The sequence below is a fragment of the Adiantum capillus-veneris genome, chromosome 21 (assembly GCF_014529385.1).
Source record: "Adiantum capillus-veneris isolate H3 chromosome 21, ASM1452938v2, whole genome shotgun sequence".
NCBI lineage: Eukaryota > Viridiplantae > Streptophyta > Polypodiopsida > Polypodiales > Pteridaceae > Adiantum > Adiantum capillus-veneris.
Window position 1 is genome coordinate 665,380 of NC_140951.1, and position 144,179 is coordinate 809,558.

Genomic DNA, 144,179 nt, shown 5'->3' on the forward strand with positions numbered 1-144,179 from the left:
TCTACGAGTTTCCATCATGAAGCAATTCCTTGCAAGTGATGCAAAGGACAAAGTGCTCACCGAATGGCAGAGTTTAAGGCTTCTCTCTCATGAGTCTATCCACAAATATGTGGACAAGTTTTGAGATTTACATCTCAAAGCTACTGTCTTTCAAAAGATAGACTTTGCTGAGCAAAAACAACAATTTTGTGCGGGATTACCTAAAGAGATGGCCGAGTATGTCAACTCTCAACGGCCTGACTCTATCATCAAAGTAATCCACCATACCATGGTTGCTTCATGCATCAATTTCCAACATGGGGTTAGACGGAATGTCAAACCCATGGAAAATAAAGACAAAAGTGATGCAAAGGGAAAAATTAATGCCTAAAATTTTTCCCACGGCCATTCCAACAACAACGACAACAATCGGTCCAAGGAGAAAGGAGTTCAGAAAGGTAAAAATAAACTCTCTCCTGAAGAGCTTGAAACTTTTCGCAAGGATCACAAATGTTTTAAGTGTGGGGAGCAAGGACATGGCTATCGTTCTTGCCCCAAAAGAAATGCTCGCAATGAGACTCCTAGAGCTTCCACTATCAAAGCTCCAAAAGAGGATACTCATTACAAAGGATCACCTCTCTCCTATACTTCGGGAAAGGTAAGGGAGCATGATTCTTTCATCTTGTTTGACCCTGGTTCTGCTCTCAACTTCATATCAATGGAGTTGGCCACCAAGTTGGGCATTCAAGCTTTTGAGATGGGAGATGTTGTAACGGCTGATGCCGCTTTCAAGGGACAACAAGCCTCCGTTACTCCCTTGATTGGGAAGTTGAGGCTTCATGTCCAAAGCTATGTCGACAAAGAAGACTTCTTCATCTCTCCTCTCCAACATGAGGATGTTATCCTAGGGATACCATGGTTCAACCGCATGGCTGCCAACATGAAGTTCCATGAAAGGAGAATCTACTTCACCTACAGGGGAAGAATATGTATATAGATGCTAATGAGTCTGGTCATATTATACCACTTGTAAATCCTCTCGCCCTTGATAAATCAATGAAAAGCTCAGTTTCTGCGTACATGATTTCTGTCAAAGAATCCCTAAAAGGTCCTAATGTTTCATCAAAGGTGAATGGTAGGAATCAAGAAGAGTTAGACTTGTCTAACTTTCTAAAAGGATTCCAAGATGTGTTCATTGACGATATCCCTATGGACTTACCTCCAAAACGAGGGGATGATGACCATCGAATTGAGCTCCTATCAGGAAGCTCACCGCCTAACAAACCTCCCTATCGAGTTTCACAAGCTCAACAAGAGGAGATCATGAGACAAGTACAAGAATTGGTAGACAAAGGAATGGTGAGGTCTAGCTCCTCTCCCTTTTGCTGTCTAGTCCTTTTAGTGCAAAAGAAAGATGGTACATACCGCATGTTTGTGGACTATTGCGCACTAAACCATATCACTATCAAAAACTGATTTCCCGTACCTCTGGTGGAATATCTATTTGATAAGCTACGAGGCTCTACCTACTTCAGTAGGATTGACCTTAAAAGTGGCTAACATCAAAAAAGGATAGTGAATGAAGATATCCTAAAGACCGCGTTCCGTACAACGTTTGGCCTTTATGAATATCTAGTCATGTCTTTTGGCTTGACTAATACACCAACACGTTCAATCGATTAATGGCAAAATTTTTAGACCCTACCGCAAATTCACTGTAGTGTTCTTTGATGATATCATCATCTACTCCAATTCCTTGGAGGAACACGAGCAACATCTCCAAATGATTTTTCAAGCATTAAGGGAGAATAAGCTTTTTCCCAATCAAAAAGAAAAGCGAATTTTCCTTCAAGAGATTCAATACTTAGGTCATATTATCTCTCAGGATGGTATCCGTATGGATCCATCAAAGTTGGAGGTAATAAAAGCATGGCCTAATCCAAGGAATCTACATGAGCTAAGAAGCTTTATTGGTATGTGTGCATACTATAGACGCTTCATAGAAAAATTCTCTCAAATAGCTAGACCATTACATGACTTAACAAAGAAAAACGTTAATTATTCATGGATTGCTGAGGAGCAAAGTGCTTTTGACAAGCTCAAAGAGAAGCTTATCTCCCAACCAGTCCTTATGCTTTAGGATCTCTCAAAGCCATTTGAGGTCCAATCTGATGCTTGTGGTGATTGCCTTGGAGCAGTCTTGCTTCAAGAAGGGCATGCCATAGCATATGAGAGCCGAAGGCTCAACACAGATGAACGGATCTTAGACATTTATGAGAAAGAGTTGTTAGCTGTTCTACATGTCCTAGACACATGGAAGCACTATTTATTGGGGACTCCATTCATCTTACGAATAGACCATCAAAGTCTCAAGTACTTCATGACGCAAACAAAGCTTTCCGACAAACAAATGAGGTGGGCAAATTTTATTTCACAATTTAATTTCCACATTGCTCACATTGTTGGTAAGCACAATCAAGTGGCTGATGCACTTTTACGACGACCAAAAGTTAGCAACTCACAATGATCTATCTTCTATGATAGATGAGTATCCTACCGACCCTTACTTTAAAGACATAATGTTAGCCCTTGCTTTGGGGATCTCATGCTCCTCCCTATGCGGGGCATAGAGGCATTCAACCTACTCTTCGAGGAGTAGAGACGTACTTTTATTGGCGTACCATGAAAGTGGACATACAAGAGTATGTTTCAAAATGTGTAGTATGACAAAAGACCAAGTATGATAGAGGGAAGAAACCTGGATTACTCCAGCCATTGCCAATTCCTAATTCACCATGGGAGAGTATATCCATGGATTTTATCTTTGAATTACCAAAATCTATCCATGGGAATACGGGAATATGGACAATAGTCGACAGGTTTAGCAAACAAGCACACTTTATCCCTATCAAGAAGACTATTAAGGCACACCAAATGGCAACTCTCTTCATATCACAGATTTTCAAACACCATGGATTTCCAACATCCATCGTGTCAGATAGAGATCCTAGAATGACCAGTAATTTCTGGAAAGGTCTCTTCAAAAATCTAGGTACAAGATTGAATTTCTGTTCGACGTATCATCCACAAACGGATGACCAAAGTGAGATAGCCAATCTTACGATTCTTGATCTACTAAAGACCTATGTTACAGAAGTAGATCAATGCTCACAATGGGAAAAGTACTTACCTCTTGTAGAGTATGCGTATAATAATGCTATCCATACTTCTACGGGAAAAGCACCTTTTGAAATCATAGAAGGAAGACCTAAAAGTCCCTTGCTACTTAAAGTACATGGGAAGATCTTCGCTACCGATGAGTATAGCCGTGACCTGCACACATCTTTTCAAAAGATTAAGGAGGCTATATCGATCTCCCAACTAAGGCAAAAAGTTGTTGCTGACAAGCACAGAAGGGCCTTAACGTTCAAAGAAAATGATTGGGTCTTACTTAAGTTTCCTAAGGCTCGATTCAGGCAAACGACGGGCAAAAATTCTACGGGCCATCAAAAGTATTATGCTAAACTAGCAAAAAGATACTATGATCCTTTTCAAATTTTGAAGCCAATCAATGAGGTAGCTTACCAACTCAAGTTACCTAACCATTGGCTTATACACAATGCTTTTCATATGAGCCTACTCAAGCCCTACAAAGGAGAGCCTCCAAATGAACCAATTATTGAAGACCCTCCCGAAATTGAAGATCAAGAAGAGGTACTACAACCCGAAGCTATCCTTTGGCATGAAGACAAGGTACTACGACATGGTAAGATTATCCAACGATATCTTATTAAGTTCAAAAATTATCCTTTTGAAGATGCTAGATGGATGCAAGGAATCTAGCTTAAGGATAGTATGAACCTTGTCAACACTTACAATGCTACATTAGAGTAACCAAATGTACATGTTTCTTTTAAATGATTAATGTTTTTGTCTTATAAGACTAATTCTCTCTTTATTGTGCACAAATTTAAGTAGTATGCATACTAAGAATCATGTTTGGGATGACGACGTCTCTCAAACTCCATGTAGAATTTGTCACTCTACTTGGGAGGATGAAATGGACTAAAGAGCAGACATGCTTGCGGCAACTATGTCTCCCAAGCACCAAATGGATTAGTCAGCCATCTTGGAATGATGTCGTAGGGTAAAAAGGGATCCTCTACCCGCTAAGACAAATTGACTAATGACTATGACTTTATCTCTTTTACCTCATAGTCGAGGACGACTATGATTTCAAGAGAGAGGTAATGTCATTAAATATCTAATATCTAACGAACCCAAATAATTTTCTTTTATTAAACTGGTCATTTAAAATGGGATAATAAATAGGAACAAGGGTTAGAATATAGACATGTGCTTACGGATCTATCTCAACACGGGGCCAATGGTAAAGGGGCCCAAATGAGAGATGGTCTGTCAAAGAGCAAGGTTAACTAATGAAGCTTAAAAGACCTTAGCGTTAGCTTCATTAAAGACCTCCAATGATTAGCGTTAAAATTCCTTTTCACCTTAAGCAAGCTACTGTTGTGCTTGAGGTGGGAACCTTAAGCAAGATAGGTTGTGCTTGAGGTGGGAACCCGGCCTAAACTTAGGCAAGCTAGGGTTGTGCTTGAGGTGGGAATCTTAAGCAAGCTAGGGCTGTGCTTGAGGTGGGAACCCGACCTAAACTTAGGCAAGCTAGGGATGTGCTTGAGATGGGAACCTGACCTAAACTTAGGCCAGGTAGGACTGTGCTTGAGAGGCTTGGGATAGTTAATGCTTTCTTTAAGTTTATGCTATGCTTGTGATGCATGAAGCTTTCCATCTTCATTGCATCACGTAGGCCACAAGGAACACAAAGATTATATTGTACCAAGTCTCTCTTGATGGGAGAAACTATAATACAAATGCCTATTGGAGGGGGGACCGGCTCCATATGAATCGGGTCCTCAACTATTGTCATGTTCTCTAAACTCTTTCTCTTGCAAAAGTATTGTTCATGCCAAGTTAACTAAGTACCATATTTATGTTGCTACCATCAAATAAGTTCACCCGCTATGCTCACAAAGAATCTCTCAAAAGTGCTTCACCTAATTTCCTAATTCCGCTACTCTCAAAGTTCATAGGCAATTTTCATTACAACATATTCAAAGAATAAGGGGCAGCTCATTAGTAGAGCTTGCTCTACCCACACACTGTGTACTCTCTCTTTCTCTCCTTCCCACTCACACACCGCACCGTGCACATACACATCTACCTACACACACTCTTCAACTCCTGCCCCCATCCAATATTACTCTTGACAAGGGTTCCCACTGCTTTTGCATCTTGTAATCAACTTGGATAACAAGTACCTCATCATCTTTGATGTTTAATAAATCCATTTCCATGACTTTTGCTGCTTGTTTTCTCTTCTTCCTAATGAACTTTGTGGCTTCTATTAAAGTTCATCTAATTTAACTTCTAGCTTTTGTTAAAGTTCTTTTGATATCATCTAGTTCAACTATAAGCTTTTGAATCCGCTCACACACCTTAACATAAAAGTCGTCTTACTCATTACCAAAACTGCTCTTTGAGCTGGAAGACCTCTCTTCCAACTGACTCTCTTTGTAGTGACATTCATTGGCCTCCTGCATCTGATGCCTTGTTGACCCTTAAGCAAGGATTCATATTTATTCCTAGCATTTTTTGTCCTTAGGTAAGTGTTCCTAGCTCCGGCCTAGTCTATTTTGACTTGTCTCACTTCCTCAGTCAGACTTGCTACAACTCCTGTTATCGACTCACTTATTCCATTCTTAACCTCTTCCTCACCAAAAAATCTGACGGGCTTATCCTCTTGGGCTATTTAAGACTGTGGTAGCAACCTTTGGATGGTTCTAGCCTTCAAGAATTTAGGTTGCTTCAACATCTTCTTCGCAAGATCTTCTGTAATCTGTGTTGCTAGAATCCTTTGCTCTTGCCATTCATCAACCCCCTTTGCCTTGCCCTTTGCCTTCTAAGTAGCATGTGTTGTTCCCATCTCTTAGCCTCTTTGGTCTGCCTTACTTCCTTTTCAAGCTTTTCTGGTAGGTCCTCTATCACCACTCCCCTACTTCTAGTGATGACTAAGCTAGAACTGATTGTGCTTTCTTTTGTTCAGCTCCTTGTGGCTTTGCAGTATCAAGTCTTTTGATTGCAAAATGATTGTTTTTCTTGAAAGTGTAGTAGCTATAGTTTCTCTTCCCAAAATCAGCCCTACCTTTCCCTCGACCATTAACCCCCCGTCCTCCCCCTCACCCCCACTGCGATATCTACCCCTACCATGCCCGTGATATCTACCCCTACCATGCCCCTCAACACTTGTATTGGCCTTATTCTCCCTAGAGTTAGATGCTCCATCTATCTTCACAACCTTGGGTTTTTCAATGTAATCATGGGTAGATCTTTGCCCTTCTTGAATGATGGATTCTAATCTTGCAATCGTTCCACACATGACCAAATGCCTTGTAGTATGTACATTGAGTACATTCATCAGATTTATGATCCTTAGATCAACATTTTGAAAACCAAGTCTCTAGTTTCCCCAGTGAGGGTGTGCTCTTGGATATTTTGGATATTTTCTTTGTCATTTTCTCAATCTTTTTTGTCCGTGACCCTTTCTTCTTTCCCTTAGCCTAATCATCAAAATTTCTATCAGATGAAGTGGATCTAGATCTTGACTTTGACTCCGCGATTGATCTGCCACTTTCACTCAAATCTCATTTGCTCTCGTGCCCTCATTCTTTTTTTGCCTGCTAGTTAAGTTTTAGTGCTCTCTAGACCAGATCATTGAACTTTTTAGTCGGCGCTGGAACCTCATGTTCCATTAGCTTCTTACTTTTGAACCCACTAAGGAACCACGCTTGCATTCTCTTTTTGGTGGAGGCTCATGCAATTGTCTTGTCAGCTCTTTGATCTTCTCCTTATAGCTCGAAACTAAAAGCTTTCCTTGCTTGATTTTGTCTCTCTTTGAGGATGTTGTCATCATCCTTGTGATCAAAATATTCCAATCAAAAGGTTTTGATCAACGTGCTATATGTTTTGGGTTGACATGCTAGATAATGGTAATACCATTTTTGTGTTGCATCCTTTAGGGTTTTTGGGAAGTATTCTCCCCACTAATTTTTGTCAACATCCTTTTTCTCAGCATATTGTTCAAATTCTTGGATATGTGTTAGGCAAATCCCAACTTGTGGCACCATGTGGGAAAGTCCTCTAGCCACCTAGGAAAGGATAAAAGTTGAAATGGTCCAATAGCAACCCATCTAGCCAATGATTGTAAAGCACAAAGCCTATATAGAGGCTATTTCTAATCAATCAATAACGTCCTATCATTGCGTCTATACTCTCTCTCTCTCTCTCTCTCTCTCTCTCTCTCTCTCTCTCTCTCTCTCTCTCTCTCTCTCTCTCTCTCTCTCTCTCTCTCTCTCTCTCTATGCTCTTGCTTTTGGCATAAGCTACCCCTAATCACCATCTCTCTAACCATAACCCTACACCATGGTTAAGCTAAGGCTTCACCCTCCATAGCATAATGCTAATCACTGGTGATTAGGGAGTACACTTTTGCATTGACTAACCCATTAATTGGTATCAGAGCCAACAGTTTAGTACCTAGGACTATTGCCTCACTAATCTCTATTGCATTAGCTAAATAATCCCAATCCCCAACACCAGTTGGGCACGAGCATGCTCCACTACCCTTTGGTGATTAGGTGAGGAGGAGTTCACATTTAGCTTTGGTTGTGTGTGCAATTTTCCATTTATTGTGCATCATTTCCATGCTAGATTAATAAGGCGATCCATATCGTTACCCAATTAATTGGCTAATCATCTTCATTTCATTTAGCCCCTACATTAAGCCAACATTTTGCCTGTTTTTTAATTCTCTAATTATTCTTTGTGCAAGCCATCATTTGAAGTGTCACCTATGTGTGCTTCAAGTGCTAGACAAGAGCTCTCCATAGAGCTATCAAGCTCTGCACTCCAAGATCATAAGGCAGTCCAATCTCCATTACCCAATTTATCCTATTTTAGGGTGTGTGAGAGATCTTATGTGTGAAGGCCTATAAAGTCGGCATACAAAGCCTTAGTTTGTCAATTCTCATGTGGAAGCCACGATGTTGGATTGGCCAGCTAACCGAGAGCTAACCCAAGACAAGTCATTGCTCTTGTGTGGGGTTGTGAGCTCAATTTGGCTTGGCTATTTCTGGTTTGGCAAGCTACAAAGAGCAGAAGTCGTCTCAAATCCATCTTTCCAACCAATTCAGGTCCGTAGGGATGCATTCTTGCGGCTTCATAACCCTTTGAGGGACATTGGGATGATGTGAGCACAAACAATTAACTAAAGTGGAAGCTCTTAGGCAAGTTCGCAGTGCGGAGCTCCCACATGCGCGTGCTATTTCTACATGCAAGGCCCTCCAAAATCTACTTTTAACTCGATCGCATCCTCATGGTGGCTATTCCCACGTGCATCTCTTTGGAGTCCTGCAGCTTTGCTTCCATCGCTACCCTCATAAAGTGCCTGTTCCCACACCTGTCATCTTGACAGCCAATCATCGGCAAGCGCCTTGAAGAGACCCCCTATCCCACGACCTGCAGGACTCAAAATTGCCAACCTCTATCAAGTGTGAGTAAAAACTTGGCTTCTTCAACTTGACTGCAAAAACTTGACTTCTTCAACTTCATAAGCTGTGAAATAGGCTAAGGCTTTCATGGTAGCTTCAAAGAGCTATCAAAAGCTTCACGCCTAGGAATGAGCATAATGGTACAACACACAAGCACACACCCACATGGTGTGCATCAGCATTGATATGTAAGTTTACACATCTATCCTTGAGGATAATTCCATGGATATGACAAACCATGTAAGAGGATTAGACATTTCCATGATGCATGGTAAGACCATCCTCATGAGGCATCATATTATGCACACACACACACACACATGATATGTATGTATACTTTGCACCATTGTCCATGAAGGCCACATCCTCAACAGAATGGACCAATGACACCATTGAAGATCAAGCAAATTGACATACAAATGAAGTTGAATAAAAGGACAAGAAAACAACACCACATAAAGCCAACAAAAAACTAACTCTTTGACACCGGAGGCAAAAAAAATAAAATCATTTGAAAGCACCTTTTGTATTTTTGGATGACCACCTTGTTTGCCATACAATTCTTCAAGGGGAAGCAACGCTTTTCATCCTACACCCAATTGACAATTCTCTGGGGAGGATGTTGTGACTTTGGTCTTATACCCAATTGACAATTATGTGGGAGGACACCTTTGTATTTTGGGTGCTACAATGACACTCACCAAAATGACGCCTATGTATGAACACATGAACCACAAAAACACATAAGAGCTTTGTAAACTCCAAGTATGGCTTAAGGGGGCATTTGTTAGGGTAAGCCCAACTTGTGGCACCATGTGGGAAAGCCCTCTAGCCACCTAGGAAAGGATAAATGCTAACATGGTCTAATAGCAAAAGATATGCTTCCACACCGACCAACCCATCAATATGAACGTCAAGATCATCCTTTTTGCCACCCTTAAATACTGAAAAAGTTATTTTCAAATCAGTGGAGCACTCATGGTGTCTAGATTTATCCTTCAAAGTTGGCTTCCTATCTCTGGTCTGAATCTTACTGTAATGGTCCATATTAGCATCCCATTTATTATTATGATCAATTTTAGTAACAATGTTTGGTTCATGATTCTTCTCTAACTTCTTGTGTTATGATTTGCAACTCCATCTACTATCTTCACTATACTCACTCTGATGGCTGCCCTTGCTCTTATCCTTCCTCTAAGATCCATTTGAGCAAGAGCACCTCTCTTCTTGTTCCTAATGCCTTCTCTTGGACTAACTCAAATGCTGGGAATCCTCAAGTTTCTTAGCTTTTCTTTAATCAGCTTTTCTCGTATCCAAGTGTACATCTATCTCATTCCCAGGTTTAGGGTTAGAGGACCTATTGTTTCAATACCCCACTTCTCCAACACACCATAAGCCACAATGGTGACTCTAACTTTTTATTTGAGAACCCTATTTTCCATGCTTTGGCATTATTTACAAGACTTGCACCAATGATGAACATCATGTTGCATGCTTGGCCATACATACCCTTCTTGCAATACTTTATGCAAAGTGATCGCTGAAGTACAATGACCTCCACAAGAACCCTCATGATTCTCCTCCAAAATCCTATAAATTTCATCTTTCCAAGGAACTTTTCTCTTCACAAGATCAACCCCTTTCATATACAAGGCACCACCAAGTAGCACATACCTTTTGGCACAACGAAGGAAGGTATACTTCTTTGATTTCTCCAACTCTGATGAAAGCATACCTCTTTGTAGAAAATCTTCTTCTCTCTCCAAAGCTTCCCTTCCCAAATAAGGAGGAGAATCATCCCTTATCACATACAATTGGCCAATTGAAGCTTGTGTTGCACCATGTGCTTCTTCATTTGAGAATTGTCCACATGCCTAAAACTTCAAGCTTCAAAACGCTTAAGAAAATTCTTTACTTGAAAACACATATTTTTTAGCCTTGGATTCTTACTTTGCCACAACCCACTTGCTTAACCACCAAAAGAGCATCACCTCTTACCCTCACACAATGGATTCCAAGCGCAAGGAAGAGGTTGATCCCTTTTTCCAAGTAGCATATTCAGCTTCATTATTGCTTTGTGCCGTAAGCTTCAAACTCCTTTTAGTTACCAAAGCACCTTGGCGATCATAAATTACAACACCTCTTGAAGCTTCACCATGCGCTTTCCTTTAAAAGCCATAAAAAAGAAATAGATAGGCATTGTCTATGTCAGGATCTTCCAAGTGTTACTTCTTCACGGCGTCCTCCTTAAGAGGAAGAGGGATTTCCTTATAAGTGTTACCATATACATGTGGTAGTGATATGTGTGAACACACTAGGACCGCCGGGGCATTTTTTCCCTCTTTAGGAGGTTTTTTCCCCCGAGCATTGTATATATGCCCATCACTCTAGGGCTATATATCTTTCCATTGCACACTAAGTTATACACTCTCTATCTTGTGCCTTGAGCTTCCTTCGTCTTCTCCAAGCTGTGTGTGTTTCTTTGAAACCCTAATTCCAACAATTGGTATCAGAGCAGGTTGCATCCTCCCGGGCTTAGTCGCTAGCTACTCCAGTACACGCCTGCTCACTTTCTCCGATTTCAGTGAGCTTTGGCGAGCGTTCGCAGGTCGACAAATATTTTGGGCTAGCTCGTAGAGCTTGGTCTGCTCAGATTTTTGATTTGAGCTCATTTCGGCCTCCGTTTCCACTACAGGCAGTACTGCACAGGCTATTTCGTCATTTTGTGTAAAAATTTTGTTAGTGCCGTTTTTTGCATAACAGGTACCTTATAGTCTTCTACGTGTTGTTCCCGCTCCGTTTCTCCTATTTTTTGACAGTTTTCACATCCGGTGCAACATTTACCATGGCTGACAACAACAACACAGATGTGTTCAAGATGTTTTCTGCTGAGGACAGCTTGGATGGGGACAACTACCCTATGTGTGCTTATATGATGCAACATGTTCTTGTGTCAAAAGGCATCTTGAACATTTTGTAGGGCATTGATGTACGTCTGGTTCTGAGGATGTAGGCGATGTTGAGGATGTTGCAAGTTTTGTTGTAAGGATTGCTGTTGTTAGAGTTGTTTTGCCTACGGCAGAACAAGCTCGTTGGGATGTAAAGGATGCGCAGGCTCATGCATTGATTGCGTTGTCTGTGAAGCGCACCATTGTTCCTCACATCCGTTCAGCAAAATCTGCAAAACAGGCTTGGGATATTCTAGCAAGTCTTTATGCAAGTTGCAATGAGGCTAAAATTGCTTTGCTGCGTAAAGAGCTGGAGTCGAAGATTATGCATGAGGAAGATGATATGGACACTTTCCTTGCTAGTGTCAAGGATATCAATGAGCAGCTTATTTCTGCAGGTGAAGTCATTTCAAACAGTTCCCTTGTGCAAACTGTTCTTGATGCCTTACCAGATTCCTACCAGACTTTTGCTAGTACTTGGAGACTGATGACCCAAGGAAATCCTGAAGTTTTCAAGTTTGATGCATTATGCACATTGCTGTTGCAAGAGTCACTTTCTAGAAAAAGCAGGACTAGGCAGCGTGCAGTTGAACAGGCTTTTATTGCTTCTCAAAGAAAGGGTGGTAACAATAACGTAGCCACTTCTTATGGTTCTGCTGCGAGTGGCAAAAATTCTGTTCCTAATGCTTCTACTGGCAGCACTTCGTTTGGCAATTTTGGTGATACAGACAAAAAGAAGATGCGTTGCCATTATTGTAAAGCTAATGATCACTTGATCAAGTCGTGTCCTAAGTTGAAGGCCAAAGAGGCTAAGAAGAAAGAGAATGGTGCTACAAAGCACATTACCTCACATCGTGAATTGTTTACCTCTCTTGAGTCTGTCCCTCATGGGAATTCTGTCACTTGTGCCAACAATGCCTCTTATCCAACTCAGGGAGTTGGAAAGATTGTGCTTACTGCTGCAAATGGTAGTTCCTTCACACTTGTTGATGCACTTTATGTACCTGGGATCAAGAAGAATCTTTGTCTGTATCCGCACTTGCTAGACTTGGACTTGTAGTCAAATTTGTGGATGATAGATGTACAGTTCATGATCTCAGTTTTGGTGATGAAATTGCTGCATCTGGCCTTTTGTGTCGTGGGCTATATAAGCTCACTTTGTATGACAAATGTGGACAAAATTTTGCAAATGTTGTTGCAGATTCAAGGGCTATTTCAGATGCAAAACTTTGGCATGCACGTTTTGGTCATCTGAATTTTGCTAGTTTGCTGCGTTTGCAGAAATCTGATATGGTTGCTTCTTTGCCGCCTCTTGAAGCACCTGTCAAACATGTTTGTGAAGGCTGTATTTTGGGTAAGATGCAGCGTTCTAAGTTTCCAAAGGATGGTTCAGTTCGGGCCACATGTAGGTTGCAGCTTGTGCATAGTAATGTTTGTGGGTCCATGCAAACTCCGTCCTTGGGCAATTACCTGTACTTCATGACTTTCATTGATGATTACTCCAAGCATGCATGTGTATTTCCGCTTAAAGAAAAATCCGAAGCTTTTATGTGCATCAAACAATTTCTGGCTATGGCTGAAAATGTCTTGAAATGTACTATGGGCACCCTCCGTTCCGATCGAGGGGGGGACTATATGTCTCATGAATTTAATGCATTTCTGGCTAGTCGTGGGATAAAACACCAATGTACAGTGCCTTATACACCTCAGCAAAATGGTGTTGCTGAGAGGAAAAACAGGTCACTTACACAATTGGCACGATGTATGGTCAAAAGTCAAGCTTTGCCGCATTCTTTTTTGCTTGAGGCCATCATGTGTGCCACTTATGTACTTAACAGGTGTCCTACGAAAGCTTTGCAGTCTATTACTCCATATGAAGCATGGAATGATAGAAAGCCTTCTATTGAGCACATGCGTGTTTTTGGCGGTTTGACATATGCTTTGGTGCCACAAGTGTAGCGCAGAAAATTGGATGATAAGGCTGTCAAATGTATTTTTGTTGGTTATAGTGCTGAAAGCAAAGGTTACAGGTTGTATCATCCGCAAACAAAACATATTTTGGTTTCACGGGATGTAGTGTTTGTGGAAGATTCTGTTCAGCCCTTGCTGTCATGTACTAGAGACAGTAATGTAAGCTCACAGGACATTTATGACACTTTGTTGCCTCTTTTCAGTGGTGGAAATACGAATGTAAGTTCCAATGAGGCAAATGTATAGCCTATGGGAGTTTCTAAAAATGTTTTAGATCAGCCTATTACTGATGCAGATGTACATGATGTACTTGATGACGAAAGGGTTGAAAATGAGCAGGCTAGAGGTATGCCAAAATGGTTGGTGCACACTTTGCGTGACAGTAAATTGGATGCACCTTTGTCTAGTCGTACTCATTCCCCCGGGTAAATTCCCAATGTGGGCATTGAACTCCCAATGTGGACATTAAAATCCCCATGGCCCTACATAGGATATATTGTCTCTTTAAAAGAGTCATAAATGGATATAATGAGTAGCATGTAACCTTTGTTTGAAATGAAAAAAAGCTCTTGTTCATCTCTCTCTCTCTCTCTCTCTCTCTCTCTCTCTCTCTCTCTCTCTCTCTCTCTCTCTCTCTCTCTCTCTCTCTCTCTCTCTCGCTCGTATATTTAAAGGCAGTATAACAATTAAAGTCCAACATTTGTGTACTAGGCCCTTGTGGGTTGGGGGGGGGGGGGGGGGGGGGGGGGGGGGGGTCACTATGTAATATGTATAAAATGTGTATATCACGTGCATTCAAGGACTAATTAAAAACTCCCTATTTGTGAATTTTGACAATAAAATACACCCTTTTTCTATTGACAATCTATAAATGGTTTTTTCCATTGCCATTTTAGCATACCCTTCTATATATGAAAATGTAAGAAAAAATAAATTTAATAACCCCTTTTGCTGCACTCATCGATAGTCACAAAATTATTAGGCGACCCACACCCCGCGCGCCCCCTCTCGCCATGCATCTTATGCATCAGATTGTTATGCTTTGGCTGTGTCTACCTTACATGATGTTGAGGAGCCTCTGTCTTTTGATGAAGCACAGAATTTCGAAAATTGGATGGCTGCCATGCAATCAGAATATGATGCACTTATAGAAGATGACGCATGGACTTTATGTGATTTGCCTCCTGGCAAAAAGGCCATTGGTACGAAGTGGGTTTACAAGTTGAAACGCGAGCCGGATGGTGAGATCGATCACCATAAGGCTCGACTTGTTGCAAAGGGTTATGCACAGCAAAAAGTCATTGATTATGAAGAGACTTTTGCTCCCACTTGTCGTATGACTACTGTGCGTTTTCTATGTGCATTTGGCAACTCATTTTGGTTAGGATGTACATCAATCAGACATTGTTACTGCTTTCTTGAATGGTGACATATTTGAGGAAGTTTATCTAACGCAGCCTCGCGGTTTTGTCATAAAAGGACAAGAGGACAAAGTGTGCAAATGTAACAAGGCTTTGTATGGGTTGAAGCAATCTCCTCGTTCTTGGTATGAGAAAGCTGACACTCATTTGGTCAAACAAGGCTTTCGTAATAGTCCAACAGAAATCACATTGTATGTAAAGCGTGAGAGTCATGTACTTCTCATTGTGGTTCTTTATGTTGATGATTTGTTGATCACTGGACCAAATGAGAGACATATTGCTGAATTTAAGGCTGATTTGAATGCTACTTTCAAGATGAAAGGTTTGGGGTTGTTGCATCATTACTTGGGTATACAATTTAAGCAGTGTGATGGTGGTATTGCCTTGTGTCAAAAAGTTACATAGAGACATTGGTATGTAAGTTTGGACTTGAGGATTGCAATCCTATTGCCACCCCCATGGAAACATGTTTGAAGTTGAGTCTACATGATGCTGGCGATCCTGTTGATGCCACTCTTTATCAAACTGTTGTTGGCTGCCTCATTTATGTATGCAACACGAGGCCGGATATTCAGTTTGTAGTCTCACAGGTTAGCAAATTTATGCATAGCCCAGGGTCTAAGCATTGGCAGGCTGTCAATAGGATTTTCCGCTACCTTAGTGGCACTTTACATCTTGGCTTGTTTTATCCCAAGGGGGGATCATTGCCGCCAGACTTACATGCTTTTTTGGACTCAGATTGGGCTGGTTGTTTTGACACAAGAGTGTCCATAAGTGGTTTGCTTTGGGCTTACTCCCCTTTGTGGACTGATCATGTCCTTAGGGCATGGCACTTCCCTTTACTCATGTGCCATCTCTCATTCACCGCATCACTCCATGGGGGATTTTTGTTACCATATACATGTGGTAGTGATGTGTGTGAACACACTAGGACCGCCGGGGCATTTTTTCCCTCTTTAGGAGGTTTTTTCCCCTGAGCATTGTATATACACCCATCACTCTAGGGCTATCTATCTTTCCATTGCACACTAAGTTATACACTCTCTATTGTGTGCCTTGAGCTTCCTTCGTCTTCTCCAAGCTGTGTGTGTTTCTTTGAAACCCTAATTCCAACAATAAGTAAGCAAATCAGCCAATGTAGCCCTTGTACTCTCCTCAACAAGAAAAGAGAATTGGAATTCATGTAGCTCCACAATCCACTTCATAAGCCTCTTTGACAAAATAGGGCAATTCACCAATTGAGGTAGAAGAGTATAGCTAGTGAGAAATGTGAATGGTTTGGGAAGAAGGTAGTGCCTAAACCTTCTACATGCATAAATCACACTCACCATGAAGAGATCCACCTCAGTATAACCTCTTTTCACCTCTAGCTTCACCCTGCTAGCATAATAGATAGGCTACATGTAGTGGGAGTTGCTACCTCGTTGAAGAAGCATAGCTCCAATGTTTTCCCCACCTGCTAATGGATTCAAATAAAACTCCTTATCCCAATTAGGAGCTTGCATAGGAGGAAGCAAGTTTGTCCATTCATTTGTCCATTGTAAAGGATCCAACCTTACTACTTGCTGTAGAGGATAAAAAGTTGAGAGGACAAAGGAATGAACCTTGACATATACTTTACCTTTTGAATGAAAGTATCAAGTTGCTTTGTATTCTTAGGTGATGGGAAGAGCACCACTTTGTCAAGATCCGCTTTAATCCCATTCTCTGAGATCATATGCCCCAAAAGCTTCATTGTTGGTTGAGCAGGATGATACTTCTTTGGGTTGAGTTGACCTCCACTTTCATCATATTGCTTCAATGCCATCCAATCTTTGCACAACGATCCTTTCTAGAGCTATATACACAAAATTTATCAATAAGATCCTTCACAAATTTGCCAAGAAAGGGAGAGAACACCTTATTGATGTGCTTTTGCTACCACACACAACCATTCACAAGACCAAAAGGAAGCACACAACAACAAAAGCATCCCCATGGTGTGATAAGCCAAGGTGTGTTGAAAATATCCAGAGAATCCATCACATACACTATACCTCTCATGCCCTCCTACAAATAGAATCGAGTATGTCATCTATGAAAGGAAGAGGGTATGGATATCTCTTCATGGCGGTGTTTAGAGGCTTAAAATCAACACAAATCCTCCACTTTCCATCCTTCTTGGGTGTGACAACATGACTGACCCATTCTGTAGTACTCAGAGGACATATGAAATCTGTTGTGAGAAGCTTGTCTACCTCTTCCTTCAAAGCATTAAGTTGTACATGTCCCATTCTCCTTAGCTTTTGGTGTACAGGCTCAGCTTCTTCCTTAATTGGAATGTGTATTTCCTCTCCTTTGAAGCCTCTAATTTCCTCATAATAAGTGATGAATAAATTGGGAAATTGTTGTATCATATGTAGGTACTCAGTGCTCACCCTTCTCATGACTAGTCACGCCAGTAGATAGCATACCTTGTATTAGCTCCTGTTTGACATTAGGTTGAACTTTGGGTTGCATCAGCTCTTCAATTTATATCCTCATTCTCCCTAAGTCCTTATTTCTCATCATGCTCTTCTTCAAAAAACAAGGAGGAAACATCTAGATCACTATCGCTGCTATCTTCCACCTCACTTCCATTGTAATGGATATTGCCTATGAACTTTGAGAGTAGCAGAATTAGGAAATTAGGTGAAGCACTTTTGAGAGATTCTTTGTGAGCATAGCAGTTGAACTTAATTGACGGTAGCAACATAAATATGGTACTTAGTTAACTTGGCATGAACAATACTTTTGCAAGAGAGAGAGTTTAGAGAACATAACAATAGTTGAGGACCGGATTCATATGAAGACGGTCCCCCCTCCAATAGGCATTTGTATTATAGTTTCTCCCATCAAGAGAGACTTGGTACAATACAATCTTTGTGTTCCTTGTAACCTAGGTGATGCAATGAAGATGAGAACCTTCATGCATCACAAGCATAGCATAAACTTGAACAAAGCATTAACTATCCCAAGGCCTCAAACACCTTCGAAGGTGGAGAGAGCTAGCGGGGAATGAGGATAGGGAAGAGGAAGAAGAAACATTCCATAGGAGAAAGTTGCAAGCTCATTGGACCCCTCTCCCCCTAGCCAATCACATGCAGCATGCAGTCAAGTACATGGGTAGTCTTTTGACAAGTGTCCTCCTTACCCCTTAGAGAGAGAGAGAGAGCTTGAAAATATCTAGATATTTGTTAGATGGAAGTAGAAGCTCATTGGACCCCTCTTTAGCCCAACCAATAGCATTCAAGCACACCACGTGGTTAAGCTTAGTGAGAGGTCTGACACGTGTCCAATGTGCTCTTTTATAATTCCCCTAACTTTGAGATTTTTATGCATAGAAAGTTTCTCAAGCAACTTCCTCATTAAGTGTGTAGGTTCTCTTTTTGACTCAAGCATCTTACCCCCCATGCATAGGAAGCTTCTCAAGCAACTTCCTCATTAAATGTGACAAGTACCTCAAGTACCTTAGTCATCAATCATGACAAGCACCTTAAGTGGAGTTCCCACCTCAAGCACAACCCTAGCTTGCTTAAGTTTAGGTCGGGTTCCCACTTCAAGCACAGCCCTAGCTTGCCTAAGTTTAGGTCGTGTTCCCACCTCAAGCACAGCCCTAGCTTGCTTAAGGTTCCCACCTCAAGCACAACCCTAGCTTGCTTAAGTTTAGGTCGGGTTCCCACTTCAAGCTCAACCCTAGTTTGCTTAAGGTCAAAGGGCTTTTAACACTAACCATTGGAGGTCTTTAATGAAGCTAACCCTAAGGTCTTTAAGCTTCATTAGTTAACCTTGCTCTTTGACAGACCATCTCTCATTTGGGCCCCTTTACCATTGGCCCCGTGTTGAGATAGATCCGTAAGCACATGTCTATATTCTAACCCTTGTTCCCGTTTATTATCCCATATTAAATGATCAGTTTAATATGAGAAAATCATTTGGGTTGGTTAGATATTAGATATTTAATGACATTACCTCTCTCTTGAAATCATAGGCGTCCTCGACTATGAGGTAAAAGAGATAAATTCATAGTCATTAGTCAATTTGTCTTAGCGGGTAGAGGATCCCTTTTTACCCTATGACATCATTCCAAGATGGATGACTAATCCATTTGGTGCTTGGGAGACATAGTTGTTGCAAGCATGTCTGCTTTTTAGTCCATTTCATCCTCCCAAGTAGGGTGACAAATTCTACATGGTGTTTGAGAGTCGTTGTCATCCCAAACATGATTCTTAGTATGCATATTACTTAAATTTGTGCACAATAAAGAGAGAATTAGTCTTATAAGACAAAAACATTGATCATTTAAAAGAAACATGTACATTTGGTTACTCTAATGTAGCATTGTAAGCGTTGACAAGGTTCATACTATCCTTAAGCTGGATTCCTTGCATCCATCTAGCATCTTCAAAAGGATAATCTTTAAACTTAATAAGATATCGTCGGATAATCTTACCATGTCGTAGTACCTTGTCTTCATGCCGAAGGATAGCTTCGGGTTGTAGTACCTCTTCTTGATCTTCGATTTCGGGAGGGTCTTCAATAATTGGTTCATTTGGAGGCTCTCCTTTGTAGGGCTTGAGTAGGCTCATATGAAAAGCATTGTGTATAAGCCAATGGTTAGGTAACTTGAGTTGGTAAGCTACCTCATTGATTGGCTTCAAAATTTGAAAAGGATCATAGTATCTTTTTTCTAGTTTAGCATAATACTTTTGATGGCCCGTAGGATTTTTGCCCGTCGTTTGCCTCAATCGAGCCTTAGGAAACTTAAGTAAGACCCAATCATTTTCTTTGAACGTTAAGGCCCTTCTGTGCTTGTCAGCAACAACTTTTTGCCTTAGTTGGAAGATGGATATAGCCTCCTTAATCTTTTGAAAAGATGTGTGCAGGTCACGGCTATACTCATCGGCAGCGAAGATCTTCACATGTACTTTAAGTAGCAAGGGACTTTTAGGTCTTTCTTCTAGGATTTCAAAAGGTGCTTTTCCCGTAGAAGTATGGATAGTATTATTATATGCATACTCTATAAGAGGTAAGTACTTTTCCCATTGTGAGCATTGATCTACTTCTGTAACATAGGTCTTTAGTAGATCAAGAATCGTAAGATTGGCTATCTCACTTTGGCCATCCGTTTGTGGGTGATAGGCGGAAGAGAAATTCATCTTGTACCTAGATTTTCGAAGAGACCTTTCCAAAAATTACTGGTCATTCTAGGATCTCTATCTGACATGATGGATGTTGGCAATCCATGGTGTTTGAAAATTTGTGATATGAAGAGAGTTACCATTTGGTGTGCCTTCATAGTCTTCTTGACAGGGATAAAGTGTACTTGCTTGCTAAACCTGTCAAATATTGTCCATATTCTCGTATTCCCATGGATATATTTTGGTAATTCAAAGATAAAATCCATGGATATACTCTCCCATGGTGAATTAGGAATTGGCAATGGCTGGAGTAATCCAGGTTGCCTCCCTCTATCACACTTGGTCTTTTGGCATACTACACATTTTCAAACATACTCTAGTATGTCCACTTTCATGGTAGGCCAATAAAAGTACGTCTCTACTCCTCGAAGAGTAGGTTGAATGCCTCTATGCTCCGTATAGGGAGCATGGGATTCATACATGACTTTCTCACGAAGGGAGTGGGTAACACATAGCCTATTGCCATGGAGAAGATAACCATCCTGTAAGGTGAATGGTTCCTCTTTCTTCCCCAAAGCAAGGGCTGACATTATGTATTTAAAGTTAGGGTCAGTAGCATACTCATCTATCATAGAAGATAGATCATTGTGAGTTGCTATTGACACGGCATTAACTTTTGGTCGTCGTGAAAGTGCATCAGCCACTTGATTGTGCTTACAGCAATGTGAGCAATGTGGAAATTAAATTGTGAAAGAAAATTTTCCCACCTCATTTGTTTGTTGAAAAGCTTTGTTTGCGTCATGAAGTACTTGAGACTTTGATGGTCTGTTCGTAAGATGAATGGAGTCCCCAATAGACAGTGCTTCCATTTGTTTAGGGCATGTAGAACAACTAACAGCTCTTTCTCATAAATGCCTAAGACCCGTTCATCTGTGTTGAGCCTTCGGCTCTCATATGCTATGGCATGCCCTTCTTGAAGCAAGACTGCTCCAAGGCAATCACCACAAGCATCACATTGGACCTCAAATGGCTTTGAGAGATCCAGAAGCATAAGGACTGGTTGGGAGATAGGCTTCTCTTTGAGCTTGTCAAAATCACTTTGCTCCTTAGCAGTCCATGAATACTTAACATTTTTCTTTGTTAAGTCATGAAATGGTCCTGCTATTTGAGAGAATTTTGCTATGAAGCATCTATAGTATGCACACATACCAATAAAGTTTCTTAGCTCATGTAGATTCCTTGGATTAGGCCATGCTTTTATTACCTCCAACTTTGATGGATCCATACGGATACCATCTTGAGAGATAATATGACCTAAGTATTGAATCTCTTGAAGGAAAAATTCGCTTTTCTTTTGATTGAGAAAAAGCTTATTCTCCCTTAATGCTTGAAAAATCACTTGGAGATGTTGCTTGTGTTCCTCCAAGAAATTGGAGTAGATGACGATATCATCAAAGAACACTCCAGTGAATTTGCGGTAGGGTCTAAAAATTTTCTCCATTAATCGATTGAATGTAGCTGGTGCATTAGTCAAGCCAAAAGGCATGACTAGATATTCATAAAGGCCAAACATTGTACGAAGCGCGGTATTTAGGATATCTTCATTCACTATCCTTATTTGATGGTAGCCACTTTTAAGGTCAATCCTACTGAAGTAGGTAGAGCCTTCTAGCTTATCAAATAGATCTTCTACCCGAGGTACGGGAAATCTGTTTTTGATAGTGATATGGTTTAGTGCGCGATAGTCCACAAACATGCGGTATGTACCATCTTTCTTTTTGCACTAAAAGGACTGGAGAGCAAAAGGGAGAGGAGCTAGGCCTCACCATTCCTTTGTCTACCCAATCTTGTACTTGCCTCATGATATCCTCTTGTTAAGCTTGTGAAACTCGATAGGGAGGTTTGTTAGGCGGTGAGCTTCCTGATAGGAGCTCAATTTGATGGTCATCATCCCCTCGTTTTGGAGGTAAGTCCATAGGGATATCATCAATGAACACATCTTGGAATCCTTTTAGAAAGTTAGACAAGTCTAACTCTTCTTGATTCCTACCATTCACCTTTGATGAAACATTAGGACCTTTTAAAGATTCTTTGACAGAAATCATGTACGCAGAAACTGAGCTTTTCATTGATTTATCAAGGGCAAGAGGATTTACAAGTGGTATAGTATGACCAGACTCATTAGCATCTATATACATATTCTTTCCCCTGTAGAGTTCTCCTTTCAGGGAACTTCATGTTGGCAGCCATGCGGTTGAACCATGGTATCCCTAGGATACCATCCTCATGTTGGAGAGGAGAGATGAATAAGCCTTCTTTGTCGACATAGCTTTGGACATGAAGCCTCAACTTCCCAATCAAGGGAGTAACCGAGGCTTGCTGTCTCTTGAAAGCGGCATCGGCAGTTACAACATCTCCCATCTCAAAAGCTTGAATGCCCAACTTGGTGGCCAACTCCATTGATATGAAGTTGAGAGTAGAGCCAGGGTCAAACAAGATGAAAGCATCATGCTCCCTTACCTTTCTCCAAGCATAGGAGAGAAGTGATCCTTTGCAATGAGTATCCTCTTTTGGAGCTTTGATAATGGAAGCTCTAGGAGTCTCATTGCGAGCATTTCTTTTGGGGCAAGAATGATAGCCATGTCCTTGCTCCCCACACTTAAAACATTTGTGATCCTTGCGAAAAGTTTCAAGCTCTACAGGAGAGAGTTTATTTTTACCTTTGTAAACTCCTTTCTCCTTGGACCGATTGTTGTTGTTGTTGCTGGAATGGCCGTGGGAAAAATTTTGGGCATTAATTTTCCCCTTTGCATCACTTTTGTCTTTATTTTCCATGGGTTTGACATTCCGTCTATCCCCTTGTTGGAAATTGATGCCTGAAGCAACCATGGTATAGTGGATTACTTTGCTAATAGAGTCAGGCCATTGAGAGTTGACATACTCGGCCATCTCTTCAGGTAATTCCGCACAGAATTGTAATTTTGCTCAACAAAGTCTATCTTTTGAAAGACAGTAGCCTTGAGATGTAAATCCCAAAACCACGTATTTGTGGATAGATTCATGAGAGAGAAGCCTTAAACTCCGCCATTCGGTGAGCACTTTGTCCTTCGCATCACTTACAAGGAATTGCTTCATGATGGAAACTCGTAGAGTTTTCCATGTCTTTGGGGCTTCGCCATTGCCTTGAAGGCTAGCCCACCATTGATGAGCTGATTTTTGGAAGTGCATAGCTACATGGCGTAGCTTGGAGGACTCCGTGAAGCCCTCGTCTCCAAAGGTTGCATCAAATTGTTGGATGAAGGCCGGTAGCACCAAAGGTGCCATCATAGATGAGAAAAGAGATACTCTTTCCTCCATCTTTGAACTTCTTGAGCTTTTCTGACCTTCGCCATGCAGGGTAAGATTTGCGATGTCCTCCCCTCTTATATTCTCTAGGACAATAGCCATAGCTTTCATTGGTAGAGGAGGAAGGTGAAGAAGAAGGAGAAGAGGGTGACCTCTTTTTTGCCCTTTTCTTCCTTGGTTTCCTCTCTTCCCTTTTGGAGTGACGAGGAGAAGGACTATGGGTCAACCGTTTCCTCTTGGGAGGAGTTGGCAATCGTTTAGTCCTCCTTCTTCGTGGAGCCACATCTTTGGAGGAATTTAGGGATTCATTGCTTTCTTGATCTTTGGATTCCTCCTCTCGTATGGGAGAGAGTCCTCTTTTGGGGGGTCTCTTCAAGAGGCCTCGTAAGCTCTCTCTCCCCTTCGAGAGGAAAGGAAATCCCATAAGCACGAAGTTGTTGAGTAACTTCGGCTTGCAAAGTGGGGTTGCCGATAGCTTGTTGCAACCTAGTGATAAGATAATTAACAAACATGGGGGCATCATCATTGGCACCTTCATGTGCAAAATCAAAGTTATCAATGTTCATTCTCCTCTCTTGGTTATTGTCAGCCATGCTAATTAAACTTATGTCTTTACTTAGTGTATGCTTTGGCAATTCAAAACCTTAGTTGCTACTCCTCTTAGCCTTTGAAAATAGGCACTTAAGTATCTACACCCACGGCTTGAATTGCTTAATTACAGAGAGTAGTGGAGACTTTTGCAAGGGAGAGAGTTTAGAGAACACGACAATAGTTGAGGACCGGATTCATATGGAGCCGGTCCCCCCTCCAATAGGCATTTGTATTATAGTTTCTCCCATCAAGAGAGACTTGGTACATTACAATCTTTGTGTTCCTTGTAACCTAGGTGACGTAATGAAGATGGAAATCGTCATGCATCACAAGCATAACATAAACTTGAAGAAAGCATTAACTATCCCAAGCCTCAGTCCCAAGGCCTCAAACACCTTCGAAGGTGGAGAGAGCTAGCGGGGAATAAGGATAGGGAAGAGGAAGAAGAAACATTCCATAGGAGAAAGAAATAGTTCCTCACTTATCATTACTCTTCTTGCTAGCATACATAATAACATAGTAATGAAGATGGAGAAGATGACAAGCTTAAGCATTGAAGCATGACTCTTGGTTAGATTTGCATTCCATAGCCAAGAGTGTTGGTGTAGGCTTTCACTCTCACAAGCATGGAGAAGGAGGTGGTGTTCCTCAACTTTCACCAAGTGAGAATGGCCTTGCAAATGAGTGTGTGTGTGGAGTATATCCCCGTAGCACCCCCCCTCCTTGCTTTGGGCGAGCGGTGACCTTTCTGCATGTTGCAAGGTCATTGGACCCCTCTCCCCCTAGCCAATCACATGCAGCATGCAATAAAGTACATGGGTAGTCTTTTGACAAGTGTCCTCCTTACCCCTTAGAGAGAGAGAGCTTGAAAATATCTAGATATTTGTTAGATGGAAGTAGAAGCTCATTGGACCCCTCTTTAGCCCAACCAATAGCATTCAAGCACACCATGTGGTTAAGCTTAGTGAGAGGTCTGACATGTGTCCCATGTGCTCTTTTAGAATTCCCTTAACTTTGAGATTTTTATGCATAGGAATTTTCTCAAGCAACTTTCTCATTAAGTGTGTAGGTTCTCTTTTTGACTCAAGCATCTTACCCCCCATGCATAGGAAGCTTCTCAAGAAACTTCCTCGTTAAATGTGACAAGTACCTCAAGTACCTTAGTCATCAAGCATGACAAGTACCTTAGGTGGAGTTCCCACCTCAAGCACAGCCCTAGCTTGCTTAAGTTTAGGTCGGGTTCCCACCTCAAGCACAGCCCTAGCTTGCCTAAGTTAGGTCAGGTTCGCACCTCAAGCACAACCCTAGCTTGCTTAAGTCTAGGTCGGGTTCCCACCTCAAGCTCAGCCCTAGTTTGCTTAAGGTCAAAGGGCTTTTAACACTAACCATTGGAGGTCTTTAATGAAGCTAACCCTAAGGTCTTTTAAGCTTCATTAGTTAACCTTGCTCTTTGACTGACCATCTCTCATTTGGGCCCCTTTACCATTGGCCCCGTGTTGAGATAGATCCGTAAGCACATGTCTATATTCTAATCCTTGTTCCCGTTTATTATCCCATATTAAATGATCAGTTTAATATGAGAAAATCATTTGGGTTGGTTAGATATTAGATATTTAATGACATGCATCATCCCCATTGTCTTATTTTTCACTTGGGTACTCTTCTTCATCACTTTTCTCATCAAAATTAGTATCCAAAGATTTCTTTCTAGCCATGTCAAACCTCTTCTTATCACCCCTTCTATTGTAGAGAGTGATGGTACCATGTGCCCAATCCTGTATAGCTTTGGTTTCCTATAAACATGGTCTTCCAAGGATGAGAGGGAAAGCACCAAAAATACGTGCCTTGCACGATTACATTTGCATGGATACATCACAGTGCGCGTGTAAACTGTGAGCATATATCCACGTAGTGCCAAAGATGTGTACCATTATCATTGATCTGAAGTCAGTCGATAATGCCTTGGCACATAAGAGAAGCCTTGCTTCACATGAAGACTGACAAAGCACTTTGCTTTGCACAATTGATAAATTTGTTGCAAATAAAAGGTTAACTTTATAGAAGAAACAAGCGGAACTTGTAATTTACTAACCTTGTCGTCCACTTGTGGCCACATTTTTGGTAAGTAACAAGCTCAGTCGAATTTGGCTCATAGCCATATATACTGCTTGAGTGAGTTAGCGTATGTACCGTATATGCCCTCTTGTGATGTAAAAACCTAAAGACAATTAGGCAAGTCCCACCCCAGTTCGTATGCTCATAGTATATTCCAAACATGGGAAGTTTTGTCTTTGCATGATACATTTCTGTAGCCCCACCTTGGATGCTACCATTGCTCATAGCTACGAATACTTTGCTCATAGACAAATGCCTTAGCAAAAGAAAGTTAACCTTGTCGATCATTCACAAAAAAAATGACCTTGTGTAGATCTTAAGGAGAAGTAGAACAATATTTGCAAGTTATGCATCTCGTACGTGCTTGGCTTGATGACTGTTATCCTTGATTATTCACAGACATCCATTGCATACCATAGCCATCAAGCACACACTCGATATAAAAAAATCAATTGGGTACCTCATTTAATATGCTTGCTTATGGGTCTTGCCATCTTAATAATCGAATGAGTTGCAATAAAGAGAAAACCGAGAAATTGTTTGCCGAATATTGTTTCTTGGATCAGTGTACTTCCTGCTGCCGAGGGCCTTGCCCAATTTGCAACCAAATTGGAAGTCTAATAAAAAATTCAATGCACTAGTTGGTTACACAAACTGTGCCCATGAGCGTCTTCAAACGGAGCCTTGCTCCTTTTTCACAACTATACACATTCTCAAGAGACGTAGGAAAGATAGTCGTACTATCTTTCTTAATTGTAAAGAATGTTTCTGCAAAACAAACTCAAAATCAAGTTGGCTTTCAATAAATATGCGTACCTACGACCTTGTCAACCAACTAAGGTTGTCCTTTGGTAGACAATACTTGATTATGTGCTTCATAATCAAGCATTATCGATGTGTTGTGGCCCATCTTATGGCCTTGATCTGGCACATTTTAGCGCAATTTGTTGTCATTTATGCTTGTCTCTCACCGATTCTAAAACTTTGTGAAGCGTCTTAATTTCTCCAGGATTCCCACCATGCCTTGCACGGAGTTTGTATATTTTAGTGCTTTCACGATTTGCCGACGTTTTGCATGCCATGCATTAAAAAAAATCTGATTTTTGCATGCCTTGGAAAATTAAAAATTTCAATTCCTTGAGAAATACTTTCGATTTCCTGAGCTATTGCAAACCTTGCTGCTCCTGCCAGAGCTCCAAGACTTATGTCTCACGCGGGCTATCACCCTTGTTTGGGGAGGGTGCCCAATTTAGGGAGGGCACCCTTAAGTTCAAAAATATGAACACAAGGACACAACAATGGCGGCCTGGCTTTCGACAACACAGAGATGTAAATTGCACTCGCAGGGGCTGCTCTGCTGCGTGCATGACATGGATGAAGAAACGAGAAATGTTAAGCCCGGCCTGGCGCTCCTCTTTGGAGCAATCCCAACCCAAAACCATGCAGGTCACGCTGTGGCTTTTGCTTTTGCTAGGGTCATCTCCCGCGGACGGTTCTGAGCCCCACTCTGTGCAAGCGGTTGCTCCCGCGGTCATTCGTTATAAGGTTTTGTCATGTGGCAGGTTGAAATGGTGCCTACGTGGTAATTTAGTATGTATCAATCATTAATAAACATAAAGCTTTCAATAATGCCTCTGCATGTCTCACACACACACACACACACACACACACACAGAGAGAGAGAGAGAGAGAGAGAGAGAGAGAGAGAGAGAGAGAGAGAGAGAGATGGTTTGTATCCTGTCCGTCAAGGTCCAAGGTTGCTGGGTAGCGAATGTGAGCCACACATCTACTATCTGTTCCTTGTCGAAATTTCTACCCTGCATCGTCAGATTTCAGATACACAGACAACTCTATAATATATATACAATCATTTTTAGAAGTTGTTGGACAAATCAATAGACGTTAGAAATCTTTGCATGTGCGCTTTGTTCGTTGTGCTGCATCGCGGTCAGAGACTACCAATTGCCTCTCGTTCCTGGATCTTGACGACCGAGAAAGGTCCTTTAGTGAGCTTTCCTTCTAAAGGACCTTTCCCTATGTAATTATTGCTCCCGCATGGCTTCTGGCTCCGCGTTGATCACCATGCAGTTAAGGATGAGGGGTCACTTAAGGACCTTTAGCAAATTCTATATATATAATGGATGAGGGGCTAGGAAGGGGTTGCTGATTGTTTTTCAAAACTTAAAGGTATGGAATGTTGACGCCGAAAACAACTAGCTACAGTGGTTAGTACTATTTTTCTGTAGAAGCTACTTTTCACCTCGTTTCTTGCATACACTCGAAGCTTGTTTTATTCATTAGTTTCGAAGATTCCTCCGACCTGACCTGTGGCTTGCCTACCAGCTTGAGATCCTTACCCTTCAAAAGTGGAATGCAAGATTCGAACCCGTATCAAGTAGTAAATTGCCTCGCTGGGAGATATCTTGACCAATCGACCGCACATGCATTATAGTGCATGTAGTGAGTCACAAAACAAAAAACGTTTGACCCCCGCCTCAGTGCCGCTGTCACCCTGCACTCTCATGACCTTCGCCTTTGCCTCGCCTGTCGCGATGTCACCCAGTGCCACTTTACTGCCTTTGCCTTGCCTCCCCCGTCGGTCACCACCTGCTTGCAAGCCCTTCCTTTTGCCTTGTTTGCTAGAGGGGATCTTCCCTGATGCCCTCCTACTCGAACAACTTTTCTCTCCTCTCTCAACCCCCTCCCCGGTGCTTCACCCCTCTCCCCCTGCTCGCACAGGGTGCGACTCGGCTCTTACTTAAAATTCGTGCGTGCTAACCTTCGTTGTTACTAGGTAGTGAATCAATGGTGAATAGTAAACGGTAATTCCCACGGGTAAACCTTGAAAGCTGCTGGGGGTGTCAGGGTCTCTGATCTCGCCAGACAGAAAGACGACGACTGCAGAAATGTAGCAGATCACGGGCTCCACTGACTCCCTCCGGGTCCTCCTCAACGACCTCTCACCTTTCTTCGCAGAGATCGCTCCACGATCAGTTGATTCAGGTTGGCCAGTCCAGGGTTTCTCTCGCTACGTTCTTTTTCTTCTGATAGCTTCCCAACCTCATGCAATTGCAGTAAAGACTCCTCTCTTGATTCTTGGATAAAAATAAAGAACGTGTTACAGACGAGGCCAGCTCCTCATTTCGCGCACAAAGCCAGTCAACCCCCCCCCCCCCCCCCCCCCCCCCCCCCCCCCAAGGCCGGCAACAACACCCCGACCAATAAAAACCCACAGAAACATCACACTCAGATGGGCACGAACCGCGCTTGCACAATGATCTGCACATTTTGCAACTTTGATGTCTGGTTCGCTCTGTTGATAGGAGGTTTTCTTGCATTTGAAGCAACATTTGCCTTTATAAAGTAGAAGCAGCACTGTTTCTTTTGGCAACACTCTTTCCTGCCTTATTGCGGAAGCAAACTTCTCAGGATGGCAACCTGCCACAACTATGGCTTTGACAGATGTGGTTTCATAGACATCTTTGTCTTGCGTTGTATGGGCTATTAGCACCAGCGTGTCCACGTCTAGCAATGACGCTGCCTGATCTCAACAAAGTGTGCTAAGGCAGGAGAACTTTTAGTAACGAAACACACAAGGGCCATCAGCTGGGATCATCATGCCCTCACGACGAGGGCAGCAGGTGTTGGTCCGAGCAGTCAATGTCTGCCGGGTTCCTGTAATCAGCCTTCTGCTGATTTCCGTGGCAGCTCCTCTGCTTTTTTTAGCAGGCCGGCTCACAAATTTTTCTTCTACACCAGGTATGCGCGACTTTGATTAATGAGTTCTTTTCTATCCCTCCATCTGCCTCTCTCTGGTTGCTTGTGTGTGGGTTTTTTTCTGTCTTTTGGTCCAGCATCTTTCCATGGAACAATGTGTGCATAGATGAGGTACTTATTTGAGAGAGAGAGGTGGTGCTGTAGACGGTGGATGGCCTTCTTGACCATCTCCGCTGTGAAGAAAGAGGAGCGCGTGGGTCGAGGCTGGGGTGGTTGTGGGATCAGAGGCTGGTTTGGTACCTCATAGAGTTTCTCTACATAATCGTGCGATACTTGTGGATCCTCAATAGGGGGTAGGCGGTCGTGGCTCGCGAAGGGTGCGCCATGCTGTGGCACTGTCCATGCTCATGAATAAGCGGTATAGCTCTAGCTCGTGTGCCTCCTCGAAGGCTCGCTGCTTTCGGCATGTGAGTATCTTCATCTGTCACCTGGCCTCTCGATCATGTATCTCCCCAAGGGTCCGCTGTGCGTGCAACTGGTGATACAGGTCTTTGCACTCATCATCATACCAATTGTTCTGTGGCATAGTCCTTGGGCGGGGGGTGTGGCCTGTGTGGGTGGTGAATGGGAAAGAGCTAATAGCCGATGTCCGACGGATGTGATGTGATGTGGGAGGTGAGCACGGGTAGTGGTGTAGCGGAGTATAGGAGCTGTGACCATCTCCCTCTCCCGGGGTCTTTGTAGGTGGCTGCAGAAGTGTGTCACCGTGCCTCTGTATCTCTAGTAAGTAGCACCCTAGTTGTCTCTGACCTCGGGAGTGCATGATATCTCGAAAGGTAGGCTGCCCTCTGAATAGGGGCTTGTATCGGTCTTTGATATCCGCATAAGCTCTGCATCTGCAAACAAAATGCTCCTCGCTCTCCACTTCTTCTCTGTATATTCTACACACTCTCTCCCCCTGGGAATGTCACGAGCTCGCCCCCCCCTCGATCTCTAGTCTGTGTGATGGAAGATGTCACACTACAGACCATTTTCTTACCATATTGGAGGATGGGTTCATACAACGACCACGCTATATGGACACCTACATGCCACACAACTCACGGGTGGTGATTGGTCAGCTCAGAGTGTCGCCGGAGGGGAGATGTGATCCAAGTCTGTCTGATATAGAGCTGCCAGAGATCATGTCGGATCACTATGTTTCTCTCACTACGTGAGATGGAGCTGGGGGAGTCGAGGTCGAACTGGAAAGGTGGCAAACTCTCTAGGTCATGACCGTGTGCTCCGAACCATGCTCTAATCTGTGTGTACCATGTATCCTAGTTACCACCACCAGAAACAGGCGACAAAGTATCATTAGGGTATCTTTATTTTACACTACGAGACACACTGGCTTCTGCTTTCGTCGCTAAATCGAAATGTAGATTGATTAGCATGCTCTGTTGTATTGAGCTTCTGATATCTGTATAGCTGACTCAAATGCTCGTTGTGTGAGTGTCGGTCGAGAGCTCTCTCTCTCTCTCTCTCTGGATGACGTAGACCGTCTGGAAGAGTGCCTCCACTATCGGGGGGGGGGGGGGGGGGGGGGTTGGCAAGCTTTGCCCTGATGATGTCCGGTGGTACTGTGTGCTCGCGTCGAAACATGCGAGAAATCATATAGATCTGTGGCCTCTCAATCTGTTGCAAAGTGATGACATGGCTACCCGACTGCTGAAACCCTAATTTCTGAAAACCCTAATTTCTGCCAAAAACCCTCCATATCATCTTCGAAGGTATCCCCCGTCGTCAAAAGAGCCTCTCCCGTGGGACGGTGTCAAACGCTTTGCGGAAATCCACAAAGCAGCAACAAAGCCTCTTCTTCCGCACCTTTGCCCCACCAATGAGGCAGTGCAGAACAAAGATGTGGTCGATAGTAGGGAAGGCTTGCCTGGCCAGGTCCCGCCAGGAGCCCGTAGGCCCTCAGCCTCCCCATAAGAACTAAGCTCAGCCTCAGGAACTACCCCATATAGTTTGGCCATTGTATGGCCAATCATGATAGTCCTGTAATTCCTGGGTCCAGGGTGTCTCTAGAGTTGTGGAGAGAAGAAAGAAAGAAAGAAAGAAAGATTTTTAACGTCTATGTCAGGCCGAAATCGGCCTATGAGACAAATCAAATGTACATTGTGTGTATGTCATCCGTCTATCGGAAAGACAAATGAAACAAAATTGATACAAAACTGAGCTGAAAGAGAGAGAGAGAGAGAGAGAGAGAGAGAGAGAGAGAGAGAGAGAGAGAGAGAGAGAGAGAGAGAGAGAGAGCTTCGTGTTTCAGATGTAGACAAAGCTCTGGATGGCTCCATCATGACGGTATGTCTTTGATTGCTTTTCTTTTAGCCAAAATTGATAGTGTTGAAACCTAGAAACTTACATCTTTAAATGCTGGGCAAATGGCGACTGCTTCATGCAAGTTTGAACATGAGAAGTAAGAACTTACCATTTCTTGTAGAATGAGGATGTTGCAAGGCTTCATGCTTTACAGCAGATTGAAAGTTCATTTCCTACCGAGGTCAGTACACTTCCATGTGGAGCATTCTAGGCTCCTTGTGATCCTTGTAATGGTTGCATTGTTGCACAGGTGGTTAAGGTTATCGAGACAACCTCTGATGATTCAGGACCATTGAGCCTGAATGTGAAAGGTCGGAAAGATTTATCAGCATCATGGATCTTGGAGAAATCGGGGAATCCAAACTTCAACGAGGTAGACACATTTCAGGTGCGCTTGGGGTGATGTTTTTAGTTGCTCATCAAATTTGATCTCGACACAGCACTTATTCTTAGGACACATTTTGATAGCAGGCCGTGAATTCAAATATCGTAGAAGAGAATTGGCAAGCTCTTCCAATTAATCACATCTCAAGAAGGGAAGCGTTGGACATACATGAAAGAGAGGAAGGAGACATCCAGACACAGGCTGTTGTGAATGCTGGTATGGAAGGAGATAAATTTTTTTTGCTCTCTTATTGGGTTTATTGTTCAACTTTCTGACTGTTAAAATTTGTTAGGTGCTGATCCTAACAAAGATGACCCAGACAAAGCTTCAAGGCAAGTGCGTACTCCCAACAACCCACCTACTAAATTTTGATACCCCTGTCTTTCTTTGGTCCCTCCCCTATGCATGCTAGCTTCACCTGTGTTTCGCTATACCTAATATGCCCCCTTGGTGGTCTCATCAATTGCAGGCAGCGATTAAGGTCGGAAAGAAAAGAGAGGCGAGCAACAGAGCTCACTCAAGGCATCTCTGGAGCTGAAGCCAACCTTGAGGAGGTGGTTCTCAAACGACGAAAAGGCATAGATAGTAGCATATTCAAGAAGTACAATATATGGAGGCAGGGCGATGAAGATTCAGATGCTCTAGTCCGTCTCATGAAGGATCAGTTGATAATGGGCAGAGTTTACATGAGCTTGGCTAGTGCTCAGGGTGATACAGACCTTTTACAAGAGCTGAATGGTCGCATCCGAGAAGTTCGCCGCACTTTGGGGCAGGCAAATTTGGATTCAGAACTGCCACGCAGGTGAGCTCCATGTTCTACTGCTTGCCTTGGATTTTGTTTTCTTCTGTTTACAAGACCCAACTGTGCTAATTCGACTTTTTGCTGGTAGTTCTGCACATATCTGTGTTTAATAAACATCATTAGATGTTTCCTAAAGGATGTTCTTGTCTGGCCAAATGTTGAATTTCTCATATGAGAAATAATTGTAGCAATTAGGGAGTAACCTAATGATGGGCTTGTTAGTGTCAAAAACATCTATTTAAGCTAGTTTCTAGTTTACTCTTTCCTTTTTGAAGTGATCATACAGTGAAACTGCAGTCCACCAACTTGTTTTCAATTTTGCAAAATGATTTTAATTTTTTTGTTGTTGTTTGTTAGGGTGCATGGGAACCTCCTCTAGTTGATGTCTTATGTTTGTGTGATCTAAGTGATGGTGTCAGTCTATCATATAATGGCTGGAGGGAAGAGTCAAAGAGGTGGTTGGTAAGGCCAATGAAGAGACTTGTGCTCGAAGAACGGTCTTGTTTGTGTGAGTCTGATGAAGTTGCCATGTACTTCTGCAGTCACTTGGACCCAGTCGTACTAGTGGCATAGGGTGTGAATCAACTCAAGTCATAGGTCGTAAATGATCTCAGCCAGGGGCACCAGATGCTCTCAAAGATGTGGAAACAATGAGCTCGAACCCGAGGGGGACACTGTGATAAGCATCCACCTTGCGTTACTCTTGACTCCATGGCTTTGACCATAAGTTAGAGATAGGACATAGATAAGTTACCCTCCCTAACATGAGTTGCCATATTGTCCACCTGGGTCCTTCTCTTGTCAATCCGGTGCAGATCTGCAGCGTTTTCAGGGTGACAAACTGATGACATGGCAGCTGTGTATGGGTTGGATGGTGCAGACATGTGATAATATGGTATGCAATGCGGACAAACACCTATACATACACGATTGCTGATGTGGTACGTATACGGATGTGGGGCTGTAAGGACGCTGATTGTGGATGTGGAAGTGTTGCATATGCTTTTGTGTGTGACCTCATGTGGTTACATATCAGGTGTCACCAGCGTGTGACTACTATCTATCCTTTTTGTTGATTTCTTTCTTATTATCTATTTACTTTCACTTTTTGGAAACACCCCTCGGGAAATCTAACTACCCTGCATTGCATAGCTAGTGTGGAACTGTCCAGAGGAAGTCCAGGCCTGAGGGCAAGAGAGCACTAAGGTTGGACATAGACTATGGTTAGCCAAAGTGGGGTCATTGACTAGCCAAAGTGGAATCCTTTGCTACAGAGGCTACATTTCAATTCTGGGTGTGGCCACAGTGTACAAAGAGGGTCGGATGACCTAGAAAGATACAATGGCAGCATCTCCTAAAATTTAGGGAACTGCTATTTTGGGACCTGAAAATGTGTTGACGTCAGTACCGCCGGAATGACAAGGGGAACATTTTCTTACTCTGCCGTGAAGTCAACTGGGCAACCGGTTGGGATATTTTTAGACGGCAACCCCGAAACGGGAAAATGCTTATAAATGTGCCAAGTGGCACCTTTTGGTGCACTTGCCTCATGCAACAAGAGTTGGCGCTGAATTTAGGAGGGGGAGAGCCTCATTTTCAGTTTTGTCACAGGTTAAGAGCTATGGAGTGCTTGCTTTCCCTCTTATGCACAGTGCGGTGCCAGGAGTGATGCCCTGCACGCTACGCACTGCCCTCTCTCTCCTCTTTGGCAGTATGTTATGCCCCTCTAGTGGGCTCTTCATTTGACCAATGTACAGTTGTGTGGGTTCATGCGCGATTGCCCAGGCAAGAGCCTCTTGCACAGGTACTGGATTAGCTAGCGGCTAATCCCCCCGCAGGTACAGGTGAATTCGGAGAGGTTTCACGCCAGAAATCTCGTCCGCTTCAAAGGGCAAGTAGCCCTACAGGTGCGGGAGCTCGAGGACTTGCTACGGATGCGACCGGCACGCGAAACGGAGCCCAAAACAGTAAATTACAGCCTGCTGTGTATTTTTGCAGGTTTAGGGTTTTGGCCCTAAACGGACCCTAATACCCCCAGGAGGTTCGGGGACGCAAGGGGACCGCTGTACAGGTGATCTGGCGCATTTTCAGGGCTTAAAACAGAGAATTCAGCGTGCTGCAGATTCTCACCAGGCTTTACAAAGTGCCCGTATGCGTCGGGAAAGTCATTCAATGCGTGGGAATACTGACTGTGAAGGGTTCTAGTACAGTTATGTTGCCGAAATCAGGCCAGAACAGTCAAAATTCAGCCGAGGTTGTGTGGGGTAGCTTGGAAAGAACCACAACGTTTATTCCCTCTTTTAAACAATAAAGAAATACCGAAAGGGGCGCCTAAGTTAGGGGCCAATCTGGTGTCGGTCTTCTCATACAGGTGCATACTAGCATCTGTATCCCATTCCCCTCTCTTGTGTCACTATAGTACATGTATAATAGACGACTAATAATGGGTGAAAGCTAAATCAAGGTTTGAAGTAAAGTCTACTGCCCTTTTTGGATTGAACAGGCCGGTTACATGGTTCCATCAACGGGATTAAATCACTTTTTCCCATAGAAGTCAGCCTTGGTCAGTTTTGGGCTTGAAGACACACGGGATCATAGACCAGACACAGGAAATTGCAATTATGGCTGACAGACCAAATGATGTGACTGAAGAGGTTTCCTCTTCACAGGGTCAACAGACACATGAAGTGGGTGAGTCCTCAAGACCACCACAGACAGATGACGATATATTCAGGACCCAGTTGAAAACTGCTGTGGCTATGTTCACACAAGTAATGCAGAACCCGAGGTTTTTAGCCTTTCTGCAACCTCCTGTTCCGTCTCAGCAAGTTGGGTCACTGGATCATATTCAAAAGCCTGTTAAGGCTCGAGCACAGGCGATTCATACTGCACAGTCAATGGAAACACCTCTACACTTGATGGAGAACATGCAGTCTCCACAACCTGTGCCTAAGGTGCAAGAACAGGTGTCTGAGATGCCAGTCTTTCAAGCTGTACCAGTTCAGCCCGCCACCTTTCAACAGCCTATAGCTGGTTCTAATGGGCAGGGAAGCAACCTACAGGCTATGCAACAGGTCTTCCCACCACCTTCAGTACACCCTGGCTATTTTGGAGGTGGATCGGTATTCCAGAGCATGGCTGGTCATGCACCTGGAAATCAGTTTTACACGCCAGGAACAGTGTTTGGGGGTGCTCAAACGATGATGCCTAACCCCATGTACAGTGTCATGGGTATGCAACCAGGGTTTCAGAGCACTCAGGGCCAATTTGGGATGTCACAGGCAAATTTTGGTATGGCTGGAATTACAAATCAGCAGCCAAATATGGCATTTCCAGGTCAAGTTAATAGCGGCCAAGGAACACAGATGAACCCTAATAGTGTTCCCATGTTTCAGTCACTTCCATATGACAATTTGACGTCGCTGGAGAGGCCAACTCCGTACAAAGAAGGTGGCAAAGGTGTCTTTCACGACCTTTACAGGGTTTGATGACAGGAAGAAGGCTCTCTCATTCCTCCAGCAGTTTGACAAGGCCTATGCAGGGGGAAACTTTACAGAGGCTTCAAAGGTCCGCAAGGCAGCCACTTTCTTTGACAGGGAATGCGGGACAATGGTGGACAACTTTATTGCTTCAAGGGCAAGCTCCGTCCACATGGATTTACTTCAAGCAGATTTTTGCAGCAACATGGTTATCTGATGACTTTGAAGCAGATGTCATGACAGAATGGCACCAGCTTAATGCTGCCACTTGCAGAAATCTGGATGATTACAATAGGACGTTTTGGAAAGCTCTACTTCCAGTAACTTCCTATAGGTTTGTGCCATTGACAGAACAGATTGAAAAATACTGTTGTGGCCTACCTAAAGGATTGAGAAAGTACTGTACGAAGACAAAAGTCACTACTTTGACGCAGCTCATAGAGGTAGCAAACACTGGCAATGGTTTGCTCAAGGGAGAAGATTGTGAATTTAACACTGGCGTCAAGGCAGGATCAGGCAAGAAAAATTCAGCCAAGAAGCACGTTCCCAATGAGGCTCCTAAAGGGACTCAGGAGTCAACCAACGCAGGGAAAGATAAAGCTACGGTTGAATCAGAAAAGGGACCAGCAAAGAAATGGAAAAGACGTTTTCCTCGCAAGTCCGAAGAGCAAAAGAAAGTCCTGAGGACAGAGAACAAATGCTTTATATGTGAGCAGCCTGGCCACATTGCCTACAATTGTCCTACAAAGAAAAGGCCAGCTGATTTTGATGACAAGGAGCTGATTCTGATGACAAGGAGGACAGGAAAGGAAAGAAGCCCATGGCTGGTCTAGTGCCAGATATGGTGGGCGACAAGCCCAATTTAGATGCAAGTGAGCTTTGCAGAGCATGGGGAAAGGTCAGGGATCAAACAGTGCTTATCTTCTTTGATCCAGGTGCCAAAGCCAACTTCATTTCCCCAGAATTGGCTTCAAAGTTGGGAATCAGACCTGAAGAGATGGGGTATACAGCAGAGGCAGGTTTGGCATGTCCTGGCCATACAGAGGCTGTGACACTCATCATCGAAAAGTTGCGCCTACATATCTAGTCCTATGTAGATGCTCAAGAATTTTACATCATGCCACTGGACGGATGTGATGTGTTGCTAGGTATTCCTTGGTTGTTTCGTGTACAGGGAATCATGGATGCCTACAACAAAAAGATCACTGTACAGAGCAGGGGAAAGACTCACATTCTGGATGTAAAGCTTAAAGGGGAGTCTATTCCCACTGTATCAGCTTCTGCTATTACTTCTGTAATGAAAAAGCATCTTTTTGCGTACTTGGTTTTTGCACGTGAAGTGTCAGATTGTGATGAATCAAATTTATCTATGCTAGATAAAGAAAGGTCAATGTTTTTACAACAGTATAGTGACTGCTTTTCCGATTCATTACCATCTCAATTACCGCCAGAGAGACCCAAGGACCATGCGATAGATTTGGTGCCAGGCAGTAGCCCACCAAATAAGCCTCCGTACAGGGTTAGTGCGGCTCAGCAGAAAGAGATAATGGGCTAAGTACAGGAGTTGTTAGAAAAGGGGCTGATTCAGCCCAGTTCATCTCCATTCTGTTCTCGAGTGTTGTTGGTGCAGAAAAAGGATAGCTCATGGCGTATGTGCATCGACTACCGTGCATTGAACAAGAATACCATCAAGAATAGGTTCCCTATACCTAGAATTGATGATATTATGGACAAATTAGAAGGATCAGCTATGTTCAGCAGGATAGATCTAAAGAGTGGGTACCATCAGATCCGCATTAGATCAGAGGATGTGCACAAGACTGCTTTTAGAACAACGTTTGGCCTTTACGAATTTTTAGTGATGCCCTTTGGTCTCACAAATGCTCCTGCTACGTTCAATAGGATGATGGACAGAATTTTATGTCCACACCAGCAGTTTGTTGGTACATTCTTTGATGACATGATAGTCTACTCAAAGAATGAAGAGGATCATAGGCATCACTTGGCCATTGTGTTGAAAGAGTTACGCAGTCATAGGTTGCTCATCAATGCAAAGAAAAGTGAGTTTTTTCTGGAAGAGATTCACTTTCTGGGACACATTGTCTCAAAGGATGGTGTCAGAAGGGATTCTGCAAAAGTTGAAGCGATCAAGTCATGGCCAGATTTGAAGACGGTGCATGATGTCCGAAGCTTCTTGGGACTATGCTCTTATTACAGAAGGTTTATCCGAAATTTCGTTGAGATTGCTTCACCTTTACATGCTCTTCAAAAGAAGGCAGTCACCTTTAGATGGACACAAAAAGAGATTTTAGCTTTTAATCTCTTAAAGGAAAAGATGACTTCAGATCCAGTCATTGTGTTGCCAGATCTTAGGAAGTCATTTGTGGTCCAGTGCGACGCCTGCGGTAGTAGCATTGGTGCAGTGCTAATGCAAGATGGCAGGGTAGTAGCCTATGAGAGCAGAATTTTGCAAGGGCCAGAGATGACAATGCAGGTCTATGAGAAAGAGTTACTGGCTGTGATTCATGCGCTCTTAAGTTGGAAACACTACCTGCTAGGTGCAGACTTTGTTGTCCAAACGGACCATCAGACCTTGCGGTACTTCTTGACACAGACAAAGTTATCTGAGAAGCATATGCGATGGGCAAATATCTTGTCCATGTTCCATTTTCAGATTGTGCATGTAGAAGGCAAGAAGAACGTTGTGGCTGATACCTTGTCAAGGAAGCCACAAATTTCAGCTGTGTCAATTCCTTATCATCATGAACTTGATGACATGAGAGAACAGTATGCAAATGATGAAGATTTTGCAAGGGTCTTTGAGCAGCTAATGGATGGACAACGTCATGAACACTATCTTCTCAAAGATGGGTTCATGATGATGCATGGCAGATTGTTTGTCACAAAGCCATTGCGACGCAAAGTTATGGAAGAGAGTCATGTCCCACCGAATGCAGGGCATCGTGGTATCGATGCTACAGTTAAAGCTGTTGAGACATTCTTTTACTGGCCTACATTGAGAAGAGATGTGGATGCCTTTGTGCGAGAATGCCTAATATGCCAAAAGGTCAAGTTTGACAGGCAAAAGGCACCAGGGTTATTGCAACCACTACCTATTCCAGATAAACCATGGGAAAGTATTGCTATGGATTTTATCTTTGATCTTCCGAGAACGCAGACAGGAAACGATGGTATTTGGACCATTATTTGCAGATTCAGCAAACAGGCTCATTTTATTCCTGTCAGGAAGAAGATAAAACCAGATCAGATGGCACGCTTGTTTATCAGCAATATTTTCAAGTATCATGGCATGCCACAGTCGATTGTTAGCGACCGTGATCCACGCATGACAAGTTTGTTCTGGAGAGGCTTATTTGAGAATATGGGCACCACGCTCAAATTCTCTTCGTCATTTCATCCTCAAACAGATGGGCAGTCAGAAGAGGCAAATTCTACTGTCCTAGATTTGCTGAAGTGTTATGTGTCAGAGCATAAAGGAAGGTGGGAGCAGTATTTGCCATTGGTGGAGTATGCATACAATAATACAATGCATTCATCAACTGGCAAGGCACCCTTTGAGATAGTTGAAGGTGGCAAGAAAGTTCCTCCCATAATGCATACAAAAGACAAGATATTTGAAGCAGATAAGTATGTTCAGGACATGGATGAAATGTACAAGAAGGTCAAAGTGGCCTTAGAAAAGACTGAGGCAAAGCAAAAGAAAGCAGCTGATCGTCACCGTCGTGAAGTGGTATATTCACTTGGTGATTGGGTGCTTTTACGCTTTGAAAAGGCAAGGTTCAAGAAGATGAAGGGCAAGGAAAGACTGTTTCCAAAGCTCAGCATGCGTTACTATGGGCCTTTTCAAGTGTGCGACATAATCAGTGATGTTGCATATAGGCTGAAATTGCCTGACAGTTGGAAGATTCACAATGCGTTTCATGTGAGTCTTCTCAGACCCTATGTGGGTGATGTGCCAGAAGATATGCCAGCTGAAGATGAGCCGGAAGTCGAGGAACTTGACGAGATCTTGGTCCCTGAACAGATTTTGGCACACAAAGAAAGGAAAGTGAAAGGCAAGGTTTCTAGGCGTTACTTGGTAAAGTTCAGAAACTATCCACCAATGGATGCTAAGTGGATGGAAGAAGGTGAACTTGCAAAGTCACCAACTGTGTTATCACTTTACCTGGAAGCCTTCGACTTGCAACCTACGTTGACCACTTGAGTTTCAAAGCTACATGGATTGTCAGTGTGACAATGGCTTCTGAAACAAATGATGTACATGGTATTGAAAGTGAGCTCAAATCAAATACCTGTTACATGAATGTTAGAGCTGTACAGATTGTCAGTTTGGCAATTGCTCTTATGGAATGTCCAAAAGTTTGGTTAGTGCTATAGAAGTGAGTATTTCTTGTCAGTTTGTCAAGGATACAGTAATTGCTTCTATTAAAGAGTACATGTGTAACTGCATTCTTAAACTGTTGGTTTGGGTATGCTCGAAAGTGTTATGGGATCCAACGTGTACTACAAGACAGTGGCAAAATGTGCAGCTACCATTTTGTCATTGGAAAGTTAGTGACTCAAAGCAATGGCAGAGTGCGAAGCTACCACTATGTCATTGGGACAGGGCTCACGCGCAAGCAATACATGAGTCGACGAGGTGTTGTATACACCAGGGTTGACAATGAGCATGTATGTGTCGTATATGTGTCGATAGGTGTTGAATACATCAGTGTTGACAGTAAGCATGTACGACATAGATGCAAACGAGGACGTTTGAGATTTCAAGAGGGGGGTATGTCACCAGCGTGTGACTACTATCTATCCTTTTTGTTGATTTCTTTCTTATTATCTATTTACTTTCACTTTTTGGAAACACCCCTCGGGAAATCTAACTGCCTTGCATTGCAGAGCTAGTGTGGAACTGTCCAGAGGAAGTCCAGGCCTGAGGTCAAGAGAGCACTAAGGTTGGACAAAGACTATGGTTAGCCAAAGTGGGGTCATTGACTAGCCAAAGTGGAATCCTTTGCTACAGAGGCTACATTTCAATTCTGGGTGTGGCCACAGTGTACAAAGAGGGTCGGATGACCTAGAAATATACAATGGCAGCATCTCCTAAAATTTAGGGAACTGCTATTTTGGGACCTGAAAATGTGTTGACGTCATTACCTCCGGAATGACAAAGGGAACATTTTCTTACTCTGCCGTGAAGTCAACTGGGCAACCGGTTGGGATATTTTTAGACGGCAACCCCGAAACGGGAAAATGCTTATAAATGTGCCAAGTGGCACCTTTTGGTGCACTTGCCTCATGCAACAAGAGTTGGCGCTGAATTTAGGAGGGGGAGAGCCTCATTTTCAGTTTTGTCACAGGTTAAGAGCTATGGAGTGCTTGCTTTCCCTCTTATGCACAGTGCGGTGCCAGGAGTGATGCCCTGCACGCTACGCACTGCCCTCTCTCACCCCTTTGGCAGTATGTTATGCCCCTCTAGTGGGCTCTTCATTTGACCAATGTACAGTTGTGTGGGCTCATGCGCGATTGCCGAGGCAAGAGCCTCTTGCACAGGTATTGGATTAGCTAGCGGCTAATCCCCCCGCGGGTACAGGTGAATTCGGAGAGGTTTCACGCCAGAAATCTCGTCCGATTCAAAGGGCAAGTAGCCCTATAGGTGCGGGAGCTCGAGGACTTGCTACGGATGCGACCGGCACGCGAAACGGAGCCCAAAACAGTAAATTACAGCCTGCTGTGTATTTTTGCAGGTTTAGGGTTTTGGCCCTAAACGGACCCTAATACCCCCAAGAGGTTCGGGGACGCAAGGGGACCGCTGTACAGGTGATCTGGCGCATTTTCAGGGCTTAAAACAGAGAATTCAGCGTGCTGCAGATTCTCGCCAGGTTTTGCAAAGTGCGCGTATGCATCGGGAAAGTCATTCAATGCGTGGGAATACTGACTGTGAAGGGTTCTAGTACAGTTATGTTGCCGAAATCAGGCCAGAACAGTCAAAATTCAGCCGAGGTTGTGCGGGGCAGCTTGGAAAGAACCACAGCGTTTATTCCCTCTCTTAAACAATAAAGAGATACCGAAAGGGGCGCCTAAGTTAGGGGCCAATCTGGTGTCGGTCTTCTCATACAGGTGCATTCTAGCATCTGTATCCCATTCCCCTCTCTTGTGTCACTATAGTACAGGTATAATAGACGATTAATAATGGGTGAAAGCTAAATCAAGGTTTGAAGTAAAGTCTACTGCCCTTTTTGGATTGAACAGGCCGGTTTCATCAGGTGCATCGGAATTGAAATGGTGAAGATCTAGGTCTTAAGCTTCCATAAATCCCTTACTTCCTTTCCTTGCGTGTAAGGTGCATCGGAACTGAATGTTGAACTTTGCTCAAGATGAGTGCTCCGAACTGTGCTCAAGGGTTCCTTGTACTTTTGGAAGGGAGAGTCTTCCGTTCCTTTAGTGAGAGAGTGCAAATGATCACGAACAAAGTGGTAAACGCTGTGAATGAAGGTGTTGAGACTGAGAGATAGAGAGAGACGAATACGACACCAGAATGTTGTCAACTCTCTATGGCGAGAGAGGGTCTATGCTATTGATTGCACAAATCTTGTACAATGGTCTAAATGCAATGGTCTTGCCGAAGACGATGACGATGATGACGACGACGAGACGGGCTGAAAACTGAAAACGCTAGGGGTTGAAATCTACAAATGGTGACGATGGCGATGACGACGATGCGACGACGATGCGCTGCATACACAGATGCTGAAATCTGAGAATAGCGGGCTGAATCTTCAAACGTTGGCTGATCTGAACGTGCGGCGAGGACTTGCTACGGGAAGGTGAAATCTGCGAGGTTTGGGGCTGCGGTGTCACGTGACACATCCCAACCCTATGTGTCCGTGGACAAGCTATACCACAGCAGGGTTGAGTCAGTCCAGTCAGTTTAGATTAGCAGTGATCTGGCACTTTTGTGAGTCTATTCGTAGACCGTGCATGCCCAGTCACTTAGCATAGATGCATATCCTCCGGTTGCACACAACATGATCATCGGAATTCCCATCCGAATCCATTAGCATCAGTTAGGGGAATTTTCCAGTGCATTTAGCCTATTTCCCTATTGTTGGTATTTTTCACTTATTATTTTTAAGGAGAAGCCTTAAGGAGAAATCTTCTCCTTTATGTCTCCAAGAAGCCTTAAGGAGAAATCTTCTCCTTTATGTCTCCAAACTTTTGACTTTACAACGCTATACACGAAGCTAAATTTGGAGGACCTTAAATTTAGAGTCAAGTTTCTTATTTCAAAAGTTTTTGCGTACAAGCTTGAGAAGGATAGGTACAAGGCATTGCTAGTAGAAAAGTCAGCCTTGAACTTTGACTTCTTATGGCTGAAAAATAAGAATGTAGATGTAGACAAAGGAAGAAAGAGATTCACCAGGATTGTAGATGACATTGACATCATATCTTGGTTAGATTTTCTTTTGGACAATTTATATATAACCATCGGCGAGACTCTTTTCAAGCAAACAATTGGTATCCCTATGGGCACCAATTGTGCTGTTTTTCTTGCTAATTTCTATCTTTTTACTTATGAGTTTGATTTTATGGAGCGTCTTGTCCTTGCTAACACTTGCCCAATATTTTTGCACAAGTTATGCAATGTAAGACGCTTTGTAGATGATCTTTTTGTCCTTGATGTTCCTTCTTTTCAAGATTTTATGTACTTGAATTCGAGTTCTGTAGGCGGAGGAATTTATCCCAAGGAGTTTTGTGAACTTAACTGTACCACAAACAGTGATTGTTGTGTCTTTTTAGACCTTAAGATATTTCAGACTCCCTTGGGATTAAAAGTAGATATCTATGATAAGCGCCTTGAACCAGAATATGCCAATCTAAAAATCATCCGCATGCCTCACATTTCTTCGAACATTTCTCTTTTAGCTAAGTACCGATGTCATTTGCTCTCAACTATTTAGATTTTCTCGTCTTTGTTCTAGTAAATCTACTTTTGTTGTTCAATCTTGCCATCTTATTTCTTTACTAGTTGAAAAAGGATACTCATTCAAAAGAATCATGAAAAAAGTTCGTTCATTTTTGCATCGTAGTAAGTTTATTTTTAGTGTTTCTTCCTTTGGAATGTTCAAGATAATTAGTAGTAAATTCAATAGAAGTGGGGAGCTGAAAAGCCCACTTATTGTTTGACTTAATAACACCTTATGTTGTTGTTTTGATCTTTAGCGCTTCTAGTATTTTCACTATAGCTTGACAATTGCTAGCCTTTATCATGGCTGAGTATGCCCATCACCTCCGGAGGGTGATAGAAACTCAGCTCGTTGGTTTTGTAGAGTACGTTCAAAGCATGAATGACCTCTATATAAACCTGCACCTACTCTTGGGCACTGACGACGTGAGTAGGGATGTCATAGCTGTTGTCCAAGCTATGCATGATAAAGGTGATAATCTTATTCTTCCTGTTTGGACAAGCAGTGAAGTTGAGATCACATATTGTCAAGTTTGGTTCTTTGCTCTTTGTAGGTTTGTAGTAGTATTCATTTTTCGATTTCATATTTAGCTTATCTGAGGACTTAAGAATGTGTTCCGTTATAAGTTGTGTGAAGTTTGATTTCTAGGATTAAGTTTTTAAGATGTCTTATCCTTTTTTTTGCTTAAAGTTGAGTACTTGTTTTAAGCCAAGTAAGTTGCGTCAACTTATTTTACACATGCCTTTTCTAAAAACATATTTAAGTTAATAATGTTTTGTTTTATCTAGTTTTGTTTCGAAGCAAACAAAGTGATTTAGTTTGTTTGTTTGTTTGTTTTTGTTTTCTTTTCGTGTGTCCCTTGCTTTTATAGTTTTATGAGTGCTTTATTCCCTCTTATAATTCGTGGGTTCAGACTATTCTGAACTTATGAAGGTATATTATTATTTTTAAGTGACTTTCCAACAAAAGTAGGTAGGGCAATTTTGCTAAGTTAATATATAAGCAAACCCAAGTTAGCACTTTTTGGCAGAAGAGGCAGCAGGAGCTTCCCGCTCAACAGGAAACTTCTCAGCAGTACCCCCCTCAGCACCCCCTAGCGTTTTTCAAGCACTTAGCCATCGTCATCCCAGCACATTGGCTTGGCGTTTTCCCCTTCAAGCAGCCCATAGCCCAGCGTTTTCTGGAGCGCTAACCATCAGCAGATCACAGCGTTTTGCCTCAGCTTTCCAGCCCATAAAACGCAGCATTACTTGCAGATCCTCGGCGTTTTTGGGAGCATATAGCCCAGCGTTTTTGGCAAGGGAAAAGGTAGCATTAGAGTTTTTGAGTTTCTGCCCAAACCAGCAGCAAATACCTAGCGTTTCCAGCATTTGACAAGTAGCAGAGCCACCCCCTGAAGCATTGCAGAGATCCACCGATTTTCAGCCATGAAAACAGCAAGAAAACAGTCATTTTTAGCCACCATGACAACCCCGAATTCAGCCCATAGAAGATCACAGATTCCAACCTAAGTCGTCGTCATCACCGTCGTCGTCATCGGCATAGTCCCATTGCATTAGTCTATTGCATACGCATTGTACATGAAACCGGCCTGTACTTTCAAAAAGGGCGGTAGACTTTAGACTTAAACCTTATTTGCTTTCACCCATTTAATTTGTCGCCCACTTTACCTGTACTTTCAAGACACAACAAAGGGGAGAGGGATACAGGCTGCTAGATTGCACTTGTATAAGTAGACCGACACCAGATTGGCCCCTAACTTAGGCGCCCCTTTCGGTATCTCTTTATTGTTCAAAAGAGGGAATAAACACTGTGGTTCCCTACAAGCTGCCCCGCAGAAACTCGGCTGAATTTCAATTGTTCCGGCCTGATTTCGGCAGCATAACTGTACTAGAACCCTTCACAGTCAGCATTTCCATGCATTGAATGACTTTCCCGACGCATACGGGCACTTTGCAAAACCTGGCGAGAATCTGCAGCACGCTGAATTCTCTGTTTTAAGCCCTGAAAATGTGCCAGATCACCTGTACAGCGGTCCCCTTGCGTCCCCGAACCTCTTGGGGGTATTAGGGTCCGTTTAGGGCCAAAACCCTAAACCTACAAAAATACACAGCAGGCTGTAATTTACTGTTTTGGGCTCCGTTTCGCGTGCCGGTCGCATCCGTAGCAAGTCCTCGAGCTCCCGCACCTGTAGGGCTACTTGCCCATTGAATCGGACGAGATTTCTGGTGTGAAACCTGTTCGAATTCACCTGTACCTGCGGGGGATTAGCTGCTAGCTAATCCAGTACCTGTGCAAGAGGCTCTTGCGTTGGCAATCGCGCATGAACCCACACAACTGTACATTGGTCAATTGAAAAGCCCACTAGAGGGGCATAACATACCGCCATAGGGGAGAGAGAGGGCAGTGCGTAGCGTGCAGGGCATCACTCCTGGCACCGCACTGTACATAGGAGGGAAAGGAAGCACTCCATAGCTCTTATCCTGTGACAAAATCTGCAAATGAGGCCCTCCCTCCTTCAAATTCAGCGCCACTTCTCCATGCATGAGGAAAGTGCACCAGAATGTGCCACTTGGCGCATTTACAAGCATTTTCCCGTTTCGGGGTTGCCGCCTAAAAATCTCCCAACCTGTTGCCCAGTTGACTTCACGGCAGAGTAAGAAAATGTTCTCCTTGTCATTCCGGAGGTAATAACGCAAACACATTTTCAGGTCCCAAAATAGCAGTTCCCTAAATTTTAGGAGATGCTGCCATTGTATCTTTCTAGGTCATTTGACCCCCTTTGTACACTGCAGCCACACCCAGAACTGGAATGTAGCCTCTGTAGCAAAGGATTCTACTTTGGCTAGTCAATGACCCGACTTTGGCTAACCATAGTCTTTGTCCAACCTTAGTGCTCTCTTGCCCTTAGGCCTGGACTCCCTCTGGACAGTTCCACACTAGCTATGCAATGCAGGGCAGTTAGATTTCCCGAGGGGTGTTTCCAAAAAGTGAGTAAATAAATAATAAGAAAGAAATCAACAAAAAGCATAGATAGTAGTCACACGCTGGTGACATACCCTCCTCTTGAAATCTCAAACGTCCTCGTTTGCATCTATGTCGTACATGCTCACAGTCAACACTGATGTATCAACACTTGTCGACATATGTACGACACATACATGCTCATTGTCAACCCTCGTGTATTCAACACCTCGTCGACACATGTATTGCCTGCGTGTGATCCCTGTCCCAATGACATAGTGGTAGCTTCGCACTCTGCCATTGCTTTAAGTCACTAACTTTCCAATGACAAAATGGTAGGCACACATTTTGCCACTGTCTTATAGTACACGTTGGGCCCAGTAACACTTTCGAGCATACCCAAACTGACAGTTTAAGAATGCAGTTACACATGTACCCTTTAATAGAAGCAATTATTGTATCCTTGACAAACTGACAAGAAATACTCACTTCTATAGCACTAATCAAACTTTTGGACATTCCATAAGAGCAATTGCCAAACTGACAATCTGTACAGCTCTAACATTCATGTAACAGGTATTTCATTTGAGCTCACTTTAAATACCATGTACATCATTTGTTTCAGAAGCCATCGTGACACTGACAATTCATGAGCTTTGAAACTCAAGGGATCAAGGTAGGTTGCAAATGGAAGGCTTCAAGGTAAAGTGATAACACAGTTGGTGACTCTGCAAGTTCACCTTCTTCCATCCACTTAGCATCCATTGGTGGATAGTTTCTGAACTTTACCAAGTAACGTCTAGCAACCTTGCCTTTCACTTTTCTTTCTTTATGTGCCAAAATTTGTTCCGGGACCAAGATCTCGTCAAGTTTCTCGACTTCCGGCTGATCTTCAGGTGGCATATCTTCTTGCACATCACCCACATAGGGTCTGAGAAGAATCTCATAAAACGCATTGTGAATCTTCCAACTGTCAGGCAGTTTCAGCCTATATGCAACATCACTGATTATGTCTCACACTTGAAAAGGCCCATAGTAACACATGCTGAGCTTTGGAAACAGTCTTGCCTTGCCCTTCATCTTCTTTAACCTTGCCTTTTCAAAGCGTAGAAGCACCCAATCACCAAGTGAAAATACCACTTCACGACGGTGACGATCAGCTGCTTTCTTTTGCTTTGCGTGAGTCTTTTCTAAGGCCACTTTGACCTTCTTGTACATTTCATCCATGTTCAGAACATACTTATCTGCTTCAAATATGTTGTCCTTTGTATGCAGTATGGGAGAAACTTTCTTGCCACCTTCAACTATCTCAAAGGGTGCCTTGCCAGTTGATGAATGCACTGTATTATTGTATGCATACTCCACCAATGGCAAATATTGCTCCCACTTTCCTTTATGCTCTGACACATAGCACTTTAGCAGATCTAGGACAGTAGAATTTGCCTCTTCTGATTGCCCATCTGTTTGAGGATGAAGTGACGAAGAGAATTTGAGCGTTGTGCCCATATTCTCAAACAAGCCTCTCCGGAATAAACTTGTCATGCGTGGATCACGGTCACTAACAATCGACTGTGGCATGCCATGATACTTGAAAATATTGCTGATAAACAAGCGTGCCATCTGATCTGGCTTTATCTTCTTCCTGACAGGAATAAAATGAGCCTGTTTGTTGAATCTGCAAATGATGGTCCAAATACCATCGTTTCCTTTCTGCGTTCTCGGAAGATCAAAGATAAAATCCATAGCAATACTTTCCCATGGTTTATCTGGAATAGGTAGTGGTTGCAATAACCCTGGTGCCTTTTGCCTGTCAAACTTGTCAAACTTGACCTTCTGCCAAATTAGGCATTCTCGCACAAAGGCATCCACATCTCTTCTCAATGTAGGCCAGTAGAAGAATGTCTCAACCGCTTTAACTGTAGCATCGATACCACGATGCCCTGCATACGGTGGGACATGACTCTCTTCCATAACTTTGCGTCGCAATGGCTTTGTGACACACAATCTACCATGCATCGTCATGAACCCATCTTTGAGAAGATAGTGTTCATGACGTTGTCCATCCATTAGTTGCTCGAAGACCCTTGCAAAATCTTCATCATTTGCATACTGTTCCCTCATATCATCAAGTTCATGATGATAAGAAATTGACACAGCTGAGATTGGTGGCTTCCCTGACAAGGCATCAGCCACAACGTTCTTCTTGCCTTCCACATGCACAATCTGAAAGTGGAACATGGACAAGATATTTGCCCATCGCATATGCTTCTCAGATAACTTTGCCTGTGTCAAGAAGTATCGCAAGGTCTGATGGTCCGTTTGGACAACAAAGTCTGCACCTAGCAGGTAGTGTTTCCAACTTAAGAGCGCATGAATCATGGCTTGTAGTTCTTTTTCATAGACTTGCATAGTCTTTTCTGGTCCTTGAAAGATTCTACTCTCACAGGCTACTACCCTGCCATCTTGCATTAGCACTGCACCAATGCTACTACCGTAGGCGTCGCACTGGACCACAAATGACTTCCTAAGATCTGGCAACACAATGACTGGATCTGAAGTCATCTTTTCCTTTAAGAGATTAAAAGCTGAAATCTCTTTCTGTATCCATCTAAAGGTGACTGCCTTCTTTTGAAGAGCATGTAAAGGTGAAGCAATCTCAGCAAAATTTCGGATAAACCTCCTGTAATAGGAGCATAGTCCCAAGAGCACCGTCTTCAAATCTGGCCATGACTTGATCGCTTTAGCAGGATCCATTCTGACACACCATCCTTTGAGACAATGTGTCCGAGAAAATGAATCTCTTCCAGAAAAAATTCACTTTTCTTTGCATTGATGAGCAACCTATGACTGCGTAGCTCTTTGAACACAATGGCCAAGTGATGCCTATGCTCCTCTTCATTCTTTGAGTAGACTATCATGTCATCAAAGAATGTACCAACAAACTGCTGGTGTGGACGGAAAATTATGTCCATCATCCTATTGAACGTAGCAGGAGCATTTGTGAGACCAAAGGGCATCACTAAAAATTCGTAAAGGCCAAACGTTGTTCTAAAAGCAGTCTTGTGCACATCCTCTGATCTAATGCGGATCTGATGGTACCCACTCTTTAGATCTATCCTGCTAATCATAGCTGCTCCTAATTTGTCCAAAATATCATCAATTCTAGGTATAGGGAACCTATTCTTGATGGTATTCTTGTTCAGTGCACGGTAGTCGATGCACATACGCCATGAGCCATCCTTTTTCTGCACCAACAACACTGGAGAACAGAATGGGGATGAACTGGGCTGAATCAGCCCCTTTTCTAACAGCTCCTGTACTTGGCCCATTATCTCTTTCTGTTGAGCCGCACTAACCCTGTACGGAGGATTATTTGGTGGGCTACTGCCTGGCACCAAATCTATCGCATGGTCCTCGGGTCTCTCTGGCGGTAATTGAGATGGTAATGAATCGGAAAAACAGTCACTATACTGTTGTAAAAACATTGACCTTTCTTTATCTAACACAGATAAATTCGATTCATCACAATCTGACACTTCACTTGCAAAAACCAAGTACGCAGAAAGATGCTTTTTTATTACAGAAGTAATAGCAGAAGCTGATACAGTGGGAATAGACTTCCCTCTAAGCTTTACATCCAGAATGTGAGTCTTTCCCCTTCTCTTTACAGTGATCTTTTTGTTGTAGACATGCATGATTCCTGTACACGAAATAACCAAGGAATACCTAACAACACATCACATCCGTCCTGTGGCATGATGTAAAATTCTTCAGCATCTACATAGGACTGGATATGTAGGCGCAACTTTCCGATGATGGGTGTCATAGCCTCTGTATGGCCAGGACATGCCAAACCTGCCTCTGCTGTATACCCCATCTCTTCAGGTCTGATTCCCAACTTTGAAGCCAATTCTGGGGAAATGAAGTTGGCTTTGGCACCTGGATCAAAGAAGATAAGCACTGTTTAATCCCTGACCTTTCCCCATGCTCTGCAAAGCTCACTTGCATCTGAATTTGGCTTGTCGCCCACCATATCTGACACTAGACCAGCCATGGGCTTCTTTCCTTTCTTGTCCTCCTTGTCTACAGAATCAGCTGGCCTTTTCTTTGTAGGACAATTGTAAGCAATGTGGCCAGGTTGCTCACAGATGAAGCATTTGTTCTCTGACTTAAGGACCTTCTTTTGCTCTTCTGACTTGCGAGGAAAACGTCTTTTCCATTTCTTTGTTGGTCCCTTTTCTGATTGAGCGGTAGCTTTGCCTTTCCCTGCGTTGGCTGGCTCCTGAGTCCCTTTAGGAACCTCATTGGGAACGTGCTTCTTCGCTGAATTTTTCTTGGCCGATCCTTCCTTGACGCCAGTATTGAATTCACAATCTTCTCCCTTGAGCAAACCATTTCCAGTGTTTGCTACCTCGATGAGCTGCGTCAAAGTAGTGACTTTGGTCTTCGGGCAGTACTTTCTCAATCCTTTGGGTAGGTGGAATTGGAGCTAATCTCTTGAGACAACTAATTCCAGTGTTGAAGGATTTCAGCTACTAGTGTGGAAAGATTTCAGACAGCAGAGTAGAGAGAAATCAGAGACTAGACTGAAAAGTGGATACTGAAATAAGTATCAGACTTGTAGACTAGAATAAAGTTCAGATTCAGATTCAGAAGACTGTTGAGAAGTATCACTGAAATATATACCATGATTGAGATTACAGCGAATATGATTACAAAGAAAAATTATAGCCAATAATATTGCCACTGATGCTCAAGTGCAGTTATAGCCCAAAGCGCTAATACAAGTGATTACAATTGCCAACTCGATATCAATGTAATGGGTCCTATTTATATACTTCGGGTTTACTGTAGTAATTACTCTAGTAATTACTAAGTGATTCGCTACCCATCTTCTAAGAACACGTTCCCACATGGTGACTATCCAGCCGTCTACATCCTTCCCTTCTTTCTTGAATTTTGGCAAGATTCCAAAATTTTTGAAAAATTCTCTAATCTGATTCTGATGTGAGACTGAAAAATCCATTGTCTGGTTCTGATGTTGGGATGCAGGTAACTATTCAATCTTCTGGTGTATTGTCAGAGTCTGACATTGAGAAGATGGTGAAGGATGCAGAGCTCTAGAAAGATCACAGATTGCGAGAGGCAGCTGAAAAGGCCAAGGTGGAGGTGTCACCAGCTAAGGTGGAGCTGTCATCTCTCCTTGCCTGCTGAGAAGAAAAGTCGTCCCTGAATTCTGAGATAGAACTACCCAGTATCCTTCCATTGGATCGTCTTCCTTTTGCCTTTGCTCTTTGACCGGGTTGGTGCCTGAGAAGTTCCAACATGAGTATTCTCCTTCTGAATCAGTCGGTAAATGGCCTCCTGCTCAAGCTGATCCCGCAGGTCTGTGGTCATCTCTACCTCATAAGGTGTGAGAGAATGATAGGTTTTGGTGTCAGGATCATAGAGTGTACGCCTGCCCTTGCTCAGTCTGGTTCTGGCCAGTTTATGACAATGCGAAGCAGTATGGATCCATCCTTCTGGAAGAGGCTGATTTGTTTTGACGCGAGCTTCGAAAAGAATCTCAGCCATCTCCCTGTACTGCGGTGCCAGACCCGGCTTTGCTGCAATGTCTTTCTCAGGCAGTTTGGAAGATTCGATCGATCGTGAGCTGTAGCAACTGATTAGTAATCCTAGTCAATCCTCTGACCTGAATCTTCCACTGGCCCATACACAACTGAATCCTGTGTAGCTCTTCCTTCATTGCCTGGATGTCATTGATTTGAAGAGCATCATTGAGCAATGTCTGCCAAGTCTTCCATTCCACAGTTGATCGTTCATACCAATCCCGAAGCTCATCAGTTATTTTGAAATATGTGAGTCGATCAACTGGTTCTTGATGTTGAGGATACAACGCTGGAAAGAATCTTGGCAACTCAGTTTCTCTTGCTGGAACAGCATACAAGAGAACTGGAGAATCAAACACAAATTCCAGGAAATTCAGGACTGCCTGGTTTTCTTGTTGCATCATCTTCCTAGTAATTCTTACTAGCTGGAATAGAGTTCGGAGAGCAGTTGCCTGTGCTCCCACTGACATTCGCGTTTGAGGTCCTCTGCTAGTGGCTGTCTGGTCCTCCAGGATGGCTTTCACTCTCTGGTCCAAAACACCTCTGGCAGTTTGCAGGTGTACCAGAACATCCTTAAGTTGGACCCTAACGTCCTTCATGCAGTGGTAAGTTGGTTTGTTACCCAGCAGAAGTTCCAGTTCTAGAGCTAAAGACTGACAATCTGCAGTAGACTGTCTTTGCCAGTGCGGGTTTACCACTTTCTCATCAGCATTGAGTATCCATTCCGGAACTCGTTCCAACAGCTGAACTGTATTGGGATGCGCAGGTAGTCTACAAGCTTCTTTATCATGGAAAGCAGCAGATTTCCAATGTTCTACCATTTCCCTGGCTCCTACATATAGTCTTTGGAACCTTTCTAAATCAGTCCAGAGAGCATCTTCCTCCAGATACTGTCTGGTGATGGAGGCCTGTTGATGTCTCAGTTGCTTATTCAAGGTAATGAGCTGCAGTGAATGCTGATGATCATTCACTGGTCCTTCATCCTGAACCTTCATTTTCCCTTTAGCCTCTCTGCTGTGATGGGACTGATCCGTGGGCTGATTCTCAGTGTTACTGGGCTGCTACTCTTCAGTCTGCTGATGACCCGACTGGTGCTCTGTTTCCTGTCCTTCCTGCTGTCCCTCCGTCTGGTCTGGTTGGTCTGGCTGTGACTGGTCTCCTTCATCTGGCCCTGTCCCACCAGTACCAGGTCCTGGGGGTGGAGATGGTGTTGGGACATCATCATCATCTTTTGTATGCCCAGTCTCTTCATCATCCTTCTCCTGATCAGCTTGATCTTCTTCATCTTCTCCTTCCTCATCCGGGGAAGTCTGTTCCTAAATATAATCCATTATGGCTTGGTTCATCAGAGCATTATTGAACTCACCCATCTTGTCCTGCAAATCACTCTGCAGACTTTCCATTAAGGACTTTAAATTTTCTAAGTCAAAAACAGCATTGCCTGCGGGGTTTAAAATTTCAGACAAGCTATTGTAGATGTATCTGTCAGTCAGCGAATGCTTCAGAGCTGTATGGTGCACTAGCAGCTTCTTGAATTCTGCCCGCTTCATTCTGAGCGCTGTTTCAGCTCGCTCGGCAGCTCTAAGTGCCTCATTCCTTTGACTCTTCATGATCATAATTTCAGACTCAGCCTTGGCTAGCTTTTTGTTCAACAACTCCTGAGCTCTTTCTGATTGAGCTCCCAATACCCTGTGTTGTATGTTCTGCACTTCCTGGGCTTTCTGGAGTGTTGCAATCTGATGCTGTGCTTCTGCCAAGTCAGCCTTGAGCTTATTGATCTCGTCTTCTGATCCAGCAGCCTCCACCAATTGTCCCATACAGCTGACAATGGTATTCCAAGAAGACTGTATCAGTACTGAACATCTGTCTTTGACCGTGGTTTGATCAGAATCGACAGGTTCATATATTGCCACAGGAGCCACATAAGGTAGAGTTGCATAATCCGTTTTGGTGAGCAAGAGATGCCCTCTCAATTGCTGAGTTTGCATTTGCTGCAACTTATCCTTTTTAACTAGTTGCAGAGGGTTTCCAGAAACGGCAGAAACTGTTTCAGACAACGTTGAGGTCGCTGGACCTTTCCCCTTATCCAGTTGATTCTTGCCTTTGTCTCTTGAATGGTCTGGTACCTTCGCCTCAGTGACTGGCTTTACCTGATCTTTCCTAGATCCAGTAGCAACTGTATGTTTGACAACTGACTGATCAGGTACAGTTTTCTCAGTGCTCGTTGCCTTAACCTGGCTTTCGATTTGCTTCAAGAATTCACTGCTTTTTGTCAGTGTGATTCTTGGTTTCTTTGAACTGCCAGCTTCCTCGGCAGTGGCTTTCCTTTTCAGGTCATTGGAAATCGTTTGACTGTCCGTCTCCTCATCGTCTGAGGACAATTCAATCTTCTTTGGTTCAGAAATGGGCTGCTCACTCCATGCCTGCTTTACGTGCTCATTAACATCTGTAGCAGTAGCCCAATACAGAAATTGCCAAACATACCATGCCTTGAAAACAGTTTGAGATTTCAGCTTGGCAGTCTGTTGGAGTACATTATGCGAGAGTATTTGACACAGGTTGATATGTGCTTGTGGATCCAGTATCTTGGCCAACAGCATAGCAAATAATTTCTCGGACACATACGTTGGGTTATTCTTAAGACTGACTGCTTCGGCAACAAACCTGTAAGCAGCAGAGGCTTCCAGTCCTGCTACTGGAACTCCTTGAGCACTTGCCTTGCGCTTCTTTCTAGCTGTTTCGTCCTCCTTTAGAGCAGTACTTATTTGTTGTGCAGTTGCCACAGACGGTTTGGGCTCATTAGGCATCCGAAATGCAAATGCAATGGCTTCTGGTGTCACTGACACCTTCCTATTATTTATCACAGCACTGCTAGTTTCAATATCAAAGGAATCAAGAACTTGCTTAATAATATCTGCCTGAAAGGAAATCCTTGTGGCTTGCAACACAACTCGCAAATCCCAGAGTTGTAGCAGAGTCATTGCGTGATCAGTAAAGACATGTCTTTGGATTTTACTGTATGAAAGAACAGGAAGGCTTGCCTTTGCCTCAGCAACTATAGCCTGGGTTTCTTTAAGAGTTTCCTGCATCTTCTCTGAGCGTTTCCTTCTACCCATACACTGTGAGGTCGACGACAATGAAACAGGCGAAGGCGAAGAGGACTTACTTGTGTTAAAGCCGTTTCTTGGTGTCGCTGGTAAGGCTGTCTGACAGTGAACTGTCTTGTCAGAGGTCGAAGTTTGCGGCTGTAGTGAAGAAACCTCGGAGCTCGGCGATGGCGAATGGTTGATAGGAGGAAAGCGTCACGCAGGAGATTTATGAGGAAAAATGCTAACTCTCCTGACTGTTATACGTGTTCGCGCCATAAAAGCTCCACCACTCGTCGCTCCTAGACTTGTGTGCGCCGTTGTTGTCGTGGCAAACATGCATTGGACAAGACTGCAACCCATCCTTGTAATAATTATCACTAGCATACCACTTGACCGTTGGCCACTTAAAATTTGGAAAGTATGTTCATACTCGTTCTGAACTGATTCCCACTCTGGTTGGACTATACTGGTACTGGTTCTTAAATCAGCCTGATGTGATTCTTCCGGTACTGGTTCTGAAGCTGGAACTGGTTGCACATGGAAAAGACCAAAAATATCTGATTCTGGTATCTCTTGATCAACAACCTCCAATTCCTCAGTGACTTCTTCTAACCCAGTTTCTCTGGTCTCTGAATAATAAAGTTTGATCTTTGCTCCATTATATACTCTCGGCAACATCAGTCCAGATAAGTCTTTTAATCTGACTGTGCCATTGGAGAAGACCCAATCAACCTCAAAAGGTCGTGCCCAGGCAATCTTCAAATTCGGCTTCTTTGGACCCAATTTAGACTGATATAGAAGCACTAAGTCTCCTTTCTGGAATTCTCGGACTTTAATTCGGCGATCATGCCAGTGCTTCCTTCTTTGCTGAACAATTTCCTGTTCCAATATAGCTCTTTGCCTGAGTTGATCTAACTGCATCAGTTCATCCAGTCTTTTCTTAAGATTATGGTTGAAGTCCAGTCCATACTTTACAGCCATTCTCAGACTGGGAATTACAAACTCCATAGGAACCACAGCTTCAGTACCATACACCATTCTGAATGGTGTCATTCCAGTAGTTACCTTATAAGCTGTCCTATAAGCCCATAGAGCAGTCTGAAGCTTCAAATCCCACTGGGCTGGTTTCTTTTGCACCACCTTAGTGAGAATAGTCTTAATTGTCTTATTGCTACTTTCAGCCTGTCCATTGCATCTGGGATAGTAAGGAGTAGATTTCGGATGCTTGACTGAAAGCATATCCAATAGGATTTCCATAGTATCATTGATGAAATGTGTCCCTTGATCGGTCACAATTTCCACTGGACATCCATATCGGCAGACAATATTCTCAAATAGAAACCTTGCAGTTGACTTGGCTGTGTTGTTAGGAAGAGCTTTAGCTTCAACCCACTTGGTAACATAACAAGTAGCCATCACAATATACTTATTCTTCCTGAGGGTCACCTTCTTAAAAGGTCCCATAAAATCCAGTCCCCATTTCATGAATACTCCCAATGGTTGTATTGGCATTAAGGGAGTCATGTCTGCAGCTGTTGGTCGGCCCATTCTTTGGCATATGTCACAAGTTTTACAAAAGCTTCTGACATCAGAAATCATTGTTTGCCACTACTGATCTGCTTGCAGAATCTTCTTGTAGGTCACTTCGTTGGAAAAGTGTCCACCAGACTCTCCATTATGCGCTTCTGAGATAACTTGCATTCTTCCCTCCATAGGGACACATCTCCGAAGTATACCATCCACACCCAATCGATAAAGTACTCCCCCAATGTAAATTTCAGGCTTTTTATGATCAGAGCCTTCTTCTGATTCTGTTTCCAATCCTCTGGAAAGGCACCTTGGGAAAGGAATTGATAAATATCATACCATTCAGGATCCACTGATTCTTCTGCTTCTAACTGAAATAAATTAGCATCCACTGGTTCATCTCTCAGAGGTGATTCTGAATATCCTTCTGTACTTCTGGAAAGAAAGTCAGCTCCACAGTGGTTTTGGCCAGGCTTATGGAAAATTCTGAATTCAAATTCCATAAGGAACATCATCCATCTTATCAGCCTGCCTTGAATAATAACTTTGTTAATCAGAAACAGAAGAGTTTGATGATCCACATAAAAATGGAATAACTTTCCCAATAGGTAATGTTTGAACTTCGTAGTGCTAAAAAGTATTCCGAGGGCTTCTCTTCCAGTAGTCGTTCAGCCTGACTGAATCTTCGACTAGCAAAATAGACCGGATAGTCTGTTCTGCCATTTGGCTGAGCTAATATTGCCCCCATTGCCAATCCTGAAGCATCTACGTGTACATGAAAAATAATATCCCAATTCGGCTGCCTGAGGACTGGTTTATTGGTAATGGCTTTTTTCAAATTCTGGAAACTCTCCTCACACTCAGCTGTCCAATTGAACTTACTGGTCTTCTTTGTAAGCTCATATAGTGGTACTGCTTGAGAAGCAAACTTGTGTACAAATCTTCTATAGAAATTCACATACCCCAAGAAAGAACTCAACGCAGAAGCAGTTCTAGGTGCTTTAGCTTGCTGGACACATTGTATTTTGTCATTGGCCATTTCTATTCCATTGCGGAAAACCACATGTCCCAGTAGCTGTCCCTTCCAAACCAGAAATACTGATTTAAATGGATTTAAGCAAATCTTTTTCTCCTGACAGCGTTTAAAAACCATCTCTAGGAATAGAAGGTGCTGTTCCTCAGCTGAATAGACAGTGAAGTCATCCATAAAAATGGCGAGGAACCGATGAAGAAATTCATTAAACATCTCCATCATACACCACTGAAAAGTAGCCGGTGCATTGCACAGGCCAAAAGGCATCACCAGATACATGAATGCTCTCCACTCAGTGATGAAAGTGGTCTTGGTCCTATCTTCAGGAGCAATCTGGAACTGGTTATAGCCGCTATAACCATCCATGAAGCTATACATCTCATATCCTGCGATCTCATCAAGCAACATATCAGTAAAAGGTAAGGGAAATGGATCCTTAATGGTCTGGGCATTTAGTTTCCTATAGTCGACACAAACCCTTAATTTCCCATTCTTCTTAGGAACGACGACTATTGGAAATAACCAATCACTACTTGCTACTTCCGTAATGAACCCAGCCTTGAGAAGATTATCAATCTCCTCCTTGACCTTCTTTGCATAGTTGGGGTTCATCCGGTATCTTTGCAATTTGACTGGCCTAGCTTCCGGTTTCAGTGGTATTCGGTGCTGACAGACTTCAGGATCTACTCCCTTCAAATCTGTATGTTCCCAGGCAAATACATCTTTATAGTTCTGGAACATTTTCCTTGCCTTTTCCTTCATTGCTGGTTTCAGGTGCTTGTTGACTTTGATCATTCTGGGATTTTCCTCTGATCCTAGGTTCCACTCCTCTACTTCCTGATCATCTGGAAGCAACCAATTTGGTCCTCCTCCTTTTCGTTTGGTCGAGTCTTCAGTGTAGTCCCAAGAAGGTCCATTCATCTCTGAATCATTATTCTGATTCAATGGATACTCTTCAAAACATACTGATTCTTCTATTTTACCAGTATCAGCTGGTTCCTCTATTCTTCCAATCAGCTGAACGGTTCTTTCCCCTGTATTGACTTCAGTAAACTGATCAGGGAATTGTCTCTTCTGCTTGTCAGCTTGTTCTTTGTTTAGTAGGACTGCATTCAAATCAATTTCTGCCAAAGGAAAGATGTTCATAGCTGCTAGCATTCGCTCAATTTTCTTAGCTCGGTATTTCTGACACAACTCCTTCGACCTCGGTTCCTTTTTCCAGCTCCTGGTGTTGTTGGTCTGGATTTTGATTCTGCCACTCGCCCCTTCTATGGTTAAAGTCTGGTTTGCGTAGTCATGAACAGCACATTCTTAACCATGGGCGGCCTAATAGCATTCCATATGCTCCTTGTACATCCAAGACCAGGAAACTAGTTTTGAATTTCTCTCTCCCAACTCTTATCTTCATGTTTTCAATCATGCACGTCGCTTGTACGACTCGATGATCTGCCATTCTTACTTTGAATGGTGCTGGTTTCATGTTAGTGATACCCATTCTTTGCTGAAGATGGGCTCCCATTATGTTGACTCCTGCTCCTCCATCCAGTATGACGCTTGAGAGAGGTTCCCACTGCTTCCTGACCTTGTAATCTACCTGAATAAGTGGAACTTCATCATCCCGGACAGCCGTTAAGTCCACTGTTCTGGCCTCTGCCTCAGTCTTCCTGCGTTGTCTGATAAAGTTGGCCACCTCAGGTAAGGTCTTTCTTATATCCTCCAGCTCTACAGTCAGCTTCTGGATTCTATCACAAATTTTCACATGAATTTTCTCTCGCTCCTGGTCAGACTGATTGTCAGAGCTTAAAGAACTAGTGTCTTCACACTGCCATTCTTCTTTATCAGTACTACTCTTTCCTTCCACTCCCATTTCATCAGCTAGTCCATGTACTACAGCCAGCATGGTCTCTCTCATGGTCGGTACTGACTGATCTTTATCAGTCGATTGGGCTGGTATCTTCTGAATGACCCTAGCCTCGAAACTTTCTGGCTGCTCTGGTAGCTTCTTAGCTAAATCCTCTGTGATTTTAGCTGCTAGTTCTCGCTGCTCTTGCCACTCATCTACCACCTTTTCTTTACCTTTGGCCTTCCAAACTTCCCTTTGCTGGGTCCACTTGCTGCTGTCAGGATTAGCTGGTACTTCTGAAATGTCTGGAATTTCTTCAATGATCACTCCCTTGCTCTTGGTAACTACTCTGACTGGTACTGGCTTTGGTGCCTTAGCCTCAGTAGCAGTCGTTACTGGTGCATCTGGACATTGGGCTACAAAATGACCATACTTCCCACAGGTGTAGCAATTCATGCTCCTGGTCTGGAAGTTGCCTCTTCCTCTTCCTCTGTCCATTCCTTGTTGGTATCTGCCACGTCCTTGACCAGTACCACTGGTACCTGGTCCCTCTTCTTGGGCTACTTTGATTGGCTTTGCCTTTACTGGTTCAGTGTAGGCAACCACTGATAGATCCTTTCCTTTCTTAAAATGGTGAATTCTGATGCCACAATTAATCCATAGGTGACCAAAGGCCTTGCAGTAGGTACATTGTGGGCATTCCGTGGAGATGTGGTCCTTGGATTTACATCTTGAACACGAAGTCTCCATCTTCTGGACCGGCTGTCTTGTGTGGCTAATCTCTGCAATCTGCCTAGCCATTTCTTCAATTTTCTTGGTCCATGATCCTTTCTTTGATTTTTTCTTTGTCCATTCATTGGAGCTGCTCTCGGAGTTGTTGGACGTTGCACTGGAATCAGAAACTTCAGTAGTCGAACTACTGCTACTGGTCCTTCGCTTCTTGTGGCTCTTTTCTTTCTTAGCCTGCTGTTCCAGTTTTAATGCTCGCTGGACCAGATCATTGAATTTCTTTGTAGGGGCTGGTACTTCTTGTTCTCTCAGCTTTTTGCTTCTGAACCCATTGAGAAACCATGCCCTCAATCTCTTCTCAGACGGTGGTTCTTGCAATTGCCTGGTCAGTTCTTTGATCTTTTCGACATAGCTGCGGACTGACAAATTCCTCTGCTTGATCTGATCCAATTCACAGAGAATATCCTCATCTCCTCGATTGTCGGAATATTCCAACCTGAAGGCCTTAAGTAATTTATTATATGATCTCAGCTGGCATGCAGGGTAATGGTAATACCATTTCCTTGCTGCTTCCTTCAAGGTTTGTGGAAAGTATTCCCCCCAATCATCTTGAACATCAGGATCATCCTTTTTCCCTCCTTTGAATATGGGAAAGGAAATCCTCAGGGAAGCGGTGTAATCATTTCAATTACTGCTGATCCCGCCAGTTCTCTTCTTGGCTGCAGAATGACGCTTGGGAGCCTTCTTGCAATTGTCAGTGTCAGCATCCCAATCAATCTCTGTCTCTGTCTCAGTATCAATATCTTCTCTGTTTTGTCTGCTAGAAGTACGGTGACTTCCCTTTCTGCCTTTGATATGCTCATCTTTCTGGCGAGACTGAGAACTCTTGGAACTCTTTGCCTTTCGTGCCTCTCGTCTGCGTCGAGAATGACTAGGGTGCTGTGAGTCCTGCGCCTCATTAGCCTGACTATGCTCCTCTTGAGCCTCAGTGTGAGTCATTTTCTCTTGCTTGGGGTCAGACTCTCTTCCTGACTCCTCAGGAATGGGGTCCACACGATTGGTAGATTTCCGGCCACGATTGGATTTTGGTGCCATTGTTGAAAAATTCAACAGGGAGAAGAGTCTTTCAGTCAACGAGCTTCAGCTCGAGCCATTGTGATCGCCAAAATGGAATTGGAGCTGATCTCTTTAGACAGCTAATTCCAGTGTTGAAGGATTTCAGATACTAGTGTGGAAAGATTTCAGACAGCAGACTAGACAGAAATCAGAGACTAGACTGAAAAGTGGATACTGAAACAAGTATCAGACTTGTAGACTGGAATAAAGTTCAGATTCAGATTCAGATTCAGAAGACTGTTGAGAAGTAAGTATCATTGAAATATATACCATGATTGAGATTACAGCGAATATGATTACAGAGAAAAAGTATAGCCAATAATATTGCCACTCATGCTCAAGTGCAATTATAGCCCAAAGCGCTAATACAAGTGATTACAATTGCCAACCCGATATCAATGTAATGGGCCCTATTTATATACTTCGGGTTTACTGTAGTAATTACTCTAGTAATTACTAAGTGATTCGCTGCCCATCTTCTAAGAACACGTTCCCACATGGTGACTATCCAACCGTCTACAGTAGGCCACAACAGTATTTTTCAAAAACTGTTCTGTCAATGGCACAAACCTATAGGAAATTACTGGAAGTAGAGCTTTCCAAAACTTCCGATTGTAGTCATCCAGATTCTTGCAAGTGGCAGCATTAAGCTGATGCCATTCTGTCATGATATCTGCTTCAAAGTCATCAGATAACCATGCTTCTGCAAAAATCTGATCGAAGTAAATCCATGTGGACGGAGCTTGCCCTTGAAGCAATAAAGTTGTCCACCATTGTCCCGCATTCCCTGTCAAGAAAGTGGCTGCCTTGCGGACCTTTGAAGCCTCTGTAAAGTTCCCCCCTGCATAGGCCTTGTCAAACTGCTGGAGGAATGAGAGAGTGAAACAGGCTTGTTCAATCCAAAAAGGGCGGTAGACTTTAACTTAAACCTTATTTGCTTTCACCCATTATTAGTCGTCTATTATAACTGCGCTATAGTGACACAAGAGAGGGGAATGGGATACAAATGCTAGAATGCACCTGTATGAGAAGACCGACACCAGGTTGGCCCCTAACTTAGGCGCCCCTTTTCGGTATTTCTTTATTGTTTAAAAGAGGGAATAGACGTTGTGGTTCTTTCCAAGCTGCCCTGCACAACCTTGGCTGAATTTTGACTGTTCTGGCCTGATTTCGGCAGCATAACTGTACTAGAATCCTTAACGGTCAGTATTCCCACGCATTAAATGACTTTCCCGACGCATACGGGCACTTTGCAAAACCTGGCGAGAATCTGCAGCACGCTGAATTCTCTGTTTTCAGCCCTGAAAATGCGCCAGATCGCCTATACAGCGGTCCCCTTGCGTCCCCGAACCTCCTGGGGGTATAAGGGTCCGTTTAGGGCCAAAACCCTAAACCTGCAAAAATACACAGCAGGCTGTAATTTACCGTTTCGCGTGCCCTTCGCATCCGTAGCAAGTCCTCGAGCTCCCGCACCTGTAGGGCTACTTGCCCTTTGAATCAGACGAGATTTCGAGTGTGAAACCTCTCCAAATCACCTGTACCTGCGGGGGATTAGCCGCTAGCTAATCTAGTACCTGTGCAAGAGGCTCTTGCCTCGGCAATCGCGAATGAACCCACACAACTGTACATTGGTCAATTGAAAAGCCCACTAGTGGGGCATAACATACTGCCATAGGGGAGAGAGAGAGCAGTGCGTAGCGTGCAGGGCATCACTCCTGGCACCGCACTGTACATAGGAGAGAAAGCAAGCACTCCATAGCTCTAAACCTGTGACAAATTCTGAAAATGAGGCTCTCCCTCCTTCAAATTCAGCGCCACTTCCTGTCGCATGAGGAAAGTGCACCAGAAGGTGCCACTTGGCACATTTACGAGCATTTTCCCGTTTCGGGGTTGCCGCCTAAAAATCTCCCAACCGGCTACCCAGTTGACTTCACGGCAGAGTAAGCAAATGTTCCTTTTGTCACTCCGGAGGTAATGACGTCAACACATTTTCAGGTCCCAAAATAGCAGTCCCTTAAATTTTAGGAGATGCTGCCATTGTATCTTTCTAGGTCATCCGACCCTCTTTGTACACTGCGGCCACATGCAGAACTCAAATGTAGCCTCTGTAGCAAAGGATTCCACTTTGGCTAGTCAATGACCCCACTTTGGCTAACCATAGTCTTTGTCCAACCTTAGTGCTTTCTTGCCCTCAGGCATGGACTCCCTCTGGACAGTTCCACACTAGCTATGCAATGCAGGGCAGTTAGATTTCCCGAGGGGTGTTTCCAAAAAGTGAAAGTAAATAAATAATAAGAAAATCAACAAAAAGGATAGATAGTAGTCACATGCTGGTGACATACCCCCCTTTTGAAATCTCAAACGTCCTCGTTTGCATCTATGTCGTGCATGCGCACAGTCAAGACTGATGTATTCAACACCTGTCGACACATGTACGACACATACATGCTCAATGTCAACCCTGGTGTATTCAACACCTCGTCGACTCATGTATTGCCTGCGTGTGAACCCTGTCCCAATGACATAGTGGTAGCTTCGCACTGTGCCATTGCTTTGAGTCACTAACTTTCCAATGACAAAATGGTAGCGACACATTTTTCCATTGTCTTATAGTACACGTTGGATCTCGTAACACTTTCGAGCATACCCAAACCGACAGTTTAAGAATGCAGTTACACATGTACTCTTTAATAGAAGCAATTACTGTATTCTTGACAAACTGACAAGAGATACTCACTTCTATAGCACTAACCAAACTTTTGGACATTCCATAAGAGCAATTGCCAAACTGACAATCTGTACAACTCTAACATTCATGTAACAGGTATTTCATTTGAGCTCACTTTAAATACCATGTACATCATTTGTTTCAGAAGACATTGTCACACTGACAATCCATGTAGCTTTGAAACTCAAGGGGTCAAGGTAGGTTGCAAGTCGAAGGCTTCAAGGTAGAGTGATAACACAGTTGGTGGCTTTGCAAGTTCACCTTCTTCCATCCACTTAGCATCCATTATTGGATAGTTTCTGAACTTTACCAAGTAACACCTAGCAACCTTGCCCTTCACTTTCCTTTCTTTGTGTGCCAAAATTTGTTCAGGGTCCAAGATCTCGTCAAGTTCCTCGACTTCCGGCTGATCTTCAGCTGCATATCTTCTGGCACATCACCCACATAGGGTCTGAGAAGACTCTCATAAAATGCATTGTGAATCTTCCAACTGTCAGGCAATTTCAGCCTATATGCAACATCACTGATTATGTCGCACACTTGAAAAGGCCCATAGTAACGCATGCTGAGCTTTGGAAAAAGTCTTTCCTTGCCCTTCATCTTCTTTAACCTTGCCTTTTCAAAGCGTAAAAGCACCCAATCACCAAGTGAATATACCACTTCACGACGGTGACGATCAGCTGCTTTCTTTTGCTTTGCCTCAGTCTTTTCTAAGGCCACTTTGACCTTCTTGTACATTTCATCCATGTCCTGAACATACTTATCTGCTTCAAATATCTTGTCTTTTGTATGCAGTATGGGAGGAACTTTCTTACCACCTTCAACTATCTCAAAGGGTGCCTTGCCAATTGATGAATGCACTGTATTATTGTATGCATACTCCACCAATGGCAAATACTGCTCCCACTTTCCTTTATGCTCTGACACATAGCACTTCAGCAGATCTAGGACAGTAGAATTTGCCTCTTCTGATTGCCCATCTGTTTGAGGATGAAGTGACGAAGAGAATTTGAGCGTTGTGCCCATATTCTCAAACAAGCCTCTCCAGAACAAACTTGTCATGCGTGGATCACGGTCGCTAACAATCGACTGTGGCATGCCATGATACTTGAAAATATTGCTGATAAACAAGCGTGCCATCTGATCTGGTTTTATCTTCTTCTTGACAGGAATGAAATGAGCCTGTTTGCTAAATCTGCAAATAATGGTCCAAATACCATCGTTTCCTGTCTGCGTTCTCGGAAGATCAAAGATAAAATCCATAGCAATACTTTCCCATGGTTTATCTGGAATAGGTAGTGGTTGCAATAACCCCGGTGCCTTTTGCCTGTCAAACTTGACCTTTTGGCATATTATGCATTCTCGCACAAAGGCATCCACATCTCTTCTCAATGTAGGCCAGTAGAAGAATGTCTCAACCGCTTTAACTGTAGCATCGATACCACGATGCCCTGCATACGGTGGGACATGAATCTCTTCCATAACTTTGCGTCGCAATGGTTTTGTGACACACAATCTACCATGCATCATCATGAACCCATCTTTGAGAAGATAGTGTTCATGACGTTGTCCGTGCATTAGCTGCTCGAAAACCCTTGCAAAATCTTCATCATTTTCATACTGTTCCCTCATATCATTAAGTGCATGATGATAAGGAATCGACACAGCTGAAATTTGTGGCTTCTTTGACAAGGCATCAGCCACAACATTCTTCTTGCCTTCCACATGCACAATCTGAAAATGGAACATGGACAAGATATTTGCCCATCGCATATGCTTCTCAGATAACTTTGTCTGTGTCAAGAAGTACCGCAAGGTCTGATGGTCCGTTTGGACAACAAAGTCTGCACCTAGTAGGTAGTGTTTCCAACTTAAGAGCGCATGAATCACAGCCAGTAACTCTTTCTCATAGACCTGCATTGTCATCTCTGGCCCTTGCAAAATTCTGCTCTCATAGGCTACTACCCTGCTATCTTGCATTAGCACTGCACCAATGCTACTACCGCAGGCGTCGCACTGGACCACAAATGACTTCCTAAGATCTGGCAACACAATGACTGGATCTGAAGTCATCTTTTCCTTTAAGAGATTAAAAGCTAAAATCTCTTTTTGTGTCCATCTAAAGGTGACTGCCTTCTTTTGAAGAGCATGTAAAGGTGAAGCAATCTCAGCGAAATTTCGGATAAACCTTCTGTAATAGGAGCATAGTCCCAAGAAGCTTCGGACATCATGCACCGTCTTCAAATCTGGCCATGACTTGATCGCTTCAACTTTTGCAGAATCCATTCTGACACCATCCTTTGAGACAATGTGTCCCAGAAAGTGAATCTCTTCCAGAAAAAACTCACTTTTCTTTGCATTGATGAGCAACCTGTGACTGCGTAACTCTTTGAACACAATGGCCAAGTGATGCCTATGATCCTCTTCATTCTTTGAGTAGACTATCATGTCATCAAAGAATGTACCAACAAACTGCTGGTGTGGACATAAAATTCTGTCCATCATCCTATTGAACGTAGCAGGAGCATTTGTGAGACCAAAGCGCATCACTAAAAATTCGTAAAGGCCAAACGTGGTTCTAAAAGCAGTCTTGTGCACATCCTCTGATCTAATGCGGATCTGATGGTACCCACTTTTTAGATCTATCTTGCTAAATATAGCTGCTCCTTCTAATTTGTCCATAATATCATCAATTCTAGGTATAGGGAACCTATTCTTGATGGTATTCTTGTTCAGTGCACGGTAGTCGATGCACATACGCCATGAGCCATCCTTTTTCTGCACCAACAACACTGGAGAACAGAATGGAGATGAACTGGGCTGAATCAGCCCCTCTTTTAATAGCTCCTGTACTTGGCCCATTATCTCTTTCTGTTGAGCCGCACTAACCCTGTACGGAGGCTTATTTGGTGGGCTACTGCCTGGCACCAAATCTATCGCATGGTCCTCGGGTCTCTTTGGCGGTAATTGAGACCGTAATGAATCAGAAAAGCAGTCACTATACTGTTGTAAAAACATTGACCTTTCTTTATCTAACACAGATAAATTTGATTCATCACAATCTGACACTTCACGTGCAAAAACCAAGTACGCAAAAAGATGCTTTTTCATTACAGAAGTAATAGCAGAAGCTGATACAGTGGGAATAGACTCCCCTTTAAGCTTTACATCCAGAATGTGAGTCTTTCCCTTGCTCTGTACAATGATCTTTTTGTTGTAGGCATCCATGATTCCCTGTACACGAAACAACCAAGGAATACCTAACAACACATCACATCCGTCCAGTGGCATGATGTAAAATTCTTCAGCATCTACATAGGACTGGATATGTAGACGCAACTTTCCAATGATGGGTGTCACAGCCTCTGTATGGCCTTGTCATCAGAATCAGCTGGCCTTTTCTTTGTAGGACAATTGTAGGCAATGTGGCCAGGCTGCTCACATATAAAGCATTTGTTCTCTGTCCTTAGGACCTTCTTTTGCTCTTCTGTCTTGTGAGGAAAACGCCTTTTCGATTTCTTTGCTGGTCCCTTTTCTGTTTCAGCCGTAGCTTTATCTTTCCCTGCGTTGGCTGACTCTTGAGTCCCTCTAGGAGCCTCATTGGGAATGTGCTTCTTGGCTGAATTTTTCTTGCCTGATGCTGCCTTGACGCCAGTGTTAAATTCACAATCTTCTCCCTTGAGCAAACCATTGCCAGTGTTTGCTACCTCGATGAGCTGCGTCAAAGTAGTGACTTTTGTCTTCGTACAGTACTTTCTCAATCCTTTAGGTAGGCCACAACAGTATTTTTCAATCTGTTCTGTCAATGGCACAAACCTATAGGAAGTTACTGGAAGTAGAGCTTTCCAAAGTTCCGATTGTAATCATCCAGATTTCTGCAAGTAGCCGCATTAAGTTGGTGCCATTCTGTCATGACATCTGCTTCGAAATCATCAGATAACCATGTTGCTGCAAAAATCTTCTTGAAATAAATCCATGTGGACGGAGCTTGCCCTTGGAGCAATAAAGTTGTCCACCATTGTCCCGCATTCCCTGTCAAGAAAGTGGCTGCCTTGCGGACCTTTGAAGCCTCTGTAAAGTTTCCCCTTGCATAGGCCTTGTCAAACTGCTGGAGGAATGAGAGAGCCTTCTTCCTGTCATCAAACCCTGTAAAGGTCGTGAAAGACACACCTTTGGCACCTTCTTTGTACAGAGTTGGCCTCTCCAGCGGCGTCAAATTGTCATATGGAAGTGACTGAAACATGGGAACAGTGTTAGGGTTCATTTGTGTTCCCTGACCGCAATTAAGTTGACCTGGAAATGCCATATTTGGCTTCTGATTTGTAATTCCAGCCATACCAAAATTTGCATGTGGCATCCCAAATTGGCCCTGAGTGCTCTGAAACCCTGGTTGCATACCCATGACACTGTACATGGGGTTAGGCATCATCGTTTGAGCACCCCCAAACACTGTTCCTGGCGTGTAAAACTGATTTCCAGGTGCATGACCAGCCATGCTCTGGAATACCGATCCAGCTCCAAAATAGCCAGGGTGTACTGAAGGTGGTGGGAAGACTTGTTGCATAGCCTGTAGGTTGCTTCCCTGCCCATTAGAACCAGCTATAGGCTGCTGAAAGGTGGCGGGCTGAACTGGTACAGCTTGAAAGACTCGCATCTCAGCTACCTGTTCTTGCACCTTAGGCACAGGTTGTGGAGACTACATGTTCTCCGTCAAGGGTACAAGTGTTTCCATTGATTGTGCAGTATGAATCACCTGTGCTCGAGCCTTAAAAGGCTTTTGAATTGATCCGGGGACCCAACTTGCTGAGACGGAACAGGAGGTTGCAAAAAGGCTAAAAACCTCGGGTTCTGCATTACTTGTGTGAACATAGCCATAGCAGTAGCCAACTGGGTCCTGAATATATCATCATCCGTCTGTGGTGGCCTTGAGGACTCACCCGCTTCATGTGTCTGTTGACCCTGTGAAGAGGAAACCTCTTCAGTCACATCATCTGGTCTGTCAGCCATAATTGCAATTCCTTGTGTCTGGTCTATGATCCCCTGTGTCTTCAAGCCGAACCTGACCAAGGCTCACTTGTATGGGAAAAAGTGATTTAATCCCGTCGATGGAAACCATGAAACCGGCCTGTTCAATCCAAACAGGGCGGTAGACTCTTACTTAAACCTTATTTGCTTTCTGTCACAAAGTGATGACGTGGCGGACAGCAAAAACCCTAATTTCTGCCAGAAACCCTAAAATTCCTGCAAACCCTAATTTTTGCCAAAAACCCTAAATTCCGGAAATCGCGGAGGCGGATTATTAAAAAAAAAAAATAAAAAAAAATATTTTTTTTTTTGGAAAATGATGAGCGACGGGAATTTTGATTTTGCTTTTTTTTATTAAAAAAAAAAAAGAGAAAAGACTCTCTAAGAGAGAGAGAGAACTGATGCTTTTGATTTTAAAAGCTTTTGGGGCTCTGCTTTTGGGCATCCCTTGTAACCTTTAAATTAGTGGTGAGGGCCTCACTTCTCAGGGCATCTGGACGCAGAGTCTGAGAGTGAAACCCTAACCGCTCTCTTGTACTTTGATGATTGATTAATACAAAAAGAAATACCGAAAGGGGCGCCAGTCTTTGGGGCCAATATCTCTAGGCACGGAACTCCGCCGGGCCAGTGCAAATCTATTGTGATCTGTGAATTGTTTTGAAGTGGTTATTTGGTGCTGTCGCGGTTGATTCTTGACTTGGAGTGTCCAAGTTTGTTACAGTGATATCAGAGCACGGCCGATTTCTCTTCTACGGGAAATCCGATCCCCGAAATTTTTTTTCCGCGGCACCTATGGCTTCAGGCAATGATCAATCGACTCCCTCTGCATCTGGAGATGCGGGCTGGGATCACAACGAAGATTCAGACAAAGAGTATGGCCCGCCTTGGCCTACTTAGGCGGAGCGGCGAGAGATAGAGCGTCGCCAGTTGATCGGCGATGCAACAAAGATGATGCTCAATTTTGCCAAGGACCCGAAGATGGCAAAATATATGAACCAGATCTCTTTGGAAGAGGTACAGATGAGGTGGCAGAGAACCACAACACCACTCCCGAAACCCGCTCTCAAGAAACCTTCTGCCTCCAAGAAAATATACGGAGCAGGAACTGGAGAACGTGGTTGATGCACGGATTGCTCAGCTTTTCGACATGCAAAAGAAAGGCAAAAAGCACGGTAAAAAGCAGAACAAAGGTACTGACTTCCCGGGATATTTGGGTCGTCAGTCGACATTCGACAAAGCAAAGAAACGGAAGAAGCGTGTTCGATTTGAAGGAGTACCCAGTTCTTCTTTTTCTTCTTCTAACAGTTCTTCTAGCTCCTCGGATTAGAGCGAAGAAGACAGAAAAAAAGCAAAAAGCGAAGCAAGACACAAAGCTTCGGAACGGGCAAGAAAAAGGCAAAGAAGGCTACATCTCGCCCAGAGACTGACAGTTCTACTGAGGACTCGTCTACAGACAGCTCAGATTCCGATGACGGATAGTTTTATGCGAACAAGAAGAATTTTTACAAAGCCAACCAGTATGACTTTCTCGAAGATAACAGCAAGAAAGTCCGAGAGTTTAAGGAAGGTGGCCACTCGATCAAGTTTGATACTTTTCAGGATACTCAGATGCTTCGAAGGCTTTGTCTTTTATACAGCAGTTTGACATCGCTTTCGCGGGAGGACGCTATTCAGAGCACTCCAAGATTCGGAGAGCTGCCTCTTACTCTGAGGGGAATGCTCGTACTTGGTGGTCCACGCTTCTATTAAGCAAGACTGTGCCAGTTACATGGCTGAAATTCAAGAGGCTTTTTATTTCTTCTTGGTTGACTCAAGAGTTTGAGCGAGATATACGAGCTGCTTGGAACCATCTCCGGATGACCAAGAGCGATACAGTGAATTCTTATTGTGAAAGATTCTGGAGCTCTTTTCTACCCGCCTCTTCATTCAAGAAGATCTCGTTCAGAGAACAGATTGAGCGGTTTACCTTGGGTCTACCTACAGAGATCCGAGATCACTGCTTGGAACAGAAGTCAGCTTCTATTCAGGAGTTGATGAGTCATGCGAAGCGGGGCTTTGCCATTCACTCTGGCAGTCTGACCTACCCCACAGATGAGGCCATGACACAACGAGCCGAACAGACTTCTGGGAATGAAAGTAGAATGAAAAAGAGCAACCCAGAGAAAAAAAAGGATGCACGACCCAAGCTTACTCCTGAGGAGACAGCTCGCTTCATCAGAGAGGGGAAGTGCTTTAGATGCGGGAAACATGGACATATTTCCGCAAAGTGCCCTGATAAGGCACAGAAAGAACAGAATGATAAAGACGACGACAGGTCTGAGAGTTCGAGAGCAGCTGAGGAATGTGGCAGAAAAGGCAGATAGAAAAGCAGAATTGGTACCACATGGCGTGGGACTTGCACCGAATCAAATGAATGAAAGTACAAACTTTGCCGTTTTTTTTTGGGGCAAAGTGAAGGATCAGGAAGCTCTTTTGAAGGAGCCAAGGCCAACTTCTTTTCACTTGGAATTGACGGCTCGATTTGGAACTACGCCCGACAGACTGACGCCACAGGCGGAGGTAGTTCGACTGGCACCCGGATGGGATGTTGCCATTACACCGAGCATTGGCAAACTTTGTTTGCAATGATAGGGGTGTTCAGGGCACGCGAGTGACGTTCTACTCGGGATCCCTTGGTACCACAAGAACTACGCCGTGGTTGACTACCGGGCCGAGAAAGCGACTTTGATAAATGAAGGGCTTAGAGATTGTACTTGATGAACTTCAGTTTTCTTACTCATTCTTTTGGGAGAACTGAACGATGGATAAAGATTGAATATGTTTTGACCTGAAGAAAAGAACGCCAATATTTTTTTTTCTCCACGCTCATGCCGATTGCTTTTGAGAGGGCCTGAAGATCATACCATTGATCTGATATCTGGAAGCACGCCACCGAATCGGCCACCTTATCGTGTGAGCCGAGTACAGAATGAAAAGATTATGAACTCAGTGAAAGACCTCTTGGAAAAGAGTCTTGTCCAGCCTAGTACTTCACCGTATTGCTCTCCAGTGTTGTTGGTTTTGAAGAAAGACAGATCTTGGAGAATGTGCATCGATTATAGCACTCTCAACGAAATCACCATCAAGAACAGATTTCCGATTCCTAGGATTGATGATATACTCGACAGGTTACAGGGATCCTCGTGCTTTAGCAGGATTGACTTGAAGAGTGGATATCATCAGATCAGGATAGCGCCAGGAGATGTCTACAAGACAGCTTTTCGGACGACTTTTGGGTTATTTGAGTTTTTGGTGATGCCTTTTGGCTTAACCAATGCTCCTGCGAAATTTAACCGGATGATGGACAGGATTTTTCGAGAGTACAGGCTATCTGTTGGCACTTTCTTTGACGACATCATTGTTTTCTCGAAGAATGAGGCAGAACACAGAGATCATCTGCTTCAAGTCTTTTAGGCATTACGAGATCACACGCTAGTGATTAATGCAAAGAAAAGTGAATTTTTGCCTACCATGGATACACTTTTTGGGACACATTGTGTCAGCAGCACAACAGGAGTGCAAATGAACCCGGCCAAGATAGAGACTATCCGTGATTGGCCCGATTTGAGGAATGTCCATGAAGTTAGAAGCTTCTTGGGACTGTGTTCGTACTACAGGCGGTTCATACGAAAGTTTGCAGAGGTTGCTTCCCCTTTGCATACCTTGACACAGAAAGGAGTACCTTTTTCGTGGGGACCCACAGAGGTGACTGCCTTTCGGACATTGAAAGAGAAATTGACTACAGGACCAGATTTGACTTTGTTGGACTTGCAGAAGTCATTTGAAGTATTTTGTGATGCTTGTGGTCGTAGTCTGGGTGCGGTCTTGATGCAAGAAGGCCATGCCATAGCTTACAAGAGCCGTTTGTTCTCTAGGCCGAAGATGACAGCACAGATCTATGGGAAAGAGCTTTTGGCGGTTATCCATGCTCTTACTCAGTGGCGGCATTACCTACTCGGAGCGGATTTTACTGTCTTTACAAACCATCAGAGTTTGCGCTACTTCTTGTCACAGAAGCAGCTTTCGGAAAAGCAGATGCGGTGGGTGAACATCTTGTCACAGTTCCACTTCCAGATTGTCCATGTGCAGGGACAGAAGAATGTGGTGGCAGATGCTTTGTCTCGGAAACCGTTGGTTCTGGCTATTTCCGCGATACATCATAGGAGCTTCGAGGATATGGTCGATCAGTATGCCACAGATACAGGTTTTGAAGATATTTTCACACGGACACGGGATGGGGAGACAATAGCTGGATACACCCTTCGGGAAGGCTACTTGATGAAAAAGACTATGTTGTGCGTTACACAGCCGTTGAGGGAAAAGGTTATGACTGATTGCCACTGTCCACCTTTTACGGGTCACCGCGGCATTGCTACCACCATGAAAGGGGTAGAGAGAGATTTCTTTTGGTGGAGATTGAAGAAGGATGTGAAAGAGTTTGTGCGCAGTTGCTTGGTATGCCAGAAGGTCAAGTTTGACAGGCATAAAGCATAGGGATTGTTACAGCCTTTAACCATACCCACCCGCCCCTGGGAAAGTATTGAAATGGATTTCATTTTTTTTTAATCTCCCGAGAATACAGAATGATCACGATGATTTTCCGATTACATGGCACGCCTGAGACGATTGTCTCCGACAGAGACCCTAGATTTATGAGTTTGTTTTGGAAGGCAATTTGGGAGAACATTGGCACGCGGTTGCAGTTCTCGTCATCGTTCCACTTGCAGACTGACGGGCAATTTGAGATTGCCAATTCAGTGATTTTAGATTTATTGAAGTCTTGTATCTCGCATCAGAAGACTCAATGGGAAAAGAACTTACCTTTGCTGGAATTTGCCTACAATAACACGATACACTCTTCGACGGGGAAGATGCCATGTGAGATTGTTGAAACTGCTGCGAAGGTTCCATCCTTCCTGAGCACGAAAGATTAGAAATTTGAAGCGGATGAATATTCGCGAGACTTGGATACGGCTTTTGCCAAGGTTCGCGAGACTTTGCAGGAGTCTCAAGAACGACAGAAAAAGGCAGCGGATCGCCATCGTCGCGACTGGAAACTGAAGGAGGATGATTGGGTGCTCTTACTTTTGAGAAGGCACGCCTAAGAAAGAAAAAGGGAAAGGAGAGGCTTTTTCCAAAGCTTAGTATGCGATACTACGGACCTTTCCAGATCACTGACAAAATAAATGATGTCTCCTTCCAATTGAAACTGCCAGATACTTGGAGGATTCACAATGCATTGCATGTGAGTCTCTTGAACCCTGTTAAGGGTGATGTGCCTGATGATGGGGAGCCTGATGAGCAACCCAAAGTGGAAGAAAACGAGGAGATCCTTGTTCCTGAACAGATTTTGGCACATAATGATACGAAGAAAGGTAAAGTCTGAAGGCGGTTCTTGGTTAAGTTCAAGAACTTTCCTGCATTTGATGCGAAGTGGATGGAGGAGGAGGACCTAGCAGATACTCCTCGGATTGTGAAACTTTACCTCGATGTTTTGGTTTAGCATAGTCTACTCCAAACGGAACCCAGAAACTCAGCTTGGCCGAAGATCTGGTGCAGTGGGATGCACAAGAGGGGAGTTACTCCACTCCTTTGTCAACAGATGCCTCGATTTTGATACTAAAGTCACTGATGTCTCTTTGAGCTTCAGGGATACTGAGAGCTGACAGTATTCTGTTGGATGACTTTATGAAATGGAATTCCTGATTATGATACTGATTTGTTCTTGACTTCTTGTGAGTGCAGGAACTGATAGCCGAAATGACTGCAGCATTTTGGTCTGATTGATCTCGAATAGACATGGTTGCAATAGGGGTTAGTCAATCGGACATCGATGAGGTCCCGATTGGATCTAGATGTGATTGCTAGCTACATTGCCGATAAATCATGGTCTAAGATCCGAATGAATGTTGAATGTCCTGTGATGTCTGGTGATGTCCTGTGATGTCGTTTGATGTGACTGTCGATTTTGTACATGTGCTAGATGTGTGTTCCTAGTACGTAGGTACTAACAGTCAGTGTCTGCTAAGACGGTTTATGGCTTTTGTCGGTTTTGCAGGCGTAATCGCGGTCGATTACAATGCTTTCAAGAGGGGGGTATGTCACAAAGTGATGACGTGGCGAACAGCAAAAACCCTAATTTCTGCCAGAAACCCTAAAATTCCTGCAAACCCTAATTTTTGCCAAAAACCCTAAATTCCGGAAATCGCGGAGGCGGATTATTTAAAAAAAAAAAAAATAATTTTTTTTTTTTTTTGGAAAATGATGAGCGACGCGAATTTTGCTTTTGCTTTTTTTTATTAAAAAAAAAAAGAGAAAAGACTCTTTAAGAGAGAGAGAGAACTGATGCTTTTGATTTTAAAAGCTTTTGGGGCTCTGCTTTTGGGCATCCCTTGTAACCTTTAAATTAGTGGTGAGGGCCTCACTTCTCAGGGCATCTGGACGCAGAGTCTGAGAGTGAAACCCTAACCGCTCTCTTGTACTTTGATGATTGATTAATACAAAAAGAAATACCGAAAGGGGCGCCAGTCTTTGGGGCCAATATCTCTAGGCACGGAACTCCGCCGGGCCAGTGCAAATCTATTGTGATCTATGAATTGTTTTGAAGTGGTTATTTGGTGTTGTCGTGGTTGATTCTTGACTTGGAGTGTCCAAGTTTGTTACACTTTCACCCATTATTACTTATTTGCTTTCACCCATTATTAGTCGTCTATTATACCTGCGCTATAGTGACACAAGAGAGGGGAATGGGATACAGATGCTAGAATGCACCTGTATGAGAAGACCGACACCAGATTGGCCCCTAACTTAGGCACCCCTTTTCGGTATTTCTTTATTGTTTAAAAGAGGGAATAGACGTTGTGGTTCTTTCCAAGCTGCCCTGCACAACCTTGGCTGATTTTTGACTGTTCTGGCCTGATTTCGGTAGCATAACTGTACTAGAACCCTTCACGGTCAGAATTCCCACGCATTAAATGACTTTCCCGACGCATACGGGCACTTTGCAAAACCTGGCGAGAATCTGCAGCACGCTGAATTCTCTGTTTTCAGCCCTGAAAATGCGCCAGATAGCCTGTACAGCGGTCCCCTTGCGTCCCCGAACCTCCTGTTGGTATTAGGGTCCGTTTAGGGCCAAAACCCTAAACCTGCAAAAATACACAGCAGGCTGTAATTTACTGTTTCGGGCTCCGTTTCGCGTGCCGGTCACATCCGTAGCAAGTCCTCGAGCTCCTGCACGTGTAGGGCTACTTGCCCTTTGAATCGGACGAGATTTCGAGCGTGAAACCTCTCCGAATCACCTGTACCTGCGGGGGATTAGCCGCTAGCTAATCTAGTACCTGTGCAAGAGGCTCTTGCCTCGGCAATCACGCATGAACCCACACAACTGTACATTGGTCAATTGAAAAGCCCACTAGTGGGGCATAACATACTGCCATAGGGGAGAGAGAGGGCAGTGCGTAGCGTGCAGGGCATCACTCCTGGCACCGCACTGTACATAGGAGGGAAAGCAAGCACTCCATAGCTCTAAACCTGTGACAAATTCTGAAAATGAGGCTCTCCCTCCTTCAAATTCAGCGCCACTTCCTGTTGCATGAGGAAAGTGCACCAGAAGGTGCCACTTGGCACATTTACGAGCATTTTCCCGTTTCGGGGTTGCCGCCTAAAAATCTCCCAACCGGCTACCCAGTTGACTTCACGGCAGAGTAAGAAAATGTTCCCTTTGTCATTCCGGAGGTAATGACGTCAACACATTTTCAGGTCCCAAAATAGCAGTTCCCTAAATTTTAGGAGATGCTGCCATTGTATCTTTCTAGGTCATCCGACCCTCTTTGTACACTGCGGCCACATGCAGAACTCAAATGTAGCCTCTGTAGCAAAGGATTCCACTTTGGCTAGTCAATGACCCCACTTTGGCTAACCATAGTCTTTGTCCAACCTTAGTGCTCTCTTGCCCTCAGGCCTGGACTCCCTCTGGACAGTTCCACACTAGCTATGCAATGTAGGGCAGTTAGATTTCCCGAGGGGTGTTTCCAAAAAGTGAAAGTAAATAAATAATAAGAAAGAAATCAACAAAAAGGATAGATAGTAGTCACATGTTGGTGACAGAGAGTCTTCTTCTTGTCATCAAACCCTATAAAGGTCGTGAATGTCACACCTTTGCCACCTTCTTTGTACGGAGTTGGCCTCTCCAGCCGCGTTAAGTTGTCATATGGAAGTGACTGAAACATGGGAACACTGTTAGGGTTCATCTGTGTTCCTTGACCGCTATTAAGTTGACTTGGAAATGCCATATTTGGCTGCTGATTTGTAATTCCAGCTATACCAAAATTTGCCTGTGGCATCCCAAATTGGCCCTGAGTGCTTTGAAACCCTGGTAGCATGCCCGTGACACCATACATGGGGTTAGGCATCAATGTTTGAGCACCCCCGAACACTGTTGCTGGCGTGTAAAATTGATTTCCAGGTGCATGACCAGCCATGCTCTGGAATACGGATCCACCTCCAAAATAGCCAGGGTGAATTGAAGGTGGTGGGAAGACTTGTTGCATAGCCTGTAGGTTGCTTCCCTGCGCATTAGAACCAACTATAGACTGTTGAAAGGTGGCTGGCTGAACTGGTACAGCTTGAAAGACTGGCATCTCAGCCACCTGTTCTTGCACCTTAGGCACAGGTTGTGGAGACTGCATGTTCTCCATCAAGTGTACAAGTGTTTCCATTGACTCTGCAGTATGAATCATCTGTGCTCGAGCCTTAACAGGCTTTTGATTATGATCCAGTGACCCAACTTGCTGAGACGGAAGAGAAGGTTGGAGAAAGGCTAAAAACCTCGGGTTCTGCATTACTTGTGTGAACATAGCCACAACAATAGCCAATTGGGTCCTGAATATATCATCATCCATCTGTGGTGGTCTTGAAGACTCACCCACTTCATGTGTCTGTTGACCCTGCGAAGAGGAAACCTCTTCAGTCACATCATCTGGTCTGTCAGCCATAATTGCAATTTCCTGTGTCTGGTATATGATCCCCTGTGTCTTCAAGGCCAAACTGACCAAGGCTCACTTCATGGGAAAAAGTGATTTAATCCCGGCGATGGAACCATGAAACCGGCCTGTACTTTCAAAAAGGGCGGTAGACTTTAGACTTAAACCTTATTTGCTTTCACCCATTTAATTTGTCGCCCACTTTACCTGTACTTTCAAGACACAACAAAGGGGAGAGGGATACAGGCTGCTAGATTGCACTTGTATAAGTAGACCGACACCAGATTGGCCCCTAACTTAGGCGCCCCTTTCGGTATTTCTTTATTGTTCAAAAGAGGGAATAAACACTGTGGTTCCCTACAAGCTGCCCCGCACAAACTTGGCTGAATTTCAATTGTTCCGGCCCGATTTCGGCAGCATAACTGTACTAGGACCCTTCACAGTCAGCATTTCCATGCATTGAATGACTTTCCCGACGCATACGGGCACTTTGCAAAACCTGGCGAGAATCTGCAGCACGCTGAATTCTCTGTTTTCAGCCCCGAAAATGTGCCAGATCACCTGTACAGCGGTCCCCTCGCGTCCCCGAACCTCCTGGGGGTATCAGGGACCGTTTAGGGCCAAAACCCTAAACCTGCAAAAATACACAGCAGGCTGTAATTTACTGTTTCGGGCTCCGTTTCGCGTGCCGGTCGCATCCGTAGCAAGTCCTCGAGCTCCCGCACCTGTAGGGCTACTTGCCCTTTGAATCGGACAAGATTTCTGGCGTGAAACCTGTTCGAATTCACCTGTACCTGCGGGGGATTAGCTGCTAGCTAATCCAGTACCTGTGCAAGAGGCTCTTGCGTTGGCAATCGCGCATGAACCCACACAACTGTACATTGGTCAATTGAAAAGCCCACTAGAGGGGCATAACATACCGCCATAGGGGAGAGAGAGGGCAGTGCGTAGCGTGCAGGGCATCACTCCTGGCACCGCACTGTACATAGGAGGGAAAGGAAGCACTCCATAGCTCTTATCCTGTGACAAAATCTGCAAATGAGGCTCTCCCTCCTTCAAATTCAGCGCCACTTCTCCATGCATGAGGAAAGTGCACCAGAATGTGCCACTTGGCGCATTTACAAGCATTTTCCCGTTTCGGGGTTGCCGCCTAAAAATCTCCCAACCTGTTGCCCAGTTGACTTCACGGCAGAGTAAGAAAATGTTCTCCTTGTCATTCCGGAGGTAATAACGCAAACACATTTTCAGGTCCCAAAATAGCAGTTCCCTAAATTTTAGGAGATGCTGCCATTGTATCTTTCTAGGTCATTTGACCCCCTTTGTACACTGCAGCCACACCCAGAACTGGAATGTAGCCTCTGTAGCAAAGGATTCTACTTTGGCTAGTCAATGACCCGACTTTGGCTAACCATAGTCTTTGTCCAACCTTAGTGCTTTCTTGCCCTCAGGCATGGACTCCCTCTGGACAGTTCCACACTAGCTATGCAATGCAGGGCAGTTAGATTTCCCGAGGGGTGTTTCCAAAAAGTGAGTAAATAAATAATAAGAAAGAAATCAACGAAAAGGATAGATAGTAGTCACACGCTGGTGATAGGACACCTTTGTGCAATGAAAGTAGACCACTCTCGCCGATGAGAGTGGGGCCTTCGGAGGAGGGTTTTACAAACTCTCGGGTGTCGTATCTCTTCTCTCTCCTTCTCTCAGTCTCATTCACTTGCACGCACAATATCCACTCACTTTGTTCGTGATCATAGCACTCTCCACAAGACGAAAGGCTCTCTTTTAATATATAAGCAAACCCAAGTTAGCACTTTCTGGTAGAAGAGGCAGTAGGAGCTTCCCGCTCAACAGGCAACTTCTCAGCAGTACCCCCCCTCTCAGCACCCCTAGCGTTTTCAACTCTAGGCCATTCCTCTCCCATCCCTTGGCGCTCCCTTCCAAAGCAGGCCATCGCCATCGACCTCAGCACCCTAGCGTTAGCAGATTGTTGCCATCACCAGAGATTCATCAACATTAGCGTTTTGCTACTTCAGCCCATGCAGCGTTTTTGGATCAGTAACATCAGCAGATTACTAACGGTAGCAGAGCAGCAAGACCCAACGTTTTTGGACTTGGACATTTCAGCCTATTAGCATTTTTGTGTCTGCACAGTCCTAGCGTTTTTGGCAAGGGGCAGATTCAGCCAGCGTTTTGGATTCTCAGCTTTTACCGCATGAGACCACAGAGTTTTCCGCCTATGACACAGAAGCAGATCAGCCCCAAGATGGTTGCAGACGTTCCCCCATTTTCAGCCACCGAAACAGTCCCGAAAATCAGCAGATAGAAGACCTCAGATTTCAGCCACGAAGTCATCGTCATCATCACCGTCGTCGTCATCGGCATAGTCCCATTGCATCAGTCCATTGCATACGCACTGTACACCTTTGTGCAATCAAAGTAGACCACTCTCGCCGACGAGAGTGGGGCCTTCGGAGGAGGGTTTTACAACCTCTCGGGTGTCGTATCTCTTCTCTCTCCTTCTCTCAGTCTCATTCACTTGCACGCACAATATCCACTCACTTTGTTCGTGATAATAGCACTCTCCATAAGACGGAAAGCTCTCTCTTTCCCTAAGAACTAAAAGGAACCTTGAGCAATAAAGATCACTAATCTTGAGAAAATACAACATTCATTCCGCTGAACCTTACAGTCTCCTTCCCTAAGAACTAAAAAAAACCTTGAGCAATAAAGATCACTAATCTTGAGAAAATACAACATTCATTCCGCTGCACCCTATCATGCGGTGCGGAGTCTAACTGCTGAAAACTGAAAACGTTGATGCTAGGAATGGTCTTGTCATCGGGAATTTGCAAAACGCTAGCATGAATTGCAACGTACAAAAACTCTAGGCGTGATCTGCTATTTGCGAAAACGCTAGGCTCAATCTGATGCCAAAACGCTGGTCTTGCTGAGAAGGTGTTTGTGAGTTTGTGGACTCCTGCTGTCTCTTTTGCCAGAAAGTGCTAGCGCTAGGTTTTCTTATATACTAGCTTGTCAAAATTGCCCTACCCAGTTTCCCAACAAAGTCACTTAATAATAATAAGTGAAAAATGGCTAAAATAGGGAAAATGAGTTCTATGCACTGTACAATGTTTCTAATGGGTACTGACTGTAATATGATGATCATGCTGTGTGCAACCAGAGGATATGCAACTACTCTAAGTACCTGGACATGCACTTCCTAAGCTAACGGAACCCTTGTCATGAAGTAGCTTGTCCACATGCACATAGGGTTAGATGTGCACGTGACATCCCCTCCTTTTTAAAGTGAGGTATTGGTACCAAACTGTATGGCGTCGAGGGAGATCGCCAACATCGTCTGGATGAACCTAGAAGGACTCTTCGCCGGGCTCACTCTGATGTGTGGATTGTGCGATACTTGAACTTCATAAAGGTCTGCAATGCTTGCTTCTTTGGGCCGCGCCGAAGGCGACAAAGTCATCTGTGGCTTTGTCAAAGCTCCAACTTCGGCTATAGTCGTGGATCGACCTTCTTCAAGAATCTCCGAGGAGGAAAATTCCTGAAACCACTTCCAACACAAAAACATGAACATACCCGTTCCATGTAAAGTGATTGGAAAAATTCTAGTCTTCTTTAAGGACTGTGCATGCAATTTAGATGAACAAAGAAAAGGAGTGTCAAACCGTTCATCAAACACACACAAAAATTAGAATCGAAACTTTCTTTCTGATGTAAATCTATCAACTAAACTGTGGGAAATCACAATGGAAAATGCCGATGCTTGACGCTCAATCCTTCTTGTGCTCTTCCAGAGACTGTGTAATGCCAAGGAAGAGACATGGAATGTGAATTCCTTGAATGCAAACATTTCATCTTTTCATGAGTAATCCGCATACATCCGTGCTCATTCATGAGTAAATCGTGTTCATCGTACAATATGGCATGCCTATGAAAGGGAACACATAAAGACGGTGACTAAAATATAGGAAACCGTCATGAATGAAACACTCGAACAATGCGTACTGACTAATCATGCGCATACACAATACTTCCTATGGGGGTTCCTTAGATCTCGACTCTAGAGCCAAGATCGGTTCTTTGTGATTGATCGAATCTGCAATGAGGTTAGCTTGACTAGAAAAAGCATCAACTAAACCATCATCCTTGTGAACAATCACATCTTTATCCTGCAAATCATCATCATTATGAATAATCACATCTTTATCATGCAAACATATGTGTCGTGCTTTGAAGAGGAAAAGACTAAGGGAGTCTCTTTCTCATGTTTCTTTTCAAACTTCGCCTGCACATTAGAAATGAGAGGTGAAGAATGAACTTCTTCCTCGCTACGAATGACAATGGGAGAGTAACTTTTGGCATTGAAAATGAAAGTAATTTCCACCCAATCAATGAGAGGGTTATACTCACGAAACCATCGAATGCCTAAAAGCATATCACATCCTGTGAGAGGAGACACTATAAATTTTCTGCGGAAGGACGCTTGTTGAACAGTGAATAACACATCAAGGCACTCTTGCGTGATGAGAGTGTCCATACCGGGAGTGAAGCCCGACACCTCGAAAGGAGATGTTTTGCTAACCTCCAAGCCGGCTCTTTCGACAAGAGAGTCACTTATCACATCATGCATACTGTCTGGATCAAACAATATGACAAAACACTGACCCTTCACATGACCATAATACCTAATGAGAGACTCATCAATGAGAGAATCATGAGAAACTTGGGTCACACTCGTGTTCTCATTTATGGCATTAGCAGAGGATGTGGGTTCTGTGGGTTCTTTAGGTTTGTTAGATTCAATCTTAGGACATGTTTTCTTGATATGACCCTTGACGTGACAATGATAACATCGACCTTCCTTAGAATAAATGCTTTGTTTTTCTGACGTGATGTATCCTCCTAAAATTCCTTGTGCTGGTTTTTCATATGGAGTGAGCTTAGGTTTAGCAATTGTGTTAGCGTTACCCTTATTTTCATTGTGTGAGTTCTTTTCTTAGAGACTAGAGGAAGATTGGTTAGAAGAGTTACCATTCTTACCATTCTTACCGTTACTGTTCTAAGGGTTCTGAGAAGTCGGAGTGGTACTTTGAGAAGTCTTGTTTTTCTTAGGTTTTCCTTTATTGTGCTTCATCTCCTGTGCAAGAGCAATCGCTACCGCCTTGTTGAGATCCACGGGATCGAAGACTTCGACATCAAACCTGATATAGTCGTCCAACCCGAAAATAAAAGCCTCTTTGTGCTTCGCATCCGATTTGCGTAATTGGGTGCCAAGCTGTAAAACACGGTTAGAAAAAGACATGATTCGAGTATCATTTTGCTTGAGATTTCGCCAATCATCTTTTAACCACGCTAGGTACTGAGGTGGCAAGAACCGCGCCTTGAGCTTGTCTTGGAAGTCGGCCCAATTGAAAGAAAGGGGCACGCCGTCCGTGGCTTCCTCTAGGTGCGCGGCCAATTGCTCCCCTTGCCACGGTTGAAACCAATTAATGGCATCACCGGCAAGATACATGGCTGCCGTCAAAACTTTGCTATTTCCCGTCTTCTTAGTTGTCGCAAAATAAACATTAAATTAATGCAACCAAGAGGTTCTTAAAAAAGAAAAGATTGGCTGCTGTTGTTGCGCCCACCCACTCGCCATCGCTAACCCCCCCTCGCCCCCCCGCCCTCGCGCGCCATGGTTGCCCCCTCCCCCCCTGCGCTCGCAGCCTCTGCCCTCCCCTTGCGCGCAGCCTCAGCCCGCCCCCTGCGCGCTGCTCCGCCCGCTGTCTCACCGCTGCCCGTGCCGCTGCCTACCCCCGCTTCCCCCATCGCTGCCTACCCCTGCTTGACGCCGCCCGTTGTCCTCCCCTCCCGTTGCTGCCCCACCCCTGCCCGCCCCTAGCTTATCCGCTTTCACCGACAGAGCAAGCGAGCCTGGCCGCAAAGGTAGAGCGCTTGCTGGCGACTTCTGTCATTTGCAAGATTCTCGGTACTCGACCAAGCAGAGGAGAGCTGCGTGACCTTCTCCAAGGCCGCCTACTTGCAGAGGTGGGCAAGACCTTGGACGTACAGATACTTGGACGAGGCTACTATCAGATCGAGTTGAGACCTCTGAGATGGCGTCCAAGGTCATCGCCATGAGTCCACTGATTATCCGAGCAGCTTGAGTCCACTTTCGACAATGGAGGCATGGTTTTGACCCTGCTTCGGATGTTCTGGTAGAGGAGGCAGACATCCCATCTCTGTCTGCTTTCCTGGACTGTCCTGGAGACACCTCGCACGGTAGCCTCGGTAGCTGCCAAGGCGGCCGGCATTCCCTCAGTTCGTGTTCTGGTTAGGGACACTCACACGCTCCTGAAGGTCATTCTTCTGCCTCGGGTGAGTGGGGGTTGGTTTAGACAGAGCATGGAGTATTCGGGTCTCCCGAACTAGTGCTTCATTTGTCGACAGATGGGCCATCTTGCGAAGGCCTGTCCATGGAGGAGGCCTCGACCTACACCACAGACTCAGCCCCAGCCTGCAAGGGTTGGCCAGCAGCCACAGGTAGAGACACGACGTACACATGCAGAGCCTCCCTCCGAGCCTGGGGCTCCAGCGGAGGAGGGATGGCAGCAGGTTTGTGGTCGACGACGGCAGGGGCCACAGCGACAGCCTGTCACTCAGAGTGGTTCTCAGGCGCATGCCCAGCAGCAGTGGGTTCCCCGTGCCACGGGGAACGGTTTCGGTCCTCTTGAGCAGGATGAGGTCCCTGCTCCACAACCCCCACCAAAGTTACTTGGAACGGGAATGGGGAACAGGAACGGGGGGCTCCGGAACGGTACCGGAACGTATAGGCAGGGACCGGAACGGGAACGCCGGAACGGTCCACCAAAAAACGTTGAAATTAGCCTCAAAACAGCCTATAAGTTAGGAAACAACTATAGGCAAAGCTTCTAACACCTAGTTGGACAATTAGAATCATGTTCAAGCATGTTTCAAGTTTCAACATGTCGCTTGTGCGCGTTAGTGGTTGCGGACGTAAATTCAATTTACAGGGGTTGTAGACAACTCACAACATACTAAGCGTATCACAAATAACATTATCTAGGAAGTGCAAAGATTAAGAGCTTAATAGACAGAAAGACCGAGTAAAAACTTAAAAGACTATTGACTATAAATTCAAGTGTGGCTTATAAGGCTAGCCAAGGCGCTACAAAAAGGTAAGCATTGAGAACTCAAAGAAAAGATAAGAGTTGAGGCTCAAGAGTAAAGACTAGCCACTAGGGACTCAAGAGATACATAGATGCCAAAATGCCATAATGGAAACATGTCAAGGCCTAAGGGCCAAGGCTCAAGGACTAGTGGCAGAAGAGCCAGCCTGCCAATCTGTAGTGGTGTCATGGAGATCATGGATGTCATCCCAATCCTCATCCCCAACAGGCTCGTCCGCATCATCCACTTTATGTAAAACCTCTGTAGATCCACCCTCCCCAAGTATCTCTGCCTCTGCCTCCATCTCCCACTGTAATCTGTAGTGGTGTCATGGAGATCATGGATGTCATCCCAATCCTCATTCCCAACAGGCTCGTCCGCATCATTCACTTCATGTAAAACCTCTGTAGATCCACCCTCCCCAAGTATCTCTGCCTCTGCCTCCATCTCCCACTGTAGAAAGGGATCTGATACTTTGGATGCCGACTTGCAAAGCATACGCAAGTTTGCACTCACAAATACAAGATCATTTGCTTTCTCCACTGTAAGTATGTTTCTCTTCCTGGATGCAACGTGGCTGTAAACACTCCACAATTGCTCCAAGCAAGAGGAGCTAACCGCTTGGCTGAGGATGCGGATAGCTAGTCGCTGAAGCTCTGGCCCATCTGAGCCATAGTCCTGCCACCACAAAACTTGGGCATTGGCAAGCCCAAGTGATCCTCGCATATCCTTGTACATAGCAATTTGATCCTTGATTTTGCGGCGCTCTTCTCGATCAGGGTGAAACATGGTCAAGATCTCGTTCCATTGCTTGGTCACCTCCCCATCATGCTCCTGTCCTGCACCTTGAAACTCTGGATCCAGCACAAAAGCCGCACCATGGAAAGGGGACGTCCCATCTGCTCTGACAAAGCAGGCTAATCTCCTCAAACCTGTCTGCATCTTGCTCAAGTGTTTGGAGGGTCTCCACCGTGCGATCCATGACCTCATAAACCTTGCCAATGCAAGGTTTCATGCCATCAGCTACTCGAAGCAAGTGGAGTACCGGTTGTACCATTTGGTCTATAGTCTTCAGTGACTCCCAAAACTGAGGATCCTGTGACTTGCTTGCACATAAGATCCCTGCGAGACTGAACCTGCGTAGGATGAGGAAGTGTACTCCGTACTGATGAGGGTCTGCCGCACTGCACTATGACATTCACATAGGCGATGAACCATTAGGTAGTTGTAGGCAAAGCGGGTCTCACAATACTTTAAGAGAACCTTGCCCCTTGACCGCTTCAAGAATGCAACACGAAGGAGATTGTGATTGTTGATGAAGGACACTAGCTTGGACGCACTTGTAATGAGAGGCTCAATCCAAGGTAGGCGCCCTATATCCTTTAAAATGTTGTTGAGACAATGTGCCATACAAAATGACACTTTGATGCGGGGATACATGCCCTCCAAAATGGCGCTGACTGCCCTGTTTAATGCCTCCCCATCCGTGACAAGCTGCAACACCACCTCTGGGCCAATGATCTCTATGGCAAACGCTCACTCTCTTGCAAGCACATCGGCGGATTTCCATGTTTCTGTGGCGTCATGTGAGTGGGCAAAGTACATCTCTCCCTTGCAATAAGCCACAAGCCTACGAATGGATCTCCTCCTGGTGTCGCTCCATCCATTTGCAATGAGTGTCACTCCATACTTGGCCCATTGTCGCTTCATGTTTACGGCTGCCATCTCCACAACGGCCTTCTCTCTATCAAGAAGAGTAGTACGGAGGGCCTTTGAAGTGGGTGGCACGTAGCGTGGCCCATAATCCCCAATCCTTGTACACATTGCCTTGAAGTAGTCCGACCTATACAATGTACATGTCACAAAGGTCAAAAGTGAAGACAATGTAAATTGGAAAACAAACATACTAGTTATGGTCATGATATGAACAATGAAAGACCATTGAGAACTTGGAACTTACTGAGCCTTTATGAAAGGGATATGATCGTGATAAAAAAAGCGGGCAACGGCGGCATCCACATCCTCCTCCTTTTTTGGATCCCATGACGCATCTAGAGTTCGTTGACGATGGGTGGGAAGAGAGGAAGTGATCGTTTGAAATGATGTTTGAGCCGCCGCACTACTACCTCTAACGGAAGCGTGTGAATGAGTGGTAGAAGAAGGAAAAATCAAGTGATTGGGGTCAATGGCTTTTCGCTTGGGTCGATCATTTGCTTTGGCTCTTATGATGGCATCCTTGATCTCAAGCTCCTTCTTCTTCTCGGCCGTCACATTCTTGCAATGCTTCACTTGCTCCCCCACTATATGAAGGAGATGTGCTCGAACCTTGCTTGTCTCGGATTTGCGTTGAAAGCTACATAGTTTGCACATCCATGATCTTGCACCGCCTTCTTTGCCCAAGACTTCGGAGTGCAACCATGAAGGCTCATCCTTCTTTCCTCTCTTACCAACCGAGGGACCTTCATTTGATGCGGAAGCTTGTGCCATATTGATGGCGCTTGAGACTTGAGGCTTGAGGCTTGAAACTCGAGAGAGGGATGGAGCTTGAAAGTTGAGAGAGGGATGAAGCTTTAGAGAGGGATGCGATGAAGGAAATTGGAATGGAGCTTGCAAGTTGCGAGAGGGATGAAGCTTCAAGCTTGAGAGCTTGTGCTTCGAGCTTGAGAGAGAGGGTGAGAGTGGCGTGAAGCTTCAAGCTTGAGAGAGGGTGTGAAGTGGCTTCAAGCTTCAAGCTTCAAGCTTAAGAGGGAGGGTGAGACTCGAGAGTGTGGCTTCAAGTAGCAATGCGGGAGAGTGAGGGCTATGAAATTGTGAGGGGTGTGGATTAGCTTTTATAGGAGAAAAGAGTGAAGACCCCCCCCCCCCCCCCCCCCCCCCCCCCCAACACATACACACACACACACCTCTAGTGTGAACCATCCCAAAGCCCAAATAAAATGGGCGCTTCCAAAACTGCCGCCTATTTTTGAAATTCAAAAACTGCCCGCCCGATTTCCAAATACACTGGAAAATTCCCCTGAAGGATTCTGATGGGAATGCTTATGATCATACTGTGTACAACCAGAGGATATGCATCTAATCTAAGTGACTGGTCATGCACGGTCTGCGAATAGACTTACAAAAATGCCAGATCACTTCCTATTCTAGACTGACTGAACCTTGGTCGTGCTGTAGCTTGTCCACGGACACATGGGGTTGGATGTGTCATGTGACAGCTGTATCCATGTGCTCCTGGTATTTAGCTGAATCAGATCCTGACGTATGAGTCTGATGATCTCTGTCCGTGTGAGAGACATGGAGGGTGCATCTAGGGAGTATTGAACCGGAGGTAATCTATCCATGTTGAGACCATGCGACTGAAACCATGCTGTCATCTGTCCATACGAACATGGTGTATCGCCTTGTAGAGCTAGTTGTCGAGATGACTCCAGGGCAAGCCGAGCGTATCTGTCCCTAGGGAGATCCCATAGACCGTGCATAAAGGAAACTGATCTTGTCAATGCCTCCACCACAAAGGAAGGGGGAGGGACGGGGGGGGGCTAGCTTGGCTCGGATAATCTCATGTGGTAGTGAGGCCTTAGCCCAAATCGTCCGAGCAATCATAGAGACCAGAGGCCTCTCCATACATCTCCATCCATCTGTGTTGCCAGATCTCCCATGATGGTCTATTGAGGGTCCCCAAACCTGAACTCCATAGAGCATAGCTGGAGTCACTAGAGTGTTATAAAGCCAAAGCTTTGTTCGCGGTTCCTGAAACTGAACCTGCGAACACATCCTCTCCAGTCCTCCCAAAGCTGCATATGCTCTCGTCAGTCTAGTCTCTGATGCTCTCCTTAGTGAAAACACCGGTCCACCGAAGACTACCCCAAGATAAGTATATGCATCTGTGTACTCCACAGTCTCCTGGCCATACATAAATGTGGGTGCCGACCTCCTGACCCACTGTGGTGTGGTGTTCAACACCATAACCTTGGTTTTCCCCAGATTGACAGACAATCCATTGTCACGAGCAAATGTATGCAGAGCATCCAAATGACGCTGCATCCCCTCTGGAGAGTCTGAAATCAGCACAATATCATCAACATATAGTAACAACGAAATCCATGTCCCTGCTAGCTGAGCCCCCCTGTCGCCCTGACGCTCTACATAGTCCGAAAACTCATCCACATACATCCCAAAAAGAGTCGGGGATAGTGGGCATCCCTGCTTTACTCCAATAGTGGAGAGGACCATGTCAGACATACCCTCAGTGGTGCGTACCCGCCCCATGACTGTCCTGTATAGAGCCAGAATCCCCCATATTAGCTCTGTAGGCACACCCATGTCTTGTAATCTGTGTATAAGTTTGGCTCTCGACACTGTGTCGAAAGCTTTGCGGAAATCCACAAAGCTACAATAGATCCTCTTGCCATGGTGTCTACCCGCCTCAATAATAGCTCTGAGTGTCAGAATCTGGTCAAGAGTGGAGAAACCTCTCCTGAAACCTGCTTGCCTTGATACTCTTATGCCCTCTCGCTCTGCCATCTACTCAGCTCCTTTTCAAGAATGGATGCATATAGCCTAGCTAATGTGTGACCAACCATGATGGTGCGATAATTCTCGGGAATCATGAGATCTCCTGACTTGAAAATAGGCACAATCGTGGACATACTCCAAGTCTCGGGGAAGCCTTCATACATGGCTCGATTAAACATCATAGCCAGGAGCTTTGCAAGCATATCTCTGGCATGGATGAAGTGCTCTGCTACCAGACCATCATGATCATGTGCTCTCCTTGTCTTCATCCTGTCAATAGCTTTCCTTACCCTCTCAGCAGTAAAGAAAGAACGTGTCTCTGGCATGTCTCTAGTGGGTCTGGCAGAGGTGGTGGTCCTGATACTGTGTAGAGAGATGTGGCATATTCCCCCCATGTCTCAGTGGAGGTGACCGCTGGTGGTGGTGAATGTTCGTGGAATAGCCTCCATGCTTCGCCTGAGTCCTGACTTATAAATAACTGATACAGATCTTGCTCTAGCTGGGATAAATAAGCCCTTTTCTTTCGTCGCACTAGGAGGCGAAAGATAATCCGTGACTGTCTATGTGTGGTAATACCCATGAGCACTTCCCTCTGTGACTTGATCCTCATCTCTCTACACTCCTCATCATATCAACTGTTCTGGGGCATTTTTCCAGATCGTCTCCGTGTAGGCTGGCTGTGGGGGTATGCTTCTGATGCTGCATCATGGAGCGTCTCTGTCAGTATCTGAGTGAGTTCATCTAGTGGCCGTCTTGACTCCTGGGTGCATAGCTTCCTGTATATCTCATCCATATACACAGAGTCCGTCTCCCTCATGAAGGTATACCGGATGTGTGTAGGGACCTCTCCTAATGGAGTTGTGCTGAACTGAAACGTCAGGGTGAAGGACAAGATAGCATGATCAACTGCCACCCCAATTGGCCCAGTGCCCACCATGAAATCTTGAAAGAATGGAATGAGACCTGGCTAGGCCATAACATAATCCACTGTGCTGGCACCATGTCGGTGTGGAAAGCAAGTAAAATCTCTAGCTGTCGAAAATCTTTGTAGGCCATTCAAAATGGCCAATCTATGTGCGATTCCGATATCTATCAAGTATCTGCCATATTCCGTGTATTCCTCATCTTGTGATAATCTGGATAGACCCATCTCTGTAACGTCCAGCTCCCTAAGCATTTCCTCGGAAGTATCATAAAATATTGTTTGGTGGTGGGCAATCCTAGCATTGAAATCCCCTAGTATGATAATGTCACCATCCTTAGAAAACTCCCATATGTCATTATCCAAAATAGCAAAGGGGGATTGTCCCCTAGGTGATGCATATACTGACGTACTAGGAGGAAAGTAACAGACAGCAATGTAGAGGTATCTGCCCATCTCTGCCCTGAGCCTCACCCACATGTACCTAGCATGCTCATCCTTGCGCGCTATATATATCAATGGCTGCAACTCCTCCCTGAATAGAACTGCCACTCCTCCTGAGCCTCGTCCCAGGTGCTCCGATTTGGTCTCTTGTCTGCAGGCTGTCTCCCATCTATACCCGCTCACCTGTGGCATGGATTGCCTAGGGGCTTGATACGTCTCAGAGTAGAAGATGATGTCTCTCCCTGTGAAGCTATCCTCAAAGGCCCCTACATCAAGATGAAAGTGACGTTAGAATTCCAAGTTGCCATCTTTAGTGTGGTCCCATAGGTCTCGCACGGTCATGCGGGACGTCGCTCCAATATCACGACTTTTCCATCTCTGTAAAAAGCAATCTTCCCATTTTCCCTTGTTGCTCTAATTTCCGGCATTACTTCTTGCATATGAGCAATCTGCGAGAGGGTGAGGTCATCTCCAAGAATAATTCCAGTCTTCTTTAGGGTCGGTCTCTTCTTCAGGAAGTCCTTTGCTTCCGTGAAAAGCGGAGAATAAGTACCCTTTCCTTCGAGGCTTCTCCGTTGCTCCCGCTTTTCTTTGTGCCCACTCTCCAGGCCCTCGTATGCGTCTGCTTGTTAACCCCCGCCAGAGTCATGAGTTCTTTCACCTCTTCCTCCACATTATCTTGGTCTTTGAGGCCACATATCCTTACGTGCAAGGCCCGCACACGTCTCCTTTGCTCCTCTTCTAGTGTCAAGTTGATGATGGTTGGTGTGGGGGTGGGGGTTATTTCCTTGCCTTTCCCTTTCTTGACAATCTCGATCCATTTTTCAGCCTTTTTTGCTTTTTGTTGGGTCTTTGTGATGACATCTACCCACGAGGTCGTCATTTCTTTTTGTTGCTCCCCACCTTCTTTGATGGCCCGCACTTGTTCCTTAATCGTGTTAAGCTCTTCAATTATTGAGGGTTGAAGCTCTCCCTCTTCAAGGACATTCTACGATCGCACCTTTGCAAGCTCTTTCTTGAGTAGTGCGATTTCCTCATCTTGGGTGGGGTCTTCACGCGATCCTCGAGTGTATGTATCGTGCTTTCCTGTGCTGCCACGTGCGTGTCGAGTATGTTGATAGTACCTAGGAGGTGGCGGTTGATCATGCTGATGGACTCGCTCAGCTCTTCTTTGCATTTTTGGATGGCATCCTCCACGGGTCATCTTTGCCATTCTGCTTCCTCATGGTCGGAAGGCGATATAGGATGTCACGTGACACATCCAACCCTATGTGTCCGTGGACAAGCTACAACACGATCAGGGTTCAGTCAGTCCAGTCAAGTCTAGATTAGAAGTGATCTGGCACTTTTGTGAGTCTATTCGTAGACCGTGCATGTCCAGTCACTTGGTATAAATGCATATCCTCTGGTTGCACATAGCATGATCATTAGTATTCCCTTCAGAATCCATAAGATTCAGTCAAGGGAATTTTCCAGTGCATTTAGCCTATTTTCCCTATTTTTGACATTTTTCACTTATTATTTTTAAGTGACTTTCCAACAAAAGTAGGTAGGGTAATTTTGCTAAGTTAATATATAAGCAAATCCAAGTTAGCACTTTCTGGGAGAAGAGGCAGCAGGAGCACATGCTCAACAGGCATCTTCTCAGCAAGAACCCGTAGTACCCTCAGCACCGCGAGCCTTGGCGACCTCCCTCCCTCCCCAAGCCTAGCGTTTTCAGATTCCCTTCATCACCAGACACCTTCCACCCTTGGCGTTTTCCAGATTGGCTTCATTGCCACAGATACAATCAGCCCTAGCGTTTTCACAATCGCTAGCATTTCCACAGCCTAGCGTTTTTGCTAGCGTTAGCAGTCAAATCAGCGTTTTTGATTTTCAGCCCATTTGCAGCAGTTGGTTCAGCGTTTTCAGCAAGCATTAGAAGTAGTAGATTCAGCCCTAGTTGGTTGTAGAAGACCCCCATTTTCAGCCCATAAAAACGCAGCCAAAACAGTCAATTTCAGCCATCGAAACAGCCCCGAATTTCAGCAGATAGAAGATCACAGATTTCAGCCCTAAAGTCGTCGTCGTCATCACCGTCGTCGTCATCGGCATAGTCCCAGATTGCATCAGTCCATTGCATCGTCATTGTACCACTTTGTCCAATCATAAGTAGACCACTCTCGCCGACGAGAGTGGGGCCTTCGGAGGAGGGTTTTACAACGTATCTGGTGTCGTATCTCTCTTATCTCTCTATCTCTCAGTCTCATACACTTGCACGCACATTGTCCATTCACTTTGTTCGTGATCATAGCCATTAAGAACGGAAGGCTCTCCCTTCCATAAGAACTAAAAGGAACCTTGAGCACAGTTCGGAGCACTCATCTTGAGCAAAGCGCAAACAATCATTCCGTTGCACCTAACATTGGTATTAGAGCTTTGGCAGTGTTCTGTATCACTCAAGGAAAGAACCACAAGAATTTTTTTTTGCTTGTTGAAATCGCACGAACCCAAGTTCGCTTGGCCGTGTCGATTCCTAATCGTGTTTTGTTGAAGAGTGACAGGAATCCCAAGAAAGAAGGGCTTGTCCAGCCTCCCCTTGTGTCTCTTTTCACTCATTGAGAGCGGACCGTGCACTTAGCGGCCGGCCAATCGACATGAGGTGGGAAAAAGCAACCTTGGTGTGAGCGCAAGGCCGCCAAGGGGTGTGTCCGCAGAAAGGAGTAGAACTCAGGTGAAGAGAAGATCCTTCTCAAACGCGGTTTGCAAGCGAAAGAAAACCTCAAGAACCTCAAGCTCCTCGTGAATTTAAGAACCCAAGATCCGCAAGAACCCAAGTTCCTCGTGAACTTACGAACCCAAGACCACAAGATCCCACAAGAACCCACGACTTCTGAATGATCATCACTCGAAGCAGAATGGATACTTCACTTGGAGGTGATGAGCATGAGAGAGGCGAAGAAGAATCTTCCCCACCAGGAGGTTTTTCGGATCCTTCCCCATCTACGACACCGATTGCACTATCTCCAATGGAGGAGTTGGAGTTGTTGTTTATGGAACAGAATTTACAACGCGAAGCAAGAAGTGCCGCAAGAATAGCAGCCATAGAGCGCAAATACCAAGAAAGAATGGCAGCCATAGCGCGTGAGAGCGAGCAAGCACGCTTGGAAGCCAAAGCAAGAGAAGCAGAATTTTATCGCGAGAACAAAGCAAGAATGCAAGAGTTCTTGCGACTCTTTTCTCAAGTTCCGGCACAGAAGCAAGAGAATCAAGAAAAGGAGACTCTCTCAGTCTCTTCTTCTCCAAAGCATGATACACACGATTTGCATGATTGTGTGAAGCATGATGATGATTTGAATGACAATGATAAGCATGATGATTTGATTGACAATGATCAGCATGATGATTTGGATGACAATGACAAGCATGATGATCAAGATGTGATTTCTCACAAGCATGATGATTTGCATGAAGACGATGTGATTGTTCACAAGGATGATGTGTTAGTTGATGCTTTTTCTAGCGAAGCTAACCTCGTTGTAGATTCGATCAATCACGAAGAACCGATCTTGGCTTTCGAGTTGAGGTCCAAAGAACCCCCACAGGACGATTCGATCATTCAGGAAGAACCGATCTTGGCTCTTGAGCCTAGGTCCAACGAACCCTCACAGGAAGTATTATGTGTTCGCATGATTGATACGCTTGCATTGTTTGAGTGTTTCATTTGTGATCGTTTCCTGTATTTTTGTAAGGTGCAGCGGAATGAATGTTGTATTTCTCAAGATTAGTGATCTTTATTGCTCAAGGTTCCTTTTAGTTCTTTAGGGAAAGAGAGAGCTTTCCGTCTGTAGAGTGCTGTGGTCATGAACAAAGTGAGTGGATTTTGTGCGTGCAAGTGAATGAGACTGAGAGAAGGAGAGAGAAGAGATACGACACCGAGAGGTTGTAAAACCCTCCTCCGAAGGCCCCACTCTCGTCGGCGAGAGTGGTCTACTTTGATTGCACAAGGTTGTACAATGCGTATGCAATGGACTGATGCAATGGGACTATGCCGATGACGACGACGGTGATGACGACGGCTAAGGCTGAAATCTATGATCTTCTAGGGCTGAATTCGGTGGTCTTCTTGGTGGCTGAAAATGACTGTTTTGGCTGCGTTTTGATGGCTGAAAATGGGGGATCATCTGCAACCAACTTGGGATGGTTCTGCTACTGTGTCATGGCTGAAAATCTGCGTTTCTTCAAGGCCTAGCGTTAGTGTTTGGGCTGAAAAACGCTGGAAAGGGCTGAAGTTTGCTGGCGTTTTTGTGAAGAAAAGCGCTGCTGAAGATGGGGCTAATGAAAAACGCTGGCTGAAAGGCACTGTAGGGCGATCATGCAAGGGAAAGATGCTGGGAACCTGATGCTGTGAAAAACGCCTAGGCTAGGCAAGGATGGCGATGGATCTTGATGGTGGGGGGTACTGCTGAGAAGTTGCTTGTTGAGCTGGAAGCTCCTGCTGCCTCTTCTGCCAGAAAGTGCTAACTTGGGTTTGCTTATATATTAACTTAGCAAAATTGCCCTACCTACTTTTGTTGGAAAGTCACTTAAAAATAATAAGTGAAAATAGCAATAAATAGGAAAATAGGCTAAATGCACTGGAAAATTGCCCTAACTGATGCTATTGGATTCTGATGGGAATTTTGATGATCATGCTGTGTGCAACCGGAGGATATGCATCTATGCTAAGTGACTGGGCATGCACGGTCTACGAATAGACTCACAAAAGTGCCAGATCATTGCTAATCTAAACTGACTGAACTGACGGGAACCCTGCTATGGTGTAGCTTGTCCACGGACACATAGGGTTGGGATGTGTCACGTGACAATTTTAGTCAGCATCGTTATGTGATCCCTTTTCCTAGGCATGACATATTGTATGTTGAACACGTTTCTCTCATGGATGAGCACGAATGTATGCGGATTTTTCATGAAAAGGTGAAAAGTATGTATGTAAGGAAGTCACATTCCATGTCTCTTCCTTGGTATGACACAGTACCCGAAAGAACACATGAAAGTATGAGCACCAAGCGTGGGCATTTCCATTGTGTTTTGCCACAATTGATTGCTCTAGATCAAAAGAGAAAAATTCGATCTCATTGTTTGCGTGTATGTGGTGAACCGTTTGGCACTCCGTCTATTTGTTCATCTACATTGTATGCACAGTCTTTGAGGAAGACACGATTTTTTCCCTTCACTTTACATGGAATGGGTATGTTCATGGTTTTGTGTTGGAAATGGTTTCAGGAATTTTCAACCATGGAGATTCTTGAAGACGAAAGCAGCATGACTCTAGACGAAGTTGAAGCAAGGAAGGAACCACAGAAGACTTTGTGTCGCTTTCGGCGCAGCCCAAAGAAGCAATCGTTGCAGACCTTTATGAAGTTCAAGTACCGTACGACCCACACAACAGAGTGGGCCGACGAAGAGTCCATTCCAGGATTCCGGATGCTATTGGCAATCTCCCTCGACGCCATATAGTTCGGTACCAGTACCTCACTTTGACGTCACGTGACACATCCAACCCTATGTGTCCGTGGACAAGCTACAGCACGATCAGGGTTCAGTCAGTCCAGTCAAGTCTAGATTAGAAGTGATCTGGCACTTTTGTGAGTCTATTCGTAGACCGTGCATGTCCAGTCACTTGGTATAGATGCATATCCTCTGGTTGCACACCGCATGATCATCAGTATTCCCTTCAGAATCCATCAGATTCAGTCAGGGGAATTTTCCAATGCATTTAGCCTATTTTTCCTATTTTTGACATTTTTCACTTATTATTTTAAAGTGACTTTCCAACAAAAGTAGGTAGGGCAATTTTGCTAATATAAGCAAACCCAAGTTAGCACTTTCTGGCACAAGAGGTAGCAGGAGCACATGCTCAACAGGCATCTTCTCAGCAAGAACCCGCAGTACCCTCAACACCGTGAGCCTTGGCGACCTCCCTCCCCAAGCCTAGCGTATTCAGATTCCCTTCATCACCAGACATCTTCCACCCCTGGCGTTTTCCAGATTGGCTTCATCACCACAGATACAATCAGCCCTAGCGTTTTCACAATCGCTAGCATTTCCACAGCCTAGCGTTTTTGCTAGCGTTAGCAGTCAAATCAGCGTTTTTGATTTTCAGCCCATTTGCAGCAGTTGGTTCAACGTTGTCAGCAAGCATTAGAAGCAACAGATTCAGCCCTAGTTGGTTGCAGAAGACCCCCATTTTCAGCCTATAAAAACGCAGCCAAAACAGTCAATTTCAGCCACCGAAACAGCCCCGAATTTCAGCAGATAGAAGATGACAGATTTCAGCCCTAAAGTCGTCGTCGTCATCGGCATAGTCCCAGATTGCATCAGTCCATTGCATCGTCATTGTACCACTTTGTGCAATCATAAGTAGACCACTCTCGCCGACGAGAGTGGGGCCTTCGGAGGAGGGTTTTACAAAGTATCTGGTGTCGTATCTCTCTTCTCTCTCTCTCTCTCTCTCTCTCTCTCTCTCTCTCAGTCTCAGTCTCATACACTTGCATGCACATTGTCCATTCACTTTGTTCGTGATCATAGCACTTTCCATTAAGAACGGAATGCTCTCCCTTCCATAAGAACTAAAAGGAACCTTGAGCACAATTCGGAGCACTCATCTTGAGCAAAGCGCAAACAATCATTCCGCTGCACCTAACATAGGAGTGAAAAGGAGAGGCACTTTTTATTTTATTTTATTTATAAACCCCTCTTTCTCTCTCTACGCTCGCAAAATTTGTCTCTCTACGCTTCTCACCTCTATCTCTACGTTATGCCCTCTTTCTCTCTCTACGCAACTTTTTCCTCTTTCTCTCTCTACGCAATTTCTCCCCTCTTTCTCTCTCTACACCATTTTTCCCCCTTTTTCTCTCTCTACGTCCTTTTATCCCCCCTCTTTCTCTCTCTACGCTACTTTTCCCCTCCCTTCTTTCTCTCTCTACGCGCTAGGTTAGGCTGGGTTGGGTAGAGCACGAGAGAGAGCCGAGGGCGGGTGCAAGGGTAGCGGGAGAGCAGAGGACGGGGGCCGGGGGTAGCGTGCGACCAGAGGGCGGGGCTGCAGGGGGGCCGCGTGTGAGCGGGGGGCGGGTGCAGGGGCAACAGGAGAGCACAGGACGGGGAGAGAGAGAGAGAGAGAGAGAGAGAGAGAGAGAGAGAGACGCACTAGCCATGACCCGACTTGCCAGCTATGTACTTCACATCCGGAGTCCTTTTGTACAGCACGTGAAGACTTTGGAGAGGACATACTGATGTATCCGTGTTGTATTCGCCATTCATTAGAGGATTGTTGCATTGCTACGGGCCACACCGTCCTTTCCTAAGGTTGGGACAAGCATGAGTGCGGCCAGCCATCATTGTCTTCACACCAGAAATGTTCAGTTTAGACAGGGTGTCACAAAGTGTTGACGTGGCATGCCACTGGTCTCGACCAGAAAAAAGGGGTAATGGCCAAAAAGGAGCCAAACTGAATCAAAGGACCCAAGTCTCAGGCTTGACATGAGTAAAATGCGGCGAGATTTGCATTGATTTGTGGCCCAAAAAGCGGGATGGCATGGCAATCCCTACGAACTTCGAAGATGACGTGGCAGCTGGTTTGTCATGTGCTCATTTAACCCTGTGTGCTTGTGGACAAACTGTAAATCCTACTTCTAGGGTTTAGGATAGCCAAGGAAGTGTTCTGGCACCTTTGTGAGCCTCCATGGAGGACATGCATGTCCAGGCACTTTAGAGTAGCTGCATACCCTCTGATTGCACAAGAGCACAGCCAGCGTCTGCTAGGTGTAGGCACTAGGGAGTGTTCCCATACAATAGCATTAGTACTAAGCCTAGGTAGTATCAGCATGTGAAGCACCTCTTATGAGTAGGTTTATTAACTTACTAAATAAGTGACACTTTAGCTCAGTTTATGAAGTCGTGGGGTTGTTGTTGGCATGTTGCTTGACCAAACTCTTCTTGAAATTCTGATTTTGTCTCTCTACCGCTGATTTACTCTCTAGAGTTTGCTGATTTTCTCCCTCTAAAACAGAGCAGAATTTTGAGACTTTCTCTCTCTAAAACTGAGTTTTATAAAAAAGCAACCTTTTCTGCTGTTTTTAGCGCCCCAAATTCACAGTAATTTTATGGCTAAAAATCTTGCGCCCCTAAAGCTTAGGTAAGTTGCTTCTTCTGGGCATTCTCCTAAAAAGAGAGGGAGGAGCAGAATTCTGGTGCCCAGCTTTTCTCATGGCCTCTACTCCTTCATTGGCACTCTCCTCTCAGGTAAAGCATGGAGAGCCTTCTCATGTCTTCAGATAGTAAAGTAACTAAATTGTAGCTTTAATGTAGCTGTAGCTACAGATCAATATAAGATGACACTTACAAATGATGAGGCATTTCTTTAATCAATCTGATTTTGAGGATTCTTTATCTTCCACCTGCTTTGTGCCAGCACTAACTTAGCCTTTTTATTCAGTGCTTCAGAGAAGGTGAAAGTCATGGGACAGGCTCTCTCAAAAGCCAGAGAACACCTTTACGATTGTAAACTAGTGACCAAGAAACTAAGGGCTATGTTGCAGGGGTCTGAAGATCACACTCGGGTGCTTAATAAGCAAAGTGCAGTCCTTCGGCAACTTGTGGCGAAAACCATACCAAAAGGTCTGCATTGCCTATCCTTGTGGTTGACGTCAGAATACAACTTTCTTCCGGATGAAGAGAAGGAATTGGCAGGCCGGGAAAAGCTGGAGGACCCCAATTTCTACCATTACGCTTTGTTCTCAGACAACGTCATTGCAGCTGCTGTGGTCATCAACTCTACAGTGTATAATGCCAAGGTAATGGCAGCTTGCTGCAATTGAATTCGTTTGTGCGTACTCTGTATTTGTGTGATATACCAACATGTTTTGAAAACTTACAGGAGCCAGAGCTACATGTCTTTCACCTCGTCACTGACAAGTTAAACTATGCAGCCATGAAGATGTGGTTTCTGGCAAACCCACCTGGAAAAGCCACCATAGATGTGCAGAAAATTGACGACTTCAAGTGGTTGAATTCTTCTTATTGTCCAGTCTTGCGTCAGTTGCAAACTGCTGCTGCAAGGGAGTTCTACTTTAAGGCTGATAATCCAGCAACTTTGGCTGATGCTTCCACAAATTTGAAGTACCGAAACCCAAAGTATCTGTCCATGTTAAACCACTTGCGGTTTTATCTTCCAGAGGTTTATCCGAAACTGGACAAGGTCCTTTTCCTAGATGATGACATTGTCGTTCAACGAGATTTAACCCCCTTGTGGTCCATTGATTTGGTCGGTAATGTCAATGGGGCTGTGGAAACATGTGGTGAGAGTTTTCATCGCTTTGATAAGTATCTCAACTTTTCCAACAAGTTGATTTCTGAGAACTTTGATCCAAATGCGTGTGGATGGGCTTATGGAATGAACATTTTTGATTTACAAGAATGGAGACAGCGTGATATGACCGGTGTTTATCACAGATGGCAAGCTTTGGTATGTATATGGCTATTTTTGTTGTTGTTTTGTCTCTTTAATCATTGTGGTTGTCTTTGCCCTAACATGACTTCTGTGGACACAACAGAATGAGCAGAGGAATTTATGGAAGTTGGGAACATTGCCACCTGGCTTGATCACATTTTACAACTTGACATATCCTTTGGATAAAAGTTGGCATGTGCTGGGCTTGGGGTATGATCCAAATGTTGAAGTTGAGGAGATAGAGGTAGCAGCTGTCATCCATTTCAATGGGAACATGAAGCCTTGGTTAGATCTAGCTCTGGCCAAGTACAAGCCGTATTGGACAGGTTACTTGAATCTTGCTCACCCATTTTTGCAACGCTGCAACATACACATGGAATAGGGGACTGTTTGATTCACTATTGGAGAAGGACCGCACCTACATACAGAATGGAGCTAAGGTGTTCATAGTAACCCCTAAACGCAGATGATGAAGCAACGGCAACGAAATTTTTATTTGTCCCTGGTACAGATCATTTGCATCCTTGGAGGGATTCTTACACCTTGTTTGCCGACTTTGTCTCACTTTCACAGCTACAGGAATTCGAAGTTCATTGTCGCAGATGATAAATTGAGAATTGAGGCATCCATGTGCTTCATACACAGCTGATATATTCTCCTCCAATTCTATTTTGGGGATATGTGAATTGATGCTAATGCTTCCTTTGAGCAGCATTGCAAAGCCTTGGGATTCTCATGTGCCTGGCTTTTCTAATCTTAAGAGTTGAGGACATTTTTCCGTCATTATTATCAATTATCAAATGTGTCGTCGCTTTTTGTTGTTTGTGCATCAAGTGTTTTGCCTTAACCAACCTAAGCCTTTCTTGTCCATGTGGATAAGTTTTCTCGTAAACGCCCTACTGGAAGGCTTCTGCTTTGCACTAATTATGAGATTTTAGGCCTTCCTTTTCTTGCTCAAGTGGGCAGCTTTTTTGCCAAGGGACATTGTGTAGAGACATCTATTTACAACAGTTTAGAGCTTCCCTTTTAAGGCAGGTTTAAAGTCAGAAAAGCTTATACCGCTGCTTATCTAGCCACAACACCAATAAAGTGCTAGCAATGACCCGTTATATGCATGTGTTGGTCTGTGCTGCTATAAACTGTGCTTGCTGCCAAAGGCCTCGGAAAAGGTTGACAAAATGATAATTTATGGCTGTTTAGTGCCTTCGTACGTTGCAAAATGAAGCCTTTGCAATGAAATCTCAAACTAGGCTCTCGTCCCTTGATCCTTGCGTCTCACTTACTCTTTCTTGGGACTGTTCCAAGGATGTTCAAAATTCTCTTTTCTAAGTTGTCAGCATGTTACAGAGCCCATGGTTAGTGTCTGGGGTTTTCTAGTATTGTTAGCACTGATCAACATTAAGTCCATCAGAGCTATTGACTAACCCCTCTCTCACTCTTGCCGTTTTGAATCAAACCCTATGCTGAAATAATGACTAGCACCTAATACCTTGATTAGTTGATCAAGTTTTGGATTCTCTATTAATCATAGTAGATTATCTAGTTTGTGCACAATTTGCACATCAATGAGTTCATTATTTTAACCTTAGCGAGAAGTTTTGGTGCCTCTAGCCTTAAAAGCTAGAGTAGCTTGGAATTTCACTGCAACAGAGCACGTGATGTTTGATCACCACATAGCCTCTTTCGCTTTCTCTTGTTGCCATTGTCGAGGCTTCAACAAGTGATTGTTTGAAGTCCTAACAAGCCACTGTCCGAGCTTTGACAAGCATTGCTTTTGATACTTCTACCCTTGTGCTGACTGTTGCGCTCAGTGTTGCTATCATGTCTACCTTTATGTGTTGTTCTCATTCACCAAGCATGCGATCAAATTCTTCAGCAACCCTCTAGGCTACGGGTGTTGCAGCCAGTTTTCGAGGCACTCAAGAAGCTCAGTGCCATTCACTTTGAGCCTTGAGGCTTTCGGCCAATGTTTCCTTTCAAGTCCAATTGAGGTCATCCTCCTTGACTACGTAGATTTGGCAGCAAGTTGCTCACTCTGCGGGATCCTTTGAGAGCATTTGCAGAGTCTCCTGATAGGCCGGCCTCTCTGCTTAGAGCTACTCCTGTAGCAAGTTGGTAGCCATACTAGAGATACAAATATATGTTCTTTTCAACTTCAATCCTACCCAGGTGGTGGTTCATACCGTTACCTTTCAAGGCAGCCATTATTGGTCACCAAGGATTCAATTGGGCTAGCTTCCTTCCGCCACTTGGGAGAAAAAAGACAACGCTGAAGCCATTATCGAAGTTAGAGCTTTTGAAGGTGATCTACAACCTGCAAACGAGTGCTGATGGCTTTAGACTAATTTCAGATCTTCTTACAAAATGCTAGCAGAGTTCAGCATCGATGTTGTCCAGCACAGTGGAAGCAGCAAAGAAAATACCGCTAATTTTCTTGATCGCATGGGTTGCCTCCGCTCTAACGAAATCCTCACTTTGATCGATGTTGAAACGGTGACCCGTGCAACATTATTGACCCGCAAAAGAGATGATGGAGATTGGAGTAGACATGATCAATGCGCTAGTGGAGATCGGGGTAGACATGATTGGCACGAGAGAGGCTATGAAACCCGAAACACAACGATGATGTCACGATGATCAATAAAGCAAAAACAATATACAGAGCCTGCCTTTCCTGCGAGGAAGATGACTGCAGGCTCACAAAGATGGACACCCCTATAGCTTTTGAACAGTGTCGAAGCGGGAACATCTCTGAGGTGAGCGTGTAGCTGTCGGGGCCGATGGAGAAGAAGGCCGCATATGCGAACACTGCAAGGATGGTGATGGCCATCGCCATATAAGGGGAGACAGGATGCGCACTTGCCTACATACCCACGGACAGCATGGAGTCGCCCTTCGCTGATTTCAGGCCCATGAGCATGAAGGTGCCAACCAAGTTGCTGAGGCAGGTAGGCACGCATGCCACTTGCACTTCAATTATCAGCTCTACTCGTCCTTATTTTACAAGAGACCACCAGCACATGAAGCTTAAGGTGTGGAGTACCCTGTGGTAGCCATGGACGTGAAGCAGCTGAACTTCCTGCTTGCTTCCCCAAGCACCCGCAAGTATACACAAAATATGGATAATCTGACTCAGATGCAGCTGTATGATCCGAATAAGGCTGAGCTTGAAGAGCATTACAAGGCTGCCTACTATAATAGAGCAGCTTCTTGTGTTCAACCTGGTCCAGCAAGGATGTAGCCACCCACCCCATGTCGTTGCCTTGAGCTTTCTAGCCTTGCTCTGAATGCCAACCTGTCCAAAGGCCACGGGACTGTAGTAAACCAGTGCGTCGATTCCAGATCCTTGTTGAAAGAAGTTGATGGCTATGGCGATCATGTACATACGAGCCAGGGGTGGGGCAAGAAGTCCACCGATCTTGAGGAGATATACTAGGCCAACGAAACTTCCTGCTTACGCGTCATTCATAATCTGCATCTTTTCTTGGACTTCTTCTGTAGCTCTTCCTTGTTCATGGACAGAATCTCGCCTAAGCGCTCCTTTTTCTTCTACTCCTCCCATCGTCGCACTACTGCTTTTCGGCCATGGGAGATCTTCGGATGAGCATGAGTTCTTTTTGCTTGCTTGTAATAATAATGAGCTCACCTGTTTAAGCCGAAAAGCAGGAGCATGACAATGCGACGTTCAACGGTTCCCCAAGCCTCCCTCTGTGAACTGCACAAAATTGTCCCGAGGGGTGAAGACCGTCGTGCAACAAATCAACATAATGATTTTTTTTGTTACTTATTTATCAAATGTGGATGTTTAAATTTACAATAAATACTTTAAGTGAATATTCAGGCGCTTTTTAGTGTCATCATGGAAGTAATGGTGATAGAAGACATGATGCCGAAGTGAATGCGATAGTCGAGCAAAAGTTGCAGAAGAGATCATGATGGAGATTGTATTGATGTAGATCGTGGTAGACAACATCATGGAAGTAGTGGTGGTGATAGACATGATAGCAGAAGTGAATGTGGGCAGAATTCGTGGAAGAGATGATGGTGGAGATGGCATTAGACATGATCGACACCATGATGAAGATCCACGTGAGACAAGGTAGGAAAGACGAAGAGATCATGCCAAAGAAGATGAATATAGAAGGGATTGTAGCCATACGGATGGTGATTTAAGGATTCACAAAGAGCATGATGATTGCAAGGATAGATACAAAGGATAGCAAAGACCGGAGTAGGAGGGATTGACATGATAGCTCTTCACAAAGGAACCAATCACACGAACTTGAGCAAGATTTATTGGTTATTTAATAGTTATAATAACCTTTGGCCCCACTCCTATCCGCAACAAGCACAACCATGGCTGTACTGCTCACTTGTTGACGACTCTAGCTCGACAACACTGCAAGGTCCGTTATCTGTATCCAATTCCCTATGTCTATGCGTTTGCTTGGTCCAACACATAAATCCTACAGGGCAGGGCAGACCTTCCATTTCTTATAAATTGTTGGAGAGACCATAGTGCCAACTCCCCACCATACTTATGTATGGCACTTTTACATGCCATGCACTGTATAATTAGCATTTTCAATTTGTGATGCTTCATTGCAAGACGAAATGTTTGACTATTCTCATTGGTTTAATGTAACTTGACATAAACATTGTCCTTCGGCTTGGAGAAATGGACAACACCCATACACGATTATCAGGTTGATAGATCAGTTTAATTTTTATAGCCTGTTGATGCTTTTTGTATTTTTGAGTTTGTTAATGCTTCCTTAAGTTTAGTTTAGCTACATGTTTTCCTCATTAGTATATGCTCAATCTAGATAATCATATCTATATATCAAATAGATACACACTTCTTTTCTCATAGTCAGACAATTCAACTTATATATTGCAGTACTCTATGCACTCTATACATGTTTACTTTATTCCTAGGTGGTTGATGTCAATATATGTATGTCCTTATTTGGCAATGCATTTTGTATATTGCAGCTCAACGTTCTCCTCGACATAACCATTCTTTAGTACGAGGACAACCCTTTATCCCAGCGTCTTCCTCCTCAAATATGTTTTGCATCAGGTTCTGTGGATCAACAACCAAGACAACACATCTCTCTCTCTCTCTCTCTCTCTCTCTCTCTCTCTCTCTCTCTCTCTCTCTCTCTCTCTCTACGAGAAATAAAGAAAAATTATCTACGCTTGATTTAGAGTAAGATGGGTCCCAGGTTAAGAGACTAAATGGCCGATATTACTAGGTTGAATGGCAATTTGCAAACAACTAGCAAAGTAGGTTAAGGAGTAGGGTTTAAGTAGAATGATTAAGCTGTAACGCTTTGCCCGATTCAATTACCCCCTTTGATAGCCCTTTGTTGTATAGTCAGCCCTATGGGACACAACTTGCTTCTTCCCAATGCTCATCAAGAGCAATTTTTGTTGCCTATTAATTGGTTCTACTCATCCACTTGTGTTCCACAACAAAAGCTGATGCGATATCAATCACAACTAACTAAGCAAGTAACCAAATGTGCTCCAAAATCTATCAGAACATGTTACGACAAAGAGTAGTGCCTTGGTCTCATTGCTCAAACAATTGTAAAAGAAGAAGAAGAAGAAGATGATGATGAAGGAGTATTTTAACCATTTTACAGACAACTACAGAGGTAACAGATCATTATATATGCATTTTTTGGTTTTTTGCCAATGCACTTCAAAATTGTTTACTTCAGTGCTAGATGCTTGATGTCAATCTGCATATGTCCTGTTATGTTCTATAGATGTTCTATAGCAACACCCACCAAGCAAGACTAGTTTTAAAAGCTAAATTTGGTACCTAAAATGCCTCTTGCTTTTCATCTTAATTAGATGCAGTCATATGACTTAGCTTGCTGGCATCTCTTCGCTTAAAAAATATATATTTCTCAACAAGTTATGGTTATGTGCATTAGCCATTCTATGCATTGCTGAGGAAGTTTTGCATTGAACTTATTAGCCAAAGGCTTTTTTCGTGTGTTTTTGTTTACATGTACATACAAAGCATGTAGATTGGGTTATAGACACCACCCATGCTCTAGCCATGTTGGCTCTTTGCACGTCCTTTGAAACTTTAGTACGTGCAACCAAATAAACAAGGATCTACGTTCCTAAACCTCATATCTGGATCAACAATCTTGTGGCATCGTAGATGTCTCTATAGCCTATGATGTCTCGGCGGGTAGCAAGTGCTTGATAATAAGGTCCACTGGCTTGGGGTAGTTACGCTTGAGGTGATTCTTGTGTATGACAAGCACAAAAAAACTATCAAATCACCCATTACTTTTTCACACCAATAGTTTTATACTAAGTCAACAACCTTTGATCATCATATCACACTCACCATATACCTATCAACGGCCTCTACTAAGTGCAACACATGACATCATGATAATCTAATGAAAGTAAGTAGCATGACCTTGTCACTATCTCACATGGGGTTCGCCACAGGGGATCTAGGGCCCGAGTTGAGAGGGGATGCATGACTTTGATCTCTACCGTCCGATCGTCACCGTGAACTAGGGGCCCTAGATCCCCTATGGGCAGGCCTCATGTGATATAGTGATGAGGCATGCATGGGTGGATGGATGCATTAAATATGATTGCAAACAAGCAGCTTTGCAACACGAAGAGGGCAACGATGGCAAGGAATGACTCATGCATGATCCATCGCTAACGACTTTGCAATTACTATATATATATATATATATATATATATATATATATATATATATATATATATATATATATATATATATATATATATATATATATATATTTATTTATTTATTTCTCTCTCTCTCTCTCTCTCTCTCTCACACACACACACACACACACACACACACACACACACACTTGGTCATGACTTCTGACCATGATAACATCTATGGGGCTCGGTTAATGTTCTATTGTGGCTTTAGGGGATTTTACCTTATGGTTTACATGCTAAATTACTGCCTTGGGGCTGTGGTGGCTCTAGCACCTCATCTGGAGGGGGTGGAAGACTATACCCCGAATCACTATCTGAACTCAAGCGGTTAAAATTGAGTTGTTGCCTGGCAAGGGATTACCCTGTGTTGTACAAATTCTTGATTTGTTATCACATTGGTTGATATTAGAGTTTACCATAAAATTAAAACCTTCCCAACATCTTGTGTTGGCTACCCTATGGATACTGTCCCCCAATTTACCTGCTACCAGTTTTAGTTTTTAAAGCTAAAACCTATTGTCTGGCCCCTCAAAAACCTGGGTGGCCTTCGAGTTCACTGTCTCTACTTAGGTTTTTATCATGCTGCCGTGACCTTCATACTGTATCACTGCCCCACTCTGATGGAAAGTTGCCTGCCCTGGCTTCCCTACCTCCCACTCATGAACAGAATCCTACCCCGATTACCTCGTACATTCATCGAGGCTAGGCGGCCGCGGCACCACCTCTAATGAGCATCTGTCGGAGTGCATACTTGCCTCCTCCACTATAAAAGGTGAGGGCGTTTTTCCCCCTCACTTAGGCTTGGTCTTCCTTAGCTGCTTGGAAATTTGCTTGGCATGGCGGCTGCTCACAGGTTTCATTAAATCTCATAACTTCAAATCCATGCTCTGATATCTGACTATAAAGCAGGAATTTAAAAAAACCTTATTGAAAAAAATAGTCTTTTTGGATTCTTTTATCTTCTCACATTGGCAAAGGAGCTTTTTCTTTGGATGCTTGACTGGTACTAACTGCATAAAAGTTGACATTAAATACTGGTGATGGTGCTGGTTAGGCATAAACTCTGGTGATGGTACTGGTTTGGGCTTCTTTATCTGGTACTGACTGAAACCTGGTGATGGTGCTGATTATGCATAAACTCTGGTGCTTACTTTGCAATTTTTTCACATTTACCACTATTTCATAACACGAGTCTCTTTCTGTCGACATATAAAAGATGGATGGTCTTTCATTCTAATAATTACGGTTGATGAAGTTACATTCAAGAAGAAAAAGGAGGAGTTAATACTAGATAATTTGGCTTGGTTTAACTGGGCCTAGGTGATATTGTAATATGAGGGAGATTGCTTCTTGCCCTTACCTTGGAAATTTGACTGCAAAGGGGGATGCTCTATGTCCTTTTTGATTGCTGAAGGCAAAGAGATAATATGTTTTGCTACTGATATTTTGCTGGCATTATTATAACTATTGCAGTAGGATTTGGGAAACTAGTTGCTCATTGGTAACTGGAAGCACAAAATGGGATCTTTTCTGTAAACTTATATGGCATGCTTGTTGGATTTGTTTTACCTACAAATAGGGATTGGTTAGGCATTGGCTATCTGGCAAGGATGTGACCATTTTTTCATACATAAAACACTCTAATTTATTTGGCTCTTAGGGGTTTCGCCTTAAAATGTATGGAGGCTTTGATGTGACTTCTCGGTCTTAGGTTTCATTGAATCTGATGCATGGTATGGCTGGTCACTATCTGGCCCCGACTTTTAGGATTGCTAGGTTGATTCCTCATCTGATTGGTTGAGGAAGGTACTCATGCTGACTGCCTTGATACTCAGATAATTGTCGACAAGATATTTGATGATATATACTTGATGATTAACTTGCTGGTCTTTTCTGATTTGGCTGCCATTTTCTGGTACAGTTTTGTTCACATCAGTATAGATTGTTGTTTGGCTTCTTGACTGATCCTCTGCTACTGAGATGGAATATGACATCTAACACTATTTTTCAAAGAACCAGATGGTGAGCATATGGGCTGATTGCCTGGTGGTGGTGCTGGCTATGCATAGTTTTTTTGGTTACTGAAATGCTTGGTCTAGCTGGTCATACTTGGAAGTTACATATTCAGGCTTAATCTAAAGGAACATTGCAAAAGGGAACACTGGTTTTCTTCTGCCATTTTCTGATTCGGATTGGTTAACATCAGTATATGATGGTGTTTGGGATTCTTTTTTTGGTACTGGTTGATCCTCTGCTACTGGGCTGAAGTATAGCAGATACAAGTAGATTCCCGATACAAGTGTTGCTCGATATTTTAATTTTTGGCAGTTAATCGAGCTTACTTTATGGTTACTTTTTTGAGTATGGCATACTGAATCTTACTTTGATCTACTGCTCTGTTTTTTGACTAGTTTATTTACTGATTTTGAATGGTTAGAAGGAGCGATTACGAAGATTGTTATAACACAACCTAAATTAACCTATCTGCTAGCTTTGGATGGCCTTTGCTGGCGGTTTTGATGATCTCAACCGGAAGCAAATTTATAACGGATACCTTGTTTGGTTATTGATTGCTCTGATTTATGGCAGAAGTTAAAACAAATGGAGTAACTCTAGATGCTAGAAAATCGTTGGTACTTTATTATACAGGACAATAGATGGTCTAATAATTTTTAAGTTTGACATGGACAACAACTGATAGATTCCATGAAGCCCGCCATACGTAGCCAAGTCTAACATATCTGTTGTCTTGACTATATGGATGCATGTGAGAATTCTATCTTGGCTTAAAGAGGTTTAGCTTGTTGCAATCCGACTTTGGAAGCACTTGATGATGCAATTGGGATAGTTTTTGATACCTTTGTACAAATTCCCTTGGAATGATACTTCATTCTTACTATATTGTACAGTTTTGATTCAAAGACTGAATTGTTTTTGTACATATCTTTGCCTGGACATCTTTAGCCAGTCGTCTTTTTGAACATCTTGTTCAATTGGTGTGTTATTTATTTAGTTTAACAGCTACACACACACACACACACACACACACACACACACACACACACACACACACACACACACACACACACACACAATATATATATGGAACATAGACTGCATACTGACAAACACTCTGAGATTATACACACATCTACACCTACTCAATTCCCACTCCACACACCCATGCCTATAAGGGTGACCCCTTGCTCTAGAATAGACACTTTAATTTTTTTTTTAAAGATCTGCTTCTTGCTTGCCATACTCGGCTTAATGCTTGCAGTATAAACACATATTTTGACACACACACACACACACACACACACACACACACACACACACACACACACACACACACACACACACACACACACACACACACACACACACACACACACACACACACACACACACACACACACACACACACACACACAAGCACACAATATATGGAACACAGGATGCAAGTTGGTAAACACTCAATGATATTATGGGCACACAACCACACAACACACACGGGCTTACATAGTACCAAAAAGAATAACAGACACAAGTTTTACTAACAAGTTTTTACTAAACATGATACAGGCAACCACATCATTGGCGGAAGAGTGATACAGATGCCTCCAAAGCAGGACGAGATGATGGATTTCAAAGCCGAAACTCCTCCCCCCCTTTTTTTTTGCTTTTATTCTGGCATAGGCAAACCCCTTATTTTGTAGTTCGTTCTCCAGATACATGAATGCATTCTTGAATTTGTCAGGTTTTCATTCGCTTTGAATATAAAACCTCTACAAAACCCAAATAACTGATTTTTATTTACCTACATAATGAGTCCATGATCCCAAAAGTAATTCCGACACAGTTGTAGTTTACTAATGAAACATATTCATTCTACGGTAATTGTATAACTCACGAAGACTGTTTTACCTTTTGCTACATCAGGTCGAAAAATGGATAAAATCTAAAAGTAAGATACATTTTTAAGGCTTAAAATAAAAGAGCAAAACTGCTCACTCTCTAAATAGGCAAGTCCTAAAAGTAGGAAGCGTTGAAACTCTTGCGCAAAAATAAGCTGGCAATTGCGGAGCAGTAAGCCTTCAAGGCATCCATTAGCAAGGCCTTTAAGGCACCGTTGGGCTATATCCAGTTATAAAAACATTGCTTCATGCGTATCTGAGTAGCGCTAGCCAATACACTCACCTAAGTTATACGCATGTAGCGTTTCCTCCTTGCGCTTCTATAAGCAGTAAGCACACAACACTACATCTAAAGCTATGGCATGTTTCATGCAAGCATGAACACATAGGCTCTCTTGTAGCGCTCATCTCTCTACACATAGGCTCTCTTGTAGCGCTCATCTCTCTACACATGCACACGGTACACAGTAAACGGAAGCAACCAAGGCTCGCAATCGAAATGGTTTTTAAGTACGGTGTTTAGCTCCTGTTTTTTTCTTTATTGGTTTTTTAAGATTGCTATCTTGCATAAATTGTATCAAAAGGTTGAAAGAGGGTATATGACAACCTCCTCTGAGGACAAATGTCATTGTGATAGACATGTTTTTTTGAGAAAAGAAAGGTGTTACAAACAAAATGCTGCCAAAATTTTCACAAATTAGATATACTTCTAAGGTGGAAAGATGACTTATAAACCTTAGAATGCCCCTAAGGCAGCAGTTGGTAGAATAATGATAAAGCTCATATGTATAGCCATCTATTTTTATGACTATGGTTTAGTATAAAAATGGATCAAAAATTTGGTAAGAGTATATGACAACCTCAAGTGAGGACAGAGGTCATTGTGTAAGACTGGTTTTTTTTTGAAAAAAGAAAGGTGTTACAAACAAAATGCTGCCAAAATTTTCACAAATTTGATGTACGTATAAATTAGGGTACTGACTTATAGAACATAGAGATAATGATGCCCTTAGGGCAACATCTAGGGATGGTATCTAGGAACGCTAAACTCATATGTAACCGGTGATGAATGCGGGTATATGACAACCTCTTGTGAGGATAGATGTCATTGTGTAAGAATGATTCTTTTTTGGAAAAAGGAAAGGTGTTACAAACAAAATACTGCCAAAATTTTCACAAGTTAGATAGGCTTATAAATTGAATGCAGACTTGTAAACAATAGGGATAAGACTACCCCTATGGCAACATCTAGTATATTATCTAAGAATGCTAAAATCATATGTGTAATCATTGGTGACAAAGAGGGGTATAGGCAGACGGCTAGGATGAGCATCACTCGAAATATTCTTAAGCTACAACAGATTCGGGACAAGCTACTGGCAACACATAAAGGGAAACAGAGAACCATGCCAATGGCAATTAGATACCCTATCTCCAAGCCTTGTAAACCTATAAAAACCTTCACAGACCGTAACTGACCCTACTTGCATAGACGAACAAAAGGAAACATAACATATGATTAGGAGTAAGGTTGGAGTCCAGGGTGTGACAACGATAACAAGCAGGGGGGGTTGCTTGATATACCTGTCACCCATTTAGTGCAAATTAATTCTAATTAATTGTACTTGTGGTTGGCTGGTAGGTAAAGATCCCCGCTTTCATCTACTAGGAGTTCCAGCTAAAAGCTCCTACTTTTTCATGTATCGAAGTATCTTGTAATAAGTTTTATATCAAAAAGATTGTACTTTGCTTTCGTCTTTACACAACATGGTAAGTGCAAAGAGTATTTAAGTTCTCTCAGTATATGATTCTAAATGATGGGATTTTTCAATCAAACACACACAAAATTTTCCCAAGATACCTTTGGTCGTGTATCCATTACGGTTTGTTTCGTGAAAAATAATTGTTGGCTTATCAATTGTATTGTGATTTATTCAGGCTTTTTGGATTCCATTTCTCACCCGTCTGGGATATGGAATAGAAGAAGGCATTCCTGCTCCACTCGTTGGTACCCAATGTATAATTTCTTGTTTCAAAGGTGTGCAATTTCACAAAAAATTGTTGGACTTTGAAAAACAAGCTTTAAGCACCCACTCTATATCGGTATTAAAAACTGCTTCTATAAATGACTAGCTCTCCTTATTGATTCTTTCCAGAAAAGAGAAGGATAAGCTTCTAGAGGCCTTTAATACCTTCTTAGCTAGACTACCCATTATTGACGCACAAGATAGTTCAAATCTTGATTTTTATTTTACTTCTCTACCCACTATTGTAAACAAGTTATATTTTATCAATAACCTTCCAGCAGTGCCTATAGAAATCAAGCACTCAGAAAAGGTGATCAATCCCCTTCTTGATCTAGACCTACTGGAGGAAGAAGAGAAGGAAGCTCTCAACTTCTTAGCAGATTCAAATAGTGCATCCTCTGAACGAGCAGTTTCTAAACTCTTTTCAGAGGTAATCCCTTTACTACCACCCAGGCAGGTTGAGTTGGATGCTATTCGACTTGAACATAAGCTCTGAGATTATGAAATTTTAAACCATCGGGCACCTTTTACAATTTCCTCTCTAGGGTTATTGTGTAGTATTCCCACCGACATTGTTGAGTAGTGTAAAACTTTAGCCTTACACTCCAAGCATCTTTTGGCACAAGATGTTCTCTTCGAGCTCAAACAAGTCAAATTATCCGATGTCGATGGTAAAAAATGCCCAAGCTCTTCAATCATTGCTCGCACCAAGGGACTCTCTCTTATGGACAGAGCTAAGGATCAAAAATGGTTTATGAGAAACTCTTGGAATTCATATAGACCCTTCCTTAAATGCCAGTGCAAAAGGGTGGATCCAAACTCCAGTTGTTCCTCTTCAATCATTTGGTTTGATCAGTTTTTGTGGTACCTATTCCAGAATTTACCAAGGTTTTTTCAATTTTCATCCGGACCTGCCCAGGTTTATGCCTTTATTGCATGGGTTGCTTCATTTCCAACTGAATTAAGGCATGCGGTAATTATCTATTATCAGTTTCATGAACACATGCTAGAAGCAGCTAAAGGATTGGTCCTATATACACCTAGGATGCCACTTCTTCAAAAGCTACACAACACACCCGTTTCCAATACAATCAAAACCCTACTCAAACCTCCCAAAGGCAAGGAGCAACTAAAGAAGATCACATACACACCAAGCAGCATGGCGTCAACAAGCAAGAAGCCAAGGCAATTTAGAGGATTTGAAGATTATGGGGATACTCCCAAAGCACTTGAATACCCAAATTCCAAAGACCAGGTACGTCTACTTATCACAAGAAATAATGGATTATTACATTTTGAACGCAATGTTAAGATGCATGGAAGATTTGTTCACATATTTTTTTGTAACAAATTTATGGACTTTATTAATCCTCATAAGTTTTTTCAAATGTTGATAAATGATTTTCACATTAATAAAGACCCGTCTGAGATGAGGATTTGCTTTGGTTGGAAATATACAAAAAACTTGAACCATACTCTATACAAACCATCTTCTGTGTTCGCCCAAGAAATTGATGAAACACAAACATGTGCGTGTTTAGCTCATAAAAGGTTTTCCAACTTTTTGGTTGACTTAGAAACTTTTGGAAGACATGTTATCACCACTAACCCTAGCATAGCTAGACATAAAACTTTCCAAGAGTTTATCAAGAAAGGGTTAAATCACATACCATTAGTACCGGTAAACCCTAAGTCAATAATAAAAGAACTTAGCAATGTGTGGAAGACATTATGTAACCTTTTAGGATGTGAGGATAGTAAAACTCATTACAATTACCAAGGTTCAGTTAATGAAATGTTTTCCCAAAGATTTCCCTTTTATAGGCAAAACCAAACTCCCTGGTACAAGAACACAGATTTGATGGATGAAATAAAATATATTTTACAATTTTTATTTATATGCGGACTTGATAAATCTGCACAAACTCCAATATTCATATGTAAGAAACTCATTCAATTAGCAACAAAGAAAAGGCTAGAAAACCCCGAATTCTGTCTTCTTTCTTCACAAGAGGAGGAAATTTGCCAAGCCATAGGATCTTATACCCAGAGATTGGGTTAGATACACCATCTATGTCCTCTCTCCCATATCTTATGGGAAATTTTAAAATCCATAAAATGAATTTCAGATGGATCACTAATGCGCATAATTGTGTATTTACTCCTACTACAACCATAATCACTAAATTATTCAAAGGACTAATATAAGGGTTTACAGAGTACACCAAAACTATACATAAAAAGATACAATTGTTTTCTGGAACACAAACTAATGGATATTGGATGATTAATAATCAATTGATTTTTTGATTAATCTACCAAAGCGTATTACAAACATTCATTCCTTTGATATAACATCTTGTTATGAGGCTATCCCTCATAAAGGCACGCATGGTCTGCTCGAGGTTCTAGACAACTTTGTTAAACTCATAAAACTATGAAATATCTTGGATTTAAGAAATGATGCAAACAAATTGTGCTTACCAAAAAGAAAAGAGAAGTGGTCTGGACATTTGAGTATTTACATAACATCAATGAGTTTGTTCTTGATAATTGATTTACAAAATTAGGCACACATATTTATCGCCAGGAGAAGGGTATACCAATGGGATATAATTGTTCACCATTATGGTGTAATCTATATTTAGCATGATATGAAATTGAGTACATAAAAAAGCTATCTCTGCTTACAAAATTTGATATGATGAAGGCATTATTATATTCATGGAGGTATATGGATGATTTGCTATTTGTTAATAATCCATTTATTTCACAATGTTTAAATCACCAAAAACCCTTGTCCCAAGAGGACCCCTTTACAATTTACCCTTTGGACATTATTGGGATTAAAGCCACACACAAGAAAAACCAAACCAGATATTTAAATACACATATCCAATTGTGCAATTCAATTGAAGGAGAGTATGTAACATACAGCGCATGGAAAAAAGATAAGTTACCATGCCCTAATGTGTCGTTTATTCATGCAGCCAGTAATCGGCCAAAAAAGATGGCATACAATGTATGCATATCACAAGTTCTTCCCATATTATATAATGCATCCCAAGAATCATATGCGGTAACAGATTTAAATAAACTAATCAATATGTTTGTAGAAAATGGGTTCAAAAAAGAGAAGATAATTACATGTATTACTAATTTCATCGAGGGAAATCAATTCCCAGGCATTAGATTTACCATCAATACCTTAAAACAGAGAATTGGTAGAGGATGGGTCCACTTGGTGGCCTCTCCTCCACCAAGTGCACCTTTCCTCAAGGATGGGGGAGGGCACACACACACACACACACACACACACACACACACACACACACACACACACACACACACAGAGTGTCACAACAGCTGACCATAGCTATACACACACACACACACACGCACACACACACACTTGGTCATGACTTCGACCACGATAGCATCTATGGGGCTCGGTTAATGTTCTATTGTGGCTTTAGGGGATTTTACCTTATGGTTTACATGCCAAATTACTGCCTTGGGGCTGTGGTGGCTCTAACACCTCATATGGAGGGGGTGGTAGACTATACTCCGAATCACTGTCTGAACTCAAGCGGTTAAATTAAGTTGTTGCCTGGCAAGGGATTACCCTGTGCTGTACAAATTCTTGATTTGTTATCACATTGGTTGATATTAGAGTTTACCATAAAATTAAAACCTTCCCAACATCTTCTGTTGGCTACCCTATGGATACTGTCCCCTAATCTACCTCCTACCAGTTTTAGTTTTTAAAGCTAAAACCTATTGTCTAGCCCCTCAAAAACCTGGGCGGCCTTCGAGTTCACTGTCTCTACTTAGGTTTTTATCATGCTGTCGCGACCTTCATACTGTATCACTGCCCCACTTTGATGGAAAGTTGCCTACCCTGGCTTCCCTACCTCCCACTCATGAATAGAATCCTACCCGGATTACCTCCTACATTCATCGAGGCTAGGCGGCCGCGGCACCACCTCTAATGAGCATTTGTCGGAGTGCATCCCTGCCTCCACTATAAAAGGTGAGGGTTTTTTCCCCTCACTTAGGCTTGGTCTTCCTTAGCTGCTTGGAAATTTGCTTGGAATGGCGACTGCTCACAGGTTTTGTTAAATCTCATAACTTCAAATCCATGCTCTGATATCTGACTATAAAGCAGGAATTAAAAAAAAAAACCTTATTGAAAAACTGGTCTTTTTGGATTCTTTTATCTTCTCACATTGGCAAAGGAGCTTTTTCTTTGGATGCTTGACTGGTACTGACTGCATAAAAGTTGACATTAAATACTAGTGATGGTGCTGTTTATGCATAAACTCTGGTGATGGTACTTGTTTGGGCTCCTTTATTTGGTACTGACTGAAACCTGGTGATGGTGCTGGTTATGCATAAACTCTGGTGCTTACTTTGCAATTTTTTCACATTTACCACTATTTCATAACACGAGTCTCTTTCTATTGACATATAAAAGATGGATGGTTTTTCATTCTGATAATTACGATTGATGAAGTTACATTCAAGAAGAAAAAGGAGGAGTTAATAATAGATAATTTGGCCTGGTCTAACTAGGCCTAGATGATATTGTAATATGAGGGAGATTGCTTCTTGCCGTTACCTTGGAAATTTGATTGCAAAGCGGGATGCTCTATGTCCTTTTTGATTGCTGAAGGCAAAAAGATAATATTTTTTGCTACTAATATTTTGCTGGCATTATTATAACTATTGTAGTAGGATTTGGGAAACTACTTGCTCACTGGTAACTGGAAGCACAAAATGGGATCCTTTTTGTAAACTTATATGGCATGCTTGTTGGATTTTTTTTACCTACAAACAGGGATTGGTTAGGCATTGGCTATCTGGCTAGGATCTGACCATTTTTTCATACATAAAACACTCTAATTTATCTAGCTCTTAGGGGTATTTCCTTAAAATGTATGCAGGCTTTGATGTGACTTCTCGGTCTTAGGTTTCATTGAATCAGATGCATGGTATGACTGGTCACTATCTGGCCCTGACTTTTAGGATTGCTAGGTTGATTCCTCATCTGGTTGTTGAGGAAGGTACTCATGCTGACTGCCTTGATACTCAGATAATTGTCGACAAGATATTTGATGATATGTACTTGATGGATTAACTTGCTGGTCTTTTCTGGTTTGGCTATCATTTTCTGGTACAAATTTGTTCACATCAGTATAGATTGTTGTTTGGCTTCTTGACTGATCCTCTGCTATACTGAGTTGGAATATGACATCTAACACTATTTTAAAAGAACCAGATGGTGAGCACATGGACTGATTTCCTGGTGTTGGCTATGCATAGTTTTTTGGTTACTGAAATGCCCGGTCTAGCTGGTCATACTTGGAAGTTACATATTCAGGCTTAATCTAAAGGAACATTGCAAAAGGCAACACTGGTTTTTTCTACCATTTTCTGGTTCAGATTGGTTCACATCAGTATATGATGGTGTTTTAGCTTCTTTTTCTGGTACTGGCTGATCCTCTGCTACTAGGCTGAAGTATAGCAGATACAAGTAGATTCCCGATACAAGTGTTGCTCGATATTTTAATTTTTTGGTAGTTAGTGATCTTACTTTATGGTTACTTTTTTGAGTATGGCATACTGAATCCTACTTTAATCTACTGCTCTGTTTTTTGACTAGTTTATTTACTGATTTTTACTGGTTAGAAGGAGTGATTACCAAGATTGTTATAACACAACCTAATTTAACCTATTTGCTGGCTTTGCATGGCCTTTGCTGGCGGTTTTGATGATCTCAACGTGTAGCGAATTTATAACGGATACCTTGTTTGGTTATTGATTGCTCTGATTTATGGTAGAAGTTAAAACAAATGGAGTAACTCTAGCAAGAATATGATGCTAGAAAATCCTTGGTACTTTATTATACAGGACAGTAGCTGGTCTAATAATTTTTAAGTTTGACGTGGATAACAACTGATAGATTCCTTGAAGCCTGCCATACATAGCCAAGTCTAACATATCTGTTGTCTTGACTATATGGATGCATGTGAGAATTCTATCTTGGCTTAAAGAGGTTTAGCTTGCTGCAGTCCGACTTTGGAAGCACTTGATGATGCAATTGGGATAGTTTTTGATACCTTTGTACAAATTCCCTTGGAATGATACTTCATTCTTACTATATTGTACAATTTTGATTCAAAGACTAAATTGTTTCTGTACATATCTTCGCCTTGACAGCTTTAGCCAGTCGTCTTTTTGAACATCTTCTTCAGTTGGTGTGTTATTTATTTAATTTAACAGCTACACACACACACACACACACACACACACACACACACACACACACACACACACACACACACACACACACACACACACACACACACACACACACACACACACACACACACACACACACACACACACACACACACACAATATATGGAACATAGACTGCATACTGACAAACACTCTGAGATTATACACACATCTACACCTACTGAATTCCCACTCCATACACCCATGCCTATAAGAGTGACCCCTTGCTCTAGAATCGACACTTTAAATTTTTTTTCTTTTAAAGATCTGCTCCTTGCTTGCCATACTCGGCTTAATGCTTGCAGTATAAACACATATTTTGACACACACACACACACACACACACACACACACACACACACACACACACACACACACACACACACACACACACACACACACACACACACACACACACACACACACACACACACACACACACACACACACACACACACACACACACACACACACACACACACAAGCACGCAATATATGGAACACAGGATGCAAGTTGGTAACTAGCAAGTTTTTACTAAACATGATACAGGCAACCACATCATTGGCGGAAGAGTGATACGGATGCCTCCAAAGCAGGACGAGATGATGGATTTCAAAGCCGAAACTCCCTCCCCCCCCCCCCCCCCCCCCTTTTTTTTTTGTTTTTATTCTGGCATAGGCAAACCCCTTATTTTGTAGTTCGTTCTCCAGATACATGTATGCTTTCTTGAATTTGTCAGGTTTTCATTTGCTTTGAATATAAAACCTCTACAAAACCCAAATAACTGATTTTTATTTACCTACATAATGAGCCCATGACCCCAAAAGTAATACCAGCACAATTGCAGTTTACTAATGAAAGGTATTCATTCTACGGTAATTGTATAACTCACGAAGACTGTTTTACCTTTTGCTACATCATGACGAAAAAGGGATAAAATATAAAAGCAAGATACATTTTTAAGGCTTAAAATAAAAGAGCAAAACTGCTGACTCTCTAAATAGGCAAGTCCTAAAAACAGGAAGCGTTGAAACTCTTGCGCTGGCATAAGCTGGCAATTGCCGAGCAGTAAGCCTTCAAGGCATCCATTAGCATGTCCTTTAAGGTACCGTTGGGCTATAGCCAGTTATAAAAACACTGCCTCATGCGTATCTGAGTAGTGCTAGCCAATACACTCACCTAAGTTTTACGCCTGTAGCATTTCCTCCTTGCGCTTCTGTAAGTAGTAAGCACACAACACTACATCTAAAGCTATGGCTTGTTTCATGCAAGCATGAACATATAGGTTCTCTTGTAGCGCTCATCTCTCTACACATGCACACGGTACATAGTAAATGGAAGCAACCAAGGCTTGCAATCGAACGCAGCCTCCTGCTCTCTCAAACGTCAAAATTTTTTTTGGCATCAAGCGGAGGAGGGCATAGCATCACAGAATCCATAGCGTATGACACACGAGGACCAATCTGGCAACCTACTACCTGGTCATAAGCATACAAGAGGTAAGTACGGTTTTCTTTGAAAAGCGTGAATTGGATGATACACATTCAAGCATAGATACACGATTTTAGGATTGTATACATGCATATCTAAGCAATGAGGAATCTCACATATAGGTACAAACATGAGGAAGGTAGGCATACATATAAGCAGTGTACGACACAAGACTAATACAGTACCAAGACCAATCTTGGGTATTAGCATAATTATACATACCGTTCGGCATCCATATACAAAAGCCTATATACACAAACATGGGGCAAGGATCGTGCATTAACGCCCCCCACCACAGGGCTGCCCTTGCTCGGGGGAGATGCACGGAGAAGAGAGCTTAGGGTTTTGACGGGTTGAGAGAGAGAGAGAGAGAGAGAGAGAGAGAGAGAGAGAGAGAGAGTCTTTTTGGAATATGCTCACAAGATTCCAAAAAAGCGCTCATCAAAAAATGCTCGCCAAAAATTTGCGTCCCAACTCAAGCATGCCCAACACTTGTCCCCTCTTGCCTTGCATGGGAGAACTTGCCCCCACTTCTCTTGGACTCTTCTTGGCAAGTATACACACCACACACACTTGTTAAGTTCACACAAAGCAAGTGTTTGCTACTTTAAACATGTGGCTTAGCCAAGCTTAGTAAACAAAGACTAGAGTCAACTTACTAAATGAGCTAAATGAGGAAGGGTTGATATAAGCTTATTCTTTAGATTTTCCCTTTTATATTATAAAAACTATAAACTTTCCTTTTAATTAATTAGCTCAGGTAAGACCTTTGCACAAACCTTGGGGCTTATGAAGTTGACTCAGGGCTACAACCTACCTGCTAATTTAGGATCTACTAAATTAGTATAAAGTTTGGCAAAAATAAAACTCACCCTTTGGAATTAAAACTTTCACCTCCTATGAAAAACCTTAGTATAGTGCTTTGGGGTGCCTCGAAGTTGCTCGCAAAATTTGCTAAATTTAGATCTACTAAATTTAGACATTTTGTGGCAAGTGAGAATTTCACCCTAAGTCTTCCCAGACTTCATACTTAGAGTCTAAAGAGTTATTCTAATGACTTGAGCTTAGCACAATTACTTTCTATTTTTAGACTCCTATAATTGCTCTCGATCATCTCCTTTGCCATGTACCTTTGATCAAGGCAGCTTGGGATATATTTATCCTTCCTTGACATATACCTATGACTGAGATAATTAATTAGCAAGTACCCTTGCTCTTTTATGGACTTTCCCTTTTGGTCCCAAGCCTTGACCGGTTGGTCCATTAGCACTTAATCAATTTCACTTGTTCTCTTTCTATTTTGCTTGGACCTAAGTGGCCAATTTAAGTTGGAAAATACTTTTAGAAGGTTAGAAATGAATATTCATGACATTACCTCTTCCTTGAAATCATAGTCGTGCTTGACTATGGGGTGGAAAAAATAAAGTTGTAGCTACTCCTGTTGCTTTGGATAGAGGATCTTTTTTTACCCGTCGACATTCTTCCACAATGGAGAGAATAATTCCACTTGGTTCTTTAAGGCTTAGCTATCGCAAGCATGCATGTACTTAGCCCTAATTATTTTTCATAGTAGATTGGCAAGGTTTACTAGATGCTTGAGAGACTGAGCTGGCGGAAGTGTGATTTATGGTATGCATACACTTAGAGCTTATAAATATTTAAAAGAAGTCTTAAAGTCAAAACAAGACAAAATTATTTATAAAATATATTTTGTTCATACGCGATTCTTACCTTTGACATGAGTCATTGTAAGTATTTCAAGGTTTACATTATCGCTTAATTAGATGTCTTGCATCCACCTTGCATCTTCAAAAGGATAATTATTAAATTTCACAAGACATTTTTGGATAATCGTACCACTTCTCAAACCTTGTCTTTGCATTGTAGGATGCTCTTTGCCTGCAAAATTTCTTCTTGACCATAAAACTAAGGTGGTTCTTCAAATACGGGTTCTTTGGGTGGCTCACCCTTACAAGGTTTCAAGAGGCTCACATGAAAGGCATTATGAATGAGCCAGGTACTTGGTAACCTTAACTTGTAAGCTGTTTCCTTTATTGGCTTGAGAATTTGAATTGGACATAATATCTTTTGGTTAGCTTAGAATAATATTTCTGGTGACCCGTTGGGCGTCCTTGTGTTTCCTTGCTCGTAGTATGACTTAGGCGTGTTCTTGGAAATTGAAGCAATACCCAACCATTTTCTTTGAAGGTCAAGGCTCGTCTATGCTTATCAGTTGTAGCCTTTTGCTTTTGTTACATGATAAATAAAGCTTTTTTGATCTTTTAAAACGATTCTTTAAGATGTCTGCTATACTCATCAAAGAAGTGATGATTGGATGGATATGCACCACAATTTGAAGCAGCAAGAGTCATGTGAGCTACCACAAGTAGCATGTGGCTATTAAGTGAGTAGCATGTGGCTATCAAGTGAGTAGCATGTGTTTAGGGAATGAGTTGCATGTGTGAGGCTTTAGAGGTTCCATAGGGAAAATGTGATCATGCTTTTAATTGGTGCATGCTTGGATTTTAGGGAGCGTTCTCACTATGAGTAAGCTAAGGCCTACCCCAACAAACGACCTTGTAAGCTAAAGCTTACACGATAGAGCATGGATTCTGATCATGGGGTCTAACATGGGTTACTTAGGGTAACTGCATATGGCTCATAAGATGGAATCTGATATAAGAAAAAGTGTAGGATTTACCTCCAAACTATGTGGTTTGGGGCAATGTCTAAACACTTACAATGCAGGTCATCATTTTCTTTTGGGAACTTTATTAGGGCCTCTAGCTTCCAATGCATTGATTTCCTTGTTGGGAAGCTAGAAGATTTTGATATTGGTGCACATGTGGGGTGCGTATGGTTTGATCCATGCTACGTGCGTATACATCATGGAAGAAAATAATGTAGGAGGGTCTTACCATGTCTGTAGGATAGGTAGTGTCTAACTCCTAGCGTACAAGTGCGTGCCGAGCGAGAGCTTTGGTGACTCAAATATATGCATACATTATTGCAATGATATCCAAAACCATAGACGGAGTGAATTGGAGCCATGAAGACATTTACAAGATGTGTTGCTTGATATCCTTTGAATAATTGATGTCATGCTTTAGTGTGCCTTTTGTTGTTTGTGCTTGAATTCCTTAAAAGATTGTTAGCCATGCTTGAATGCCTTGAAATGCTTTGGAAAATTTTTTCTTTAACTTTTGGAGTCAGGCCTTGGTGCCAAATAAGCTCCCATAAATGAAGCGATGAGAAGTTGGGAGCTTGGGCTCAAAAAAATACAAAGCCGAGTGGTGTGTGATCACCGTGGGAATGGCCAAAATTGAAGGAGTGGGAACCCAAGAATGGAGTGAGGGTGATGCTTAGGAAGACTGTGTTGTGTGGGAACAATGCCCTTGATAATAAATTAAAAAAAGGGTACTATTTCCAATAAGTGAGTTCAAATTGCAATGAGAAGTTGAGAGAACCTGGGCCAATAGCCAATGCTATGGCGGTATGGTTAGCAGGTGACATGAGGTCGAGGTTCGACATTGAATCGGCAGGTCAACAATGGGATGATGATGCAGTGGCTCCATGAGGGCCAACAAGGTGAGTAGATATCGGGTGATTGTGTAGGGGGCAACTACACGACCAGGTGCCGAGGTGCAAGTAGGTTAGTGCTCACTCATGAGCATGGGGTGCGGGGCCTACCAAGTGATTGCAAATGTTTGGTTGAGAAACTTGAATGTGGAGTATAAGTGGGCACCTGTTACGGCATTAGCCGCACATACGGTCCTCTGGACACTGCGGATCGGGAGTCAGGAGTCATGCGGTATGCGGTGGCCGGAGCGGCAATTCTTCATAGGATATCATGGGATAGGAGTGTGTGCACCGTTCCCGATCTGCGCTGGAGCAGCGGTTGTATATGGAGGGGCATACCTGTGTTTTGATGTAACTTAACCAATCTCTATGATATTCATGGCATCATCTATTGTACTCTGTGTCTGGATTACAGATGAATGAAGCAAGGGTTGTTCTGTGTCTGTGTACTTTGTACTTCCTTCTCATGTCATTCTGTGCGTTGATGTTCATATAATGTAGTTGCGGGTAATCATTCCCGCAATGCCTATTGCTCCTGTGTGGGCAATAGACATTACATCTGGCGACCACGATGCGTGATGAACGACCTGCGATGAATATGCATGCGCACTAGGTCGCAAGGTCCGCCTGACCCTGTGGTTCCAATTGTAGAAAGACGTCGGAGGAGAGGCGGTTTAGATGAATTTGTTTTTTCTTCACCGCAGATTGAGGAATCTGTATCTCCATCACCAAGCCCGGTGCGTGGTAGGAGGTTGCGGCGAGCGAGACGTACTCCGCGCAGTCAGTCATGTCCTCCTGTCGTACGTTCACCCTCACCCACATAGGTTGCTCCACCACCGTCTCCGGTAAGCAGTCCGGGAGTATCTCCGCCACTGTCCCCACCTCCTAGTGCTCGTCAGCTTTTTCCGGGGGAGGAGAAACAGTTGGGCAAGGAGTGATGGCTCATCCTCAGATTAAGTACAGTCGGTTTCGAGGTCTTTCGAGTGAAGACCCGGATGCACATTTACGCCAATTCAATAAAGCTTATGGATTGAATCATCCTGGGGTGGTGATTTCTCTCCATCAACAGTCAGTATTTGAATCTACACTCTCAGGGAAAGCTGCGAAATGGTTGTCCGAATATCCTGATGATCATTTCCAGACCTATGCTGACGGATCCATAGCGTTTCTATGAAGGTTTCGAACGGAAAAGACAGTCCTTCAACATTTGGAGAAGCTTCGAACGCTCCGGTAGAAGTCATTGCCAGTGGAGGATTACGCTGCAAAATTTCGGATGCTTTTGTAGAGGGTACCTCAGGCACAAAGACCGGCAACGAAAGTACTGAATGACTATTTTTTACGGGGGCTCAACAAGGATCTCAGAACGGCTATGGCGACAGTGGATAAGGTAGCTACTCCACTGGATATTGTAATTGCTAGGGCTGTAGTAGCAGGAGAGGCTTTAGAGGATACGGAACATCCAAAGAAGTCAAAGAAGAAAGATAAAAAGAAATCTCATCGGAAGTCATAGGACAGTGGCAGTGATAGTTCGGAGTCAGAATCCGCATGATCTGATTCCTCAGACTCAGGCAACAACGATTCGGGAAAAGAATCGGAAGAGACACCACGGAAAAAATCCCAGCGTCACGGGAAAGGTGTATCCTCCGGATCGACGGAATCGGCTGCAGTGGCTAAAAGTCTGAAGGAAATCTGGTGTACCCAATGTCGGAATCCGGGCCATGCTGCTCAGAAATGTGCAATGAATCAGAAGTGGTGTGCGATTTGCACGACCAATACTCATCATACAGTGGAATGTTATTTCAATGGCCGGGGTCGTCGGAGACGAGGGGACTCTTCTACCTGGCAACAACCACAGATAGGGCAGGGACAAGAGCCTGCTGTGGGGATGGCTCATGCTCATACACCAGAGCCGCCTCTGCAAGGTCAAGCAGGAGGACGGGGTCAAGGGAGAGGACGAGGCCGCGGAAGAGGTGGCCGAGATCCTAATCGCCCCAAGACAAGCCTTTTCTGTTTGGGGGATGGTCATTGGCGATCTGAGTGTACTGAAGCTATGGAATACGATCGAAAGAAGCAGGAACGCGCTGGAGGGAAACAGCCTAGTGTGGCTATGGTTCAGATTGAAGGATTGGAGGAGTCTGACCCAGCGGTTTCATTAATCACGCGATCGGGTAAAAATGTGGTTCCAACTCCCGATGTGAAAATTCCGGATTGGACGGCTCAGGAAGAGGTGCGGAAAAAGACTGTGTCCTGGTTGCCACAATCCGCACCACCAGTAAAGACAGCAGGACCATCGACTATGCCAACCACTGTAGGCCTAGAAATAAGGGAAGGGAAAGCTGGAATTAAGGGTGATATTAAAGAACAGGAGGAGTGGAATTCAATTTGGAAAGAGGTTCTCACGTCACCAATTCAAGTACCTCTGGGTTCATTGTTGAAATTGGTCCCGAATTTCCATAATGCATTACTGCGACAAACATCCACTGAGCTGAGGGAAGTCGCCATTGGGAAGGTTGAAAGCGAGGATGATGATTCAGCCCCGTTGCCGACGAATAGGATCACGGATACCCATATTCCGGAACTTTCAGTTTGATACCATGGCACATACATTGACAAGGTACTCTTGGATGGAGGAGCGGGGGTAAACATTATCACCCAAGCAGCGTGTGAGCGTTTTGGTCTCAGTGATTGGGAGCCTGCACTCTTTGTAGTCCACATGGCAGATCAGCGAAGAGTGCAACCAGTGGGTTTACTTCGGGGTATTGTTTTGGATGTAGCGGGCTTGTCCTTTGCTGTTTCCTTAGTAGTTTTGAATATTGAAAATCATAATCAGGATTATCACATTATCTTGGGGAGACCCTGGTTACGACAAGCGAGGGTAAAACATAATTGGGAAGCAAATATGCTTACAGTAAAGAAGGGTAAAAGAAAAGTGCATGTGATGTTGGGAACATGCCGACAACTAGTTCAGGCAGCATGGCCGGTGATAGCAGAAACAGTTAATATGGTGGAAGGATTAGAAGAGGATGAAGAGGAACAATTTCTCAAAGCGAATCTAGATTTGGTTTCTCTATACCTTTCGGATATTTCTCTGATTCCGAAAGGGCATTCGGTGGGGGTTTCAGGAACTCCAGGAGGAATAGGGGAGCCCCAACAACAGGTGCTTCCAAGTCCTGAGTCACTGGAGGACGTGATTCAGCAAGAATGAGCGTTTGAGGCGCAAATGGAAAAAATTACAAGGGTTAAGGAAGATGAATTAGAGAAGGTTTTTCTTGGGGAGCAAGCGGAGTCGCAGCCCATATACATTAATAAGCAGTTGGAAGCAAGTTTTAGAGATGATTTGATCAAATTATTGACAGAGTTTAAGGATGTTTTCGCATGGGAATATGCGGACATGCAGGGATTGGATCCTAAGTTTTATCAGCATACGATCAATCTGAAACTGGATGCGGTGCCCGTGAAGCAGCATTCGTACAGGATGAATCCGAATGTGGCAAAGCAAGTTAAATTGGAAATTGATCGCCTGTTGGAAGAGGGTTTTATTACCCCTATTGATAATCCGGAATGGATTTCTCCAATTGTGGTAGTACCAAAGAAAAATAAGCAAATCCGAATTTGTGTGGATTATCAGAAATTGAAAGCCGCTACTGTTCCAGATCCTTTTCCTCTCCCGTTTTTGGATTTCATTTTGGATGATGTAGCAGGACATGAGATGTATACTTTTCTGGATGGCTTTAGTGGATATAATCAAATCAGAATGGCATTGCGGGATCAACCAAAAACAGCTTTTATTACCGCATGGGGAGTATTTGCCTGCATAGTAATGTGGTTTGGATTGCGGAATGCACCTTCCACTTTTCAACGGGATATGTTTCAAATCTTTGGGCCTTACTTGATGGATTTTATGCGGATTTTTCTGGATGATCTCAATGTTTTTGGAGCACAATTGGAGCATTTGCAACAATTACGGTTATGCTTTATGAAATGCAGAGAGGTAAAATTCAGTTTGAATCCTTTAAAGTGTGCATTTGCTATTCGCAGTGGCAGGCTCCTGGGACATATAATCTCTGAAGACGGCATTTCTGTGGATCCGGATAAAATTGCCGCAATTATGGAAGTGCCTGCACCGCGGAATCAGAAACAGTGCCAGATTTTCCTGGGTCAAGCCCGATGGCATGGGAGGCATTTGTGGTTTGTCGCGCATTTGGCAATCCCGATTACTCAGGCAGCTCATGCTATAGATTTCGAATGGACACAAGAATGTGATTTGGATTTTCGAAGATTAAAACTCTGCCAGCTCTCCAAAGCTCCGATTATGCTGGCACCGAATTGGGGGCAGGATTTTCATGTGTTCGTGGATGCTTCGGATCGTGCTATTGGCAGTGTGTTGATGCAGGAACAAAGTCAAGGATGGTTCCGACCGGTCTATTATGCCAGTAGACGATTATCATCTGAAGAAAGAAATTATTCAGTAACGGAAAGGGAATGTTTAGGGATGATTTATTCAGTGAAGAAATTCCGGCACTATTTGTTGGGCCGACGGCTTTTCTTCCATGTGGACCATTTGGCTCTGTTATACCTGGTAAGGCAACAGAATTTGACGGGAAGATTGGCCCGATGGGTGCTTCTGTTGTAGGAATTTGACTTTGAGGTCATACACAGGCTAGGGGCTCAGCATGCGGTGGCTGACTACCTATCCCGGCTAGACTCTGGAGAGCCGCCGACGGGGGTCGCTGATGAATTTCCGGATGCATCTCTGTTTCTAATAGGACTCGTTGGAGAAGATATTACCGTCCCGAGTCACGTAAGGGTCATTCCGAGCATTCCATGGACATGGTATGAGGAGATGTTTCATTTTCTCGACAGCGGCGACATGCCTTCCTTCTTGACCAACCATCAGAGGAAACGTATGGCTATTAGAAGCAGGAATTTCGAGATCATTATGGGGAAGCTCTATTACCGCACGGTGGCAGAGGTGTTACTCCGATGTGTGCTACCACAGGAGCAGGAAGTAGTCCTAGAGGAAGTACATACGGGTATTGCTGGAGGTCACTTTGTGGCACTAATTACAGCTAGAAAGGTTCTCCAATCAGGATTATGGTGGCCCCCATTGTTTCAAGATGCGAGAAACTATGTGCAACAGTGTGATGTGTGTCAGCGTTTGGGGCAACCTACCAAACGGTCAAGAATGCCTTTTCAGCCAGTCTTGCCCTTGGAGCCTTTTCAAAAGTGGGGTTTGGATTTTGTTGGTCCTTTTAAACTAGTGGCAGCTCACACAGGGAATAAGTATATCTTGACAGCCATGGATTACGCTACCAAATGGGTGGAGGCATGGCCTTTGAGGGATAACACTGCAATTTCTGTGGCGGGATGCTTATATAAGGATATCTTTTCTAGATATGGCTGCCCTATTGAGCTGGTTAGTGACTGGGGAAGTCATTTTTTGAATAAGGTGATGGAGAGAATGCTGCGGTTTTACTTTGTATTGCACAGGAAATCTTCTCCATATTATCCTCAGGCGAATGGGCAAGCAGAATCAACCAATAAACAATTGATTCGAATTTTGACAAAGTTAGTGAATATGAATAGAACGGATTGGGATGTGAAACTTCCTTCTGCCTTATGGGCCTATCGGAAAGCTTACAAAGTGGCAACAGGATTGACTCCTTTTAAGTTAGCATTTGGCATGGAGGCAATCACTCCGGTGGAGCATGTGATTCCGAGTTTGCGGATGTTGATTGCGGATCGGCTTCTTCCGGAGGATTCCGTGATTTATTGATTGGATGTTTTGCAGGAACTGGACGAAGAGCGGCTGCAGAGCTTTGCGGTACTGCAGGATCTACAGTCTAGGCGGAAAAAATGGCTGGATCGCCCGAAAGCACGGCAATTTGTTCGAGGACAGCTGGTCCTTGTCTTCAATACCCGTCTCGGGAAGATGCCGGGGAAGCTTAAATTAAGGTGGTCAGGACCATTTTGGATTTTTCAAGCATGCGGGCCTATTTCTTTTTATTTGGCAGATTTGCGGGGGAGGTTATTTCTGTGCCGGTCAATGGTTTCAGATTGTGCCATTATGTTTCACCTACCATGATTTAGTGCCTCGTTGCTGCGGTACAAGAGCCGGAAGCCACCTTAATCATGATTGGGGATTCTTTTGCATGTAATTTTGGGAAGCGGGAAAAGATCTATGATGGTTGCGACACCGTGGATTGCCCTATTTTGGGAACTCATTGTGGAAGGGTTACTATTGCATGCAGACGTTTTTTATTGTGGTTCTCTAGTTTCGTGTGTCGCACGCTCTTAGTGTTTTATTCTTTGCTCCTGCATCTCATCACCACCATGAAAACTTCTCTTCTGCAATGTGTCCCTTTCACTCCCGTGCAGCAGCTCGCGCTTCGACGAGTGGACGCATGGCTGCAAGACTTGCGGCTGTGTGTGTTCGCTAACCTAGACTGGCAAGGAATCCCAGTGAACCCGTAGGCAGCACGTTTGATCGAGCAACTCGTGGCTGGTGATATGGTGGTCCTCAATAATCAACAGATACAGTTGACAGCAGAAAGAATATCAAGATGTTGCTGTTTACCCAACGATGGCGTGGTGCAAGCCTCCCATGTGATCCCTGCTGCAGATGTCGAGCAGGAATTTGGCTTGAAGGTCAAAGGGGAGTATAAACTGTCAGGGTTGTCAGATGTGGCAACCAGGGATGCATATCGGTGGTTCCTTGAGGCGATTTGGCTACAGGCCAAAATGTATACTATTTCGACCAGAGCTAGAAATGTGTTGCATTCGTCCAACTTTGGGCCAGTAGCTTGGGCAGCAGTGGTCAGAGAGCGACTGCTGGCGGAGTGCCAACGAGTGATGGCACAGTTGGGGAGGGGTACCCCAACCAATACAAAGGTGGGCCAACTGCTCACATTGATCTTTCCTTTGAGAGAAGTGTTTCCTCTTGCCCTGCGTCCTCTTTGCCACTTTGAAGATGATCGCTTAGTGGTCCAAGGCACTAATCCTCCTCTGTCGCAAACACAAAGCTTGGCAGTGCCGGCGGAGAGGGAATTACAGCAGCAACAGGTGGGTACTGTGGAATTGCTTGGTTCATTGACGGCGGTGGTATCCTCTGGAGCCCAGGAGATGGCCAATGCAAGTGTAGGATCAGCAAGCCGCAAGCGCGTCCGTGAGGAGCAACAATTTTCAACACCACCTCCAGCAACTGCATCTCTTGTTGCGTAAGATTCTGCGGTGGCTCGCTGGCGCCGCCGAATGCAGGAAAGAGTTAGCAGTATGACTCCCTTGAGGATGAGCTCTACGGTTGCGGACGTCCCCGCTCAACCGAAAACGTCGGGTATTACGAATGCGGCTGCCTCGACGGAAGGTATTCTCCCCACAGTGCTACCCTGGGAGGCTACGGCAACAGCGACCCCTGCTAACCAATTACAGGCATGCGGCACATTTTTGAGCAGACTTGCAGAGTCTATTCGTGCGGCCTGGCCAGCCCCAGCCACAGAGGGACGAGTCAATGAGCTGGAAGCGCAGGTAGCGACTTCGCAGACTCGGATTGACGAGTTAAACACTCAGAATGAACAGCTGACTGCCACTACTCGCCAGCAAGGGGCAGAAATACAAAGATTAAGAGGGGCTAATGCTGAGTTTGTAAGGTCTATTCAACAAGAACTTCTTCAGTTGAGAACATAGCATAGCCTAGCTTCTTACTTAACCTCGCACCCTGGCGATGTAATGATCAACATGACTGATTTGGATGCATTGGCAGTGGAGATGCAAGAGGATCTCCGAACTTTTTTAGATAATCAATTACAAAGCTGGAGCACACGCTTGGTGTGGAGGTGGGAGCACAGCCACCCGCTCAGCAGGTTGTGGTGCACCAACCCGAGTCATCCAGCACTGACAGAGAAAATGATTCGTCGATTTCTTAAGGAGAGGCACAGGGTCTGTTTTTGGGTGGAGACCTTAGCTCATTCCTTTTCTCTCAGTCTCCCACCTTGCCCTCCATTTTGGGCTGCTCTTAATCGCTACCTTACTTGTTATTATCCCTTGCATACACCTCTTGCTCCTCTACCACAGCCGCCTCAATCTATCTCCTTGCCAACCTAGTTTATTCCTCAGGTTGCCTGGCCGGAACAAATTGAGATAGATCCACGTCTTTTGGATGAGGTCTATCGAGCCCATACTGCAGATTTTCGGGGCTTTGGCTATATTGATGTTTCCTCTTCACCAGAGCAGGGTGCAGAGAAAACACCGGGACCTTCCAACTGGAGGGGCTGATTGTGGGTTCGCGCAATCCACCGTGTGTGCCAGCTGTTACGGCATTAGCGGCACATGCGGTCCTGTGGACATTGCGGATCGGGAGTCAGAAGTCATGCGGTATGCGGTGGCCGGAGCGGCAGTTCTTCATAGGATATCATGGGACAGGAGTGTGTGCACCGTTCCCGATCTGCGCTAGAGCAGCGGTTGTATATGGAGGGGCATACCTGTCTTTTGATGTAACTTAACCAATCTCTATGATATTCATGGCATCATCTATTGTACTCTGTGTCTGGATTACAGATGAATGAAGCAAGGGTTGTTCTGTGTCTGTGTACTTTGTACTTCCTTCTCTTGTCATTCTGTGCGTTGATGTTCATATAATGTAGTTGCGGGTAATCATTCCCGTAATTCCTATTGCTCCTGTGTGGGAAATAGCCATTACAGCACCGGCTTGTAGTTTTAGTTAATAGAAGGAAAATTTGTGAGCCTAGAGCCGACTTCAATGGGGGGGAATGTGATAACAACTAGCAAGTAGAGTCAACAAACTACATGGTGCAAAGGTTGATGACATGTAACATCACCAAGTAGAGGTAGCCAAGCAACTCAAGTTTTGAAAAGTGAAGAATGGCGATCAGTTGGGTCCAGCAGGTGACAAGGGTAAGCTGATTGTGATGAGTCAATGACCAACAAAATCCACCAAGGGTTATTAGAATTTCATTTGGCTTTAGAAAGGCAATTGATAAAAGAAAGAATTATTTGTTTTCTCATGAAAGTGGTTCCCACCATTGTAAGCAAAATTGGCAGCCTTTTGTAGAATTTTTTTAAAAGAGTTCTTTGGCTTTCAGGCCACACACACACACCCTCTCTTTCAAGAAAGCGCGCGCGCACACACACACACACACACACACACACACACACACACACACACACACACACACACACACACACACACACACACACACACACACAGATACATACACTTAATTAAAGGCAATCGAATAGAAAATTAGCAAACAAGTCAAGCATAAAACTTCAATCAAGATGTTCTTGCTCATTGCTTGAATCAACTACATCATAAATTGGTGTGCTTAAAGCTTGTGAAATCATCTTCACACACAAATACACATCAATTTAATCAATGATCTCAATCAACATAATGCAGCTTGGAAAAAGTGGAAAAGGGCAAGAAACAAAACACACAATCAAGCAAAAGAAAGAAAATTGTACAAAACCTAGCGCTCGATCTCAATTAGCTCAAATCATTTGGTTAGGGAAGTGGCCATGCAGAAGCTTGAGATTAATTAGCCTACTTCTAGAGAGTTGTGATTCAATTTAGTGCTTAGAGAGAGATAGCATTAAATCTACCATAGGGATTTAAGTAATGTGATTAGGAGATACTAATCACTCGCAAGATCTGATACCAAATGTAAAGCTATGGTGGATAGACCAATGAGGCATTCATGGTTGCACCATAGAAAATAGATGATTATGAGTAGATTAGAGAGTGAGAACTCAATACACAATGTAGAATAATACTTTCTTGATTGATTAGAAATGGAGAGAGTCACAAGATTTGGATATTGGCCATTTATAAGCTCAATGTGGAGAAGTACAATCAATGACTGGATGGCTATGCACCACAATTTGAAATGTTAAGGGTCATGTGAGCTACCACAAGCAACATGTGTCTATCAAGTGTGTAGTATGTGTTTGAATTTGAGTAGCATGTGTGAGGCTTTATAGACCTTCCATAGGGAAAATGTGACTATGCTTTTAATTGGTGCATGATTGGATTTTGGGGACTTACTGTGAGTGTAAGCTAAGGGATTACCCCAACAGGATGCTACAGAAAGAGATATTCTTGTACCACCTATCCCCACTCAGTGTTTGCTATCTTGCTTCAAGAAGATAGATTTCCATAAGTGAATCCTTGACCATGAGAAAGAAGCCATAAGAAAACATGTCTTATCTGTGATGACTGTAGCATCTATTTACACTAGGGTTGTGTGAACATAAGCCACTTTTGTGGCTACGAGTAACTTTTGTGTAAATTTTTGTTCTCACAAACCATAGAAAACCTCACCAAAACCTTTCAAGGATTTGTGCTCAAGGCACGTAGGGGAATTGAAAAAAATTAGTCATAAATAATTCCATATGAAGTTAATATTTTTGCAAGGGCCAACTTTTGGTACAATCAAACAAAACTTGTTTAAAAGGTTTGATATCCTGAGTAGTCCCCTTAAAACCGTCAAAGCATATTGAAACTTTAAAAAAAATACTCGGGCATGCATAACAAAATAGACTTTGTGATTTTGAGATTCTTAACCAAAGTGCACTTTTTACCATAGAATCTATAGCTCTATTGTGCAATCTCTCACAAAGTGGTTGAGGGGTGCAAGACTCAGCCTTGCAAGCAAAGCACCCACTAGCATGAGATTTTCCCTTTTTCTTAAACAACCTGTTCAATGTTGAAAGCAAAAAGTTCTCAAATACATCACTCATTGCACTAACAAAAGGCCTTTCCCTCAATGAAAGGGAGCACACATTCAAAATTTCTGTAACACCTAGAGCCCATTTGTCAAGTGTACCTATAAAAGAGACCCTAGTTCAACTTGCCCATCAACAGTCATTTGGCTTGGTCATTTGATGTGGTTTGGGTTTCAAAACCTCCCAAAGTTTTTCCCTTACTCCTATGGATATGCTGAAGTGTATGCTTACATCTCTTGGGGTGGGTGCATCATTTTTAGTAGAGCTATGCCATGTTGTGGTAGACTTTTATGCATTACAATATACTTTCTTGAAGAAACCAAATGTTTAGGGTTATTCAAAGTAGGAAATCCATTGCTCCCACGAGTCCATCATCATCCTCTCAAGCACACCATTGATATTATAAGACATCAAAAATCAAAGAGCAATTGAAATGGATTAGCAACACACTTGGAAGCATGTATTCGTCTTCAAAGCAACCTTGTCAATTCTGCAGATAAGTAGATTTTGGGGAAAGCCCAAAAATGATGGATTACAACATAGATGAGAAGGTAAGACACTTAACAGCAAGAAGAAATGGGTTATTTTTTTTGAAAAAACTTAAAAAGGTTTTGGCCGATTTAGTCACTTAACTTTTTGCAATAATTTCATGCATTTTGTGTATCCACCTTTTTTTTTAATGAACTATTGAAAGACATTGGTTTCAAAAACAATCTAAACCAATTTTACATTAATTTTGTGTACCCACTTGTTTTTTAATCTACTTTTGAAAGACATTGGTTTTAAAACAATCTAAATCACTTTTGTATTAATTTTGGCTAGAAATGCCTTTGTGTAAACCCTTTCGTATATTTGAGGAACGCCTTGATTTTGAAGGGATGTGTGTTTTCATGACACAAAAATGCTTTCAAGCTTTTTTTGCATGATTTTGGACCCCTAGGCAAGCATGTCTTGACTACAACTGTTGATCTCATTTAGGCACAAAGTACTTAGAGGTTTTACCTTGAAAAGCCTAAAGCATATCCCTTTAGTTCCTATGCACCAGAGATCAATGGAACAAGGGTTTCATAAGGGATGAGATCAACTATATAGTGTGCTCAACATATCCCTTGAAAGGCCTAAACCATATCCCTTTAGTTCCTATACACCAGATATGAGAGGGATGGCCATACAGTGGGAACAAGGCCTTGAGCTTGGGAGCTTTGAGGTCTTGAGGTAGTATCCTCGCGGGACTGCCCCCTTGAGGGAGAAAGTTTTTTGGGGCTCTTGAGGCCGGGAGCACTGCGGGAAGGGGCCCCTGAGAGGGGCAGGGTTTGGAGCCCTTGAGGCAACACGTGAAGGGGGGCTGCGGACCCAAAAATCCTTTAAAAAGGACTTGAGCTCCCCGGTTGGGGTCCGTGACCGGACAGATCGGGTAGGCAGTTGCGGCCGATCGGGCAGGTGGGCAGGTTCGTCGGGCAGCGGGCAGAACTCGATCGGACTCCGTGCAGCGGACAGATTATCTGGGCAACAATCGAAAAACTTAAGCGTGTGAGCACTCCCCAACAGACCCGCCAGCCTTCAAAAGGCGCATTTGACTGCCATTTAATATCCGCCCAGCTTGCCCGGATTAAGCCTATCCAAATTGAGCCTTGGACCCCACGAAAGTTAACACCCCGATTTCGGTGCACTAACCAACAAAGCCCTTGAGCTAGCTTGTGAAGGAATTCCTAAAGATAGAAAATTAAGCTCGAGCTAGCAGGGTTCCACACACACACAAAAGCCTCACACACACCCAAATATAGCAAATTAATTAGTGAAGCATTCGATGTCAGATTTGGGTGTTTAGGGGCTCTATAGAGAGCTTGCGAGGAGAGCTTCAAGGTAATGGAAATGAGGCAAGTTGATAATGAAAGTGCGGGGATTAATTGCAAATGCAAAGAATAGAAAAATCGACACTATATACACATGAATTTGAAGAGAGACGATTGCTAAATGATGTGACCAATCAATCAAGACACTAATTGATCATTGGGGTGATCAATTGAGAAAATATGCAAGATTCTTAAAGATTAATGCACCTACGCTCTCCTAATCAAGCCTACCTAGCCATGGAGGGTAGTGGACTCTCGGGTGTGCCAAGGACTTGCCCACACATAGCTAGATTAGTGCTTAATTAGTTAGAGATGCTACTAATACACACACACTAAGGCATGATGACAATCCTAGCTAGCACACCGTAGCTCTGATACCAAATGTTAGGATTTGGATCGTGCTAGCTATGGTGGATGAAAGAGAAACATGGTGCAAGTGTGTGAGTGTGTGTAAGCAAGGTTATCACTCAAGTGAATTAGGTTCCAAGATAGGATTAGCTTGGACTCATAAACACAATCTTGAGTATTGACTTAGCTTAGCACAAGCTCACCATAGACAAGCATGTAGTGCAAAATTAGTTGTTGTTTATTGATTCAAGAAATGAGCTTTAAGTAGCTCTACAGCCTTGCTCCACAGTATGTGGGATAAATCCACTCTCCTCTCCTTGACTCACACCTTAGGACAAAGCTCACACTTTACACTTGGTCCTTCACTAATCCTCTTGTTGAGGATTCAAGCTTACTTTTACCTGAAAAAATGTTTGTAGTAAGCACAAGAATGTAAAAAGTCACGTTACCAAGGTGCAAAAAACACTCCTTGGCATAGTCAGACTCATGTTGCTGAGCCATGAAATGAGCAAAGCATTAGTCCCAAAGCTTCAAGTCACATTGAAGTCTGTGCTAAGAGTGGTAGTTATTAGGCTTACGCTCAAGCTAGAAGAGTTGAGCATATCTAAAGTCATGTCGCTCATCTTGGATGAGATGAGCATAAGAGTCAAAGTCTATTAACTTACAATTGGTGGAGTGTCGTAGAGTCCAACACTCATGCACAGTGCACAATAAGATGAGAGCACATATCCTCATCAATGAAAACCATTCTTAAAGGGATGCCAGCTTGCAAAGCCATGTCATATGCTTTTATAGCTACACCATCTTTCTGAAGAACCCCTCAAAATCTTTCTTGCACAGCATATTGTTTCCCATGCATTTTTGTGTATGCATAAATAGGATGTCCCATCATTGGACATATGCATTAGACACTCTTTTTGCTTCCACCTATGCACCTTGAGTGGACTATAACATGCAAACCAATGTTCCATCATGCTACCCTCTCATATTGCTGCCTTTTTAATTCCATATCTATCAACAATAATCCCTTGAGTACTTTCATTAATATTTCCATGCTAATAAGTACTTAAATATTGCGCATATCCCAAAGGCACCTTTTTCCCACTGGGTTTTTTCCTTTGGTCATCCAAGTATTAGACCCTAAATTAGAACCTCATCATTCTACTTTCCTTGGCATACTTTTCATAAATAAACATAGCCTCATCATTATGCTATTACAATGGACAAATGCAATAGCATCTCTCACATAAGACATAATCGGACCAATCAAGATGCTACAAAAAATTGAACCTTGTCAACAAATCCAATGACAAATGAAGAAAATCAGCCATCAACAAGCAATCAAAAACCTTCCACAGCCTCCACGGACTTTTTCCAAGAATGCTCTACGGGCACTAAAATCAGAAGGGGGGAATGTTAACGGAGTCAATATTAGTTAATAGAAGCTGCTAAAGACCGAAGATATACAAATGCACATCGAGGATGAATACAAAGAAGCAGTAATGATCGGAGTCACACATTTTTCACGTTTTTCCAAAATTGTAATGTATTGTAAATTCTCAATTTATTTCAAGCCATTGTAATATTTTCATGTGTTACGGGCTCAATGGGAGTTCCAAGCTATAAAGAACATGTCAATTAGTGTGCCTAGGTAGCAGATTCAGTAAGTGGTGGAGCCGTAAAGGCCTTGGGCGCTTGGACATTGCATATTTTTGCCCTAGGTACATTAGGCAGTGTGTAAAAGAAATTAGGGTTCTCAAGCTCATTTGTGGAGAGCACTCTTTGGTGAGAGTTCTTGAGGTGTGTGGCTATGGAGTCCTTGAGCTTCTCCTTCCTCATGAAACTTGATTAACACTAATCAATGATTCATTCTCTTTCACTATGCCTCTCTCATGCTTCTTATGATTTCCTATGATGCTTAGATTAGCTAGATCTTAACGAATTAGTGGTTAATCCCTCTCTAATCTTGTGTGATTGTCCTCTTTTTCTTGTGTGTGCATGTAGGTTTGATTGGAGTGTGATGCTCGATAGATCTATGTGTGTTTTCTTGCGATTAGTGTGTTGCATGATAGGATTAGTGTTGTGTGCGTCTTGCAATTGTTAATGTGTGTGACTGGGTTGATTAAAGGTGAAGAGAACTGGGTTGATTAGAGGTGAAGAGAAGTGGATGTGGAGATTTCCTTTCATTGTGGCTTAGCTTCTCCATAGGCTGAGAAGCTCACCTCATAGAGTTAACCATTCGTGTTGCCATGATTAGCTCACTAACCGTGTGACTGCTTCCATGCCCTAGCCGCGTAGCTCATCCCGTTGAATTGATAATTTTGTTGGTCATTGGAGCTATGCAACGATGGGACGCCCAACAATATGGGCTAAATAGACCATGTCCTCATAGGTATATGCACCATACTTGACTCTTTCTCTAATTTTTTTTGAATGCAAGCACTCTAGAAACTTTGACAGCTTCAAGTGTTACTTTCCTCTAACCCCAATAGAAATCTTCGACCATTTCTAACATGCTTCAAATTGATCAAAGAAAATTGAAAAGTCTTGAATTACATCTTGGTGTACTGCCTTCAGTTTTGCACCAATATCTTTTGGAGTAACCACATTTCAAAACAGATTTAGAAATTGACTTTGCAACTCCTACCATGAACTTTTATCATCACATCATTGAATTATATTTTTTCCGTCGGTAGCTTTTCCGCATCTGTCATCGTATGAAACCTCGTAGCTTTTGTGGCCTTGGCTTGCACCCCTCTTTGAGTAGAATCCGATGCTTTGCCCCTTTAGCACCTCGCAAGTATTTATACTCCATGGAAATTAAATTGGGATATGATCCACACAACTCCACATAGACCCTCTTTTCCTACTTGGTTAGATCCTCGCCCATCATACCTTCTACTTGTTTAACATCTAGAATGTAAACTAGAGCTTGCATACCTTCCCTTGGACTAGGGGAGCTACCATAACATTAAAAAAATATGTATCCAAATTTAATAGATCCCCATCGCTTTCTTCCTCTTTTTCAATGTTGGTAAAACCCTCATCATAGTTTGACTCTCTTTCGTATTCATAGTTGGTGCTTGAATCCCCTTTTATTACCTTCTACCATAGGATGAAAATGGCTCTCCATGGCCTTCTTCTGCTTGTTTTTGGCTACTCTCTACCTTCATCCACCTTCTCCTTACCCTTCCAAGCCATGGTTTCTCTTTCAATCTCTGTGTCCCTTTTGCCTCGTGCTCTTTTGTTTGCCAAAATTTCTACATCTTGCTTGTCCACATTAGGAAAAGTCTGGACTAAAAAATGGGCCTTGTAAGAAATGCCAGGTTAGCTTAGAGAGAGATAATAAAAAGTCCCTAATTTCATTTTTGATATTCACTTTCAAAAAAACTCGGATATCAGATTTGGGGGGTACGTTTATTAAAACTCTCAAAAAGTGTTCAAACAATGATAACATACGACGACTCCAAATTGAACGCCGATTGTCTCAATCTTTTGGATTTTTCAAAACTAAGATTTGGCGCTCAACGAGGTGCATTGAATGTTATTCTTCTTCTCATTTTTGCGTCTCTCTTGCTTTCCGCCTGTGCGCAGTCTCCTCCTTTGAGCTCTCTTCCATTTGCTTCACTCTTGCGCTCTCCTCTGTTTTGAGCTTTCTCATTCACCAAGTCATCTCAATGTCATTATCATCTTCACACAGAACTCAGAAGAGGAGTCAAAACGATGTGTATCATATGAATATCGAACTGTCCAGAGAATACGAGCCCCTCCACAAGAAGAATAAGCGAGGCATCCTTTTCGAAGCTTCAAAAAAGAACTTTAGATTTCAAGCTAAAAAATGCGTCGATCTTTGGGTGGATGGCAGGATATATCCTGAGCATCCTATCACCAACTCAACTCCACCGTTCATAAACATAACGTCATTGCTGAACTATGTAGGAGATGGTTATTTTGGTTTATATGGCTACACCAAGCATTTGGCGGCCAAAAGTGATATTCTTAAGCTTGAGAGAGACCTTGCACACAAAGAAAACTTTTGCTTGAAGAAAACTGTGACAGAGTGCGCTCAACAATTGAAAGGCAAGGACGAAAGCATTACGCAGCTCACGCTGGATCTTAGAGAAAAAAATACTGTCTTGGGTCCTCGGTTAAGAGAATGACGCTTACAAGACATTGAACAAATGAAGGCTGGTTCTGGGGGTTTGAAGAAGAGGGTTAAAGCAATCAAGTAAGATTATCATTCAAGCAGGTTTAATTCATCTTTACATTTGTAGTTTTATATCTTACTTTTCATATTTATGCTTAGATCGTTGTTACATCCTCAGTCAAATATTGACAGCAACACACCAACTTCTTCAATTCCTTATGGTCTCATACTAAAACGCAAAGATGTCGCTGGACTTTTGGACGATAAGCGCTACTGCAAGATTGTTGCTAAGCAACTTGACACTCTTTTGAAACAGAATCAACTCCAAACACGTGATGTTCAGTCAATTCTGGATGAAGCCGGAATATCCAAAAAAGGTTATTCTGCAATTTTTAGGTATGTCTAGTGTTTGAATCAATTGTCTTCATCTGTCAATTCAAATGTCTGTAATTTTTAGGTATATTGGATATGTGTAGCATTTGAAAACTTGGAAATAGTCCATTTGCTTACTTTTCTGTTTACAGAACTATGCAGCAACAAAGTAAGAAGTTCAATCTCAAGCACACGTTGCTGCCAAATCCTTTCTCCATTCGAAAGACAAGACTGTAGGTCAACCAGGAAGTGCTTCGGACATTGGACACTCCTTTTCACGTTGAAGCAATGTACAGATCGCCATCCGCAGTGGAAGTGGTCTATGACAAATACAATAATATATTTTATGATTTAGTAGCTTTGCAGACATATATTGTTCAATTGTTCGAGGTTTCTCAAGAGGAATGCAATGGAGTCTTGAAGTTTGTTCTTAAACTGGATGAGTGCGAGCTAGTGAAAGAGACAAAGGTTGAGCGTGTCACAATAACACTTATGAATAGAGCATTAGAAGAAAGCATTGCTTCAGACGACCCTA

The 144,179-nt window shown here is 43.4% G+C and overlaps 1 protein-coding gene across 5 annotated transcripts; it reads left to right on the forward strand.

Moving 5' to 3' along the window:
- The first annotated feature begins 28,673 nt into the window (after nt 1–28,673).
- Nucleotides 28,674–102,908, forward strand: LOC147430441 (polygalacturonate 4-alpha-galacturonosyltransferase-like). 5 transcript variants are annotated; one of them, XM_086493070.1, is made up of 11 exons: nt 28,674–29,156; nt 29,477–29,912; nt 32,182–32,216; nt 32,356–32,415; nt 32,485–32,622; nt 32,703–32,835; nt 32,912–32,955; nt 33,093–33,421; nt 101,111–101,468; nt 101,552–102,139; nt 102,228–102,908. In XM_086493070.1, exons 2-11 carry the CDS (start codon nt 29,771–29,773, stop codon nt 102,504–102,506), a joined length of 2,106 nt encoding a protein of 701 aa, XP_086349196.1. In that variant the 5' UTR covers nt 28,674–29,156; nt 29,477–29,770; the 3' UTR covers nt 102,507–102,908. The 5 variants fall into 5 exon arrangements, with proteins under 5 accessions (XP_086349196.1, XP_086349199.1, XP_086349198.1 ...); XM_086493073.1 differs by having other exon boundaries at nt 29,583–29,912; XM_086493072.1 differs by having other exon boundaries at nt 29,616–29,912.
- The last annotated feature ends 41,271 nt before the right edge of the window (nt 102,909–144,179 follow it).

What these genes read in the sequence shown, in the direction of transcription:
- LOC147430441 (XM_086493070.1), top strand. Translation starts at nt 29,771, where the DNA reads ATGCCCTCACGACGAGGGCAGCAGGTGTTGGTCCGAGCAGTCAATGTC. An exon ending in AAATTTTTCTTCTACACCAG is followed by an intron (nt 29,913 to 32,181) that starts GTATGCGCGACT and finishes TTCGTGTTTCAG; the next exon opens with ATGTAGACAAAGCTCTGGAT. An exon ending in AAAGTTCATTTCCTACCGAG is followed by an intron (nt 32,416 to 32,484) that starts GTCAGTACACTT and finishes ATTGTTGCACAG; the next exon opens with GTGGTTAAGGTTATCGAGAC.